Genomic DNA, 144,179 nt, shown 5'->3' on the forward strand with positions numbered 1-144,179 from the left:
CCTCGGAAGAAAAGCTATGCAAACCTCAATGGCATATTAAAAAGCAGAGACATCACTTTGCTGACAAAGGTCCATCCAGTCAAAGCTATGGTTTTTCCAGTAGTCATGTACAGATATGAGAGTTGGATCATAAAGATGGCTGAGAGCTGAAAAATTGATGCTTTTGAACTGTGGTGTTGGAGAAGACTCTTGAGAGTTCCTTGGACAGCAAGGAGATCAAACCAGTCAATCTTAAAGGCAATCAACCCTGAATATTCATTGGACGTACTGATGCTGAAGCTGAAGCTCCAAAATTTTGGCCACTTGGATGCAAACAGCTGACTCATTGGAAAAGACCAAGATGCTAGCAAAGATGAGGGTTAGAGGAGAAGGAGGAGACAGAGCATGAGATGGTTGGATGGCATCACTGACTCAATGGATATGAGTTTGAGACCCCTGGGAGATATGAAGGACAGGGAAGCCTGACATGCTGCAGTTTATGGGGGTCACAAGCAGCTGGACATGATTTAGCAACTGAATAACAACAAAGGACAAATAGATACTTATAGATACTGAACCTCCACCAGGTGAAAGAAGTGATGATGACCAGAATACATCCATGACATAAACTGTCACAGTTCCAATAACTGGCTTCAAGAAATGAAACCAAACCAATGCTGCAACTGAAGATTAACTGTACCTGAAACATTCAAGAAGACACTGGCCAGACCACCAGTTAAAAAGGTATATAGTGCACAACTGTTTAGTGCACTGAAACAGATAAATAGTATGGACTAAAGGAATATAGTCCATACTATTTGTTAGGTAGTCTTTTCAATATTCTAGAGGACAGCTAATGGGGGCTTCAACTAGTGGAGTTGCACTATATTTTAGAATCTGTTTTAAGCATAACAGTTTTAACTTTGAAAATAATAAAAACATTTGAATCTAACCCTTCATTTATCAGCCTTTTTTTTTTTTTAGCATTTACAAAGTACAACACAATATACAAGTTGGTTTTTGGTGTTGTTTTTGTGTTTTTTTTAATTGAGTTGGAACCAGAAAATAGGTATTTCAAAAGTTAGCATTTATCTATGCCCTCCAGTCAAAGACTAGTAGGAACAAACTTGTAATTAAACAACTTGGGTTTATTACTTGTCGCAATGAGAATGAGCACCATGGGGAAATGTGGGATGTCTCAGTAGTCCTGTAACAGAACTTGGCTTTTGGTTGAGTGATTTTGGAGACAGTTTAAGGAAGTGTGGCTTTACTCTGGTTTGGATAAGATGTCAGGAAGTAGGGGTAATTCAATGAGTGGTTAACTGAATAGATTTTGTCTATAAAAGATCAGAAAACTAAATCTGAAAAATGTGACTTGGTAAAAATCTTAATTGCTTTTAATTTACTTGCATCAAAATCTATATTTAAGAAGAGGACAACAATGGATGGGTTTTCATGTAGGTGAATCATACCTCAGCATAGCAGTAAAAAATGAAGTACTTGCATTTATCTTAAAGCAAAATGTCTCATTAGCAATGATAACACAAGAGGTTACGTACAAATCTGACACATAACTATGTAACAAACAACTCATTTTAAATAATGTAACAACAACAACAAAAAAAACAAACCAGAATTATAGTACTCAAATGTTTTCCTACTTCCTAAAACTTGACTTGACAAGTCTTTCAGGTTTTAGGCACTGTTTCTAATGCATTATCACAAAAGAAAACCTTTCTGTTGGTAGAAGATATCCTAGGTTTATTCTGAGTGCATGACATTTGATAAAAACAACATATACTTAACACGATATTATATGGCATATCATTTGCTGTGCTTTAGGACAGTAAATTTTACCATTTTTCTTTTGTATGTTGCTTTTCTTAGCTATTTTCATTCTTCTTCTCAGTGTCCTTATTATACTTTTGGTAATATCAATTCTCATTATTTATTCTTCATTTCTGAGGTGATTTTCTTCCTTTCTTTCCCCCTTATGTCTCCCTTTCTTGCCCTCTCTCTTGTTGCTTCCTACCATCCTTCCTCGCTCTCTCTTTCTTTCTCTTTTCATATAGGTCTTATTTCATGTTTCCTTACATTCATTTCTATTGCGAGATTTTCAAATTTTGACTCAAGATATTCTTTCTTATTCTCAAGTGTTTGCTTAATTATACTTAATTCACACTAAGATACTAGGCTGCATGTTTGCCTCTGAGTTTCACTTTCTATTTTCTTCTCATTGTGGTCTGCATAGATACAACCTAGTCATTTTTGAAATGTTTTATCCTTTTCTGACCAGCAATGATGTGTTTCTCTGCAGGAGTGAGTGGGAGAGGACTTAGGTTTTGTTATTTTATATTTCCTTCTGTACTCACTTTTGTTGCCTTGTATAGACATGGCTCTTTCATAGATGGAGTGACAATCTTCTTATTTCATTAGACCCTTAGTGTGAACCTCGTCCTTCCTTCTCTCTCCACACCTGAGAGGTTCCAGGGGATGACTCCTCTATGAGATCACCTCCTTCTCCGCTGGAAGCTCTGTTTACCCATTTTGCCTCTTCTATGCCCACATGCCCTACAGTCCTTCCCCTCAGGTACCCAGGATGCAAGGCTCTAATGCATCAGTCTCCACCCCACCCTCAGGAATGCCTCCTTCAAGATGGGACCCTGCTTATATAACTTATATGCAGAGTACATCATGTGAAATGTAGGGCTGGATGAAGAACAAGCTGGAATCAAGATTGCCAGGAGAAATATCAATAACCTCAGATATGCAGATGACACCACCCTTATGGCAGAAAGTGAAGACTAAAGAGCCTCTTGATGACAGTGAAAGACGAGAGTGAAAGAGTTGGCTTAAAGCTCAACATTCAGAATACTAGGATCATGCCTACTGGTCCATCACTTCATGGGAAATAGATGTGGAAACAATGGAAACAGTGAATGACTTTATTTTGGGGGGCTCCAAAATCACTGCAGATGGTGACTGCAGCCATGAAATTAAAAGACACTTGCTCCTTGGAAGAAAAGCTACGACCAACCTAGACAACCTATTAAAAAGCAGAGATATTACTTTGCTGACAAATGTCTGTCTTGTGAAAGGTATGGTTTTTCCAGTAGTCATGTATGGATGTGAGAATTGGACCATTAAGAAAGTTGAGCATTAAAGAATTGATGCTTTGAACTGTGGTGTTGGAGAAGACTCTTGAGAGTCCCTTGGACTGCAAGGAGATGCAACCAGTCAATCCTAAAGCTAATCAGTCCTGAATATTCATTGGAAGGACTGATGTCGAACTTGAAACTCCAATACTTTGGCCACCTGATGCTAGGAAATGACTGACCGGAAAAGCCCCTGATGCTGAGAAGGATTAAAGGCAGGAGAAAGAGATGACAGAGGATGAGATAGTTGGATGGCATCACTGATTCAATGGACATGAATTTGAGCAAGCTCCAGAAATTAGTGATGGACAGGGAAGACTTGTGTGCTGTAGTCCATGGGGTCACAAAGAGTTGGACATGACTGAGTGACTGAACTGAACTGATGGTGTCTGGGGGTGATTTATTTGTGTTCTCCACCAGTGCTCTTAGTTACTACTAAGTACATTCACCTGTTTTCTGTGCATTTGAGAGCTATTTTCCAGTGTTGGCCCCCAAGCTGGCTCTGTAGTCTTCAAATAATTATTTCCTCACTTACATGTAAGAGGAATTTGAATAGATTCTCTGGACTAGAAATTCTGAACATTTATATTTGAATGGATTTGGTTGCTCTTTTGATAATCTATCTATATAGTGTTTGCAAACACACATGGTGAGATTTGCCTATGCCTCTGTCCTAAAGGACCCATAGTCCTTTTTCTTTATTTCTTTCTTTTCAGTTCTTCCTTCCCTCCCTCTCTCCCACTGTTAGGATCTTTTTTTTTAAATCTCTAGCAGGATGTTTCAAAATGAAATGACCAGGTGGGAGGCTTTTCTAATTCATTTTACTGGAGACATGGTGAGCACTTGCAAGTTATAAAAATTATTTCTGTGTATTTTCTTGCATCATATATCCATTAACATTTATTAGGCACAGTTTTTGAATATATGCAGAATTAAAAAGGGCAACATAATAACCATCTTCATGCCAATAACTCAATTATTGAGTTATCATCCAACTCAATTATCAATGTTTGCTACTCTCCTTTCATCCCTCTCTTCCTCTTTGTGAGAATATTTGAAAACACAATAGATATTGCTTTATTTTGTGTATAAACATTTCAATACTCATAATTAATAGAAAAGATATTTACAAAGAATATCAGTGTTACACTTAATAAAAATTATACAGAAATGTAGACCAATGGAACAAGATAGCCCAGAAATAAACCCATACACCTATGGGTACCTTATTTTTGACAAAGGAGGCAAGAATATACAATGGGACAAAGACAGACTCTTCAATAAATGGTGCTGGGAAAACTGGACAGCTACATGTAAAAGAATGAAATTAGAACACTCCCTAACACCATACACAGAGATAAACTCAATATGGATTAAAGACCTAAATGTAAGACCAGAAACTATAAAACTCTAAGAAGAAAACATAGGCAGAACACTTGAAGACATAAATCAAAGCAAGATACTCTATGACCAAACCTCCCAGAGTAATTGAAATAAAAACAAAAGTAAACAAGTGGGACCTGATTAAACTTAAAAGCTTTTGGACAGTAAAGGAAACTAGAAGTAAAGTGAAAAGACAGCCCTCAAGATGGGAGAAAATAATAGCAAATGAAACAACTGACAAAGGATTAATTTCCAAAATATAAAAGCAGCTTATATAACTCAATACCAGAAAAGCAAACAACCCAATAAAAAGTGGGAAAATGACCTAAACAGACATTTCTCCAAAGAAGACATACAGATGGTTAACAAACACATGAAAAGATGCTCAACATCAGCCATTATTAGAGAAATGCAAATCAAAACTACAATGAGATATCATGTCACACCTGTCAGAATGGCCCTCAACAAAAAGTCTCAGTTCAGTTCAGTCGCTCAGTCGTATTCGACTCTTTGCGACCCCATGAATCACAGCACACCAGGCCTCCCTGTCCATCACCATCTCCCGGAGTTCACTCAGACTTACATACATCGAGTCCGTGATGCCATCCAGCCATCTCATCCTTGGTCGTCCCCTTCTCCTGCCCCCAATCCCTCCCACCATCAGAGTCTTTTCCAATGAGTCAACCCTTTGCATGAGGTGGCCAAAGTACTGGAACTTCAGCTTTAGCATCATTCCTTCCAAAGAAATCCCAGGGTTGATCTCCTTCAGAATGGACTGGTTGGATCTCCTTGCAGTCCAAGGGACTCTCAAGAGTCTTCTCCAACACCACAGTTCAAAAGCATCAATTCTTCGGCACTCAGCCTTCTTCACAGTCCAACTCTCACATCCATACATGACCACTGGAAAAACCATAGCCTTGACTAGACGGACTTTAGTCGGCAAAGTAATGTCTCTGCTTTTGAATATACTATCTAGGTTGGTCATAACTTTTCTTCCAACGAGAAAGAGTCTTTTAATTTCATGGCTGCAGTCACCATCTGCAGTGATTTTGGAGCCCCCCAAAAATAAAGTCTGCCACTGTTTCCACTGTTTCCCCATCTATTTCCCATGAAGTGATGGGACCACATGCCATGATCTTCGTTTTCTGAATGTTGAGTTTTAAGCCAACTTTTTCGCTCTCCTCTTTCACTTTCATCAAGAGGCTTTTTAGTTCCTCTTCACTTTCTGCCTAAAGGGTGGTGTCATCTGCATATCTGACGTTATAGATATTTTTCCCAGCAATCTTTATTCCAGCTTGATCTACAAACAGTAAATGCTGGAGAGAGTGTGGAGAAAAGGGAACACTCTTGCACTATTGGTGGGAATGTAATTTGATATAGCCAGTATTGAAGACAGTATGGAGATTCCTTAAAAAGCTAGGAATAAAACCACCATATGACCCAGCAATTCCACTCCTAGGCATATATCTGGAGGAAACCAAAGTTGAAAGAGACACATATATCCCATTGTTCACTGCAGCACTCTTTACAATAGCTAGAACATGGATGCAACCTAGATGTCCATCAACAGATGAATGGATAAAGAAGTGGTGGTATGTATACACAATGGAATATTACTCAAGCATTAAAAGGAATGAATCTGAGTCAGTTCTAATGAGGTGGATGAACCTAGAACCTATTATATAGGGTGAGGTGAGTCAGAAAGAGAAAGATAAATGCCATATTCTAACACATATATACAAATCTAGAAAAATGGTACCAGGAAGAATTTATTTCCAGCACAACAATGGAGAAACAGACATAGGGAATAAGCTTATGGACATGGGAAGAGGGGAGGAGAGCACGAAATGTATGGAAAGAGTAACATGGAAACTTACATTACCATATGTAAAATAAATAGCCAATGAAAATTTGCTGTATGGCTCAGGAAACTCAAAGAGGGGATCTGTATCAACTTAGAGAGTTGGAATGGGGAGGCAGATGGGAGGGAGTTTCAAAAGGGAGAGGATATATTTATACCTATGGCTGATTCATGTTGAGGTTTGACAGAAAACAGCAAACAGAAAAATTCTGTAAAGCAATTATCCTTCAATAAAAATTAATTAAAAATAATGCTTTACAGTTATTACCACTCCATAATCAGCTTCTTTAATCAACTCAAATATTATTATTGTTGTTTAGTCACTAAGTCTTGTCCAACTCTTTGTGACCCCCAGACTTCAAAATGCCAGGCTTCTCTGTGCACCACTATTTCCCAGAGTTTATTGAAATTCATGTCCATTGAGTTGGTGATGCTATCTAACAATCTCACTTGGAGCTATTAATAACTCTTCTCTGCTCTTCCTCAGTAGCATATTGGACATCTTTAGACCTGGGGGGCTCATCTTTTGGTGTCATATCTTTTTGCCTTTTCATACTGTCCATGGGGCAGGCAAGAATCCTGGAGTGGGTTACCATTTCATCCTACAGAGAATCATGTTTTGTTAGAACTCTTCTCTATGATCCTTCTGTCTTGAGTGGCCCTGCAAGGCATGGTTGATAGCTTCAGTGAGTTATGCAAGCCCCTTCTCCATGACAAGGCTGTTCTATATACAAAAATATACAATATATGTTTGTAATTTTTGTCCTCTTTATTTTATCTGCTACTAATTGTTCCAAGTGAGATGGTTAGATAGCATCACCAACTCAATGGACACGAATTTGGACAAATTATTTCTAATTCTCCTAGATTGATTTTCAACTTCTATTTTCACTTTTTCTATAGTCTTTCTTCCTTTTTTCCTTTTTCTGCAAAATTTTCCTTTCCTGCACTTTCAAACTTTTTACTGAACTTTAAAATCAGAATATATGTATCATATATTTCTAATGTTTAATGTTTTTTCTTTCTTATTTTCCTTACATTAATTCAATGTTTTCTCTCATCTCTAAGCTTTATAGTTTTCTTCTGTTTCAGACATTATTTCTGTTTTCTATTAGTTCTATTTCTTTGCTTATTCTGGATGCTGTATTTCAAGCTAGATATTTTCCTCCATTTGGTGGTGATTCTTATAGTCTGTCTAAGGCATAGTGCATGAAATCTGAGGTTGCATTAGAAAAAAATTCATTGCCAATTATTTTGAAATAAATGTGCAATTCAGTGACTAAACAGAGACATTGCATTGTGTTTATGAACAGAATTTTTCACATCTTGCATTTTTCTGTAAGGTTAATGATAATGATATCAGCCAGGTTTTATTTCTTTAGAGGACACAAAAAGTCACTTATCAGATATTCCTTTTTATCAAAGCATAAAGATTTATTTACGTTTCCACTTCTATTTTTAAGAAGACATCTGTGTAATTGATGCTTGTATTAAAAGTTAAGTCACAAAGAGTTTTGAAAGAGAAAACATGGAAATAGTATCCAAACCCTGGTAATAATTCTTTTACTGGTTATTACTGATGGCCAATTAATTTACATATGTTAATTTTTTGGGCAACACAGGATAAATTCATTTGATCATCCAGTTTATTTCAACTTATTTGAAGAAAAAAGTTTCTAATATGTATTTTCTATGTATTTTCTTCACTTTTCCTAGAGAAATATCAATAACCTCAGATATGCAGATGACACCACCCTAATGGCAGAAAGTGAAGAGAAACTAAAAAGCCTCTTGATGAAAGTGAAAGTGGAGAGTGAAAAAGTTGGCTTAAAGCTCAACATTCAGAAAACAAAAATCATGGCATCCGGCCCCATCACTTCATGGGAAATAGATGGGGAAACAGTGTCAGACTTTATTTTTTTGGGCTCCAAATCACTGCAGATGGTGACTGCAGCCATGAAATTAAAAGACACTTACTCCTTGGAAGAAAAGTTATGACCAACCTAGATAGCATGTTGAAAAGCAGAGACATTACTTTGCCAACAAAGTTCCATCTAGTTAAGGCTATGGTTTTCCCAGTGGTCATGTATGGATGTGAGAGTTGGACTGTGAAGAAAGCTGAGTGACAAAGAATTAATGCTTTTGAACTGTGGTGTTGGAGAAGACTCTTGAGAGTCCCTTGGACTGCAAAGAGATCCAACCAGTCCATTCTGAAGGAGGTCAGTCCTGGGTGTTCTTTGTTTTTTTATTTTATTTTATTTTATTTTATATTTTTAAATCTTTAATTCTTACATGTGTTCCCAAACATGAACCCCCCTCCCACCTCCCTCCCCATAACATCTCTGTGGGTCATCCCCATGCACCAGCCCCAAGCATGCTGTATCCTGCGTCAGACATAGACTGGCGATTCAATTCTTACATGATAGTATACATGTTACAATGCCATTCTCCCAAATCATCCCACCCTCTCCCTCTCCCTCTGAGTCCAAAAGTCCGTTATACACAGCTGGGTGTTCTTTGGAAGGAATGATGCTAAAGCTGAAACTCCAGTACTTTGGCTACCTCATGCGAAGAGTTGACTCATTGGAAAAGACTCTGATGGTGGGAGGGATTGGGGGCAAGAGGAGAACGGGATGACAGAGGATGAGATGGCTGGATGGCATCACTGACTCGATGTATGTGAGTCTGTGTGAACTCCGGGAGTTGGTGATGGACAGGGAGGCCTGGCGTGCTGTGATTCATGGGGTCGCAAAGAGTCAGACATGACTGAGAGACTGAACTGAACTGAACAGAACATAATTTAACCTTTTAATGTCATCATAAAGAATGTAGCAGTGTAATAAGATGGAAACATAGCATCTGGGCCTGCTGAGGTATGTTATGCCATATACCTTTTTCCTGTAAGTACCAACATGGCTAAACCACACTGCCAAGCATTCCTAATGTGTCTAAAATAAAAATAAATAACTTACAGAGGGCTAAGAATCCTCTCCATCAGTAAACTACATGGAGCTTGTAATGTCAGTTTTGGTGCTTGGCATATTTTGCTAATCTTTTAGTTATTTTTAAGAACTTACCAAAATACTGAATTGAGTGTAACTTACATGGCAATTAAGTTTCATAGATCCACATTTCTATATTTCTACAACTCTGTTAAGAATTCAGTCTTTGAAAAAGAAATGGATTTTAATGATTTTATATGTTTAATCCATAAATAATTACATTTGTTTCAGGCAAATGTTAAATATCTTCTTCTTTTTTAATTGTTCTAGATGAGATATGAAAATAAAATTTATAATACTGTATATGTGATTTCAAATGTGTTCTTCAATTTATTTGTTTTAGAACAATGGAGATTAGGGTTGAAACTAAAGATGCATGAATAATTGAGTAAGTTCTGGCTAGCTGGAATTTTAGGAAATGTGTTACTTTAGATCCAAATTTTCTGTAAAGCTGAGAATTCAACCTCTATAGAGCACTCACAATTTTGAGTTGAATTTTGAGTTGATTTGTTAGGAAGTACTTATAAAATGTATCATATGCCTCACAGTCTTCTAAAGTAATATATAAAGCATGTTTTAATGATTTTTATTAAGATTATCATTACTAACAAAAATTATTATTTATTGCAGATTATTTCCCCTATACTAAACAGGTCTATTCTATTCTGCTAATAAATTTTCCAGCAGTAGAATTTATTCACCTTCAAAGTAGCTGCTTTTAATCAGCTTTGGGTTTCAAAACAAGATAACTAAATTGTTGGAATTTTGTATACATTAAACAAAGCAAACTGATTCTGAATGAAGAACCGAATGACTTGATTATAAGTATATGGATGGATTTTGTAACCTCTATTACAGTTGGTCATAGATTCTTTTTAATACATTATCTGCCTGTTTGCTGCCTTCAGAATAAATGAAGGTACTGGATGAGTTCTAAATTTTTTAAAAATTTAATGTACAAAAGTAATCACTCTGCTTCTTCATTTTATTTCTTCCTAGTTAATTCTATATTATAATTCATTTGATCAAGTTAAAATCCAAGCACTTAAGTTTTTTATTTTCTATTTTAATTGAACACTAGATGTTAAGAATTTCTTTGCAGTATTAGAATTTAGCACATATATACATATATATGCTAAGTCACTTCAGTCGTGTCCAACTCTGTGCGACCCCATAGATGGCAGCCCACCAGGCTCCCCCATCCCTGGGATTCTCCAGGCAAGAACACTGGAGTGGGTGGCCATTTCCTTCTCCAATGCATGAAAGTGAAAAGTGAAAGTGAAGTGAGGGACAGTGTCCGACTCTTAGCGACCCCATGGACTGCAGCCTACCAGGCTCCTCTTTCCATGGGATTTTCCAGGCAAGAGTACTGGAGTGGGGTGCCATCGCCTTCTCTAATATACAAAAATATATACATACATATCAGTAGTCTCTGGAAATGGTCTCTAGCATGTATATATATATCAGTGGTCTTTGGAAATGGTCCCATGGGTATGCTGGCATACCTTGTTTTACTGTTCTTCACTTCATTGTACTTTCCAGTTATTGTACATTTTCAAAATTGAAAGCTTATGAAAATCATGTATCCAGGAAGTTATCAGTGTCATTTTCCCAAAGGCATTGCCTACTTCATGTCCATGTCACGTTTTGGTAATATATTTGTCATGCTACTGTGATCAATGATCTTTGATGTTATTACTATGGCTTGCTAAAAGCTCGTATGATTACTAGTAATTTTTAGTAATGAAGTATTTTAAAATTAAGATGTGTATACTTTTTCAGAGAAGGCAATGGCACCCCACTCCAGTACTCTTGCCTGGAAAATCCCATGGACGGAGGAGCCTGGTGGGCTGCAGTCCATGGGGTCGCTAAGAGTCGGACACGACTGAGTGACTTCACTTTCCCTTTTCACTTTCATGTATTGGAGAAGCAAATGGCAACCCACTCCAGTGTTCTTGCCTGGAGAATCCCAGGGACAGGGGAGCCTCGTGGGCTGCCTTCTATGGGGCCTCACAGAGTCAGACACGATTGAAGTGACTTAGCAGCAGCAGTATACTTTTTAAAGATATGATGCTATTATATTTTTGTTAAGCTACAGTATAGTGTAAGCATAACATACATCATGTACTAGGAACCCATGCACTAGGAAACCAAAAAATTTGTATGACTCACACTATTGCAATATTCGCTTCATTGTGATGGTTTGGAATGACATCCACCATATCATTTGCCTGCTGAGCAAATGAAGGAACTCCTACTCAATAAATTTTACCAATGTTTGGCAAGAACAGTGAGAATTTGCAGTTTTTGAGCTGAGACCTATTTCTTCCACTCACGTTTCCAGTTCAGCTAGAAGAAAATCTCAGTCCAGGCTGTTAGAGCTAAAGACAAAGGGCTCCCTGTCCTGTCAATGCCCAGATGGAGAGCTCTCTTAATGGGTTGGGTAGGATGTCAGCATTTCTCATCCTGCCTTCAGGATGTGTTGCTGAGGTTAAGTCTAGGTGAGTGTAGCTGATTACTGTACAATCTCACCTTTCATGCCGCACTCACCTGTGGGACAGAAAGTCTGCCTCAGGCATGGAACTGAGCATCTTTCCTTTAGCAATGCTTCCATGCCAACAGAGGCAAGCACAGAAGATCTAAGACTGTTGTTTTCTGTCCAGTGAACACTTCACTATCAAAGCAGTGATGCCATCCAGTGAGAAGTGCACCACTATACCCAAGTCCAACTGCAGATCCAAGGCTCAGACATTTTTCTTGGAAGCAGAGCAGAATATAAGGTATAAAACAGATTTTTCTCCTTACTCCAACAGACTGCTTTATTGAAAGGGGACACGGCTTCGATCTCTGGTCTGGGAACTAGGATCCCATGTGCCACAACTACTGAGCCCACACTCTATAGCCTGCAAGCCACAACTACTGAAACTCGCCTGCCCTAGAGCCCATGCTCCACAAGAAGAGAAGCCACCACAATGAGAAGTTTGCCTTCAGCAACTAGAGAGCAACCCCCTTGCTTGCTGCTACTAGAGAACCTGTGCATAGCAACAAAGCCTGTGCATCACAGTGAAGACCCAGTGCAGCCAAAACAAAACAAAACAAAGCAAACCAACCAACCAACAAACAAAAAAATCAGTGGAACTTGTAATAAAAGACAAAAAGGAAAAGATTGGTAGAGTCATTTGCATATAAGCAACTATTGGCTGGTTAGTTGCCCTGTGAAAACCTGGGAAAGAGACAGAGAGGAAGAGCCTTATTGGGGTCCAAGCATATCTCAACACTAACCTAAAAAATGATTCTTTTAAAGAAGTCTGTTATTGATGAATATATTGTTTTGAGTTATTTATGCCTCAAGATATTATTCATAACAACAGAGATCAGCAATTAATGGAATTTAAGAGCTAGCTGTGGTTAAGGAAAGAAACGGTCAAAGAGAATCGAGATAAAGCCACTGTCACTCCAGGTAAACATGGGCATAAACAAGGCTGTGGCTCTTCAAGAACATTGGAAAGCAGAATAGATTAAAATTAAATAATCCAGTCTATCACAAAACAAATAAAAGAAATAATAATAAACTACAACAAGTTTCGGGGGTGGAAGGGACAGAATTACTACAACGTATTTTAGCTAAAGCAGTGGCAAATGAAAAACAGTAACAACAAAACCCAGAAAAGAATGGTTGATATACCAGAAAAAAATCAGGCAACAGAAAAATTAGGCACATTATAATGTGGCCTCTATCTGGAAGCTATTGAATAAAAATTATGACATAACACATATGAAAATCACTCATAGTCTTCACAGTTTACGCTGTAGTTTTTACAATGCAAACAAATGATGTATTCCCCAAATGTAAATCACCTCCAGTCTTCTTCCTTTCTTTACCCAGATATAGATTTTCAACTGGTATACATATTTTTTTCTGTCTGGTGGGCTTCTTTTATAAAATTTGAGTCTTCTGGTGATAATTTATTGTCAGATTTGAATGTCTTAATATTTCATTATTTCACTTTCATTTTTAAACATATTTGTTGATTCAGAATCCTAATTGGTCCCTTCATCTGTCAATGGACATTTAGGTTGCCAACAAGGACCTACTGTATAGCATAGGGAACCCTGTTCAATATTCTATAATAATCTAAGTGGGAAAAGAATTTGAAAAAGAATAGATACTTGTATGTATAACTGAATCGACTTGTTGTACCCCTGAAACTCACCATTGTTAATCAGCTATACTCCAATAAAAAAAAGAATCACAATTTGACAGTATTGTTTTTCAATCATTTTAAAGTGCTGCTCCTCTGTCTTCTGTCTTGCATTGTTTTCAATGAAAAGCCTGCTCTCCTTATATTCATTTCACTATATGTAAGGTACTCCTCCATCCCTTAAATGCCTTTACAAATGTTTCTTTTTCTTTAGTTTACTGCAGTTTGAATATATTATTTGGTGTGTCATTGTTGGTATTTATCCCAGTTGGTGTCCATTGAGGTTCCTGGACCTATGATATGGTATCTGTAATTTTAGAGAATTCTCTGTCATTGTGACTTCAGTTATGTTTTCTGTTCTGTTCATTGTTTATTCTACTTTGATATTCCAATTACAAATATATCTTTTAATATTATCCCACAGATCTTCTAGGTACTATTATGCTTTCAGTTTTGTTGTTTTTTGTAATTATTTTTATTTGAATCAAAAGAATATGGTACGGGGAGGGAGGAGGGAGGGAGGTTCAGGATGGGGAACACGTGTATGCCTGTGGCGGATTTATGTTGATGTATGGCAAAACCAATACAATATTGTAAAGTAATTAACCTCCAATTAAAATAAATAAATTTATATTTTTTTTAAAAAAGAATACATTAGAAGAATAAACAAAAAAGAGTATTTATTAGAAATTTTAAAAAAGTAGTGATGGTAACAGAAATGAATAATTTTACTGGCCCTAAAGTGGACTCAACATGGCTAAAGGAAGAATATTGACCTAGGTTCAGGTTCTTTGATTTTTCCTTTAGCCATGTTTTGTCCACATAAGGACCAGTAAAAGTTATTCATTTCTGTTGCTATCTTTATTGTTTTAAAATTTCTAATGAACCCTTTTTTAAAAATTTATTCATTTAACATATTCTTAGAATTGCTGTATCCCCTTACATGATCATTGTGTCCTTGTATGCTGTCTTCCTTTACAACAGATCTATTAACATGTTATTCTTGGTTATTTTAAATTTCCTGGGTGATAATTCCAAAATCTGTGTCATACCTGAGTTTGATTCTGATGTTTGCTTTGTCTCCTCACAATGTGCTTTTTTATTGCCTTTTCTCAAATCTTGCAATTTTGATTCTGAAAGCCAAACATGTAATATCAGATAAAAGAAATCCCAGTAAACAGCATTTCAACTTAAGTATTATGTTAATCGTACTAGAATCTAGCCAACATTAGCTGTGAGTGTCTGAGGCATCAAATTTCTCTTCAGCTTTCATTTTTGTCTCTACTCTGTACTTTATATTGTGGAATTATCTAAGAATTCTTCCTCAAAAACCTACATCTTGCTATTCTTTCGACTGTTGTTGTTGTTCAGTCACTGAGTTGTGTCTGACTCTTTGTGACCCCATGGACTGCAGCACACCAGGCTTCTCTGTCTTTCACCATCTCTGGGAGGTTGCTCAAACTCTTGTCCATTGAGTCAGTGATGCCATCCAACCATCCTGTCTTCTGTCATCCCCTTCTCCTGTCTTCAATCTTTCCCAGCATCAGGGTCTTTTCTAATGAGTTGGTTCTACTCATCAGGTGGCCAAAGTACTGGAGCTTCAGCTTCAGCATCAGTCCTTTCAATGAATATTCAGGACTGGTTTAATCTCCTTACAGTTCAAGGGACTTGCAAGAGTCTTCTCCACCACCACAGCTTTTCAACTGTAATTCATTATTATTATCACAAATCCCAGTTGGTGGGGTAGTTGATTTGGGGAGGAGGAGCATTCTATAATCTTCTAAATAAGTCTAAGCCATTTAGTGGGACCTGTGTCTCTGCACTGTAGACTTCAAAATGATCTTCAATCCCCCACCCAACCCCTGCCTCTTCCATTCAAACAGATTTTACTCCTTGCTGACTTTCCTGGCAACACTCCCAATCAATTCCTACGCCCTGCTGAAATGTGTTTCTTCTTCCCTCCTCAGGTAAAAAGGAAAGCGTAAGGGGCTGGAAAGAAAGTGAAAGTTCCTGAGTCGTGTCAGACTCTTTGTAACCCCATGGACTATACAGTCCATGGAATTCTCCAGGCCAGAACACTGGACTGTGTAGCCTTTTCCTTCCCAGGGGATTTTTCCAACACAGGGATGAAATCCAGGTCTCCTGCATTGCAGGTGAATTCTTTAGCAGCTGAGCCACAAGAGAAACCCCAAGGAGCTCAGTTCAGTTCAGTTGCTCAGTCGTGTCCGACTCTTTGCGACCCCAGGGATCACAGCAGACCAGGCCTCCCTGTCCATCACCAACTCCCAGAGTTCACTCAGACTCACATCCATCGAGTCAGTGATGCCATCCAGCCATCTCATCCTCTGTCGTCCCCTTCTCCTCTTGTCCCCAATCCCTCCCAGCATCAGAGGCTTTTCCAATGAGTCAACTCTTTCCATGAGGTGGCCAAAATACTGGAGTTTAAGCTTTAGCATCATTCCTTCCAAAGAAATCCCAGGGTTGATCTCCTTCAGAATGGACTGGTTGGATCTCCTTGCAGTCCAAGGGACTCTCAAGAGTCTTCTCAAACACCACAGTTCAAAAGCATCAATTCTTCGGCACTCAGCCTTCTTCACAGTCCAACTCCCACATCCATACATGACCACTGGTAAAGCCATAGCCTTACTAGATGGCCTTTGTTGGCAAAGTAATGTCTCTGCTTTTAAATATGCTGTCTAGGTTGGTCATAACTTTCTTTCCAAGGAGTAACTGTCTTTTAACTTCATGGCTGCAGTCACCATCTGCGGTGATTTAGGAGCCCCCCAAAATAAAGTCTGACACTGTTTCCACTGTTTCCCCATCTATTTCCCATGAAGTGATGGGACTGGATGCCATGATCTTCGTTTTCTGAATGTTGAGCTTTAAGCCAACTTTTTCACTCTTTCACTTTCATCAAGAGGTTTTTTAGTTCCTCTTCACTTTCTGCCATAAGGGTAGTGTCATCTGCATATCTGAGGTTATTGATATTTCCTCCAGCAATCTTGATTCCAGCTTGTGTTTCTTCCAGCCCAGTGTTTCTCATGATGTACTCTGAGTATAAGTTAAATAAGCAGGGTGACAATATACAGCCTTGATGTACTCTTTTTCCTATTTGGAACCAGTCTGTTGTTCCATGTCTGGTTCTAATTGTTGTTTCCTGACCTGCATACAGATTTCTCAAGAGGCAGGTCAGGTGGTCTGGTATTCCCATCTCTCTCAGAATTTTCCACAGTTTATTGTGATCCACACAGTCAAAAGCTTTGGCATAGTCAATAAAGCAGAAATAGATGTTTTTCTGGAACTCTCTTGCTTTTTCCATGATCCAGCGGATGTTGACAATTTGATCCCTGGTTCCTCTGCCTTTTCTGAAACCAGCTTGAACATTAAGAAGTTCCAAGTTCATGTATTGCTGAAGCCTGGCTTGGAGAATTTTGAGCATTACTTTACTAGGGTGTGAGATGAGTGCAATTGTGCGGTAGTTTGAGCATTCTTTGGCATTGCCTTTCTTTGGGATTGCAATGAAAACTGACCTTTTCCAGTCCTGTGGCCACTGCTGAGTTTTCCAAATATGCTGACATATTGAGTGCAGCACTTTCACAGCATCATCTTTCAGGATTTGAAATAGCTCAACTGGAATTCCATCACATCCACTAGCTTTGTTCATAGTGATGCTTTCTAAGGCCCACTTGGCTTCACATTCCAGGATATCTGGCTCTAGATGCGTAATCACACCATCGTGATTATCTTGGTCATGAAGATCTTTTTTTGTGCAGTTCTGTGTATTCTTGCCACCTCTTCTTAATATCTTCTGCTTCTGTTAGGTCCATAGCATTCCTGTCCTTTATCGAGCCCATCTTTGAATGTAATGTTCCCTTTGTATCTCTAACTTTCTTGAAGAGATCTCTAGTCTTTCCCATTCTGTTGTTTTCCTCTATATCTTTGCATTGATTGCTGAAGAGGCTTTCTTATCTCTTCTTGCTATTCTTGGGAACTCTGCATTCATATGCTTATATCTTTCCTTTTTCTCCTTTGCTTTTCACCTCTCTTCTTTTCACAGCTATTTGTAAGGACTCCACAGACAGCCATTTTGATTTTTCGCATTTCTTTTCCATGGGGATGGTCTTGATCCCTCTCCTGTACAAGGCCACGAACCTCATTCCATAGTTCATCAGGCACTCTATCTATCAGATCTAGGCCCTTCAATTTATTTCTCACTTCCACTGTATAATCATAAGGGATTTGATTTAGGTCATACCTGCATGGTCTAGTGGTTTTCCCTACTTTCTTCAATTTAAGTCTGAATTTGGCAATAAGGATTTCATGATCTGAGCCACAGTCAGCTCCCGGTCTTGTTTTTGCTGACTGTATAGAGCTTCTCCATCTTTGGCTGCAAAGAATATAATCAATCTGATTTCGGTGTTGACCATCTGGTGATGTCCATGTGTAGTCTTCTCTTGTATTGTTGGAAGAGGGTGTTTGCTATGACCAGTGCATTTTCTTGGCAAAACTCTATTAATCTTTGCCCTGCTTCATTCCCCATTCCAAGGCCAAATTTGCCTGTTACTCCAGGTATTTCTTGACTTCTCTCTTTTTCATTCCAGTCTCCTATAATGAAAAGGACATCTTTTTGGGGTGTTAGTTCTAAAAGGTCTTGTAGGTCTTCATAGAACTGTTCAGTTTCAGCTTCTTCAGCATTACTGGTTGGGGCATAGACTTGGATTACTGTGATATTGAATGGTTTGCCTTGGAAACGAACAGAGATCATTCTATCGTTTTGAGATTGCATCCAAGTGCTGCATTTCAGACTCTTTTGTTGACCATGATGGCTACTCCATTTCTTCTGTGGGATTCCTGCCTGCAGTAGTAGATAGAATGGTCATCTGAATTAAATTCACCCATTCCAGTCCATTTTAGTTCGCTGATTCCTAGAATGTCGACGTTCACTCTTGCCGTCTCTTGTTTGACCACTTCCAATTTGCCTTGATTCATGGACCTGACATTCCAGGTTCCTATGCAATATTGCTCTTTACAGTATCAGACCTTGCTTCTATCACCAGTCACATCCACTGCTGGGTTTTGTTTTTGCTTTGGCTCCATCCCTTCATTTCTTCTGGAGTTGTTTCTCCACTGATCTCCACTGGCATATTGTTCACCTACCGACCTGGGGAGTTCCTCTTTCAGTATCCTATCATTTAGCTTTTTCATACTGTTCATGGGGTTCTCAAGGCAAGAATACTGAAGTGGTTTGCCATTCCCTTCTCCAGTGGACCACATTCTGTCCGACCTCACCACCATGACCCACCCATCTTGGGTTGCCTCATGGGCATGGCTTAGTTTCATTGAGTTAGACAAGGCTATGGTCCTCATGTGATTAGATTGACTAGTTTTATGTGAGTATGATTTCAGTTGTCTGCCTTCTGATGCCCTCTTGCAACACCTACCATCTTACTTGGGTTTCTCTTACCTTGGACGTGGGGTATCTCTTCACGACTGCTCCAGCAAAACACAGTCACTTCTCCTTACTTGGATGAGGGCTATCTCCTCACTGCTGCCCTTCCTGACCTTCAACATAGGATAGCTCCTCTAGGCTGTCCTGTGCCTGTGCAGCCTCTGTTCCTTGGGTGTGGGGTTGCTCCTCCAGGCTGCTGCCCCTGGCCTTGGGCATGGGATGGCTCCTCCCAGCTGTCGCCCCTGGCCTGGAATGGGGGATGGCTCCTCCCAGCAGTCCCTGACCTCGGACTCGGGGTAGCTCTGGGCTCGAGGCTGGTAAAATTTCTTTATCCCAGCTGAGATATGCCTCAGAATTGAGCTGAGGTAAATAGCAAGGAGAGATAAGCAAGCCTTTCTCAGAGATCAATGCAAAGAAATAGAGGAAAACAACAGAATGGGAAAGACTAGAGATCTCTTCAAGAAAATTAGAACTACCAACGGCACATTTCATGTAATGATGGGCTCAATAAAGGACAGAAATGTTATGGACCTAACAGTAGGAGAAGATATTAAAAAGAGGTGGCAAGAATACATAGAAGAACTGTAAAAAAAATATCTTCACGTCCAGATAATCATGATGGTGTGATCACTCACCTAGAGCAGGACATCCTGGAATGTGAAATCAAGTGGGCCTTAGAAAGCATCACTATGAACATGATGGAATTCTAGTTGAGCTATTTCAAGTCCTGAAAGATGATGCTGTGAAAGTGCTGCACTCAATATGACAGCAAATTTGGAAAACTCAGCAGTGGCCACAGGACTGGAAAAGGTCAGTTTTCATTGCAATCCCAAAGAAAGGCAATGCCAAAGAATGCTCAAACTACCACACAACTGCACTCATCTCACATGCTAGTACAGTAATTCTCATAATTTTCTAAGCCAATCTTCAGCAATATGTGAACCATGAACTTCCAGATGTTCAAGCTGGTTTCAGAAAAGGCAGAGGAACCAGGGATCAAATTGCCAACATCTGCTGGATCATGGAAAAAGCAAGAGAGTTCCAGAAAAACATCTATTTCTGCGTTATTGACTATGCCAAAGCCTTTGACTGTGTGGATCACAATAAACTGTGGAAAATTCTGAAAGAGATGGGAATACTAGACCACTTGATCTGCCTGTTGAGAAACATATATACAGGTCAGGAAGCAACAGTTAGAAGTGGACATGGAAAAACAGACTGGTGGCAAATAGGAAAAGGAATACATCAAGGTTGTATATTGTCACCCTGCTTATTTAACTTATATGTAGAGTACATCTGGAGAAGGCAATGGCAACCCACTCCAGTTCTCTTGCCTGGAAAATCCCATGGACGAAGGAGCCTGGTAGCCTGCAGTCCATGGGGTCACTAAGAGTTGGGCACGACTGAGTGACTTTACTTTCACTTTTCACTTTCGTGCATTGGAGAAGGAAATGGCAACCCACTCCAGTGTTCTTGCCTGGAAAATCCCAGGGACGGGGGAGACTGGTGGGCTGCCATCTATGGGGTCTCACAGAGTCGGACACGACTGAAGTGACTTATCAGCAGCAGCAGCAGAGTACATTATGAGAAACGCTGGACTGGAAGAAGCACAAGCTGGAATTAAGATTGCCGGGAGAAATATCAGTCGCCTCAGATATGCAGATGACACCACCCTTATGGCAGAAAGTGAAGAGGAACTAAAATGACTCTTGATGGAAGTGAAAGAGGAGAGTGAAAAACTTTGGCTTAAAGCTCAACATTCAGAAAACGAAGATCATGGCTTCCAGTCCCATCACTTCATGGGAAATAGATGGGGAAACAGTGGAAATAGTGTCAGACTTTATTTTTTGGGGCTCCAAAATCACTGCAGATGGTGACTGCAGCCATGAAGTTAAAAGACAGTTACTCCTTGGAAAGAAAGTTATGACCAACCTAGACAGCATATTTAAAAGCAGAGACATTACTTTGCCAACAAAGGCCATCTAGTAAGGCTATGGCTTTACCAGTGGTCATGTATGGATGTGAGAGTTGGACTTTGAAGAAAGCTGAGGTCCGAAGAATTGATGCTTTTGAACTGTGGTGTTTGAGAAGACTCTTGAGAGTCCCTTGGACTGCAAGGAGATCAAGCCAGTCCATTCTAAAGGAGATTAGTCCTGGGTGTTCTTTGGAAGGACTGATGCTAAAGCTGAAACTCCAATACTTTGGCCACCTCATGCGAAGTCGACTCATTGGAAAAGACTCTGTTGCTGGGAGGGATTGGGGGCAGGAGGAGACAGGCATGACAGAGGATGAGATGGGTGGCTGGCATCACCGACTCAATCGACATGAGTTTGGGTGAATTCCGGGAGTTGGTGACGGACAGGGAGGCCTGGCGTACTGCAATTCATGGGATCGCAAAGAGTCGGACATGACTGAGAGACTGAATTGAACTGAACTGAAAGTGTTTTCATTCCTTCCTCTACCACAGGCCATACTCTTGAGAGTTGGGTAGAAAATGTCCTGGAATTCTGCCACATTATGTGACATGTCTCCTCCTTCCTCTGTCAGGGCTACAAGGGAAAGTTCTCAGATCTTCAAAGTGAAAACTATGAGGGCTCCACTAAGAACCCAAGGAGATTTTGTTACCCAAGTCCAGACTGAGTCTCCACAATTAAACAAAATTACCATTTATTTTTGCTTCTCTGCATGCTCAGTCACTTCAGTTGTGTCAGACTCTTTGCAACCTCATGTACTGTAGCCCACCAGCCTCCTTTGTCCATGGGATTCTCCTGGCTAGAATCCTGGAGTGGGTTGCCATTTCCTACTCCATTATTTGCTTGTACTAGGTTATAACTTGAAAGGATTCTTGCTCCAGGTAGCGAGACCTGGGTTTCTTTATGTAGATGTATCTGGGGTGTCAGTCTGCCCTGTGACTTCAGTCATCTGGTAAATAGAAAGCTGTCAATATTCATTTTGTTCAACTTTCTTGATGTAATGATAAAAATAGCAATTTGTTAGTTCTTTACATATTGGGGGTAAAACGAGATTAAAAACCTTAAAACTTTTACCTTAAAATTTTCATCCAACTGGAATTTATTTTGATGTAAAAAATTAGATAGAAAATTATTTTATTAACCTTGGCTACTGAGTCTTTCTAATATTGTTGATTATAAATTATCTATTTTTATGATCAGCTTTTAATTTTTCACATTTATTATTCTCAGAATTCCTATTTGGATTGACTCAAATATTTTTAATAATAGGTTCATGAACTCTACCAATTTTTTTTTTTTTTTTGCTACAATACCTGATTTTGAAAAGAGAATAGTAATAGAATCATGATCAGGGAAAATAATATATCTAGTGACATAATCCAATGCCATCAGTGAAAATTATTTCATAAGATAGTGGTTACTAAATGATTATAAAATGGTAAGTACTTAGTAATTAATGGAAGGCAATGATTTAATCTAACACATATAATATTGAACTTTGAGAAATTCTGCAATTAAAGATCACAGTGATAAAATAGACCCCATGATTAACTTGAGACAAGTTTTAATTTAACATTTGCAATTATTGACATGAACAATCTTGGCATACACTTCATCCAAAAGGCTGAGGATGTTTTCAAACTGTAATTGGATTTTGGTTCACCCATTTGTTAAGTCAGCAGTGTAAAAAGTTCTAGTCGCTTAGAGGCTAGTCCAGCAGGTTATTCTTTTTCAACACCCAAATCCAGAGTTTATATTTAAGCTATACTGTGGTTGTTAACCCATCTAATATGACACTATTATAGGCCAGATGAAGTTTCTTTCCCTAAAGATAGTTTATGCTTGATTTTATTTAATATTCTTACATATCCTGGGTGAAAGCAGAGAAAATAATCAAGCATTGTGTTATGAGCCATTAAAGTCAGTTTGAATAATGGAGTTAGCTTTGAAGATTTAAGTGCTATTGAAAATATTCTCGAGTTTATGTGACATTAAACATTGAGATGTAATCACACTCATCTCATGATCCTGCATGTTTCATACTGTCAGTATTTTTGTATATAATTAAAACATTAATTAAAAAGACTTCATTTAAACACATTTTCACTTTTAGAAACATGTTCAGACTATTTTCTTCATTGCAGCTCCCATTGTGTTATAGGCCAGGATCACAATGACACTGCATTCTCAGACAATACAAAGTGAAACAAGACAAAACCTCCAATTACTTTTATTTTCTTTCAATTTCTGACTTTTCAATCTTCTCTTAGCTAAACTTTTTAAGAGTGGTATATTTTTGTCTTTATTCCTTTATTTTTGCCTTACCCTTCACTCACTGGTAAGAAAATGTTACTAAGTTTTCAAATGATGTCCAGGATTCTAATGGAGTGGTCTCCTATCAGTATTCATCTTAGTTTTTCTTTCTCTCTACAAGTCAGCAGTTGTAACCAAGCCCTCTTTCATCTTGCTCTCTTATCTATGGACTTTCTTATCACTTGCAATTGCAGTCTTATAAAAATCCAGAATCTATTAGGATTCTTAATTTAATATTTTTGCCCAATATGTTGGCTTTTTCCACTGTAGAGTCACAAAGACATATAAATGCACATTCCATTCTCTTGACAAATATTATTATTAGGCTTTCAAATATTAAAAATATCAAAATACTAGTTGACACAGCTGCAGTACTGCCTGGCCCCAGCCTGGACTCCTTCTATCCTCCTCTGCCCCTCTCTATATCAGAGGCTGGGGCCCTGGGTTGGACTTCTGGCAGTGGGCCTGAGTGTCAGGGCAAGAGGGTATGAACCCAAACAGCACTCAGCTGGCATGCCTGGCTGGGTGCTACAGCTTCTGCTGCCACTATTCAAGGCCCTCAGAACTTCCCAGAGAGAGACCAGAGTGGTTCCAAGCCACCCCAGCATTCACTTAGGTTTATTAAGATGAAACACTTCAGACAGGCCTTCTCAAAATCAAGAAAAAGAAAAACAGAATATTACAAACTCTGGGGAAAAACAAACAAACAAACAAAAAAACATGCCTCCAGAACAGAAACCACAATCACAGAAAGCTAATAAAAACAAAAAGGTATAGGATTATGTTCCACATGAAGGAGCAAGATAAATCCCCAGGTGAACAACTAAATGAGTGGCAATAGGCAAACTTCCAGAAAAAGAATTAAAAATAATGATAGTGAAGATGATCCAAAATTTCAGAAAAAGAATGGAGAAGATGCAAGAAATGTTTACCAAAGACCTAAAAGAACTAAAGAATGATCAAACAGAGATAAACAATACACTAGAATAAATCAATAGCAGAATAACTGAGGCAGAAGAACAGATAAGTCACCTGGAAGACAGAAAGGTAGAAATCACTGCTGCAAAACAAAATATAAGAAAAAATGAAAAGAAATGAAGACAGTCTAAGAGACTTCTGGGACAACATTAAATGCACCAACATTCACATTATTATAGGGGTCCCAGAAGGAGAAGAGAGAGAAAGAACCCAAGAAAATATTTGAAGAGATAATAGGTGAGAAGTTCCCTCATGGGAAAGGAAATAGTCAACCAGTTAGGAAGCACAGAGAGTCTCAGGCAGAATAAAACCAAAAAAGAATACACCAAGACACATAGTAATCAAACCAACAAAAATTAAAGATGAAGATAAAATACTAAAAACAATAAGGAAAATGACAACATACAAGGGAGCTCTCATCAGGCTATCAGCTGATTTCTCAACAGAAACTCTCTATAGGCCAGAAGGAATGGCACAGTATATTCAAAGTCATGAAAGAGAAGAACTTACAACCAAAAACAATCTACCCAGCAGGACTATCATCAAGATTTGATGGAGAAATCAAAATTTTTACAGGCAAACAAAAGTTAAGAGAATGCAGCACCATTAAACAGGCTTTATAACAAATGCTAGAGGAACTTCTCTAGGCAGGAGAAACAAGAGAAGGAAAAAACCTACAAAAAATAAACCCCAAACAATTAAGATAATACTAATAGGATCATACATATTGATAATTACCTTAAATGTAAATAGATTAAATGTACCAACCAAAAGACATAGACTGAATGGATACAAAAATGAGACCCATATATATATATATATACTCTCTAGAAGAGACCCACCTCAGACCTAGGGACACTTACAGACTGAAAGTAAGGAGATAGGAAAAGATATTCCACCCAAATAGAAATAAAAAGAAAGCTGGAATAACAATACTCATATCAGACAAAATAAACTTTAACATAAAGACCGCTATAAGAGACAAAGAAGAACACTACATAATAATCAAATGTTCAATATAAGAGGAAGATATAACAATTATAAATATACATGGACCCAATACAGGAGCACCTCAACATGTAAGGCAAACACTAACAACCACAGAGAGAGAAATTGACAGCAGCACAATAATAATGGGAGACTTTAATGCCCACTTTTATCAATTGACAGATCATCTGTACAGAAAATTAATAAGGCAACACAGGCCTTAAATGTCACTTCAGACAAGTTGGACTTAATTTATATTTATAGAGCATTCCATCAAAAAAGAGCAGACTATACATTCTTCTCAAGTGTACATGGAATATTCTCCAGGATTGACCACATGCTGGGCCACAAGGTGAGCCTTGGTAAACTTAAGAGAATTTAAAGAAAAGATGTTTGAAATTATATCAAGCACCTTTTATGACTTCATAGCTATGAGATTAAAGATAAACTACAAAAAAAGACCCTAAAAAGCCCAAACACATGGCAGGAAATAATATGCTACTAAACAATTAATGGATCACAGAAGAAATCAAAGAGAAAATAAAAAAGAATACTTAGAGACATATGAAAATGAAAACACAATGGTCCAAACCTATCAGATACAGCAAAAACAGTATTAAGAAGAAAGGTTATAGCAATACAAGCTGACCTGAAGAAACAAGAAAAATCTCAAATAAACAACCTATCCTTACACCTAAAACAACTAGAGAAAGAACACACAAAATCTAAAATTAGTAGAAGGAAATAAATCATTAAGATTGGAGCAGAAATAAATGGGAGACAATGAAAACAATAACAAAGATTAATGAACCGAAAAGCTGGCTCTTTGGAAAGATAAACAAAATTGATAAACATTTAGCCAGACTCATCAAGATAAAAAGGGAAAAGACTCAGATCAATACAATGAGAATGGAAAAAGGATACACTACTACTGACTCCACAGACATACCAAGGATCATAAGACACTACTATGAGCAATTGTATGCCAATAAATTGGAAAGCCTAGAAGAAATGGACAAACTCTTTGAAAGGCACAGTCTCCCAAGACTGAATCAGGAATAAATAGAAAATATGAATAGACCAATGAGAAGCACTGAAGTGGAAAATGTGATTTAAAACCTCCCAACAAAATTCCAGGACCTGATGGCTTCACAGGCCAGTTCTATCAAACATTCAGAGAAGAGTTAACACCTATCTTTCTGAAACTGTTCCAAAAATTTTTAGAGGAAGGAAAACTTCCAAACTCATTTAATGAGGCCACCATCACTCTGATACCAAACCCAGACAGATATATCACAAAAAAGAGAAAACTACAGGGCAATATCACTGATGAACATAGATGCAAAAATTCTCAACAAAATACTAGCAATCCATATCCAGAAATACATTAGAAGATAATACATCATGGTCAAGTGGGATTCAGCCCAGGAATGCAAGGATTCTTCAACATCAACAAATCAATCAATGTGATAAATCACATCAACAAATTGAAGAATAAGAACTGTATAATCATCTTGATATATGCAGAAGAATAGTTTGACAAAATTCAGCAAATATTTTTCTTAAAAATTTTGTAGAAAAGGAGCATAGAGGGAACATACCTCAACATAATAAAGGTCATGTATGAAAAAACTACAGCTAGCATCATTCTCAGTGGTGAAAACCTGAAAGCATTTCCTCTTACCTCAAGAACAAGACACCACCATTTTTATTTAACATAGTTTTTGAAGTCCTACCTACAGCAATGAGAGAAGAGAAAGAAATAAAGGGAATCCAAATTGGAAAAGAGGAAGTTAAACTGTCATTGCTTGCAGATGACATGACACAATAGATAGAATATCCTAAAGATGCTACCAGAAAATTACTAAAACAAATCAATGAATTTGGCAAATTTGCAGTTTACAAATTAATACACAGAAACCTATTGCATTTCTATACACTAACTATAAAAGATCAGAAAGAAAAATTCAAGAAACAATTCCATTTACCATTGCATCAAAATATAAAATAAAAACATAAGAATAAGCCTATCTAAGGAGACAAAAGACCTATATATTCTGAAAACTATAAGATGCTGATGAAAGATATCAAAGAAGACACAACAGATAGAAAGATACACTATGTTCATGGATTAGAGGAATCAAATTATTGTCAAATGTCTATACTACCCAAGGTAATCTACAGATTCAAGGCAACTCCTATAAAATTATCAATGGCATTTTCCACAGAACTAAAACAAACAAACAAACAAACAAAATCTCAAAATTTGTATGGAGACAGTAAAGACCCTGAATAGCTAAAGCATCTTGAGAAAGAAAAATGGAACTAGAGGAATTAGTCTCCCTGACTTCAAACTATACCTTAGAGGTATAGTCATCAAAACAGTATTGTAGTGGTACAAAAGTAGAAATATAGGTCAATGGAACAGGAAAGAAAGCTCAAAAATAAGCCCATGTACCTACGGTCAATTAAGCTATGACAAAAGAGGCAAGACTCCACAATGCTGGAAAGATAGTCTCTTCAACAAATGGTACTGGGAAAAATGGACAGCTACATGTAGAACAATGAAATTAGATAATTCTCTAACTTGATATACAAAAATAAGCTCAAAATGGATTCAAGACTTAAATGTGAGACTGAATACTATAAAACTTCTAGAGGAAAACATAGGCAGAATACTCTTACATAAGTCACAGCAATATCTTTTTCAATCCATCTGCCAGAATGATGGAAATAAAAACAAAAATAAACAAATGGAATCTATTTAAACTCAAAAGCTTTTTTTAAAGCAAAGAAAAAAATTAGCAAAAACAACCCATAGATTGGGAGAAAATGTTTGCAAATGATGTGACTGATAAGGGTTTAGTCTCAAAAATTTACAAACAGCTCATGACAGCATCAAATTCTACAAGCACTCAAAAAATAGGCAGAAGACTAAATAAACATTTCTCTCCATCTAGTCAAGGTTATGGTTTTTGCAGTGGTCATGTATGGATGTGAGAGTTGGACTATAAAGAAAGCTGAGTGCTGAAGGATTGATGCTTTTGAACTGTGGTGTTGGAGAAGACTCTTGAGAGTCCCTTGGACTGCAAGGAGATCCAACCAGTTCATCCTAAAGGAGATTAGTCCTGGGTGTTCGTTGGAAGGACTGATGTTGAAGCTGAAACTCCAATACTTTGGCCACCTGATGAGAAAAGGGTCATTGGAAAAGACCCTGATGCTGGGAAAGATTGAGGGCAGGAGGAAAAAGGGACAACAGAAGATGAGATGGTTGGATGGCATCACCGACTCTATAGACATGGGTTTGGGTAGACTCTGGGAGTTGGTGATGGATAGGGAGGCCTGGCGTGCTGCAGTTCATGGGGTTGCAAAGAGTCAGCCATGACTGAGTGACTGAACTGAACTGAACTGAAAGAAGACGTACAGAGGGCCAAAAGGCACATGAAAAGATGATCAGCATCACTAATTATTATATAAATGCAAGTCAAGACTATAGTGAGGTATCACCTCACACCAGCCAGAATGGCTACCATCAAAAAATGCACAAATGATAAACGCTGAAGAGGGTGTGGAGGGAAGGGAACCCTCCTAAACTGTTGGTGGGAATGTAAATTGGTACAGTCAATATGTCAGTTCCTAAAATAGTAAAAATAAAGCTACTGTGTGTATGTGTGTGTGTTAGTCACCCAGTCACATTTGACTCTTTGCAATCCCATGAACTGTAGCTTGGTAGGCTCTTCTGTCTATGGAATTCTTCAGGCAAGAATACTGGTGTAGGTAGCCTTCTCCTCCAGGAGCTCTTCCCCACCCAGAAATCAAACCCAGGGCTCCTGCATTGAAGATGGATTCCTTACCATCTCAGCACCAGAGAAGCCCAGAGCTACCATGTGACCATGCAATCTCATTCCTGAGTGTATATCTGAAGAAAAGCATAAACCAAAAGGATATATGCACCCTAATATTCATTTCAGTGGTGTTTACAATAGTCAAGACATGGAAGCAACCTAAATGCCCATCAATAGAGGAATGGATAAAGAAAACATGGTACATATATGAAATGGAATATTACTCAGTCATTAAAAAGAAAGAAATAATGCCATTTGCATCAATATGGATGGATCTAGAGAGTATCATACTAGTGAAGTAAGACATAGAAGGAGAAATCTCATATGACATATGTGGAATCTAAAAAGAAATGGTACAAATGAACTTATGTGCAAAACAGAAACAGACCCACAGACTCCAAGAATTAACTTATGGTTGCTGGGGGAAAGGATGGAAGGAGGGACAGTTAGGGAGTTTGGGATAGACATGTACTCACTGCTATATTTAAAATGGATAACCTATAAGGACATACTGTATAACACATGCAACTCTTCTCTATGTTATATAGCAGCCTGGATGGGAATGGATGCAAGTATATGTATGGTTGAATTCCTTTACTGTGGTTGAATCCCTTTACTATGGTTGAACCCTTCACCAGAATCTATTACAACACTGTTTATTCATCAGGTATACCTCAATACAAAGTAAAAAGTCTAAATATTAAAAAAAATCAAAATAAATTTAGGCCATACCATGCTGTTTGTTAAATGCAAAAGTGAGTAGAGTATGTTGTAGAGTTAACCTCAAATATCTGAACTCTGAACAAGGCCTCCTATGCTTCTTACATGAGAAATTCTATAGAAAGTGAAGGTTTTGTTCTGCTTAAACCTTTATCATACATATTTAGTTGTTCTTATGTACAACTCACTACTTAGGATATTTAAGTTAAAGTAAGTTAGAAGCTATTGAAATTCCACTTGATCCCTACTACAATTGAGAAAAAATAGTAACAACAAAAACAAATTTGTATGCTGTATTTTGTTATCTGATTTTTAAAAAGGGAATTTAATCTCAGAGGCATTTTCTCCTGAAAGTAAGAATTCACAAATTTCTCAAAAAGATGTTTAAAAAAATAATTCAAGGACCAAAATGATTATTAGCTCTGAAACACAGCAAAGTATATTCATATGAATGGTTTTAATATTAATTTTGTACAAAGCAAAGGGAATAATATTATGTATTAATGTAAATAATGTCATTGTGAAAAGGAAGGTGATAGTTGATGTATGGGTGAGTCTCCTATCAGTTCAGTTCAGTTCAGTCACTTGGTAGTGTCCAGTTGTTTGCGATCCCATGGACTGCAGCATGCCAGGCCTCCCTGACCATCATCAACTCCCAGAGCTTGCTCAAACTCATGTCCATAGAGTCAGTGATGCCATCCAACCATCTCATCCTCTGCTGTCCTCTTCTCCTCCTCCCTTCAATCTTTCCCAGCATCAGGATCTTTTCCAATGAGTCACTTCTTTGCATCAGGTGGTGAAATTATTGGAGCTTCAGCTTCATAAGGACTGAATATTCATCAGTCCTTCCAATGAATATTCAGGACTGATTTCCTTTAGGATTGACTGGGTGGCTCTCCTTACAGCCCAAGGAACTCTCAAGAGTCTTCAACACCACAGTTCAAAAGCATCAGTTCATTGGTGCTTAGCTTTCTTTAGGGTCCAACTCTCACTTTCATGCATGACTACTGGAAAAGCCATAACTTTGACTAGACAGAATGCTGGAAAAATAATGCCTCTGCTTTTTAATATACTGTCTAGTTTGGTCATAGCCTTTCTTCCAAGGAGCAAGTGTCTTTTAATTTCGTGGCTGCTGTCAACATCTCAGTTATTTTGTAGCAATAATTTTGCAGCCCAGAGAAATAAATTCTGTCACTGTTTTCATTGTTTTCCCATCACTTTGCCATTAAATGATGGGACTGGATGCCATGATCTTAGTTTTTTGAATGTTGAATGTTAAGCCAGCTTTTTCACTCTCCTCTTTCACTTTCATCAAGAGACTCTTCAGTTCCTCTTCACTTTCTGCCATAAGTGTAGTGTCATCTGCATGTCTGAGGTTATTGATATTTCCCCTGGCAGTCTTGATCCAGTTTGTGTTTTATCCAGCCTGGCATTTCTCATGTTGTACTCTGCATGTAAATTCATAAGCAGGTTGACAATATACAGCCTTGACATACTCCTTTCCCAATTTTGAACCAGTCAATTGTTCCATGTCTAGTTCTAACTGTTGCTTCTTGATCTGCATACAGATTTCTCAGGAGGCAGGTAAGGTGGTCTGGGATTCCCATCTCTTGAAGAATTTTCCACAGTTTGTTGTGATACACAGTCAAAGGATTTAGCATAGTCAATGAAGCAGAAGCAGATGTTTTTCTGGAACTGTCTTGCTTTTACAATGATCCAACATATGTTGACAATTTGATTTCTGATTCCTCTGCCTTTTCTAAATCTAGCGTGAACATCAGCAAGTTCATGATTCATATACTGTTGAAGCCTGTCTTGGAGAATTTTGAGCATTACTTTACTAGTGTGTGAGATGAGTGCAATTGTGGGGAAGTTTGAACATTCCTTGGCACTGTCTATCTTTGGGATTGGAATGAAAGCTGACTTTTTCTAGTCCTATGGCCACTGCTAAGTTTGCAAATTTGCTGGCATATTGGGTGAAGTACCTTAATAGCATGACCTTTTAGGACTTGAAATAGCTCAGCTGAAATTCCATCACCTCCACTAGCTTTGTTCACAATGACGCTTCTTGAGGCGTACTTGACTTCACTCCAGGATGGCTGGCTCTAGGTGAGTGATCACACCATCGTGGTTATCTGGTCATGATGATCTTTTTTGTATACTACTTCTGTGTATTTTTGCCACCTCTTCTTAATATCTTCTGATTTAGTTAGGCCCATACAATTTCTATCTTCTATTGTGCCCATCTTTGCATGAAATGTCCATTTAGTATTTCTCATTTTTTTTTTTGAAGAGATCTCCAGTCATTTCCATTCTATTGTTTTCCTCTATTTCTTTGCATTGATCACGGAGGAAGGCTTTCTTATCTCTCTTTGCAGCTTGTTGGAACTATGCATTCAAATAGGCATCTTTCTTTTTCTCCTTTGGCTTTTGCTTTTCTTCTTTCCTCAGCTATTTTTAAGGCCTCCTCAGACAACCCTTTTGCCTTTTTACATTTCTTTTTCTTGGGGATAGTCTTGATCACTGCTTCCTGTACAATGTCATGAACCTCTGTCTGTTGTTCTTCAGGCATTCTATCAAATCTAATCCCTTGACTCTCTTTGTCACTTCCATTGTATACTTGTAAGGGGTTTGATTTAGATCATACACGAATGGTCTATTAGTTTTCCCTACTTTCTTCAATTAAGTCTGAATTTGGCAATAAGGAGTTCATGATTTGAGGCACAGTCAGCTCCCAGTCTTGTTTTTGCTGACTGTATAGAGCTTCTCCATCTTCAGCTATGAAGAATATAATCAATCTGATTTCGGTCTTGATTTCCATCTGTAGAGTATTTTCTTGTGTTGTTGGAAGAGGATGTTTGCTATGACCAGTGCACTCACTTGATAAAACTCTTAGCTTTTGCCCTGCTTCATTTTGTAGTCCAAGGCCAAACATGCCTGTTACTCCAGATATCTCTTAACTTCCTGCTTTTTCATTCCAGTCCCCTATGATGGAAAGGACAACATATGTGTGTGTGTGTGTGTGTGTGTGTGTGTGTGTGTGTGTGTGTTAGTTCTAGAAGATCTCATAAGTCTTCACAGAACTGTTCAACTTCAGCTAGACTTAGGGCTAGACTTGGATTACTTCAGTTTGGTTGGGGCTAGACTTGGATTACTGTGATACTGAATGGTTTGCCTTGGAAACAAACAGAGATCATTCTGTCATTTTTGAGACTGCACTCAAGAACTGCATTTTGGACTCTTTTGCTGACTACGAGGGCTACTCCATTTCTTATAAGGGATTCTTTCCCACAGTATTAGATGTAATGGCCATCTAAATTCAATTCACCCGTTCTGGTCCATTTTAGTTCATTGATTCCTAAAATGTTGATGTTCACTCTTGCCATTTCCTGCTTGACCACTTCCAATTTACCTTGATTCATGGACCTAACATTCCAGGTTCCTATGCAATATTGTTCTTTACAGCATCAGACTTTAACCAGTCACATTCACAACCAGGTGTTGTTTTTGCATTGTCTCAGCCTCTTTGTTTTTTCCTGAGCTATTTCTCCATTCATCTCCAGTAGCATATTCAGCACCTAAAAGTGGGGGAGTTCATCTTTCAGTGTCATAACATTTTGTCTTTTCATACTGTTCATGGGGTTCTCAAGGCAAGAATACTGAAGTGTTGTTTGCCATTTCCATCATCAGTGGACCACGTTTTATCAGAACTCTCCTCAATGACCCGTCCATCTTGGGTGGCCCCACACAGCAAGGCTCATAGTTTCATCTTGTTAGACAAGTCTATTGTCCATGTAACCTTTCTGTGATTGTGACTTTCATTCTGCTTGCCCTCTGATGAATTAGGATAAGAGGATTATGGAAGCTTCCTGAATCTCCCATACTTATCCAAATAAATTTAATAAATGTATAACTTATCCATATGAACCCTATATCAATCTCTATTCAGCTTTTATTTCCAGCATCTTATATCTTGCACCTAACCCTGATCATAAACACTTCAGTACCAACATACACATCTGTGATCATGTCTTTCTTCATGCCTCTGCTTCCAACTTTTTAATTCCTAGATGGATTACTATGAGATGTCATAACTACCCAGAGTAATCTATAGTTTTAATGTGATTCCTCTCAAATTACTCATGATACTTTTTGAAGAGCTAGAACAAATAATCCCCAAATTTACATAGAACCACAAAAGACCCAGAAGTGCCAAAGCAATCCTGATGACAAAGAACAAAGCTGGAGATATAACCTTCCCAGACTCAGACAATGCTATGAAGCTACATGAATCAAATTAGTGTTGTGTTGGCACAAAAGGGCTTCCCTGGTGGCTCAGTGGCAAAGAATTTGCCTACAATGCAAGAAATCCAGAAGATGGATGTTCAATCCCTAGGCTGGGAAGATCCCATGCAGGAGGGTATGGCACTCTTCTCCATTAGTCTTGCCTGGAGAATCCCATGAACAGAGGAGCCTGGCAGGCTACAGTCCATGGGATTGCAAAGAGTCAGACACAACTGAAGTGACTGAGCATGCACAGATGCATTGGCACAAAAACATATCTATCAGTCAATGGAAGAAGAAAGATAACCTAGAAATAAACTCACATGCCTATAGTCAATTAATCTCAGACAAAGGAGGCAAGAATATATAATGGAGAAAAGATAGTCTGTTCAATAACTGGTGCTGGGAAAACTGGACAGTTACATATAAAATAATAACATAAGGATATTCTCTAACACCATATACAAAAACAAACTCAAAATGAATTAAAGACCTAAATGTAAAGCTAAATACTACAAAACTCTTATAGAAAAGTGTAGGCAGAGCACTCTTTGACATAAACTACAACAATATTTTTTTGATCTATCTCCTAGAAAATTGAAAATAAAAGCAAAAATAAACAAACTGAACTTAATTAAACTTACAAGTTTTTGAACAGAAAAGAAAACCATGAATAAAATGAAAAGACAACCTATGAAATAGAAGAAAATATTTGCAAATGATGCAACCAAGAAGAGCTTAATTTCCAAACTACGCAAACAGTTTCTATGTGTCAATGTCAAAAAGAATAAATAGATATACAATCCAATCAAACAATGGGCAGAGGTCCTAAATAAACGATTCCCCAAAGATATACAGATGGCCAAGAGGCAATAAATAGATGTTCAACATCATTAATTATTAGAGAGATGCAAATCAAAACTACAATGAGATATCATCTCATACTGATGAGAATGGGCACCATTAAACAGTCGACAAATAAACAACGCTGGAGAGGATGCACAGAAAAAGGAACCTTGCTACACCATTTGTCGGGAATGTAAATTGTTATGGACATTATGAAGAATACTATTGAGCTTTCTTCAGAAACTAAAAATGGAGTTACCATATGATCCAGCAATTCCACTCTTAGGCATATATCCAGAGAAAACTCTAATTCAAAAAGATACCTGCAGCCCAATGTTCATAGCAGTGCTATTTGCTGCGACGGACCACACAGAAGTGCAGCTGAGAGGAACTACCCCATGCCCAAGGTCAGAGGCGGCCGTCGAGAGGAGCAACTCCATGTCTAAGGAGCAGCGGCTGCGAGGGCATAACAGGGTGGAGAAGAGCTACTCCACGTTCAAGGTCAGAAGGGTCGACCTTGTCCACGGTAAGGAGCAGTTACTTACTTTGCTGGAGCAGCTGTGAAGAAATACCCCACTTCCCAGATAAGAGAAACCCAAGGAAGATGGTAGGTGTTGCAAGACGGCATCAGAAGGCAGACACACTGAAACCATACTCACAGAAAACTAGCCAATCTGATCACAGGGACCACAGCCTTATCTAACTCAATGAAACTAAGCAATTACCTGTGGGACAACCCAAAACGTACAGGTCATGGTGGAGATGTCTGAAAGAATATGGTCCACTGGAGAAGGGAATGGCAAACCACTTCAGTATTCTTGCCTTGTGAACCCCATAAAGAGTATGAAAAGGCAAAATGATAGGATACTGAGAGAGGAATTCCCCAGGTCAGTAGATGCCCAATATGCTACTGGAGATAGTGGAAAATAATTCTAGAAAGAATGAAGGGATGGAGCCAAAGCAAAACAATACCCAGTTGTGGATGTGACTGGTGATAGAAGCAATATCCAATGCTGTAAAGAGCAATATTGCATCAGTTCAGTTCATTTCAGTCACTCAGTCGTGTCTGACTCCTTGAGACCCCATGAATGGCAGCATGCCAGGCATCCCTGTCCATCACCATCTCCCGGAGTTCACTCAGACAGACGTCCATTGAGTCAGTGATGCCATGCAGCCATCTCATCCTCTGTCATCCCCTTCTCCTCTCCCCAATCCCTCCCAGCATCAGAGTCTTTTCCAATGAGTCAACTCTTTGAATGAGGTGGCCAAAGTACTGGAGTTTCAGCTTTAGCATCATTCCTTCCAAATTAATCCCAGGGCTGATCTCCTTCAGAATGGACTGGTTGCATCTCCTTGCAGTCCAAGGGACTCTCAAGAGTCTTCTCCAACACCACAGTTTAAAAGCATCAGTTCTTCAGTGCTCAGCTTTCTTCACAGTCCAACTCTCACACCCATACATGACCACAGGAAAAACCATAGCCTTGACTAGATGGAACGTTGTTGGCAAAGTAATTTCTCTGCTTTTGAATATGGTATCTAAGTTGGTCATAACTTTTCTTCCAAGAAGTAAGCGTCCTTTAATTTCATGGCTGCAATCAGCATCTGCAGTGATTTTGGAGCCCAAAAAATAAAGTGTGACACTGTCTCCACTGTTCCCCCATCTATTTCCCATGAAGTGATGGGACCAGATGCCATGATCTTTGTTTTCTGAATGTTGAGCTTTAAGCCAAATTTTTCACTCTCCACTTTCACTTTCATCAAGAGGCTTTTTAGTTCCTCTTCACTTTCTGCCATAAGGGTGGTGTCATCTGCATATCTGAGGTTATTGATATTTCCCCTGGAAAACTTGATTCCAGCTTGTAGTTCTTCCAGCCCAGCGTTACTCATGATGTAATCTGCATCTAATTTAAATAAGCAGGGTGACAATATACAGCCTTAATGTATTCCTTTTCTATTTGGAACCAGTCTGTTGTTCCATGTCCAGTTCTAACTGTTGCTTCCTCACCTGCATACAGATTTCTGAAGAGGCAGGTCAGGTGGTCTGGTATTCCCATCTCTTTCAGAATTTTTCACAGTTTCTTGTGTTCAACACAGTCAAAGGCTTTGGCATAGTCAATAAAGCAGAAATAGATGTTTTTCTGGAACTCTCATGCTTTTTCCATGTCCAGCAGATGTTGGCAATTTGATTCCTGGTTCCTCTGCCTTTTCTAAAACCAACTTGAACATCTGGAATTTCATGGTCCATGTACTGCTGAAGCCTGGCTTGGAGAATTTTGAGCATTACTTTACTAGGGTGTGAGATAAGTGCAATTGTATGGTAGTTTGAGCTTTCCTTGGCATTGCCTTTCTTTGGGATTGGTATGAAAACTGATCTTTTCCAGTCCTGTGGCCACTGCTGAGTTTTCCAAATTTGCTGACATATTGAGTGCAGCACTTTCACAGCATCATCTTTCAGGATTTGAAATAGCTCAACTGGAATTCCATCACTTCCACTAGCTTTGTTCATAGTGATGCTTTCTAAGGCCCACTTGACTTCACATTTCAGGATGTCTGGCTCTAGATGAGTGATCACACCATCGTGATTATCTGAGTCATGAAGATCTTTTGTGTACAGTTCTTCTATGTATTCTTGCCACCTCTTCTTAATATCTTCTGCTTCTGTTAGGTCCATGCCATTTCTGTCCTTTATCGAGCCCATCTTTGCATGAAATGTTCCCTTGGTGTATCTAATTTTCTAGAAGGGATCTCTAGTCTTTCCCATTCTATTGTTTTCCTCTATTTCTTTGCATGGATCGCTGAAGAAGGCTTTCTTATCTCTTCTTGCTATTCTTTGGAACACTGTATTCAGATGCTTATATCTTTCCTTTTCTCCTTTGCTTTTCACTTCTCTTTTTCACAGCTATTTGTAAGGCCTCCTCAGACAGCCATTTTGCTTTTCTGCATTTCTTTCCATGGGGATGGTCTTGATCCCTGTCTCCGGTACAATGCCATGAACCTCATTCCATAGTTCATCAGGCACTCTATCTATCAGATCCAATCCCTTAAATCTGTTTCTCACTTCCACTGTATAATCATAAGGGATTTGATTTAGATCATGCTTGAATGGTCTAGTCGTTTCCCCTACTTTCTTCAATTTAAGTCTGAATTTGCCAATAAGGAGTTCATGATCTGAGCCACAGTCAGCTCCTGGTCTTGTTTTTGTTGACTGTATAGAGCATCTCCATCTTTGGCTGCAAAGAATGTAATCAATCTGATTTCTGTGCTGACCATCTGGTGATGTCCATGTGCAGAGTCTTCCCTTGCATTGTTGGAATAGGGTGTTTGCTATGACCAGTGCATTTTCTTGGCAAAACTCTATTAGTCTTTGCCCTGCTTCAGGTGTTTCTTGACTTCCTACTTTTGCATTCCCATCCCCTATAATGAAAAGGACATCATTTTTGGGAGTGGTGTTAGTTCTGAAACGTCTTGTAGGTCTTCATAGAACCATCCAACGTCAGCTTCTTCAGCATTACTGGTTGGGGCATAGACTTGGATTATGGTGATATTGAATGGTTTGCCTCGGCAACAGAGATTATTCTGTCATTTTTGAGATTGCATCCAAGTACTGCATTTTGGACTCTTATGTTGACCATGATGGCTACTCCATTTCTTCTGAGGGATTCCTTCCTGCAGTAGTAGATAGAATGGTCATCTGAGTTAAATTCACCCATTCCAGTCCATTTTAGTTCGCTGATTCCTAGAATGTTAACATTCACTCTTGCCATCTCCTGTTTGACCACTTCCAATTTGCTTCGATTCATGGATCTGACATTCCATGTTCCTATGCAATATTGCTCTTTACAGCATTGGACCTTGCTTCTTATCACCAGTCACATCCACAACTGGGTATTGTTTTGCTTTGGCTCCATCCCTTCATTCTTTCTGGAGTTATTTCTCCACTGATCTCCAGTAGCATATTGGGCACCTACTGACCTGGGGAGTTTCTCTTTCAGTATCCTATCATTTTGCCTTTTCATACTGTTCATGGGGTTATCAAGGCAAGAATACTGAAGTGTTTTGCCATTCCCTTCTCCAGCGGACCACATTATGTCAAACCTCTCCACCATGCCCTCCCATTTTGGGTGGCCCTACAGGGCATGGGTTAGTTTCATTGAGTTAGACAAGGCTGTGGTCCTAGTGTGATTAGATTGGCTAGTTTTCTGTGATTATGGTTTCAGTGTGTCTGCCCTCTTGCAACACCTACCATCTTACTTGGGTTTCTTTTACCTTGGACGTGGGGTATCTTTTCACAGCTGCTCCAGCAAAGCGCACCCCTGCTCCTTACCTTGGGTGAGAGGAATCTCCTCACCACTACCCCTCCTGATCTTGAACGTGGAATAGCTCCTCTAGGCCCTCCTGCGCCTGTGCAGCCACCACTCCTTGGACGTGGGGTTGCTCCTCCCGGCTGCTGCCTCTGGCCTCAGGTGGGGGTAGCTCCTCTCGGCTGTGCTTTGCGTGCCCTCACAGCTGCCCGTGCTCTGCGTGGCTGGAATGTTAGGTCCATCAATCAAGGCAAATTGGAAGTGGTCAAACAGGAGATGGCAAGAGTGAATGTCAACATTCTAGGAATCAGCAAACTAAAATGGACTGGAGTAGGTGAATTTGACTCAGATGACCATTATATCTACTGCTGTGGGAAGGAATCCCTTAGAAGAAATGGAGTAGCCATCATGGTCTACAAAAGAGTGCAAAATACAGTACTTGGATGAAATCTCAAAAATGACAGAATGATCTCTGTTCATTTCCAAGGCAATCCATTCAATATCAGGGTGATCCAAGCCTATGCCCCAACCAGTAACACTGAAGAAGCTGAAGTTGAACAGTTCTATGAAGACCTACAAGACCTCTTAAAACTAACACCCCAAAAAGATATCTTTTCACAATAGGGGACTGGAATGCAAAAGTAGGAAGTCAAGAAACACCTGGAGTAACAGGCAAATTTGTCCTTGGAGTACAGAATGAAGCAGGGCAAAGACTAATAGAGTTTTGCCAAGAAAATGCACTGGTCATAGAAAACACCCTCTTCCAACAACACAAGAGAAGACTCTACACATGGACATCACCAGATGGTCAGCACCAAAATCAGATTGATTATATTTTGCAGCGAAATATAGAGAAGCTCTATAGAGTCAGCAAAGACAAGACTGGGAGCTGACTGTGGCTCAGATCATGAACTCCTTTTTGGCAAATTCAGCCTTAAATTGAAGAAAGTGGGGAAAACCACTAGACCATTCAAGTATGTCCTAAATTAAATCCCTTGTGATTATACAGTGGAAGTGAGATATAGATTTAAGTGACTAGATCAGATAGACAGAGTACCTGATTAACTATGGATGGTGATTCGTGACATTGTACAGGAGACAGGCATCAAGACGAGCCCCATGGAAAAGAAATGCAAAAAAGTGAAATGGCTATCTGAGGAGGCCTTACAAATAGCTGTGAAAAGAAGAGAAGTGAAAAGCAAAGGAGAAAAGGAAAGATATTCCCATTTGAATGCAGAGTTCCAAAAAAATAGCAAGGGGAGATAAGAAAGACTTTCTCAGAGATCAATGCAAAGAAATAGAGGAAAACAACTGAATGGGAAAGACTAGAGATCTCTTCAAGAAAATGAGAGATACCAAGGGAACATATCATGCAAAGATGGGCTCGATAAAGCACAGAAATGGTATGGACCTAACAGAGACAGAAGATATTAAGAAGAGGTGGCAAGAATACACAGAAGAACTGTACAAAAATGATCTTCATGACCCAGATAATCACAATGGTGTGATCACTCACCTAGAGCCAGACATCCTGGAATGAGAAGTCAAGTGGGCCTTAGAAAGCATCACTGTGAACAAAGCTAGTGGAAGTGATGGAATTCCAGTTGAGCTATTTCAAATCCTGAAAGATGATGCTGTGAAAGTGCTGCACTCAATATGTCACCAAATTTGGACAACTCAGCAGTAGCCACAGGACTGATAAAGGTCATTTTTCATTCTAATCCCAAAGAAAGGCAATGCCAAAGAATGCTCAATCTACCGTACAATTGCACTTATCTCACACCCTAGTAAAGTAATGCTCAAAATTCTCCAAGCCAGGCTTTAGCAGTTCATGGACCATGAACTTCCGATGTTCAAGTTGGTTTTAGAAAAGGCAGAGGAACCAGGAATCAAATTGCCAACATCTGCTGGATCATGGAAAAAGCATGAGAGTTCCAGAAAAACATCTATTTCTGCTTTATTGATTTATGCCAAAATCATTGACTATGTGGATCACAAGAAACTGTGAAAAATTCTGAGAGAGATGGGAAAACCAGACCACCTGACCTGCCTCTTGAGAAACCTATATGCTGGTCGGGAATGAACATTTAGAACTGGACATGGAACAACAGACTGGTTCTAAATAGGAAAAGGAGTACATCAAGGTTGTATATTTTCACCCTGCTTATTTAACTTATATGGAGAGTTCATTATGAGAAACGCTGGGCTGGAAGAAGCAGAAGCTGGAGTCAAGATTGTCAGGAGAAATATCAATAACCTCAGGTATGCAGATGACACCACGCTTATGGCAGAAAGTGAAGAGGAACTAATCAGCCTCTTGATGAAAGTGAAAGAGGAGAGTGAAAATGTTGGTGTAAAGCTCAAGATTCAGAAAATGAAGATCATGGCTTCCAGTCCCATCACTTCATGGGATATAGATGGAGAAACAGTGGAAACAGTGTCAGATTTTATTTTGGGGGGCTCCAAAATCACTGCAGATGGTGACTGCAGCCATGAATTTAAAAGATGCTTACTTCTTGGAAGGAAAGTTAATACCAACCTAGATAGCATATTAAAAAGGAGAGACATTACTTTGCAACAAAGGTCCGTCTAGTCAAGGCCATGTTTTTTCCTGTGGTCATGTATGGATGTGAGATTTGGACTGTGAAGAAAGCTGAGTGCCGGAGAATTGATGCTTTTGAACTGTGGTGTTAGAGAAGACTCTTGAGAATCGCTTGGACTGCAAGGAGATCCAACCAGTCCATCCTAAAAGAGACCAGTCCTAGTTGTTTATTGGAAGAAGTTATGCTTAAGCTGAAACTCCAGTACTCTGGCCACCTGATGCAAAGTGTTGACTCATTGGAAAAGACTCTGATGCTGGGAGGGATTGGGGGCAGGAGAAGGGGACGCCAGAGGCAGAGATGGCTGGATGGCATCACCGACTTGATGCACATGAGTTTGGGTGAATTTTGGAGTTGGTGATGGACAGGGAGGCCTGGTGTGCTGCAGTTCATGGGGTCACAAAGAGTCAAACATGACTGAGCACCTGAAATAAACTGAAATGAAGACATAGAAGCAACCTAAGCATCTGTTGAAAGATTACTAAATAAAGAAGATGTTGTACCTACCACAAGGTAATATAACTAAGACATAAAAAATGAAATAATGTCATTTGTAGCAACATGGGTGGAGCTAGAGATTATCATATTAAGTGAAGTAGTCAGAATGAGAAGGACAAATACCATATAATATCACGTATCTGTGGACTGTAAAAAATGGTACAAATATACAAAACAGAAATAGACCCAAAGAAAGAGAAAACAAACTTATGGTTATCAAAAGGGGAAGGGGGAAGGTGCTTGGGATTAACAGATACACACTGCTGTGCTGTGTTTAGTCACTCAGTTGTTTCCAATTCTTTGTGATCTCATGGACCACAGCTAGCCAGGGTCCCCTGTTCATGGGGATTCTTCAGGCAAGAAGAGTGGAGTTGGTTGCCATGCGCTCCTCCAGTGATCTTCCCAATCCAAGGATTGAACCCAGGTTTCCCGCATTGCAGGCAGATTCCTTACCATCTAAGCCACCAGGGAAGCCCAAGAATATTGGAGTCAGCAGCCTATCCCTTCTCCAGGGGAACTTCCCCACCCAGGAACTGATCTGAGGTCTCCTACATTGCAGGCGGATTCTTAACCAGCTGAGCTACCAGGGAAACCCCCAGAAACACACTATATAAAATAGATAAAAGCAAGATCCTACTATATAGTACAAGGACCTGTATTCAATATGTCCTCCATTGTCTCCTGGAATTTGCTCAAATTCATATCCATTGAGTCAGGGGTATATCTAACAATTGCATTCTCTGCCAGCCCCTTCTTCTTTTGCCTTGAATCTTCCCCAGAATCAGAGTCTTTTCCAATGGCTCTTCGCATAAGGTGGCTAAAGTATTGGAGCTTCAGCTTCAGCATCAATTCTTCCAATGAATAACCAAGGTTTATTTCCTCTAGAATTGACTGGTTTGATCTCCTAGCAGACCAAAAGACTCTCAAGCGTCTTCAGCACTACAGTTTGAAAGCACCAGTTCTCCAATGCGCAGACTTCTTTATAGTTCAACTCTCATATCCATATATGACAGGTGGAAAAACCACAGCTTTGACTTTTTCAGCTAAGTGATGTCTTTGTAAGCTGATTGATGTCTCTGGTTTATAAAATGCTGTCTATGTTTTTCATAGCTTTCCTTCTAAGAAGCAGGCGTTTTTGCATTTCCTGGCTGCAGTCACCATCCGCAGTGATTTTGGAGCCCCCCAAAATAAAATGTGTTGTTGCTTCTACTTTTTTCCCTTCTATTAATATTTGTATGAAGTGATAGGAACAGTTGCCACAATCTTAGTTTTCTGATTGTTGAGTTTCAAACCATCTTTTTCACTCTCCTCTCTCTCCCTCATCAAGAGGCTCTTTAGTTCCTCTTCAATTTCTGCCACAGTGTGGTATCATCTGCATATCTGAGGCTATTCATGTTCCTCCCAGTAATCTGATTCCAGCTTGTGATGCAGCCAGCCCAGCATTTCACATGATTTATTCTGCATGTAAGTTAAATAAGCAGAGTAACAATATATAGCCTTGTCATACTCTGCTCCCAGTTTTGTTCCATGTCCAGATCTGACTGTTGCTTCTTGACCTGCATACAGGTTTCTCAGGAGAAAGGTAAAATGGTCTGGTACTCCCATCTCTTTAAGAATTTTTCAGTTTGTTGTGATCCACACAATCAAAGGCTTTAGCACAGTTAATGAAGCAGAAGTAGATGTATTTCTGGAACTCCCTTGCTTTCTCCATTGAATGCTGGCATTTGATCTCTGGTTCCTTTGCCTCCTTAAAAGCCCAGGTTATATATCTGCAAGTTCTTGGTTCACTTACTGCTAAAGCCTAGCTTGAAGGAATGTGAAATGAGTGCAACTGTACTGTAGTTTGAACATTCTTTGACATTGCCCTTCTTTGAGATTGGAATGAAAACTGACCTTTCCTAGTCCTGTGGCTACTGCTGAGTTTTTTAATTTGCTGAACACATTGAGTGCAGCACTTTAACAGCATCATCTTTTAGAATTTTAAATAGCTCAGCTGGAATTCCATCACTCCCAATAGCTCTGTTCATAGTAATGGTTCCAAAGGCCCACTTGACTTCACATTCCAGGGTATCCTGCTCTAGGTGTGTGGCCATACCATCTTGGTTATTCAGATCATTAAGACTTTTCTTGTATAGTTCTGTGTATTCTTGCTGCTGCTTCTTAATCTCCTCTACTTCTGTTAGGTCTTTACCATTTCTGTCCTTTATCATATCCATCCTTGCATGAAATGTTCCCTTGATATCTCCAATTTTTTTGAAGAGATCTCTAGTCTTTCCCATTTTATTGTTTTCCTTTATTCCTTTTTTATTTTATTGTTTTTATTGAAGGATAATTGCTTTACAGATTTTTTTTTGTTTTCTGTTTCCTCTATCTCTTTGCACTGTTCATTTAAGAATAGCCTCCTTGCTATTCTCTGGAACTCTGTATTCATTTGAGTATTATCTTTCCCTTTCTCCTTTGCCTTTCATTTTTCTTTTTCCCTCAGCTATTTGTAAAGCCTCCTCACACAACCACTTTGCCTTCTTGAATTGGTTTTGGTCACTGCCTCTTGTACAGTGTTACAAGCCTCAGTCCATAGTGCTTCAGGCATCCTGTCTACCAGGTGTAAGCCCTTGAATCTATTTGTCACCTGCACTGTATAATCATAAGGAATTTGATTTAGGTCATATCTGAATTACCTAGTGGTTTCCCCCACTTTCTTCAATTTAAGCCTGAATATTTCAATAAGGAACTCATGATCTGAGCCACAGTCAGCTCCAATGCTTATTTTTATTGATAATATAGAGCTTCATCTTTGTCTGCAAAGAACTGAGTTCAGTATTGAGTTCAAAGAATCTGAGTTCAGTATTGACCATCTGATGATGTCCATCTGGAGAGTTATCCCTTGGGTTGTTGGAAAGGGTGTTTGCTATGACCAGAGTGTTCTTTTGACAAAACTCTTTTAGCCTTTGCCCTGATTCATTTGTACTGAAGGCTAAACTTGCCTGTTACATCAGGTATCTAGTTCCTACTTCTTACTTTAGCATTTCAATCCCCTGTGATGAAAAGGGCTTTTTTTTTTTTTTTTTTCCTGGTGTTAGTTCTACAAGTTTTGTAGGTTTTCATAGAACTAGTCAACTTCAGCTTCTTCAGCATCAGTGATTGGGGCATAGACTTGGATAAACTAGAAGCTATAAGCCTTCTTGACATATACTTGAAGCTATGAGCCATGCCGTGCAGGGCCATCCGAGATGGATGGGTCATAGTGAAGAGTTCTGATGACATGTGGTCCACAGGAGAAAGAAATGGCAACCCACTCCAGTATTCTTGCCTGAAGAACCCCATGGACAGTTTGAAAAGGTAAAAAGGTATGATGCTGGAAGATGAGGCGCACCGCCCCCCCCAGGTTGGAAGGTGTCCAATGTGCTACTGGGGAAGAGCAGAGGGCAATTACTAATAGCTCCAGAAATAATGAAGTGGCTGGGCCAAAGCAGAAATGACTGTCAGTTGTGGATGTGTCTGGTACTGAAAAGTCAAATTCTATATGGTATAGAACAATACTGTTAGGTCTATGAATCAAGGTAAATTGGATGTGGTCAAGCAGGAGATGGAAAGATGGAACATTAACATCTGAGGAATCAATGGATGAGAATGGGCAAATTCAATTCAATCAGTATATCTACTACTGTGGGCAAGAATCCCTTAGAAGAAATGGAGCAGCCCTGAAGTCAATGAAACAATCCGGAATGCAGTACTTGGGTGCAGTCTCAAAAACAACAGAATGATCTTGCTTCATTTCCAAGGAAAACTATTCAGCATCACAGTGATTCAATTCCATGCCCCAATCAAATCAACTATATGTCAATTAAAAAAAAGATGCCATAACTTTCCACTTCATTAGATATCCTGGACAAACCTACTCTGAAAATAGTGCTGAAGATGCCCTGGACTCTCTACCAGGATTGCCCTCTTCCTATTACCCTGTCAGTACTTTTGCCTCACATCCAGCTTCTTATTCCCTTTGGTTCTTTTTGGGTCAGTGACCACATATCAGACCAAGGACTACTGACATGAAGTAAGAGATAAACAAACCAAAGAGTCATTCTGTCTAAAACCGAGAAGCAACTATCTTTTTAATATTAAAGTACACTGATTTCAAATCTGAACATAATTCAGATTTGTGAATTATGATTGTTATTATAATCATAATTCAAACTGTGATTAAGAAATGCAATCACCATAGGAAAAGTAACATAAATGATTAAGAAATATATTCAAGATAACTGCCGATTAGCAAAACCACATCTATTTGATTTACAGCTAAATGTGGTTAAAAAAAAAAAAAGCAGTGAGTATTACAGGGAATATATCTAGAAATAACTAAATATAAAAAGGGGCTTTTAGTTTTACTTCAGGAGAGTTGAATCTATTCAGCAGATTCTTTTTTACCAACTGAATACTCAGATTGTTTTCCAACATTAAGGGAGTTAGATGAGGGAAGCAGCGCTAATTATCTTCCCTTACCTTTATTGACAAGTCCTCAGGAAGACTTTGAACAATTAAATCCTATGAAATATATTTAACATTTCCCTAACAACCGAAGAACAAAAAGTATTGGTTGAGAGATGAGTGCCCAGTTGAGACCTGATAATTCGGACCAAGAGAAATGAATTCAGTACCTGAGTCAGGCTTCATGGTTTCTTTCTTTTTGATGAGATTAGCATTTCATTCTGGTTACCACCGCTACCACAGAAATATTGGGCCTCAAAACTCCTAAATATACATTTATTCAAAAAAGGCATAAATGTATTTCTTTTATGAGAGATATATTACATTTAGTGGGAAGAGTATGGAAGAGATATATTGCCTGTGAGGTGTATATTAGAAAGAAAAATGACAGCAGCTTATTTGAATAAATCAGTAAAAAGAATGATAGAGTACAATTACTAGGAGGATGGATGAATTATTATAGTCTCTGTTTTCTTTTTCAGTATAAAGTTTGAGGCAGAAATAAACTCCAATGTCAGTTTATAATTTTAATCTGGAACAATTGAGATGTTTTAGAACATTTCTTTAGGACAATTTAATTGAGATTCTTACCTTTGAATGCTGTGCATCTTAATCATCATTTACAAAAAGATGTTAAAAACAGATTTAGGGTTTCCCTGATAGCTTACTCCTTGGAAGGAAAGTTGTGACCAACCTAGAAAGCATATTAAAAAGCAGAGACATTGCTTTGCCAACAAAGTTCCGTCTAGTCAAGGCTATGGTTTTTCCAGTGGTCATGTATGGATGTGAGAGTTGGACGATAAAGAAAGCTGAGCATTGAAGAATTGATGCTTTTGAACTGTGGTGTTGGAAAAGACTCTTGCGAGTCCCTTGGACTGCAAGGAGATCCAACCAGTCCATCCTAAAGGAGATCAGTCCTGGGTGTTCATTGGAAGGACTGATGTTGAAGCTGAAACTCCAGTCCTTCGGCCACCTCATGTGAAGTGCTGACTCATTTGAAAAGACCCTAATGATGGGAAAGATTGAGGACAGGAAGAGAAGGGGATGACAGAGGATGGGATGGTTGGATGGCATCACTGACTCGATGGACATGGGTTTGGGTGGACTCTGGGAGTTGGTGATGGACAGGAAGGCTTGGTGTGCTGCGGTTCATGGGGTCGCAAAGAGTCGCACACATGAGCGACTGAACTGAACTGAACTGATAGCTCCGTTGGTAAAGAATCCACCTGCAATGCAGGAAACACCAGTTAGATTCCTGGGTTGGGAAGATCCCCTGGAGAAAGGATAGGCTACCCATTCCAGTATTATAGAGCTTCCTTTGTTGCTCAGGTGGTAAAGAATCTGCCTGCAATGCAGGAGATCTGGGTTTGATCCCTGGATTGGGAAGATCCCCTGGAGAAGGGAAAAGCTACTCACTCCAGTATTTTGGCCTGGAGAATTCCATGGACTATGTAGTCCATGGGTCACAAAGAGTTGGACATGACTCAGTGCCTTTCACTTAATTATAGCAGGTCAAAAACTAGCAATAGGAATCACTTGGTTTTCAGATAAATTGTATGCATATATTCATGGTTCATGCTTTTTTAATTTTGAGGACATCTTATTAAATTAAATTATGTTAAGCTTGGATTGTTGAATTAAGATACATCTTAATTTAACATCATTTAGATTAAACATTCATGGTATTTTAAAATCAAAAACTGTAAAACTATTTTTGTGTTTTTCCACAATTCTGCACTAATAAGACTTGTTATGTTGACTCTTGGCATTGTTAAAAATAAAAAAAAAAATGATCAGGAGCAAGATATATTTAAATATGCCTGTTGTAGAGTGTTCTCATGGTTATAGCCTCATATGAAGTAGTTAGACTGTGTCAGAATTCTTTTCTTATTTTAAATATATTTTCTAACTATAATGTGATGGAATAAAAGAAAAAAATTTAAAAGTTATAGTAATTTCTTTAGTAAATATATTAGTTAGCTTTTAGTGAATATCAAATTGCCCCCTAACCTAACAGTCTAAGACAATAAATAAATCTGTGAATAGGATTACAGGAGAAGGCAATGGCAACCCACTCCAGTACGCTTGCCTGGAAAATCCCACGGACGGAGGAGCCTGGTAGGCTGCAGTCCATGGGGTCGCACAGAGTTGGACACGACTGAAGTGACTTAGCAGCAGCAGCAGTGAATAGGATTGGGCAGTGGCTTATCTAGAAGGTTCTAGCTCAGGACCTCTCATAAGGCTGTGGTCAAGTTGATGGTCAGAGCTGCTGACATCTGCAGATTTTATGGTGGCTGGAGGATCATTTCTAAGTGGACTTGCTCAGATGCCTGACTAGTTGGTGCTGGCTGCTGGCAGAAGGAATCTATTCCTTGCCACAGAGAACTCTCCAAAAGACTGCTTGAGAACTCTCAGGATATGGCGGCTGGTTTCATGCAGAGAAAATGATCGAAGATGGAAAGGTAGAAACTCCAATAATTTCTCCAATCTTCTGCTTGCTTCACAGGTCATCTCCATTCAATACAGGACGGTGAGACAAGAGGCACGAACACGAAGAGGTGAGCATCACTGGGACCATCCTTAAAGCTGGTTACTATAACTTTTGTCTTTGCTTTGTAACCACCAAAACACTTTTTGAATACCCCCAAATAAACAGAGTAATACATATAAAAGCACTGGAAACATGCTGTCAGATCTTGTTCAGCCCTATTATAGCACTCTATGTCCTAGATTAACATTTCTTAAATGGCATCTTGTTTTATTTATTTATTTATTTCTGACAGCCCCTTGCCTAAATTTCCATGTTAAAGATGCATTAAATTAATACTATTTTTAACAAATTAATTTATCCTCTATCAGGTGGCACTCCTCTAGGAAAGGAGTTACAAAAATATTCTCAAAGATCTCATTACAGGTGTTATAGAGCTACTTGGAAAAAACAAAGATGTACTTCAATGGGAGAAAAATATAAAACAAAATATGCAAGCATTTCTGGAGGGTTCAGTGAGTATAATGAAGTGAAAAGCATAGTCAAAGTAGTAGTCCTATAGATGGTTAATTTCATCCATGGTTTTCATCTTATCTCCACTCTTATTCTTTGAACTGGGAATCTTGATGTGGTAAGGTTGAGAAATGTCTCAAAAATAGGGTAATGACACAGATAAGAATTAGAATAGAAATATAAAGTCAGGAGTCATGTTTTGGTCCTATTTGTCTATCTGATTTAGGGCCTTTTGAAATTACAGTCAGATTGTAAATTCTATTCCCTACAGTTTAAATGGTATCCTCCAAAAATTTTCATTTTATACTTGAAGTGTTTGATTGCTGTAATTTATTTGGACTAACATTTTCATGCTGAAGGATGAGAATACTCCATTTATTCTAGAGGATGAACACTTCTATCTTTCATGATATTCCTAATTATATAGGCGATGTGGTTGGGAAAATGTTTTTCTTATCGTCTCTATTCTTCATAAGAAAAACTTAATTAAATTTCTTACAGTTCTGTCACTAACTCATATAAATTAAATTTAATATTTGGAAATCCCTTTTGAGGATATATTTGCTTGACATATCCCCTTAGAAGCTTACTCAAAATTTTAATATCTTTATTGTTTTCCCTGAATAGAAAAAGGAATACAAGCTTGTGAAACTTCAAACAGTAGAGAGATGTATAAAATAGAAAGCAAAAGTGCTCTGTAATTGAAGTGGGAGTCAGGGTCAAGGAGAATTATGCTGAGCATAATCTCTGGTAATACTTTTTAAAGAAACTCATTTGTATATATTTTTTAAAAAGCTGCTTTAAAATAGAAAAAATATTAAGCTCTTTAAACATGTGCTTTGACAACAGCAAGAGAAGACACATGAAGAGATGACAAACTAATAAAACCAGATTGTTAACCAAAGTTAGGCAAGAATTAGTGGTGACTTTGAGGATCCACGCATATTCAGAATCCCTGGGAATATACAAAAATGACTATAGTTTCAGGAAAGTGACCATTATGGACAAGTTACACAGGTGCATAAATATATAGAACAGACATTAAATGTTTGTATAAATGGTACAGAAAGAGAGGGATGACTCTGGGTGAATTAAAATAGAAATTACTTGAAAACAAGATTTTTATCTCTCTTATTCATCATTAAATGACCACGGTCCAGAATAGTTCCTGGGCTCTGGGATCCATTTAATAAATTTCAGGGAAGTAAAACCATGAAATAATGAATGAATTTGAACTTATAAGTATATTCATGATTACTATTTGATGCTCATTACCAGAATTAAAAGAAAGTTTGTCATTTAGGCAGAAGTTGTACAAAAGATCATAGCATAACAACATGAGGGTTCATATTAATAAATAAACCTAATTCTACTGCTTTGGTTTAAAATATTTTTAGAGTGGTGGAATCCTATATATCATGCTGTAGCCTCAAACCAGCCTTGTGGTGGGTCTTTGGCAATAATGTAAAACAAAAATGAAAGTTCACAAAATGTCTTTGGATATGTACTTTTACATTAACTTTATCTTTGAAAAGAAGACTTCACTTTCCATGCATAAATAGTAAAGTAATGTTAAATAATTATTAGATATGAAGTTCCAAGAAGGATAAATTTAGTATACTCATAAATTGGCTCAAGTGGCTTTTAAATTTCTTGAAAGCAGTTACTCTGTCTTATTTACCTTTATAACAACAAGGTCTAATCCTTCATTAATTGAAACAATGCATATAGTTGTCTGGGAACATTTTGATATTTTGCAAAAAAAAAAAAAAATTCTTTAAACACCCACTATATCCAATTCTGAATGACATCTTTTCCAGTAAAACTTTTATATTTTATTTACTGGGAAATAATCATTATTTTATTTTCATCAAATACTTATTATTTTGGTTGATATAAATACAAAAAATGACAGTTTTTACCTTCAATGAGCTTATAATTCTTGAAGAAATAATGAAGTTGTCACGAGTGTAATTTCAGACCTAGATGGCTCTACTTTGGGGAGCTGGCCTATGATTGCCAATCACTCAATTGTCTCTGTCCTGTCTTGGAAACTGAGCACCCCCTTCACCTCCTATCTCTCTTGTCCTCCCCCTACACCAACAGTGATTCAGGGAAGCAACTCAATTTGCAAGTACTAAAAATGCATTTTGTTCAAGCAAATTCAGCTTAAATGACTGCATTTTAACGTAAAATAGCAATGCATGTTTATTGCCTGGCCTCCTCTAGTATATCAGCTTCCAGATGTCTTTTCAACAATCGGCTTAATGAAGTTTAGAGCAACCATCTTCTCTCCACACACAGAACTATTTTTAAGACATGTTAATGTGTTGTTCTGCTCACTTTTACTGAATTTACTCCTCTTTAACATTCATTTTGGCAGTGATATCTTTAAGCAACAACAATAACAAAAAAAGTGTGATTTTCAGGATGGTACCTTTTTCAGCACTAATTAAATAATTCTGTATATATTAGCTAAGATAAGGAATAATATTCACATTTCTCTTCATTGCATTCAAATGTCTCACTCCAAAAAATTCTAATCTGAAGTAAATTTTATATGAGTACATATATCACTACTGATAGTTATTTTCTATTTATGGAAAGAATTATTACTATCTTCATTTTCCAAGACTTCTTCCTCCTAAGCCTTCTATTCCTGGAATTTTTTTCTTATTTCCAATGTGCCCTTGGATCATTCTAAGGTATTTTCATATTGGATCTCTTCCGATTTAATGAGTAATCTCAACTATGAAGAATATATCCAAAGGACAACAAAAAAGAAAAAAGCAGCCACCTGAGCAATCAAAATATAGACCATGGGCTGAAAATTATGCAATTTGCTTACAAAATCACACACAGTTCCAGACATATGTCACAAACTAATTACTCATGTTTGATATTAATTTTTAAATAGCTTTTACTACCTATGTTTTCAACTCACACAGGCAATTTTATTTCACTGAAGAAAATTGGACACAGCCAATAGACATAGTGCCTGGAGCTGTAAGTAAAACTGACAACCAACAGAAAGACCAAAAACTGCCAAAGGCAAACCCAAGCACTCACAGAGCCTAACAGCCATGGGCCACTTAATGGAGTTGTGAATTGGCCTAGGTATCTCTAGGGCTTCTCTGGCCTTTCAATATTTGAACACAACTTGTATAATTATGAACATCTTCCTAGAGAATGCAAACAAGTATAGCCATCAATTCATTCACCCTCTTGTTCATTTACTCACCAAGTGAAATACATGGAACTAATTTGTCTTGATACACCCTAAAAGGCAAGCCTGCAAGGCAATTGGGAATACTAGTGTTTTTGTGCAGAAATGTTTACCAGGTGGGAGAAATATCTCATGAGGCTATACAGTGGATAATTTTAAAATGTAGAATACTCCACTCTTCAATCATTTAACTAATCAGACCCCAGACTCTCCGTAATCTAGGTCCCCTCAGTGGTCCCCAAGTCCCCAAGTTTGTTTTCTTCTTTTGCAGAGAATTTGAACATTTCTTCCTAGTCTCCTTCCATCTCATGCCATCGGACCTCACCATGGACCTTCAAGAGATTCATTAAGAGATTTTACTCAATAAAGACTATTCTTCCCATAAGAAGAATTTCTGCTTCAGCTAGCAAAAATGGTAATTTTCACCATGCCTTACAAGAATAGTATATTTAAATAGTTTATATTTATATATAGTTTAGATATATTTTTAAATGCTTAAAGTTGCAGGTCTCTATTTTCTGAAATTATCCACCAGGTATAGACAGATAAAGAGAATATATTAGCAGTATGCTACTACACTGACTGGAAAAAAGAAAAAAAAACCACTTCATTTGTTCAGGTGTGCTGAGTGTGTGTGTATTTGTGCACGCTCAGTCGCTTAGTTGTGTCCAACTCTTCATAACCCCATGGACTATAGCCCTTCAAGCCCCTCTGTCATTGGAATTTTACAGGTAAAAACACTGAAGTAGGTTTCCATTTCCTTCTCCAGCGTATCTTCCTGACCCAGGGATTGAACCTGTCTCTTGCATCTTCTGCATTGGCAGGTGGATTCTTGATCACTTAGTACCACCTGGGAAGCCCTGCTGAGTAAGTAGTCTTTTATAACTTTTTTAAAAATTTCAGAATCATTAAAGTCTCCAAAATTTTACCCTTAGAGTTTTCTTCCTTTGTTAAGCATCATCCTCTTCAGGAAAAATTGCCTGAAGTATCAAAACTTATTAGACAAATATACTTGGGTCCATTAACTTCAGCATAAACTTAATTTTTAAGATCACAAATTCCAGGTCAAGCATACACAGACAAAACTCTAGGAAATAAAACAAGTTTTGCCTATATCTGAGTAACTTCTAGATAAATTACTAAGGTTTGGGGCTTGTTTAAAAGGCTGTTTATGTATGCTTTTTTGAACTCTCTGAAACTTCATGAATTATAAAACCAACAAGAAAGAAAATAGTACAAGATAAAAAGACTACCTTCAGAATGGGGGAATAATTGCAAATGAAGCAATGGACAAGAATTAATCTTCAAAATATATAGGCAACTTAATAATAGGAAATCAAGCAAGCCAATCAAAAAATGGTCAGAAGTCCTAAATAAACATTTTTCCAAAGAAGACCTACAGATGTCCAATAAACACATGAAAAGATGCTCAACATGGCTCATTGTTAGAGAAATGTAAATCAAAACTACAGTGAGTTATCACCTCCTACCAGTCAGAATGGCCATCACCAAAAAATCTACAAACAATAAATCCTGGAGAGGATGTAGAGAAAAGGGAGCCCTCTTGCACTATTGATGGGAATGCAAATTGACACCGCCACTATGGAGATTCCTTAACTAACTAGAAATGAAACTACTGTATGACCCAGCAATCCCACAACTGGGCACATATCCTGCTGCTGATACTGCTAAGTCATTTCAGTCATGTCCGACTCTGTGCGACCCCATAGATGGCAGCCCACCAGACTCCCCTGACCCTGGGATTCTCCAGGCAAGAACACTGGAGTGGGTTGTCATTTCCTTCTCCAATGCATGAAAGTGAAAAGTGAAAGTGATGTCCCTCAGTCGTGTTCGACCCTCAGCAACCCCATGGACTGCAGCCTTCCAGGCTCCTCTGTCAATGGGATTTTCCAGGCAAGAATACTGGAGTGGGGTGCCATTGCCTTCAACTATAATTCAAAAAGACATATGTACTCCAATGTTCACTGCAGCACTATTTACAATAGCCAGGACATGGAAGCAACCTAGATGTCCATCAAAAGATGAATAAATAAAGAATTTGTGGTACATATATACAATGAAATATTACTCAGCCATAAAATGAACAAAGTGGATGAACCTAGAGCCTGTTATACAGAGCACAGTGAGTCAGAAAGAGAAAAACAAATGTTGTATATTAACCTATATATATGGAATCTAGATAAATGGTACTGGTGAGCCTATTTGCAGGGAAGGAAAGGAAATGCATATGTAGAGAATGGACTTGTGAACACACCTGGGGGACAGAGAGGGTGGCACAACATGGAAAAGTAGCATTGACCTGTACACACTATCATCTGTAAAATATATAGATAGTGGGAAGCTGCTATATAACACAGAGAGCCCAGTCTGGCACTCTCCAATGACCTAGAGGGGTGGGATGGTGGGGGAGGTTGGAGGGAGGCTCAAGATGGAGGGATATATATATATATATATATATATATATATATACATACACACACACACATACATACCTGTATATAAATATATATAGTTATGACTGATTCATGTTGTTTTGTTGTTTTATGGCAGAAAACAATAAATATTGTAAAGCAATTAACCTCCAATTAAAAGAAAAATCCAGTTAAAAAAAACGTACACAATTCATCAACTCATTAGAAATTATTTCAGAAGTATTAGGTCTAATGTCCCAAACTGTTTTCTGCTTAGTTATAGACAGCAAGGTGCTGTCAGCTGTTATTGAAATGACAGTCAATCAAATCTTCAGTTCAGTTCAGTTTAGTCATTCAGTCAGGTCTGACTCCTTGAAATCCCATGGACTGCAGCACACCAGGCCTCCCTGTCCATCACCGACTCCCGGAGTTTACCCAAACTCATGTCCATTGAGTTGGAGACGCCATCCAACCATCTTATCCTCTGTCATCCCCTTCTCCTCCTGCCCTCAATCTTTCCCAGCATCAGGGTGTTTTCCAATGAGTCAGCTCTTCACATCAGGTGGCCAAAGTATTGGAGTTTCAGACTCAGCATCAGTCCTTTCAATGAACATTCCTGACTGATCTCCTTTAGGATGGACTGGTTGGATCTCCTTGCAGTCCAAAGGACTCTCAAGAGTCTTCTCCAACACCACAGTTCAAAAGCATCATTCTTTGGTGCTCAGCTTTCTTTATAGTCCAACTCTCACATCCATACATGACTACTGCAAAAACCATAATGTTGACTAGGTGGACCTTTGTTGGCAAAGTAATGTCTCTGCTTTTTAATATGCTGTTTAGGTTGGTCATAACTTTCCTTCCAAGGAGTAAGCGTCTTTTAATTTCTTGGCTGCAATCACCATCTGCAGTGATTTGGAGCCCCAAAAAATAGAGTCAGCCACTGTTTGCATTGTTTTCCCATCTATTTGCCATGAAGTGATGGGGCCGGACTTAGTTTTCTGAATGTTAAGCTTTAAACCAACTTTTTCACTCTCCTCTTTCACTTTTATCAAGAGGCTCTTTTCTTCTTCTTCACTTTCTACCAAAAGGGTGGTGTCATCTGCATATCTGAGGTTATTTATATTTCTCCTGGAAATCTTGATTCCAGCTTGTGCTTCATCCAGCCCGGAGTTTCTCATGATGTACTCTGCATATAAGTTAAATATGCAGGGTGACAATATACAGCCTTGACACACTCCTTTTCCTATTAGGAACAAGTCTGTTGTTCCATGTCCCATTCTAACTGTTGCTTCCTGACCTGCATACAGATTTCTCAAGAGGCAGGTCAGGCAGTCTGGTATTCCCGTCTCTTTCAGAATTTTCCACAGTTTATTGTTATCCACACATTCAAAGGCTTTGTCATAGTCAATAAAGAATAAGTAGATGTTTTTCTGAAACTCTCTTACTTTTTCGATGATCCAGCAAATGGAGGCAATTTGCTCTCTGGTTTGTCTGCCTTTTCTAAATCCAGCTTGAACATCAGGAAGTTTATGGGTCATGTACTGTTGAAGCCTGGCTTGGAGAATTTTTATCGTTGCTTTGCTAGCGTGTGAGATGACTGCAAGTGTTCGGTAGTTTGAGCATTCTTTGGCATTGTCTTTCTTTGTGATTGGAATGAAAACTGACCTTTCCAGTCCTGTGGCTACAGCTGAGTTTTCCAAATGTGCTGGCATATTGAGTGCAGCACTTTCATAGCATCATCCTTTATCCTCTTAGATAATATAATATATTCCTAAACTAAAATGTTACATTACTTAATTAGCCTAGAGAACTGTTTTATAAACTGAGAGAATTTCAAGCCTGGTGAAAGATTCAGTGTTTTCAACACTATTTAGGAGAAATGCTTTAGTGGTTGAAGTCCCACTCTACTGCTTTATTCTTAAAAAGAGGCTATAAGTTTCCAGGCACATTGCAATCTTCTTCCCTACCTTTCATTTACATCCGTGATTCTTTTCTTTATAGGCAGCATTGTAAGAACAAAATGACCCTGCTGACTGCCTGTTGATTCCCACAAAAATTTGTTAGTATATCTGTAATTTCATAAAACTACTTTGTACTATCTTGCTATAAACTTATATATTGTATTCATTCTGAGCATATAACTTTTTACATCCAGTTATATCCCATGTTATCTTTGTACTATAAATTTGCACTCATGATTCACAGCAAAGGATTTCAAGCTATGGACTCTGGGAGGAAAACTGGAATGCTTCTCAAAGTGAAAAAAGTCAGTGATGATATCTGGACAGCGAAGATACTATGTGCCAATAATTAAGATAGACATGCCCCCAAATATAAAATTAGAGTCACTTGTCAAAAGTCAAATAAAAGCACAAGATAACTGGGTCAGAAAATGTTTCTGCAAATGCAGTCTACAAAAACCTGCAAATTATAGGAAAAAAGCAGGGGTTGAAATGAACATGTTTTAAATGACCATTATTGCAGTTTAGTTTGAATCATTTTCCTAATTAATCATATATTTATTTGAATACTTTCATTTACATAAAATGGGTAAAACTTTTATGGATATACTTGAGAATTAACTAAAACTTGTTACACTATAAAACTAATTTTAGATGAGTAGTAGATGGGGGAGTATATACTTTGACCAGTAGATGCACACTGAAGAAAACTACATTTGGATTAGAAGGTGCTTGATTCAATTTATGTTTTCTTTACAATTGCACATAAGGCAGTTTTGATTAGTGAAGCAGACAGATATTTGAAGTCAGACATTTGGATTAAAATATTGTTTCTGTCCTTCACTATTTTTTTTTTTAAACTAACCTGGACATTTACTTCTGTGTCTCAGTTTCTTCATCTATTAACAGTGATATGCTTTTTTTCTCTGAAGAGTGTTGTATAGATTAGTTGGACAGTACACAAGGGTTAGGTTCTACATTATAATGCTGACACATAATAAATGTTCAATAAATGTCAGTTCTATTTGTGTCTTCTTCCTCTTCACTTTTGGACTCATAGCTTCTTTATCTCTACAATAGAAGCTATAAAAACTAATAAAAATCAAGCTAGTATACTATTCACTTCTAATGTTATAGTAACTACATTATTTGTTTAATAAAAAATTTTAGTAAGATTGGGGTAAATCAACCACATTCACAAACACAATTGTTATCACATTTTGGATTCTCTAAGAAGCAGACTCCAAGACAAAATTTAAAGTTTATTAAGGACTGCCTTTGGGATTAACACTTGCAATGGGGGAAGAAACAGAAATGGACAGAGAAAGAAATAAAAAATGTTGTAGACTTGATAACTTGAACTGACTTCACAGAGAGCACTGGAGTAGAAATAGACCAACAGAAGTGTCTTCTTACTAATAATAATTGACCTGTCTTGGGCCTTCACTGATTGATATTTAAATATTGTCTAAAGTGGTCTCCACTGGCTGGAATTCAAAAATTTCCCAGTCCTCTTGAAAACCAGGACTTGTGAACTTGAAAGATTCCTGGACTCCCATCTCCTTCATGAGTTTTCACTCTGTGCAAGTGTTGATAGGTTTTCAGCAAAAGGGTCAATGAGACCCCATTCTTATTTCTGGGGTTCTCTCTTCATGATGCCCTTCTTTTCAGCATTCTTCCTTCCAAATCTGCCTGCAGCAGTTTTCCTGAACTCTGATCTCTGTCTCGTCAACTAAGGAATACTATTGGCTCTGTTTTGGTTCCTCCTTACTGCGCCAAGATTCAGAAATTGTTTCTGGATAGAAATCTGGTACAGTCCTGGGGTTTACCATGTTTGTTTCCCTTTGTTTAAGAATTAGTCCTGCACTATTTCTCATCCCATATTTCAAAACAATGTTATGTTTTGTCATGTTTTATTGTTTAAAGTAGGAAAATAAGTCTGTTCTTTGAATTTCAGCATGTAGAGAAGTAGAGGTTGTTACTCATTCCTCTTTTTTTTTTTTTTTTCATCCTTCCACCTTCTGAAAGAGTCAGGCAGTGTGTCCCTCAGAGCATCACGGAAGGTCATGTGCTTTCCTATTATTCCACACATTTACAAATCTTCTCCCCAGTCACTTGAATCTTCCTAACTTCAATGATAACCTATCTTACCTTTTGCCTAGGCTCTTGTTCAGCAGAGTTCAGTCACTCAGTTTTGTCCAATCATTGTGACCCCAGGGACTACAGCATGCCAGGCCTCCCTGTCCATTGTCAACTCCCGGATTTTGCTCAAACTCATGTCTATCGAGTTGGTGATGCCATCCAGCCATCTCATCCTCTGTCATCCCCTTATCATCCCACCTTCAATCTTTCTCAGCATCAGGGTCTTCTCCAATGAGTCAGTTCTTTGCATCAGGTGGCCAAAGTATTGAAACTTCAGCTTCAGCATCAGTCCTTCCAATGAATATTGAGGACTGATTTCCTTTAGGATGGACTGGTTGGATCTCCTTGCAATCCAAGGGACTCTCAAGAGTCTTCTCCAACATCACAGTTCAAAAGCATCAATTCTTTGACACTCAGCTTTATTTATAGTCCAACTCTCACATCCATACCTGACTACTGGAAAAACCATAGTTTTGGCTAGATGGACCTTTGTTGCCAAAGTAATATCTCTGCTTTGTAATATGCTGTCAAGGTTGGTCAGACAGATGGTAAAGTGTCAGCCTGCAATGTGGGTGATGTGGGTTCGATCCCTGGGTTGGGAATATTCCCTGGAGAAGGAAATGGCAACTCATTCCCATACTCTTCCCTGGAAATCCCATGGATGGAGGAACCTAGTAAGCTACAGTCCATCGGATTGCAAAGAGTCAGACAACTGAGTGACTGCAGTTTCTGTTTCCTAGGTAAGTCAAAGTTTTTCTTCCAAGAAGCAAGCAACTTTTAATTTCATGGCAGCAATCACCATCTGCAGTGATTTTGGAGCCCAAGAAAGCAAAGTGTCTGTTTCCATTGTTTCTCCATCTATTTGCCTGGAACTGATGGGATACAGTGGAAGTGAGAAGTAGATTTAGGGGCCTAGATAGAGTGCCTGATGAACTATGGAATGAGGTTCGTGACATTGTACAGGATACAGGGATCAAGACCATCCCCATGGAAAAGAAATGCAAAAAAGCAAAATGGCTGTCTGGGGAGGCCTTACAAATAGCTGTGAAAAGAAGAGAAGTGAAAAGCAAAGGAGAAAAGGAAAGATATAAGCATCTGAATGCAGAGTTCCAAAGAATGCTCAAACTACCACACAATTGCACTCATCTCACATGCTAGTAAAGTAATGCTCAAAATTCTCCAAGCCAGGCTTCAGCAATACGTGAACCGTGAACTTCCTGATGTTCAAGCTGGTTTTAGAAAAGGCAGAGGACCCAGAGATCAAATAGCCAACATCTGCTGGATCATGGAAAAAGCAAGAGATTTCCAGAAAAACATCTATTTCTGCTTTATTGACTATGCCAAAGCCTTTGACTGTGTTGAACACAATAAACTGTGGAAAATTCTGAAAGAGATGGGAATACCAGACCACCTGACCTGCTCTTGAGAAATCTGTATGCAGGTCAGGAAGCAATAGTTAGAACTGGACGTGGAACAACAGACTGGTTCCAAATAGGAAAAGGAGTATGTCAAGGCTGTATATTGTCACCCTGCTTATTTAATTTCTATGCAGAGTACATCATGAGAAACGCTGGACTGGAAGAAACACAAGCTGGAATCAAGATTCCCAGGAGAAATCTCAATAACCTCAGATATGCAGATGACACCACCCTTATGGCAGAAAATGAAGAGGAACTAAAAAACTTCTTGATGAATGTGAAACTGGAGAGTGAAAAAGTTGCCTTAAAACTCACTTTCAGAAAATGAAGATCATGGCATCCGGTCCCATCACTTCATGGGAAATAGATGGGGAAACAGTGGAAACTGTGTCAGACTTTATTTTCTTTTGGCTCCAAAATCACTGCAGGTGGTGATTGCAGCCATGAAATTAAAAGACGCTTACTCCTTGGAAGAAAAGTTATGACCAACCTAGATAGCATGTTCAAAAGCAGAGATATTACTTTGCCAGCTAAGGTCCGTCTAGTCAAGGCTATGGTTTTTCCAGTAGTCATGTATGGATGTGAGAGTTGGACTGTGAAGAAGGCTGAACGCCAAAGAATTGATGGTTTTGAACTGTGATGTTGGAGAAGACTCTTGAGAGTCCCTTGGACTGCAAGGAGATCCAACCAGCCCTGGGATTTCTTTGGAAGGAATGATGCTAAAGCTGAAACTCCAATACTTTGGCCACCTTATGCGAAGAGTTGACTCATTGGAAAAGACTCTGATGCTGGGAGGGATTGGGGGCAGGAGAAGAAGGGGAGGACAGAGGATGAGATGGCTGGATGGCATCACTGACTCGATGGATGTGAGTCTGACTGAACTCTGGGAGTTGGTGATGGACAGGGAGGCCTGGCGTGCTGCGATTCATGGGGTCACAAAGAGTCAGACACTACTGAGCAACTGAATTGAACTGAACTGAACTGAACTGAACTGAACTGAACTGAACTGATGGGACCAGATACCATGATCTTACTTTTCTGAATGCTGAGTTTTAAACCAACTTTTTCACTCTCCTCTTTCACTTTCATCAAGAGGCTCTTTTGTTCTTCTTCATTTTGTGCCATAATTATGGTGTTATCTGCATATCTGAGGTTATTGACATTTCTCCCAGCAAATCTGATTGCAGTTTGTGCTTCATCCATCCCAGCATTTCTCATGATGTGCACTGTATATAAGTTAAATAAGGAGGGTGACAATATACAGCCTTGATGTACTCCTTTCCTGGTTTGGAACCAGTCTATCTTCCCATGTCCAGTTCTAACTGTTGCTTCTTGACCTGCATACAGATTTCTCAGAAGGCAGGTCAGGTGGTCTGTTATTCTCATCGCTTGAAGAATTTTCGTTTGTTGTGATCCACACAGTCAAAGGCGCTGGCACAATCAATAAAGCAGAAGTAGATGTTTTTCTGAAACTCTTAATTTTTGTTGATCCTACAGATGTTGACAATTTGATCTGTCATTCCTCTGCTTTTTAAAAATTCAATTTGTACTTTTGGAAGTTCACATTTCGTGTACTGTTGAAGCCTGGCTTGGAGAATTTTGAGCATTACTTTGCTAGCATGTGAGATGAGTGCAATTGTACGGTAGTTTAAGCATTCTTTGGCATGGACCTCTTTGGGATTGAAATGAAAACTGACCTTTTCGAGTCCTGTGGCCACTGCTGAATTTTCCAAATTTTCTGGCATATTGAGTACAGCACTTTCATAGCATCATCCTTTAGGATTTTAAATAGCTCAACTGGAATTCCATAACCTCCACTAGCTTTGTTCATAGTGATGCTTTCTAAGGCCCACTTGACTTCACATTCCAAGATGTCTGGCTCTAGGTGAGTGATCACACCCTCATGGTTATCTGAGTTGCGAAGATCTTTTTTGCACAGTTCTGTGTCTTCTTGCCACCTCTTCTTAATATCTTCTGCTTCTTTTCGGTCCATACCATTTCTGTCCTTTATTGTGCCCATCTTTGCATGAAATGTTCCCTTGGTATCTCTCATTTTCTTGAAGAGATCTGTAGTCTTACTCATTCTATTGTTTTCCTCTATTTCTTTGCATTGATCACTGAGAAAGGCTTTCTTATCTCTCCTTGCTATTCTTTGGAACTCTGCATACAAATGGATATATGTTTCCTTTCCTCCTTTCCCTTTTATGTCTCTTCTCAGCTATTTTTAAGGCCCCCTCAGACTACCATTTTGCCTTTTTGCATTTCTTTTTCTTCGTGATGGTCTTGATCACTGCATCCTGTACAATGTCATGAACCTCTGTCCATAGTTCTTCAGGCACTCTGTCTGTCAGATAGAATCCCTTGAATCTATTTGTCACTTCCACTGTATAATCATAAGGGATTTGATTTAGGTCATTCCTGTATGGTCTAGTGGTTTTCCCTACTTTCTTGAATTTAAGTCTGAATTCTGCAATAGGGATGCTAAATAAAGTTACTAAAACCTTTAGATATGTTAAGAAAAACAGAGATAATTCAAATTAATAAAATTGTAGGAAAGAGGAGCATCAAAACTGATACCACAGAAATAAAAATATTAGAAACTACTATGAACATTTACGTGCCAACAAGCTAGATAACTTAGAAAAAATAGATAACATTCCTAAAAACATGCAGCTTATCCAAACTGAATCATGAAATAATAGAAAATTTGAACAGATCAATACTAAAAAAGAGATTGAATCAGAAATCTCCCAATAAACAAAACTAAGCGCTGGGTGGCTTCACTAATGATTTCTATGAAATATTTAAGGAAAAAGTAATGTCCTTTTTCTCAAGTTAAAAAAAAAAATTGAACAGGAATGAACTCTTCCAAACTCATTTTATTATTCTCTGAAACCAAAACCAGACAACAACAGTACAAGAAGAGAAAACTAAAGGCCAGTATACCTTATGAATATGGATGTAAAAATCTTTAACAAAATGTTAGCAAACAACATTCTGTATCAAATTAAAAGGATCATGCACCATGATCATGCGGCACTTACCCTTGGAATGTGAAGATATTTCAAATTAATAAATGTGATATACAATTTTAATACAGTTTTAAAATATTATGATGCTTTCAATAGATGCAGAAATAGCAGTTTAAAAAATCCAACATCTTTTCGTGATGAAAAACTCTCAAAAGAGTGGGAAAGTATTTGAACAAAGTAAAGATCATATGTGATAAGCCCACAGCAAACATCACACTCAACAATGACAAGATGTAAAAATTTCCTCTCAGATTAGAAACAAGACAAGAATGCCCAGTCCATCACTGTTATTCTACATGGTACTGAAAGACCTAGCCACAGAGTTAGGAAAGAAACATAAATAAAAGTCATCCAAATAGGAAAAGTAAAAGTAAAGTAATCTATGCAGATAACATGATCTTATAAGAAAACTCTAAAAACTTTATCCCAAACTGTTAGAACAAATAAATGAATTTAATGAAGTTGTAGGATAAAAACCATACATTTCTGTACACTAACAATGAACTATGTAAAAGAGAAATTAAGATAATTGTGGCACACATGATGAAGCATCTGTCTACAGTGCGGGAGACCTGGGTTCGATCTGAGCGGATTGATGGAGAAGGAAGTGGCAATCCACTCCAATATTCTTGCCTGGAACATCCCATGGATGGAGGAGCCTGGTAGGCTACAGTCCATGGGGTCGCAAAGAGTTGGACACGACTGAACGACTTCACTTCCACTTCTTTCATTAAAAATAGCATCAAAAATAAACAATACTAGGAATAAATTTAACCAAGGAATTGAAAAACTTGTACATTTAAAATTATAAGACACTGATGAAAAAATGAAGACCAAGTAAATGGAGAGATATTCTGTATTCTTATATAGGGATAAATAATATTATTAAAATGTCCATACTACCCAAAGAGATCTCTATATTCAATGCGACCCCTATCTTATCTGTAACAACAAAGCAAAACATGGAGACAAGAAAACCCAAGCTTATTTATTGTGCAAGGGTATTATATAAGCATGTGGATACCAGGAGGCAGGAGTCCTTAGCATCAATCCTGAGAATGATATAGCAGGAGTACTGACTGGGAAAGTGCATGAGGAAATTTTCCGGGAGTTTGAAATATTCTTTATGTAGATCTGGGTGGTGGGTCCATGAATGTATTGATTTGAGAAAATTCATGAAGGTGTACATTTAGGATCTGTGCATTTTATTCTATGTATGCTGCTGCTGCTGCTGCTAAGTCACTTCAGCTGTGTCCAACTCTGTGTGACCTCATAGATGGCAGCCCACCAGGCTCCCCCATCCCTGGGATTCTTCAGGCAAGAACACTGGAGTGGATTGCCATTTCCTTCTCCAATGCATGAAAGTGAAAAGTGAAAGGGAAGTCACTCAGTCATGTCCTACTCTTCACGACCCCATGGACTGCAGCCCACCAAGCTCCTCCGTCCATGGGATTTTCCAGGAAAGAGTACTGGAGTGGGGTGCCATTGGGTATGACCAGCCTCAATTTAAAAAACAGAGACAGAGTAAGAAAAAAAGTAGAACTAGGTAAAAATATGCATATCTGCACATTTGGCTCTGTTGCTTAAAATCTTTAAGTGATTTTGTAACTACATAGATATGAAGACAAAATCCTTACCTTCAGCTATAAGGCCACAATTAGGACCTCATTTGTCCTAGTATTATTTTGCTTTCCCCAACCAATCCTCATACATTCTTTTGTTTCCTTTGATGAAATATATCTTTTTTTTTTTTTTTTTTAAGTCTACACTCTGAAATGTTGTTCCTATTGTCTAAACAGGGCTTTCAGGGGGCTTAATGGGGAAAGAATTCACCTGCAATGTAGGAAACACAAGAAATGTGGATTTAATCCCTGAGTCAGGAAAATTTCCTGAAGAAGGGCATGACAACCACTGCAATATTCTTGCCTGGAGAATCCCATGGACAGAAGAGCCTGGCAGACTGCAGTATTGTCTGAAAAACTTCTTTTCCACCTATAGCTCTTCCCTTTATTCCTAACTTAAAATTGTTTCATCAAATTAACTAGTAAACTACTCATTTGAATCATTGGTACTTATAAGGGAAAAAATAGTCTTTGTGATACCTTTTCAGTAAAAGTTGTGTTTCAAGGTTACCAAATATCCTCAAATACTGATATTACAAAGAACTTCTTTAAAAATTATAAGCTAATGTAAATGTTGAGTGATAGAAAACCACAATTTTGCAACTGTAGTAGTAGAACTGGCTATTGTTTACCTGCTAAAGCTTCATGTAAGGAGAAAAATCAACTGGTTCTCATATGATGAATAAGATTACTCTGGAATGTACTATACTATTGGAGCCCAATAGTATAGAAACAAATAAATAAATAGAGGCCACTCATATAATGAAAGATACATAAATAAAAAAGTGGTGATGGTGGTGGTTTAGTCACTAAGGTCTACTATTCTTTTGCAACACAATGGACCTAGCCTGCCAGTCTCCTCTGTCCATGGGATTTCCCAGGGAAGAATACTATAGTGGGTTGCCATTTCCTTCTCCAGGGTATCTTCCTGACCCAGGAATCAAATTTGAGTCTCTTGCATTTGCAAGTGGATTCTTTTCCCCTGAGCCACCAGGGAAGCACTTGTAGAAGTGATAACCAAGTATAATTATTAGACACTAAAAATATTAGGTCAAAGGTCAGCTGATAACTGGACTTCACATGGAGCTGAGATATTGTCTCAGCCTAATTGCTGGTTTGGGGAGTAAAATATAACCTCACATTGAAGAGATCTTGCTAGTTCTATATTAACCCAGTGGCTCTCCTGGTGGCTCAGACAATAAAGAATCTGCCTACAATGCAGGAGACTTGGGTTCCATCCCCGGGTTGGGAAGATTCCCTGGAGAAGGAAATGGTAACCCACTCCAGTATTCTTGCCTGGAGAATTCCATGGACAGAGGAGGCTGGGGGCTAAATCCATAGTGTCACAAAGAGTTGGACACAACTGAGCGATTAACATTTTAATTCTTACTGCAGTAACCCAGAGATCAAGTTTAAAATAACTGATAATTAGAAAACCTACACTAGGGCTTTCCTGGTAGCTCAGATGGTAAAGAATCTGCCCTCCGTGTGGGAGACCCAGGTGAAATGCCAGTGTCTATAGGTTACTTTTAAAATTTAGCAAAATGGATAAAATAAATATGGCAAAATATAAACAGCATTTCTAACTTAATAATAAATCTCTTTATCAGATGGATTTCTCTGCTCCTCCACCCTGAGTTGACCAAGTACGGGCCTATGAAAACACAGTGGCACATGCTTTACATAGCACTTATTACAATCATAATTACTCATTTCTTTAAAGTTTATATTCTACACTGGGCAATAAGGCTCATCCTATTTTACAAAATACTGTTTGCAAGTGTTCAATAACTATTTCTTAATGAAAAAAATGAAGCACATGGATAATTTCCAATTCTCTAATCATTTAGTTTCTTATTTTTTCCATATTTTTTCTTTCATGTTGGATAAACTACCCTATTAATCTCAACTTTATATGCTACAACTTTGTAAATCTCTACTCAAATGTTACCTCTCTGGAAAGTTTTCTCTTATCTTACCAAGTAAAAATAATTTTTATCTTCTGTATGATTATTACTGTATCATTAGCAAACCAAGATGGTCAGCCTCTGTAACTAGATGTTTACTTGTGTCTGTAATTACACTCTGTATCCATAAAAACAGGGGCTGTGACTTTCATTCTGCTTCTTTCTCCTAAACACTCTATTAATTTGTATACCATATAATAAATAATCTTTGATTTGGGTTCATATCAGTATGTGCACAACAACACACCTTTATTATAGTACTTCTTAAGGTTCTAGTATTCTTTCATGACAAAATATTGAGGGATGTTTCCAATTGCTTTGCAGTATTTTTTCGTAACTATTTCATAATATTAAGTAATACAATAGGATTAACCACTTCCTTAGACAAATCCAATCTTTTATCACTAATGTGCAGTCCCAGACTGATCTGTGCCAGAGCAAAAGTCCACAGAATGCAGAAGAAGGGAGCCAAGAAAAAATAACAAGAAATTGAAGCAGATTTTTAAAGCACTGAGATGTTGCCTATCACATTGGCTGTCATATCCCAGAGACAGTAGAAAAGCTTTCAGAGAAGGGATTCAAAAGCACAGGAGATGAAAGGAAAGCCTGTAGACATGGAAGGACAATCACAGACCAATACCCAAAATGAACAGTCATTGTTGTGTTTTTGTTGGGTTAACACCTAAGGGAAGGCTCTTCCTGTTAACATCTGTCTGTCAGTTTCTGGAAATCTGTATTATATTGATTATATGTGTATGCACATAGCATTAACTTATATTCTACAGCTTTCTCCTGCTTGCTTTTGGTTATTCCCACCACCCACTCACCACTAGAACCAAACGAAAAGAGAACAAAGGAAAAGAGGACAAAATTCCCTCAGTTGGATTTTCACAAAATAAGTAGTTAAGGAAGGAAAAGCACACCTCCCCAGTCTCTGCCTGCCTGGGTACGTGGTCCTCCTTTACACAATGCTTTATGAGGCCATGGGAGTGGGATTCATATCTCAATGACCACCTCAGGCAAGGTAAGCTTGACTTAGTTTTTTAGGGAAGTAAATAAACTGTTCTCAATTTGGTGCCTTATTAACAGGAGAAGGTCAACTTCTTCATTCTTTGTTCCTAAGAATGAAGGAAGATCCTACAGGTAGGAAGCATCACATAACAGAACTTTGTGTTTTCTGCTAGCTATTGCTATTTTATTCTTTGTTTTCCCCAGAAGCTTTGCATACATGAGTACTAAGCCAGTTCATTTGCGTCCAACTCTGTGTGACTCCATGGACTGTAGCCCACTAGACGCCTCTGTCCATTGCATTCTGCAGGCAATAAAACTGGGGTAGGTTGTCTGCCTCCCTCCAGGGGATTTTCCTGAACCAGGGATAGAATGAACATTTATGTCTCCTGCACTGACAGGCAGATTCTTTACCACTAATGCCATTCAGGAAACCCCCTCAGAAGCATATGATTTCTCAATCTAGCTTTGTTTTCATTGTCTTTCATATACCTGAGAACCAGTGATCAAATTGCCAACAACCACTGGATCATAGAGAAAGCAAGAGAGTTCCAGGAAAATATCTACTTCTGCTTAATTGACTATGCCAAAGCCTTTGACTGTGTGGATCACAATAAACTGTGAAAAATTCATAAAGAAATGGTGATACCATACCCCCTTATCTGCCTCCTGAGAAATCTGTATACAGGTCAAGAAGCAACAGTTAGAACCGGACATGAAACAACAGATTGCTTCCGAATCAGGAAAGGAGTATGTCAAGGCTGTATATTGTCACCCTGCTTATTTAACTTATATGCAGAGTACATCATGCATGATGCCGATCTGGATGAAGCACAAGCTGGGATCAAGACTGCCAGGAGAAATATCAATAACCTCAGATATGCAGATGACACCACCCTTATGGCAGAAAGTAAAAAGAAACTAAAGAGCCTCTTGATGAAAGTGAAAGAGGAGAGTGAAAAAATTGTCTTAAAACTCAGCATTCAAAAAACTAAGATCATGGCATCTGGTCCCATTACTTCATGGCAAATAGATGGGGAAACATTGGGAGAAGTGAGAGACTTTATTTTACTGGGCTCCAAAATCACTGCAGATGGTGACTGCAGCCATGAAATTAAAAGATGCTTGATCCTTGGAAGAAAATCTATGACCAACCTAGCTAGCATGTTAAAAATCAGAGATATTACTTTGCTGACAAAGGTCCTTCTAGTCAAAGCTATGGTTTTTCCAGTAGTGTATGGATGTGAGAGTTGGACCATAAAGAAAGCCGAGTGCCAAAGAATTGATACTTTTGAACTGTGGTGTTGGAGAAGACTCTTGAGAGTCCCTTGGACTGCAAGGAGATCAAACCAGTCCATCCTAAAGGAAACTGGTCCTGAATATTCATTGGAAAGACTAATGCTGAAGCTGAAACTCCAATATTTTGGCCACCTGATGTAAAGAGCTGACTCATTGGAGAAGACTCTGGTGCTAGGAAAGATTGAAGGCAGGAGGAGAAGGGGTGACAGAGGATGAGATCACTGACTCCTCACTGATAGACAGCATCACTGAACTCGATGGACTTGAGTTTGAGCAAGCTCCAGGAGTTGGTGATGGACAAGGAAGCCTGGCGTGCTGCAGTCCATGAAAACACAAAGAGTCAGACACGACTGAATGACTGAACTGAACTGATACACCCTGAAAATCCTACTTTCATCAAGTAGAAATGGGGTTTTAGAATCATTTAAACCATAATTTTCTTACACTATATTTTATACAATATTCTAATAGCTGTATTTTGGAAGAAAACGTGATGGCTCACATATATATTAAATAGTTTATAATTTGATTGTTTAGGAAACAAAGACCAAAGAAGAACAAATTATGAACCAAGTCTAGGTGTGTTCTTTACCACTGTGCCACCTGGGAAGCTCTAGTCATTATAGCAGTAGAGAACAAGAAGGTACAAGCCAACTTACCCAAATTTTGTGAGCAATATAATCAACCTGACTTGCTAAGGAAAGATCTGTTTAGATTATTTAGCAAATAAAAAAATGATCTGTCTGCAGTCCTAAAAATAAGTTTCAAGGATATTTTAGTTATCTCTCAATGTCAAGGTAATTTTATTCTTGATTTCTTGTGGAAACTTGAAATCTAAATATAGGATTTTAGAAGACAAGGTCCTGAATCAATATATAGTTCACAACCACAGTGCAACAGTGTGGGACTGTGTCCAATCACTAATAAAACAAAGCAAAGGAAAATTGAAGCAGGAGAATATAATAGGGCTATAATTTGACAACATATCATTTATAGAATTCTCTTTCACAAGTTCAGTTCAGTTCAGTTCGGTTGCTCGGTCATGTCCAGCACTTTGTGACCCCATGGATTGTAGCATGCCAGGCTTCCCCGTCTGTCACCAACTCCCGGAGCTTGCTCAAACGTATTCCATCGAGTCAGTGATGCCATCCAAACATCTCATGCTCTGTCATCCCCTTCTCCTCCTGCCTTCAAACTTTCCCAGCATCAGGGTCTTTTCCAATGAGTCAGTTCTTCACATCAGGTGGCTAAAGTATTGGAGCTTCAGTTTCAGCATCAATCTTTCCAATGAAAGGAAGGACTCTCATCAAGTGAATTATAATTTCAATTCAGCTTTATACATGGGAATTGATGCTGTTTAACTGTCTCCTATTAGAGAAAAATTAAATTGAAGCATATGAAAAATCTATTTCTTTACATGTCTATAAATTTTGCAAAATAAAATATTTCCTGTTAATAAATATTAAGGAGTGCTGTATTAGCTTTCAAGGTTTCAGCATTTCTTTTTTTCCAAAATCATCAGAATAAGAAAACATGCCTTTCCTCTTCTGAGGACATTCTGAAATGCGTGGCCTGAGAATTGTGACTTGAACCCAAACTGTTGGTCTTTATTTATCAGTTTTTTTGAAGATTATGCACTGTCTCTAAGGGGAAGAATTTTGCTTTCACACCGGGTACTGAATGTTAACAGCATACCATTTTAAACGTTTCCATGCAAAATCAGAACTCTGAGTGAATTGCCACTATAATAATTTAACTGCATAAGATAAGAGAACATCTTGAGCATAACTTTTGAGATTTTTAATAAATCAGTCTTGATATTTGGAGTTAGTTGAAGCACAGTGCTGCCAGTCTGCAATATGATGAAGTAGCTTGCAGCAAAGCCATGCTCCTGCTGGGAACCACCAGAAGAGTCAGATAAAATATAAAATCATTTGGAATCCATTGCAGAGTTGCTGAAGAAACTGGCTCTTGAGAGGCCAAAATCTTAGAGAAAGGGAATCCCAGGAGTTACTTTTCTACTCAGGATATTTGCTAATATAGAACTGAAGGCTGCTGAAAAGGGAATACAACAAAGAATCAGCAGAACAAGGCAAACTGTTTTCAACCTCAGAAGGGCAAGTGAGATAAACTTTACTGCTGACCCCTGATTCAATAAGCCAAAATCTTGAGAAAGGAGATATAGGAAAGTATTGTCAAACTCAAGGGGTTCCTTCCTTGATGCATTTGCTGAAATTTTGACCAAGAAAGAGCAAGATGCTAAGAACTAAGCATAAGCCACCAAAAAAGCAGAGTGGAGTTATCAGTAGCCTTAAGCTGATTAAGAGATGAAAATCAGAGTATACTAAATATATAAAATAAAAGAAATCCTATAAAATAGTTGATATCGATGGAAATTTACACCCTACAGTATGGGGCAAAGCAGAGGTAGAAGTCATACCGAAAGTTTTGAGCTAAAAGTCTGATTGAATTAAGGTGATCCCAATGGCTCCTACTATTCTGTGAGTGTGCACTAAATTGCTTCGGTTGTGTTTGACTCTTTGTGACTCTAGGGATGGTAGCCCATCAGGTTCCTCTGTCCAGAGATTCTTTAGGCAAGAATACCGGAGTGGGTTTCCACATCTTCCTGCAGGAGTTTTTCCGGACTCAGGGATAGAACAGTGTCTCTTTTGTCTCCTGCATTGGCAGGTGGGTTCTTAACCACAAGCACCACCTGGGAAGTCCTACTATTATTTCATAGTCAACATTTTCTGTATTATTCTATTTCCTATGTTAAATATTTCCTTCTCAACTGTCTCCTTCTCCATCAGCTTTCCAACATAATCAATTATATCCCATCCTCATGAGGTTACACAGAGGCAGGGGAGCTTTTTCTTATCTTCCCACTCCAACAGTACCTTCACTCCCTTTTTCCCTTTCCTCAGATTCCACTTACTTCTGAACCCAAGGCAATCCTATTTCCATTCCTACTATGCAGTCAACCACTAAAATTGCTCTTGTCAAAGACTCCAATAATGTCTATGACCCTCCATGTTCCTGGTGATGCACATTATTAGTCCAGTGGCTTTTTATATCATTTCAATTTAAAAAATGTACTACTCTTTTCTGCCTAACTTTCCCCCTAACTTTCTGCTTCTTCCTTCTGGTCACTTTGAACCATTCTTCTTCTTATTCTTCCTCTTATTTCTTATTCCAATCCAAAATTGATAAAGTAACTTTCTTTTCCTTCAAATTTCTACATGATTCTGACTAACTGTTCCACTTAGTTTCAGATATCACATATCTGATGCTAACTCCTAAATCTAAGACTCTTGCTTGAGACATATGTTACACTTCTAGTTACACACACCTAAATATTTGGAAAATTAAATGTTCTTCAAATTTACTATACCCAAAACAAATAAACTGTGGCAATAAACTGATGGTCCTTCAAATTTTACTACTACATTCTGGAACCTAATATCTGCCCCCCCCCCCCCCCCCCACCCAATATCTCACCAGTCTGTCCTCTTTTCACCATCTGTAGGCCCATCACTATCAAATTTTTCTTGACTGTGGTTGTGGTCTGATAATAGTCTCTGCACATCTACTCTTGAAAACCTCTAGACAATTTTTCCAGACAAGTCATAGGAGTCTTTTACATACTACAGACCCTATCATGTAGTCCTCTATTTAAATACTTCAGTCAATAACTTTAGCTTTAAGGACAAAATCTGGTCACTGTCAACGCTTCTGGAATCAGGATATGCAATTCTTCCTTCTCTTTATTCCAGTCAAATTGTCCAACTTTCATTTCTTTAAATGAACCATACTCCCTTCTCTCTCTCTCTTCTTAAAATTCCTATTTTTTTAATTTTTTTTAAAATTTTTTATTTTTACTTTATTTTACTTTACAATACTGTATTGGTTTTGCCATACATTGACATGAATCCACCACGGGTGTACATGCGATCCCAAACATGAACCCCCCCTCTCACCTCCCTCCCCACAACATCCCTCTGGGTCATCCCCATGCACCAGCCCCAAGCATGCTGTATCCTGCATCGGACATAGACTGGCGATTCGATTCTTACATGATAGTGTACATGTTTCAATGCCATTCTCCCAAATCATCCCACCCTCTCCCTCTCCCTCTGAGTCCAAAAGTCCGCTATACACATCTGTGTCTTTTTTGCTGTCTTGCATACAGGGTCATCATTGCCATCTTTCTAAATTCCATATATATGTGTTAGTATATTGTATTGGTGTTTTTCTTTCTGGCTTACTTCACTCTGTATAATCGGCTCCAGTTTCATCCATCTCATCAGAACTGATTCAAATGTATTCTTTTTAATGTCTGAGTAATACTCCATTGTGTATATGTACCACAGCTTTCTTATCCTTTTTTAAAAAAAATATTTATTTATTTGGCTGAAACTGATCTTTAATTGTGGCACGTGGGATCCAGTTTCCAAACCAGGGATTGAACCCAGGTCTCTCCACTGGGAGTGCAGATCACCACTGAAGTCACTGAACCGTGCTCCCGTTGGCCTGAAAGAGTTTTGCCCTTTCCAAATCTTTTGTCTACTGAGCTAATTAACTCCTAACCATCTTTCCAGTCACAGTACAACTGCCACTGCCTTTGGAAAGTTTTCCTTGATGTCCTCTGGCATGATTATGTTTTTTATGGTTTTCAATTTATGTTTTTCTGGAAAGGAATATTATTTTTTTTATTTGATTAATTCCCACCCATCACATGTCCACCACCCCAACCCCAAACAGACTGGTAATTTCATAAGGATAAAGGATCAAGTTTATTTTGTTTCCATTGCATCCCCAGTATCAAGTTAGTTCCAGTAAGTAGTAGACACTCAATACATGTAAAATAAGTGAGTGCAAATGAAACAGATGGCTGAGAAGGTAATAACCATATTCAGGTACTTATCTGCTCTCAGCTTTCTTGGATAGTCAACTTTCCTTTCCAAATACGAGGTCTTCTCCTTCTTTTAACCACATCTACCCAGACTATCATGGAACACTGGAAAGAGATTAGGGTGCCATAATATTTTTTAGGATTAACCTTCTCCCTCTCTTACCCACAATACTCATACATGTGCACACAGGCTCACACACATTCAGATAAGGACACATACATGCAAAGTCAATTTTGGGGAAAAAGAAAAGGCATTATTGTATTTAGGATGTAATTTTCCCAGAATCCTCCAATTTCCTAATATTATTTTTTTCTAATTAGTGTACAACCAATATATGAGTTAAAATACAGACTCTTTTTAGAATATTCTATTGACTCATAACTGAACTGAGTCATTAGTTTTCTAGAAAGAATCAATTCAAGATATTGGGCCTTTATTTCCTGTTAGATTTTTTTCCTTGCAATTTTTCCTCTTTCCCCTTTAAAAAATAAAATAAATTTAAAAATTAAGATATGTTAGAAAATGATATATTTGAAATATTGCTCTTTTAAAATCTTCAGTTTTCCAAGTACTTCTGTCCTTAAAATGTTTCCTAAGAAAATGCCTGGCTGTCATTCAATCTTCAAGTGAGATTAATATTCTAGAGTAATTTATTTAATATTCTTAGTTTCATAAATGGAAGAATAAGGAAGGGAACCTGAAAAAACACCGGGAAATATTATTTTATTATTTGTCATTGTAACCAATGCATATACACTACTACTATTTAGGGCAGAATGTTGAACACATAAGTATTCTTATATATCTGACCTGATAAAGTTAATAATCTCTTACAGATGACTGACAACCAATGAGCTTCTTTATATAGTTTATCAATTTATATTATTGAAAGAAATATTCAGAAAGTATATAGTAGTCATCTCGTATCCACAGTTTTGGTTTCTAAGGTTTCAGTTATCCATAGTCAACCATGGCCAGAAAATATTAAATGAAAAAAATCCAGAAATAAATAATTCATTATATTTAAATTCCATGCTATTCTGAGGAGTGAGATGAAATCTTATGCCATTCTGCTCCACCCCACTTGAAACATGAATCATTCCTTTTTCTAGCACATCCCATCCATTAGTCACTTAGTATCAGCTGGGTTACCAGATCTTCTGTCTAGGTATCACAGTGCTTGTGTTCAAATAATCCTTATTTCATTAAATGGTCCCAAAGCACAAGAGCAGTAATGCTAGTAATTCAGATATGCCAGAAAGAAGCTGCAAAGTGAAAATTTTAAAGTTCTACATTTAATAAGGAAAGAAAAAAATATTATATTGATATCGCTAAAATGTTATGGTAATGAATTTATATCTTTGAAATTGAAGAATGAAAAGAAATTCATGCTAGTTTTGCTGTCACACCTCAGACTGCAGAAGTTATGGCTACAGTGCCTGAGAAGTGCTTGGTTAAGATGAAACAGCATTATATTTGTACAAAATATTCTGAGAAAGAGATAGACTACATTAAACTTTTATTTTAGTATACTGTTAAAACTGTTTTACTTTATTATTAGTTATTGTTAATCTCTTACTGTGCCTAATTTATAAATTAAACTTTATCATAGGTATGTTTTTGTAGGAAGAAACATAGTATAGATATGATTTGGTGCTCTCTAAGTATCCACTCAGAGAAGGTGATGGCACCCCACTCCAGTACTCTTGCCTGGAAAATCCCATGGACAGAGGAGCCTGGTAGGCTGCAGTCCATGGGGTCGCGAAGAGTCGGACACGACTGAGCGACTTCCCTTTCACTTTTCACTTTCATGCGTTGGAGGAGGAAATGGCAATCCACTCCAGTGTTCTTGCCTGGAGAATCCCAGGGATGGGGGAGCCTGGTGGGCTGCCGTCTATGGGGTCACACAGAGTCGGACACGACTGAAGTGATTTAGCAGCAGCAGCAGCAAGTATCCACTGGGGATCTTGGAACATATCCTCTGTTAATAAAGGTATGATAGCTCTTTGGAAAGTTCAGAAAACATGTATATTGCTTTCTTTGGAAGACGTTGCTGTCTTTTGCAATCTTTGATACTCTAATATGTGTTGGTAGCAGAAGAAGCAACACCTACTTGACTTTTTCTGTTCTAAAAATCTCTTTTTTCCTATAAAATTAATTGGACATTTTCCCTTTTATCTTGAAGATCATAAAGTCCAATATCTATCAGAATCTTTACTCACAGTAGATAGAGAATTGATTCCATTTGAATGGATGTTGAGTTCTTTATAAATTATAACGTTTGTTTTCTCATTAACCATACAATTTATTGTAGTCATTGCTTATAATTAACAGCTAACATTCCCAGAAACATTTATGCCTTTTATATTTGAATCCTCCTGGTTATTCTATTTACAGCATAATTTTTAGACTAATGGATGTGAAGTACATAAAATAGCATTTATATGAATGATTACTATTATTTCCAATGTGAGGGCTCATTGTTTTAACACTTGTTTATCAATATGGAATTTGTTATAACATTTTTACTTAATTATGCTTCCTTTTTTCCAAGATTATCCCTAAGCAAATACAAAATCAGTGAAGCATATTTTCAGTACTCCCAGAAACTAGTTTTATTCCTTTTATCCTACTTCCAGGAGCCCAGTGCCTCTCTGTTATATGTTACAAAAACAATCTCCAAACTGTACTAAAAATTGTATTTTCCCACCAGATAACTGACTGATAGTGTAAAAGGTGTAACTTCTTAAGTTTAATTACACTTAATTAGTATTAGCAATGATAATACCTGATTTTTATTCATTGCTTCCTACAGGCAATCTAAGTACTTTTCAAGTAATAGAAAGGTGAGTGCCTTCTCTTCTTTTTTTTGCTGTTTCTCCAGATTAAATTTCATGAATTGCACATTAGTAAAATATTTTCAATGATTTAATGATGTGCAACATAATATCACTTCTGAACCACTGGGTTAGAGAGTTGGTTGAAAGTATATTACATTCTCCAAAAAAAAAAAAACAAAAAACAAAAAACTACTATGGTTGTGGGCTGATGCAGTTTCAGAAAGCTCCAGTGCTATTCCAAAGGCATGGGTTTTATTTTTCCTAATGAAAATGATGAAGAGAAAAAAAATAATCAAAGATTTTATGTTGACATACATAAAAAGAAAAGAGACAAGAAAATAAAGCAGAAGTGAGGCAAACAAAAGATTAAAAAATAGACTAATAGGCAGCCAAATTTATCTTGGAAAATTAACATGGATATACCTTCCTTTCCACCTACTCTTGTCAAGTCTACAAAAATATGAATGGTAATAGGAAAAGAAATCAAAGACGTGACAAAATCTTAGAGCTAGAAATGTGCTTAAGATATAACCTTATCCAACTCAGGTCACTTTCCGGGTCACTTACACAGAAATTAAGTGGCCACAGCCACAGGCTAATTGGCAGCAGAATGGAGACAGAACTCAGGTCTTCTGAATTTCACATTGTATTTTGGTGGTGGCATACTGCCTGAATTCTTTTCAGGCATTTTATAATAAATGGATTATTATTTAGAGTATGTTGGGTGCTTCTAATTTGCCTGGACACTGCCCTGACTGGGAGTGACTGGGAGTGACTGCCTGCTGTGACTGTAAGACTTGCAGCACAGCTCAGGTCAGTTCAGTCATGTCCAACTCTTTGCGACCCCATGAATCGCAGTACACCAGGCCTCCCTGTCCATCACCAGCTCCTGGAATCTACCCAAACCCGTGTCTATTGAGTCGGTGATGCCATCCAGCCATCTCATCCTCTGTCGTCCCCTTCTTCTGCTGCCCCCAATCCTTCCCAGCATTAGGGTCTTTTCCAAGGAGTCAACTCTTTACATGAGATGGCCAAAATATTGGAGTTTCAGCTTCAACATCAGTCCTTCCAATGAACACCAAGAACTGATCTCCTTTAGGGTGGACTGGTTGGATCTCCTGGCAGTCCAAGGGAATCTCAAGAGTCTTCTCCAACACCACAGTTCAAAAGCATCAGTTCTTTGGCACTCAGCTTTCTTCACAGTCCAACGCTTGCATCCATACATGACCAATGGAAAAACCATAGCCTTGACTAGATGGACCTTTGTTGGCAAGGTAATGTCTCTGCTTTTCAATATGCTATGTTGGTCATAACTTTCCTTCCAAGGAGTAAGAAAGGAAAGTTAATTTAATTTCATGGCTTCAATCACCATCTGCAATGATTTTGGAGCCTCCAAAATAAAGTCTGACACTGTTTCCACTGTTTCCCCATCTATTTCCCATGAAGTGATGGGACCAGATGCCATGATCTTCATTTTATGAATGTTGAGCTTTAAGCCAACTTTTTCACTCTTCTCCTTCACTTTCATCAAGGGGCTCCTTAGTTCCTCTTCACTTTCTGCCATAAGGGTAGTGTCATCTGCATATCTGAGGTTATTGATATTTCTTCTGGCAATCTTGATTCCAGCTTGTGCTTCTTCCAGCCCAGCGTTTCTTATGATGTACTCTGCATATAAGTTAAATAAGCAGGGTGACAATATACAGCCTTGACATACTCCTTTTCCTATTTGGAACCAGTCTATTTTTATATGTCTAGTTCTAACTGTTGCTTCCTGACCTGCATACAGGTTTCTTGAGAGACAGGTTAGATGGTCTGGTATTCCCATCTCTTTCAGAATTTTTCAGTTTATTGTGATCCACACAGTCAAAGGCTTTGGCACTTGCAGCACAGATAGATAAGATGGAGGAGGAATCTTGAGATTATTGAAACCCTGGAGAGGGCCTGTCTAACCAAGCCACAGGTGTAACTACATTCCAAGTTTTACACAACAAAACAAACAGCATTAACATGAAACCAGAGCTGCAATTTGGTCACAGGTTGATGATCATATCAGTTTGTTACCATCCTGGGATTACAACCAGGAGGCCTGAACTGCAATCTTTGAAGTCTCATCCACGGAGCAGATGCATCATTGCTTGGGAACTTTTCCCAACTGGGACTCCAAAGATGCTGTGATATAGGACTTCCCAGCACTGATTAAGTCCGGATATTGGTCAAAACCCAATTTGGTGATGTATCCTCTACTCTTTCTAATTCTCTTTTCTTTTAATGTTAGTGTATTGAAAGTAAGTTAGATAATTCTAATAAATATTTGTATTACTTATTTGTATATAATGAATGGCTTATTTTGTTACCAAATCCTTTTGTTGGGGGAGTGTGTAATTTCCTCAGTTCTGTCTCACTGCAGCAAAAGTTTAAAGTGGTGGACCTGTGTTATGGCTCAGTTACAACTCAGTTTAAATGGCGGACCAGTGTTACAGCTCGGTTACAGCTCAGTTTTATTTGGCATGCAAAGAAAAATACACTCTCAAAGCGTGGGGGTTGGCTGACTCAAAAGAAGCATGGGGCTCAATTTTGGCACCTGTTTTTATATATATTTTTTCTCCTCTTCCTGAGCCTGTGCTATGTAAACTGGGCTAGCCAAGAGGACTGTTTGCTTCACCTGAGGTTCTCACTCTGGTCCTTGGACCTTCCTTTGTTCTATTTTCATGGGCTTTTTCCTTTCTTTGTCTTTTAGCCACCTCTATTTTGGACTCCTATTCTAACTACTTAACATTTCTCAAGAGATGAGAAGCCCAGTTGTTTGGAAATAGGGGCATTGAGGTCTCTCTGGCTAGTTCTGCTGAGCTGGGATGGCAAGGGGCATCGGGCATCCCATTCTTGCTAATCTCAAGCCTCAGAATCCTTATGGTGGTGTCCATTTAAGGGTGAGTGACATTTTCCGTGGTCAGGTATAGTTGTATAAATACTTTTTTGAACTGGCACTGCATGTTGTAGCTTGTTGACCTGGATAGAGAAAAAATGGGTTCGACAATTAATAATACATGGAGCAAACATAAGCAACATCAATATGGTGATGCTGCTAAGTTGCTTCAGTCTTGTCCAACTTTGTGCGACCCCATAGATGGCAGCCCACCAGGCTCCCCCAATCCCTGGGATTCTCCAGGCAAAAACACTGGAGTGGGTTGCCGTTTCCTTCTCCAATGCATGAAAGTGAAAAGTGAAAGTGAAGTCGCTTAGTTGTGTCTGATTCCTAGCAACCCCATGGACTGCAGCCCACCAGGCTTCTCCATCCATGGGATTTTCCAGGCAAGAGTACTGGAAAGGGTTGCCATTTCCTTCTCTGCAATATGGTGATAGCCAACTCCAGATCTCCTTTTTCCAGGGAAGAATCCCCCAAAGAGACACATGTAGCCACCCCAAGGATTCTCTGGCTCATTATTTGAGATATCATATGATCTGAATGTTTTTATTGAGGACAGTGAAACTTTTTTTTTTAACTTGACTAGAGGTATTTACTTAGAAACAACACATCGCATTTAAGATGGCTTAAGTTCCTCCTTGTTAAGGGATCAGGAGACCTAGCTCCTGTCTATTTTGGAGTACAATCACTGACAAGCTGTGTTGGCTCTTTAAAGCTATCCTGAGAAATCTCCAGAAAGAATGAAGAGACGGAGCCAAAGCTAAAACAAAAACCCAGTTGTGGATGTGAATGGTAATGGAAGTAAACTCTGATGCTGTAAAGAATAGTATTGCATATGAACCTGGAACCATGAATTAAGGCAAATTGGAAGTAGTCAAACAGAAGATGGCAAGAGTGAACATCAACATTTTAGGAATCAGCAAAGTAAAAATGAACTGGAATGGGTACATTTAACTCAGATGACCATTATATCTACTACTGTGGGCAAGAGTTCCTTAGAAGAAATGGAGTAGCCATCATAGCCAACAAAAGATTCTGAAAGGCAGTACTTTGATGCAATCTCAAAAGTTACAGAATGATCTCTGTTTGTTTCCAAGGCAAACTATTCAATATCACAATAATCCAAGTCTATGCCCAACAAGTAATGCTAAAAACGCTGAAGCTGAATGGTTCTATGGAGACCTACAAGACCTTCTAAAACTAACACCCCAAAAGATGTCCTTTTCATTATAGGCGATTGGAATACAAAAGTCAGAATTCAAGAGATACCCGGAGTAACAGGCAAGTTTGGCCTTGGAGTACAAAACAAAGCAGGTCAAAGGCTAACAGAGTTTTGACAAGAGAGTGTACTGGTCATAGCAAACACCCTCTTCCAACAACACAAGGGAAGACTCTACACATGGATATCACCAGATGGTCAACTCCAAAATCAGATTGATTGTATTCTTTGCAGCCAAAGATGGAGAAGCTCTATACAGTGGGCAAAAAAAAAAAAAAAAAAAAAAAAAGACCTGGACCTGATCTTCAACTCCTTATTGCCAAATTCAGAAGAAAATTCAAAAAGTAGGGAAAACCACTAGACCATACAAGTGTGACCTATATCAAATCCCTTACGATTATACAGTAGAAGTGACAAATAGATTCAAGGGATTGAATCTGATAGACAGAGTGCCTGAAGAACTATGGAGAGAGGTTCATGACATTGTATAGGATGTGGTGATCAAACCATCCCCAAGAAAACGAAATGCAAAAAGGCAAAATGGTTGTCTGAGGAGGCCTTACAAATAGCTGAGGAAAGAAGAGAAGCAAAAGCCAAAGGAGAAAAAGGAAAATACCCATTTGAATGCACAGTCCCAAGAATAGCAAAGAGATAAGAAAGCCTTCCTCAGTGATTAATGCAAAAAAATAGAGGAAAACAACAGAATGGGAAAGATTAGAGATCTCTTCAAGAAAATTACAGATACTAAGGGAACATTTCATGCAAAGATGGGCTCAATAAAGGACAGGAATGGTAGGGACCTAACAGAAGCAGAAGATATTAAGAAGAGGTGGCAAGAATACACAGAACTACACAAAAAAAGATCTTCATGACCCAGATAATCACGATGGTGTTATCACTCACCTAGAGCCAGACACTTTGGAATGTGAAGTCAAGCAGGCCTTCAGTTCAGTTCAGGTCAGTCGCTCAGTCATGTCCAACTCTTTGCAACCTGCACGCCAGGCCTCCCTGTCCATCACCAACTCCCAGAGTTCACTCAGACTCACGTCCATCAAGTCAGTGATGCCATCCAACTATCTCATCCTCTATCATCCCCTTCTCCTCCTGTCCCCAATCCCTCCCAGCATCAGAGTCTTTTCCAATGAGTCAAGTCTTCTCATGAGGTGGCCAAAGTACTGGAGTTTCAGCTTCAGCATTATTCCCTCCAAAGAAATCCCAGGGCTGATCTCCTTTAGAATGAACTGGTTGGATCTCCTTGCAGTCCAAGGGACTCTCAAGAGTCTTCTCCAACACCACAGTTCAAAAGCATCAATTCAGAAGCATCATAACGAACAAAGTTAGTGGAGGTAATGGAATTCCAGTTGAGCTGTTTCAAATCCTAAAAGATGATGTTGTGAAAGTGCTGCACTCAATATGCCAGCAAATTTGGAAAATTCAGCAGTTGCCACAGGACTGGAAAAAGTCAGTTTTCATTCCAATCCCAAAGAGGTCCGTGACAAAGAATGCTTAAACTACCTCACAATTGCACTCATCTCACATGCTAGCAAGGTAATGCTCAAAATTCTCCAAGCCAGGCTTCAACAGTAAGTGAACCATGGACTTCCAGATGTTCAAACTGGATTTGGGAAAGACAGAAGAGCCAGAGATCCAATTGCCAACATCCGCTGGATCATCAGAAAGGCAAGAGATTTCCAGAAAAACATCTACTTCTGCTTTATTGACTATGCCAAAGCTTTTACTCCGAGGATCACAAAAAACTGAAAAATTCTGAAAGAAATGGAAATACCAGACCACTTGACCTGCCTCCTGAGAAATTGGTATGCATGTCAGGAAGCAACAGTTTGGACTAGACATGGAACAACAGACTGGTCCAAATCGAGAAAAGAGTACATCAAGGCTGCATATTGTCACCCTGTTTATTTAACTTATATGCAGAGTACATTATGAGAAATGCTGGATTAGATGAAGCACAAACTGGAATCAAGTTTGCCAAAAGAAATATCAATAACCTCAGATACAAAGATTTCACCACCCTTATGGCAGAGTAGGAAGAACTAAAGAGCATCTTGATGAAAGTGAAAGAGGAGATTGAAAAAGTTGGTTTAAAACTGAACTTTCAGAAAAGTAACATCATGGCATCCAACCCATCATTACATGGCAAATAGATGGGTAAACAAAGGTAATAGTGACAGACTTTGTTTTATTGGGCTCCAAAATCACTGCATATGGTGACTGAAGCCATGAAATTAAAAGACACTTGCTCCTTGGAAGAAAAGCTATGGCCAACCTACACAGCATATTAAAAAGCAGAGATATTACTTTGGCAACAAAGGCCCATCTAGTCAAAGCTATGGTTTTTTTCAATAGTCATGTATTGATGTGAGAGTTGGACTATAAAGAAAGCTGAGCGCCGAAGAATTGATGCTTTTGAACTGTGATCTTGCCTGTGGATTCATGTTGATCTATGGCAAAACCAATACAATACTGTAAAGCAATTAACCTCCAATTAAAATAAATAAATTTATATTTAAAAAAAAGACTCTTGAGAGTCGCTTGGACTGCAGCAAGATCCAACTAGTCCATTCTAAAGAAATCAGTCCTGAATATACATTAGAAGTACTGATGCTGAACTTGAAACTCCAACACTTTGGCCATCTGATGAGAGGAATTGACTCATTGGAAAAGACCCTGATGCTGGGAAAGATTGACGGCATGAGGAGAAGGGAAAGACAGAGGATGTGATGGTTGGATGGCATCACCAACTCGACGGACATGAGTTTGAGCAAGCTCCAGGTGCTGGTGATGGACAGGGAGCTTGGTGTGCCTCAGTTCATGGGGTCGCAAAGAGTCTGACATGACTGAGTGACCTAACTGATTGACTGACTGAGAAATCTTATCCCCAGAAACTTAATTTTAGGAGTGTTCATTAGAATGGCACTCATTTGTAATCTTGAATAGGTATCTGAGATCTCCAAGGGACTCACAGGTATATGGAATGTCCTCTTCTTTTCTCTTCCACGGCTTGACTCGTGAGTAGTGACTCCAGTAGTCGTGTCCTGTAACCTTGACTGTTTTGTAGTAGAAAGTATCACAGAGTAGGGGCTCTTCCATGTGGGTTGGAATTGAGTCTTTGGGGATCCATCTTTCCAGACTTTAGTTAGGACTTGTGTCTCTGGAAATATAGTGGTGCCTCTTTAGAATTGTCTGGGTCCTAGTTGACACTCCACAAGCGTATATCCTGTTGGAATTGCCCAATGGCCATGGTGTAAGACCAGAGGGTCTCCCATATACCATCTCATAAGGACTAAGATAAACCTGTTCCTTAGTGGCAACACAGGTATGGAGGAGTGCTATTGGTAAAGCCTTCTTCCATCCCAGGGAGGTCTCCTGGGTTTTCTTTTTTAATACAGATTTTTAGAATTGGTTGGCTCTTTATACTTTTCCTGAAGGCTGAGGGCTCCAGGTACAATGGAAATAATAAGCAAAGCCCAATGCTTTAGAGACCCCTTGGGTAACCTTAGAAGTAAATGATGTCCCATTATAATTTTGCAATGACCTGGGCAGACTAAATCTCAGAATGATTTCATGGAGCAGTTTTTTAGCACCTCCTCAGACTTCTCAGTCTGGGTGGGGAAGCCATCAATCCATCCTGTGAATGTGTCAATCATGATTAATAGGCATTTATACCCTTGAGAAACTGGCATCTGGATGAAGTCCTTTTCTGAGTAGGTCCCATGCTTTTGGACAGGCTGGACCAGCTGGGGTCTTCAAGCCCCTTGAGTGTTGTTTAATTGGCAAATGGGACAAGAGGACACCATTTGCCTTGTAGTCGTTTGGAGGCTTATTCCTCTGAAGGACCTTTCTAGTAATATTAAAGTGCCTTTTCCCCTAAATGAGTGGTGGCATGTAAGGAGCTAACCAACTTCCATTGGAGGCTCCCAAGCAGAGAAAGGAGCCCCTCCTTTTGGACCCACCACATATGATCTTCTTGAAAGACCTCACTCTCAGCTTTAAGAGTCTTGCCTTTCATATATGAAGGAGTTCCTGGCAAATTAGCCTGTGGAACTAAGGTGGCAACCTCTATTAGGTCATTGTTCTGTAATGCTGCTCTCTTAGCAGCCTGATTGGCTGCTTGGTTCCCTTGTTAGTGCTCCATTTTTGGTGTCCTTTACAATCGGTGACTGAAAGCTCAGTGGGCAGATAGACTGCCTCTAAATGCCTAAGGATTTGATCACCATAATTGGCTGGGGACCCTTGGGTGGTCAGGTGGCCTCTTCCTTTCCAAATAGCAGCATGTGCATGCAGCACCAGAAAGGCATACTTGGAATCAGTGTAAATGGCTCTCTCTTTCCTTTTCCCAGCTCTTAAGCTTGAGTCAGGGCTATGAGCTCAGCTAATTGGGCTGAAGTACCTGGTGGCAAAGGTTTAGCCTCTATGGTCTCAAAATTGGAGACTACTGCAAATCTGGCTCTTTTTCCATCCAAGAGAAAGCTTCTTTCATCAGTGTATCATATTTCCTCAGGATTAGTCAGAGGATCTTCTGACAATCCCTCCTGGGTTTTTGTCCACTGGTCCAAGGTTTCTAGGTAATCATAAAGGGAGAGAGCCCTTTGGGGTAGGCAGGAGGGCAGCTGGGTTAAGAACCTCACACGGGGATATAGTCAGGCCTGGATTTTCCATCAGCATTACTTGATATCTGAGGATCCTTTGATCAGACGTCCATAAGTGGCCTCTCCCATTCAGGAGTTGTTTCACTTGGTGGCTGATAAAAATAGTTAGTTTGCCCCAAAGAGAGAGTTTTAAAGCATCTTCAGTCAGGACTGCAATAGTTGCAAGATTTCGAAGGCAGGGAAAAAATCTCTTCCAGATAAGGCAGTAGGAAACTAAGGGACCACCAGAAACTGGTGGAAAAATATTTGTCTTTCCCAGCAACAACGTGCTCAAGTGAATCTTTCTGTAACTGTTTTTCTGTAGCACCCAAAATGGTACAGGTTTGGGAGGAGAAAGCTCCAGAGTAGGAGGTCACCACAGAATAGATAGCCCCTGTGTCAACCAAGAAATTCTTCTACCTACCTGCCACATCTTGCTGCACCTTTGGCTCCAGCCCCATGATGGTTATCTGTGACAGGTGGGCTGGCTGGAGTAGGCTCCTTCAGTCCATTAAACCATCGTGAGGGAAGGCTTGGTACTTGATCTTGAGGCTCTTGGGTTCTGAGGGCAGAGTGCCATCCAATGTCCCAGTTGATGGCATTTGGATGCTGAAGCTGAAACTCCAATACTTTGGCCACTTCATGCAAAGAGTTGACTCACTGGAAAATACTCTGATGTTGGGAGGAATTGGAGGCAGGAAGAGAACGGGATGACAGAGGATGAGATAGCTGGATGGCATCACCGACTTGATGGACGTGAGTTTGAGTGAACTCCAGGAGTTGGTGTTGGACATGGAGGCCTGGCGTGCTGCAATTCATGGGGTCACAAAGAGTCAGAAACGACTGAGTGACTGAACTGAACTGTAGCTAGTCATTTTAGGAGACATGTCACGGGTTGGGCACTCTTTGGCCCAATGTCCCACCTGTCTACAGATTAGGCATTTGCCTCCTCCCTTGTCCTTCAAGGACTTAGGGTTTGCCATTGGGCTTCCCTGGATGGTAGCCAGCATTTGGGCATGTCTTGCCTCTTTCCTTTTCTCCCTTTCCTGGGCCTTGGCTTCCCTCTCCTATCCTCTGCTATAAAAGGTACTGGTGGCTGTCTGGACCATTTCATCTAAAGAGGCAGCAGGGTCCTGCTGCTGTAGCTGTTGTAGCTTTTTCCTTATATCTGATGCACAATGGGACAGGAATTTGTCCTTTAAAATCACCTGTCCCTGGTAAGAGTCTAAGTCCAGATTGGTAAACTTTTGGAGGGCCTCTTTAGCCTGTCCAGAAAGGCAATGGGATTCTCATAGAGCTCCTGAGTTATTGCTGAGACTGGGCACAGTTCCACAACTAACAGGCTTCCTTCTATTTTTACGGGTGGACTTCCTTAGGGGTGAGTCTTTCTGAAGCTTATCCTACCCAGTACTGTTGCAACCTGAGAGCTGGCCGTCCCCAGGTCAGGGAGCAGATCCCCAGGCAGGTTAAGGCATGACAGCCTCCTGGAGATTGAATCCCTGGGCAGGCTGAGGCAGCTCAGACACGTGAGAATTGGATCCCTGGGTATCTCAAGGTATATCAGCCTCCTGGGACCCCTGGACTTGCGGATCCCTGAGTAGGTTGAGGCGTGACAACCTCCCAGGGACTAGGTCCCTAGGCAGATCGAGGCACGTCGACCTCCTGGGACCCCTAGGCTGGAGTTGGGTGTCCCCAAGGTCTCCAGTGTGACTAGTGCTGGGTAGGATTAAGGAATTGTAATTTTAACTCATTGCCAGTTTGTCCACCATGGAAAAGAATAGATACCATGATGTAAAGCAATCCAAGCCTGTGCCATGAGACTGGGAACCTGGTGAAACAGCCATAAGCCTTATCTTTTTAATGCTTTGAGGGAATGTAAGTCACTGATTTCTTCCTCCAGTCCTTAATAGGAGCAGTTTAGGGTGTTTCCAATGGTAAATATTTCATTGTCATAGATCCACTTTAGGTAATAACAGAAGTAATGACAAAGGTGTGGGTTATCTGATCCTGTTAGGAGCAGTAAGAATATTTTAATAATAGGTGGGGTGGAGTGATGTTGCTTACAAAGGGGCAGGGTCCTGGTTGTAGGAGTTAGTAAGGGGCTTAAGAACAGATTGATAATAAGCAACAGACCTTATGTTCCATAAAAGTGGAGTGGAGATTTGATCTGGGGGTATGTTTGTAACTTTAGGAGAAGGTTGGTAAGGGTTTGGGCCCAAAAAGCCTTCAGGGCTAACTCCCAAGGTGGCAAACATTATTGCTGGAAGCCCAATTACCCTTGAAGGGGTGCCACCAACAGATCAACTTCTAGCAGGCATTGTGTACCTGTCACCCACCCTAGCAGCTTCACTGAGAGATGCTGTTGTTGCACATGTTGTAGGAAACATGGAAGATGAAGGCATGAATAGCTACAGGGATTAGATATTATGCAGTATTTCCCTTCCAGGGGCCAACCATTTTCTGGTTGTCCCTCCAGAAGACTGTAAAGGCAACACTGTGGGCCTGGACAGGGCTTAGGAAAAGTGCATAAGACAGGAGGGAAGAGGGCAGGGCATAACTTTTGAAAGAATGACATAGCCCAAGGGCATAACATAAACCAGTTAAAATCAGATGGATCCAAGAAGACAGACAAGTCAAATTTAACTAAACCTTGATTCTCAATCTGCAAGCTAAGTTGCACACCCAGAAGCTCCAGGACAGTTCCAAGACACTCAAAAGACCAAGGAATGGGTGATTCCCCAATTGTTGGAATGATCCTCCCACTCATTAGAATATGAAGTCACCCACCCATAAAAAATTAACCACACCACATTTCTTGGCTGCAGCACTCATACTTACCCTCTGTAGTGGCCCACACCCTGTGGAATGTGCTTCTCTCTGAATCTGAACAAATCTACCTCTTACCTATCGTTGTGTCTCTCACTGAATTTTTTACAATGAGATATCAAGAACCTGGGCTTCATTAGGTCTTGAAACCAGGCCCTGTGGTTTTTGGCCTGGCTCAAGTCCCGGTTGGACATGACTGAGTGACTAAGCATAGCACATGCCCCGTGGGTTTGAGTCTCAATCTTAGGTAAACAGTTTGAAACACAACTTTTCTCCTTCAGGAAAGATGATGACCTGCCCAAAACTTTGTAAGCAATGGCATAGATGAAGAGAGAAACTGAAGAATGGGAGGACAAAGCAGTGGGAAAAATGCGGGATCCCCTTCATAACCTGCCAGCAAATTTGCTAAATATTTGACCTATGCTCACAGTTTTCATTGGCCTGATCCTTGGCACAAAGAAGATTAAGGACAGAAGAACCCTCACCAGTTTGTCAATAGATACTAAGTCACAGCAGATAGTAGAGCCTTCAGGACACACTGGGGAGTAGCCTCTGCCAGAGTCTTTCAGTTGCACCCACTGCCACTCACCTGTTCACAAGGGGTTTGAGGAAATAACAAATGAGAGATTGTAAAGGAGTTAAGATTTTGTTAGCCATGTGTCCTTCTAGCCATAGGAGTGAGGACCACCTACCTTAACAGAGGTCTTCTGGAATCTGAGACAGCCACATGAGCTGCTGAGTTTGTTTTTGCTGTCCCAGTTTCTAGCACGGTGCGCTTCTTATCACTTCCACTGCATTGGGTTTTCTTTGCATTCAGCTTCTGCCACAGGAGCTTTCACTGAATTGGGCATCTGCCGTGCTTGGTCTCTGCCTCGTGGGGGCTGAACTGAGGTTTCAGCCAGGTTAAATTCAAGAAGCAGCACCAGAGATGTTGGGGGAATGCGTAATTTCCTCAATTCTGTCTCGCTGCAGCAAAAATTTGAAGCAGCAGAACTGTGTTACAGCTCAGTGTAAAAGCTGGACCGGTGTTACAGATTGGTTGAAGCTCAGTTTTATTTAGCAAGCAAAGGAAAATACATTCTTGAGGCATGGGGGTGGGCCGACCCAAAAGGATTGCAAGCTCAATTTTGGCTCCTCTCTTTATATTTTTTTCTCCTCCCCCTAAGCCTGCCCTATGTAAACTGGGCTAGCCAGGAGGGCTGAGGTTCTCACTCTGGTCCTTGGAAGTTCCTTTGTTCTATTTTCACAGGCTCTTTCCTTTCTTTTGACTTGTAGCCACCGCTATTTTTGACTCCTTTCTCCTATTCTAACTACCTAACACTTTGAACCTGACGCAAAAGTGAAAACCGTTGGTGAAAGAGAGTCTGATAATTTGACTTTTGACTCTATTTCACCTTCAAACTATGACCAAGACAAAGGCATTTCACTGGGAAATGTCAAAGCCTTTATCTGTAAAATGTTATTAAAGATACTGATTCCAGAAGACTGTTAAGCTGCCAAAATGAGATAGGTCTACAAATGACTTTTATGGGGCTTTTAAATAACTGACACTTATTGAGGATTTACTGTGTACTAGACGCTGTTCTGATTTATCTATATGCAAATAAAATTTTAATTTTAACATCAGTTTGAAGCACATACCTTATTCAACTAGAAAGTATTTTAGTGGAAATTGATAAGGCCAGATAGGATATGTAATAACACAATACACATGCAAAATGTTGCATGTAACAATGATGTAATAATTCATGGTAGCCATATAACCACCTCTGAACTTAATACACACAATATTACTAGTAGTTCCCAGTGTGTTTTTCCTCATTCCAGCCTTCTCCCCTGCATCCAGAGTTAACTAATAACTTGGATTGGGGTGGTCATTCTTTTGCTTTTAATTTTATGGTTTCTCACATTCAGTGGGCTGCCATCTATGGGGTTGCACAGAGTCAGACACGATTGAAGCGACTTAGCAGCAACAGCAGCACATGTATGGGAAAGGAGAACTGGGGACATGCATATTGTTTTTGTTTGTAACTGATCTTTTTTACCTTTTTTAAAGGAGACCTTAGGTAAACAAAATATGTTAATTTTATGGTCAATGCCACTCTGGAAACCCATAAGTATAGACAAATATTTAGCATTCTTACCATGACACACTCATCACCACTCTAGTTTCTTACCTAATTTCTCATTTATAATATACTTATTATATAATATTATAAATCATATTTTTCTGTGTGCAATCATCACCCATAACAAAAGCTAGAACTTCAACAATAGCCTTTAACTACCCTATCTACTCACTCTATCTCCCCCACATTTGAGCTAAGTTAGTCTTGAATTCTGTATTCATTTTTTCCTTACTTTCAACTTAATTTGTTTTTTACTTCTATGGTTATTGCTAAAAAGCATCTGTATATGCTTACATACACATACTCACACAAATTTTAGTTTTCCATTGAGCTTTCAAATATAGGAACAAAGTATTTATTGTATATGGGCTTCCCAAGTGGCACTAGTGGTAAAGAACCTGGCTGCCAATGCAGGAGATGCAAGAATCACAGGTTTGATCCCTTGTTAGGGAAAATCTCCTGGGGTAGGAAATGGCAGTCCACTCCAGTAATCTTGCCTGGAAAATCTCATGGACAGAGGACTCTGGGGGCCTGCAGTCCAAGGTGTCTCAAAGAGTTGGACATGACTGAGCACACACAAATATTTATTGTATATAATGTTGTGGAACTTGTTTTGCAGATTCACTCATAATGTTACATGCTACTTTCAGGGATTTTTAATGGCTACATAGTATTTATTGTGTGAATACAACAGTTTTTTCATCCATTATCTCATTAATGGACAATTTTATCATTCTCAGGTATTAGCAACTGCCAAAATTGCTATTGTTAACTTTCTTTTGTCATAGGTAACCCAGAGAGTAAAGAACTGGATAATAAGGTAAACAAGAATTCAGTCTTACAAAATAATGTGACATGTCATCTGTAAAATAATAGTACTAGCTCACTATCATGGAGAAGGCAATGGCACCCCACTCCAGTACTCTTGCCTGGAAAATCCCATGGATGGAGGAGCCTGGTAGGCTGCAGTCCATGGGGTCGCTAAGAGTCGGACACGACTGAACGACTTCACTTTCACTTTTCACTTTCATGCACTGGAGAAGGAAATGGCAACCCACTCCAGTATTCTTGCCTGGAGAATCCCAGGGACGGGGGAGCCTGGTGGGCTGCCGTCTATGGGGTCGCACAGAGTCGGACATGACTGAAGTGACTTAGCAGCAGCAGCAGTAGCAGCAGCAGCAGTAGCAGCAGCTCACTAGCATAGTAAATATAGCATCAGTTTTATGGATTATTATATTATTATTCTCCACAATTCTTGGTACCATTACACTCTTCAAATTTATTAATTTGCTATTTAGGTTTAAATTATCACTCTGCAAGGGTCATGTTTTGTATTCCAAATTGATAATGACATGAATAAATCTCCCTGGATTTTTAGCAACAAGGAGTATAACAGACTGAAAAATTCTTAAAGAAGTGGGAATACCAGACCACCTTACCCATCTCCTGAAGAACCTGTATGAAGGTCAAGAAGAAAAAGTTAGAATGATGCATGGAACAACAGACTGATTCAAAATTGGGAAAGGAGTACAAGGCTGTGTATTATTACCCTGCTTATTTGACTTATATGCAGAGTATGTCATGCAAAATGCTGGGCTGGATAAGTCACAAGCTGGAATCAACATTGCCAGGAGAGAAATATCAACAACCTCAGATATACAGATGATACCACTCTAATGGCAGAAAGTAAAGAGGAGCTAAAAAGCCTCTTGATGAGAGTGAAAGAAGAGAGTCAAAAAGTTGGCTTAAAACTCAACATTCTAAGATCATGGATAGATCATGGATAAACTAAAATCACGGCCAATAGAAGGGAAAAAAGTGGAAGCAGTGACAGATTTTCTTTCCTTGGGCTAAAAGATTACTGTTGGTAGTGACTGCAGCCACTAAATTAAAAGATACTTGCTCCTTGGAATGAAAACTATGACAAACCTAAGCAACCTAATTAAAAAGCAGAGACATCACTTTGTCAGCAAAGGTCCATATAGTCAGAGACATGGTTTTTTCCAGTAGCCATTTACAGATGTGAGAGTTGGACCATGAAGAGGGCTGAGCACCAAAGAATTGATGTTTTTTAACTGTGGTGATAGAGGACTCTTCAGAGTCCCTTGACAGCAAGGAGCTCAAACCAGTCAGTCCTAAAGGAAATCAACCCTGAAATTCATTGGAAGGACTGATGCTGAAGTTGAAGCTCCAATACTCTGGCCACCAGATATGAAGACTCAACTCATTGGAAAAGAGGCTGATGCTGGGAAAGATTGAAGGCAAAAGGAGAAGGGGAAACAGGATGAAGTGATTGGGTAACATCACCGACTCAGTGGAAATGAGTTTGAGCAAACTCCAGCAGTTAGTGGAGGGCAGTGGAGCCTTGTGTGCCACAGTGTAAGGGGTTGCAAAGTGTCAGACAAGACTTATCAACTGAACAACAACAAAATGATCATGTTTTGCTTTTCCAAATTCATGATGATGTCAATAACTCTCCCTAGGTTTATTAGTAATATATGATTCCATTCCACTGACAGGTATTAAACCATTTTTCTATTGAAATGTCTGTGTTCTAATGATTGATTTATAGGTTTTAAAAACACATTTCTGATACCAGTCATTTACCAATTTCTGTACTGAGAATTTCTTCTCTTTGTCTGTATCATGTTTTCTCATTATTGTCTTTTGAAGCAAAACATATTTTAATAAATTACATGGACTTTTTTTCCTGAGCAATGTTCTTTGTGTCTTATTTTTTAGATTTTATTTTATATTTATTTATTTTTTATCACACATCATGGCATGTAGGATCTAGTGCCCTGACCAGAAATGAAACAGTGGAAGTTCAGAGTCCTAACCAATGGACAATGAGGGAAGTCCCTTCTTTGCATCTTAGATTTATCTTTAACTCGTTTTAATAAGATTCTCACATTTTATTTTCTCCCTTTGAACAATTAAGTCTTTGCTATATTTATTATTATTATTGCTATATATATTATTATTCATACTCTTCATGGGGTTCTCAAGGCAAGAATACTGGAATGATTTGCCATTCCCTCCTCCAGTGGACCATGTTTTGTCAGAACTCTCCACTGTGCCCCTTCTGTCTTGGATGGACCTGCATGGCATGACTCATAGCTTCACTGTGTTACGGTTGTGAGAGTTGGACCATAAAGAAGGCTGAGCGCAAAAGAACTGATACCTTCAAGCTCTGGTGCTGGAGAAGACTCTTGAGAGTCCCTTGGACAGCAAGATTAAACCAGTCAATCCTAAAAGAAATCCTGAATATTCATTGGAAGGACTGATGCTGAAGCTGAAGCTCCTGTATTTTGGCTACCTGATGCTGGAAATGATTGAGGGTAGGAGAAGAGAGTGACAGAGGATGAGATGGTTGAATGACATCACCAGCTCAGTGGACATGAGTTTGATCAAGCTCTGGGAGATGGTGCAGGACAGAGAAGTCTAGTGTCAATGTGGTTGCAAAGAGTTGAACATGACTGACTGACCAATATATTTGGTTATTGCATAATATGTTGAGTAATATGCCCCCAGTTGAACGTTCCCATATTGACAATAATTTTTTTCCAGTTCATTGTTGAATAGTCACTTATTTTCTTGCTAATTTAGTATGGTATCTCTAACATTTGCTACAGTTTTCAGTGCAGTTCAGTTCAGTCGCTCAGTTGTGTCCGACTCTTTGCGACCCCTCTGAATCACAGCACGCCAGGCCTCCCTGTTAATCACCAAATCCCGGAGTTCACTCAGATTCATGTCCATCGAGTCAGTGATGCCATCCAGCCATCTCATCCTCTGTTGTCCCCTTCTCCTCCTGCCCCCATTCCCTCCCAGCATCAGAGTCTTTTCCAATGAGTCAACTCTTCACATGAGGTGGCCAAAGTACTGGAGTTTCAGCTTCAGCGTCACTCCTTCCAAAGAAATCCCAGGGTTGATCTCCTTCAGAATGGACTGGTTGGATCTCCTTGTAGTCCAAGGGACTCTCAAGAGTCTTCTCCAACACCACAGTTCAAAAGCATCAATTCTTCGGCCCTCAGCCTTCTTCACAGTCCAACTCTCACATCCATACATGACCACGGGAAAAACTATAGCCTTGACTAGACGGACCTTAGTTGGCAAAGTAATGTCTCTGCTTTTGAATATGCTGCCTAGATTGGTCATAACTTTTCTTCCAAAGAGGAAGTGTCTTTTAATTTCATGGCTGCAGTCACCATCTGCAGTGATTTTGGAGCCCCCAAAAATAAAGTCTGACACTGTTTCCATTCTTTCCGCATTTATTTCCCATGAAGTGATGGGACCGGATGCCATGATCTTTATTTTCTAAATGTTGAGCTTTAAGCCAACTTTTTCACTCTCCTCTTTCACTTTCATCAAGAGGCTTTTTAGTTCCTCTTCACTTTCTACCATAAGGGTGGTGTCATCTGTATATCTGAGTTTATTGATATTTCTCCCAGCAATCTTGATTCCAGGTTTTGCTTCTTCCAGTCCAGCATTTCTCATGGTGTACTCTGCATAGAAGTTAAATAAGCAGGGTGACAATATACAGACTTGACGTACTCCTTTTCCTACTTGGAATCAGTCTGTTGTTCCATGTCCAGTTCTAACTGTTGCTTCTTGACCTGCATACAGATTTCTCAAGAGGCAAGTCAGGTGGTCTGTTATTCCCATCTCTTTCAGAATTTTCCAGTTTCTTGTGATTCACACAGTCAAAGGCTCTGGCATAAGTCAATAAAGCAGAAATAGATGTTTTTCTGGAACTCTCTTGCTTTTTCCGTGATCCAGTTTTATACACGTGCAAATCTGTTTCTCTGTTCTGTACTCCACTTGTCAATTGTATGTCTCTGTGACAGTACCACATTCTTCATGATGACAGTTTCAGAATAAGTCTGGACATCTGGTAGGGCAAGTCTTTGATTTTCATTTACTTTCTTCTTCTTCTTTTTAAAAATAACCTCATTATTTTGTAAGTTTTTTTTTTCTTGTGGACTATTTTTAAAATCTTAATTGATTTTGTTAGAATGTTTCTTCTATTTTATGCTTTGGGTTTTTGACCGTGAGGTGTATGGGATTTCAGTTCTCTAACCAGAGATTAAACCTGAGCCCATGGATTGGAAAAAGTCTTAATCACTGACTGCCAGTGAAGTCCCTGATTTTAATTCTCAAAAGTGTCCTAGCTATCCTTCCTTAACTTGACCAATTAATTTTTTAAGAATCATATCACATCTTACAAAAATATGTGTTGGAATTTTTAATGTAATTGTACTAAGTCTATAGATTAACCTGGAAGAATTAAAATCTACAAAAATCCATTGTTTCTATTCATACACATTGCAAATCTCTTTATCTCTTTTCACAAATGTGTGAGGGTTTCCTGTAGAAGCCTTGCACCTCTTTGCTAAGTTCATTCCTAGATATTTAACATTTGTCTATACAGTCATAAGTTGCTTCCTTTTATATTTGAGTTATTTGCTAGTGGTGTATAACAAGACTTATGACTACTGGTCTTTTATCCAACCATGATTATATTTTTTTTATTTTAGCAAAATGGAGACAAAATTACCATTTTAACTATTTTAAAGTGTATAGCTCAATAGCATTAAGTGCATTCTCATTGTGTACAGCCATCACCACCAGACATCTCCAGAATATTTTCATCTTCCCACACTGAATCTCCACATCAATTAAACACCAATTTCCCACTCTCCTTCCTTCCAACTTCTGGCAACCATTATTCACTTTCTGTCTCTATGAATTTGACTATTCTACATATTTCATATAAGTGGAATATTACAACATTTGACCTTTTGTCACTGATTCATTTCACTTAGTAGAACATTTTCAGGGTTTTTCTATGATGAAGCTTGTGTCTTAATGCTTTGCCTTTTTTGCTGTTGTTCAGTTACTCAGTCGTGTCTGACTCTTGGCAACCCCGTGGATTGCAGCACACCAGGCTTTTCTGTCTTTCACGATTTCCCAATTTTGCTCAGACTCATACCCATTGAGTTGGTCGTGTCATCTAACCATCTAATTCTCTGTTGTCCCCTTCTCCTGCCTTCAATCTTTCCCAGCATCAGGGTCTTTCCCAATGAGATGACTCTTCACATCAGGTGGCCAAAGTATTGGAACTTCAGCTTCAGTATCAGTCCTTCCAACGAATATTCAGGGTTGATTTCCTTTATGATTGACTGGTTTGATCTCCTTGCTATCCAAGGGGATCTTAAGAGTCTTCTTCAGCACCAGAGTTTGAAAACATCAGTTCTTCAGTGCTCAGTCTTTTTTATGGTCCAGCTCTCACATCCGTACATGACTACCAGAAAAACCATAGCTTTGACTATAGGGACCTTTGTAGGCAAAGTAATGTCTCTGCTTTTTAGCACATTTCCCTTTTTAAGGCTAAATAATATCCCATTGTGTGTGTGTGTGCGTGTTCCTTATTATGTTTATTTATTCATCCATAAATGGACTTTTGAGTTGTTTCCATCATCTGGCTATTGAGAATAAAACTACAGTGAACACAGATGTACAAATCTCTGTTTTAGTCACTGTTTTCAACTGTGTTGAGTATATACCCAGAAGTGGAATTCCTGTATCATATGGTAATCCTATGTTTAATTTTGTTGAAGAAATGTCATACTGTTTCCCATACTGGCTTCATCAATTTCATTTATCATTTTGTATTTACATGAATGATTCATTAGTATTAAGAACATTTTCTTTCTTATAATGCCTCTATTTTGTTTTAGTAAGAGAGCAATGCTGGTTTCATAAAATGAATTAATATTTCCTCTATTTTAATTTTCTGGAAGAGTTTGTATACAAATGTGCATTCTATATTTAATCAATGAAACATTGTACATGTTTATTAAATGTTTGTTATACATGTTAAACAAATCACTTGGATGCATACTGAATTTCTCTCTTTTATTCAATAGTAATTGAGATTGCTAACCTAAAATATTCTATTATGGCTGTGAAGTTTTCTATTATCATTCTTACTCTGTCAGTATTTGCTTCTTGAGCTTGTAGGTCATATTATTGACTGTACTGGTGAGGTACTGATAGAGACTCGAGGAACCAAGCCTTCTATTAGCATATGGTTTTGTTGATCTCTAACAATGGTTTGCTTTACATCTATTTCAATTGATACTAATCAGGATCCATATGAAATAAAAGTTGCTAATATTTTACTTTTAAACTTAAATGTCCTTATGCTTTAAGAATGCCTCCTGTAAATAACATATAACTGAGTTCTTTGAAAAGTCATTATGATAGTGTGATATTTATTGGAGATTATTGGTTTTAACTATTGCTAAGCTTGGATTTATTTCTACCATCAAAATTGTGTACTCAATCATTACACTTTTCCTGTATTTCTTTTTCCTCTATACCCATTCTTTTCCTTATTTATCTCTTTTCTTTTCTTTTAGTTTTGCCTGTACTGTTTTGTAATTGTACACTCTATGTCTAATCTTTCAAGGAGCACTTTAGACAGCTCAAGAAAACAAGGAGAGGAGAACTTTTAAAGCATTATCACCCTCTGTGTGAGATATGTGCCATTTTCTATCTTGATTTTTTTCAACCCCACAATGTTCAGAGTGATTGTTTTTATTTTTTTATTCAGAATATTTGAGTAGATTTACAGAAAAATATAATTTTATAATTCTTTTTCATCTGATGCTTTCTTTTTGGAAACTTTTTCTTCTTTCTAAAGTTCATCCTTTAAAAACTGTTATTTTGAGGGTGTATAGCTAATAATATCCTTGAGTTTTATTTGTATAGTATTGCCATCACCTTATCCTCCTTTTAGAAAGATAATTTCTCTGGATATGTAATTATATCTAGGTGAATTGCTTTTTTTTTTCCTCTAAATGTTGAAGAACTTATTTTAATGTCTCTGCATCTATTATTTCCATCAGTCAAGTAATCATTCATTTACTGAAAATCTGCCCTTTATCTTTGATCTTAAAGTCTTCTACTTGTTGTCAATGTGTTTCAGTTTTACTTCTTCAAATTCAACATTTTTTTATTCATCAGTCTTCCTCCAATCAGTTGGAGGATTGATGTTTTTCATCAGTTCTAATATTTCTTTTTAGTTATTACTTCTTTATCCCCAGATCTAATTATAAATCTTTGTTTAGATGAATTTTTATTATTATTACTTTATTCTATAAATCTATAAGCCTCAATTTTGTATTTTTTTATCTCTGTGTACTGAATTCAGAGTTATTTCTTAAGGTATATTTTCCAATATATTTTATTATTGTCTTCTTGAACTATATCTAGTGTTTAATACATTTACAGTATTTTTAACTTCATTTATGTATTTTTAAATTTTTAACAGTTCATATAGAAGGCAATGGCACCCCACTCCAGTACTCTTGCCTGGAGAATCCCATGGACAGAGGAGCCTGGTAGGCTGTAGTCCATCGGGTTGCTAAGAGTCGGACACGACTGAGTGACTTCACTTTGACTTTACACTTTCATGCATTGGAGAAGGAAATGGCAACCCACCCCAGTATTCTTGCCTAGAAAATCCCAGGGACGGGGGAGCCCAGTGGGCTGCCGTCTATGGGGTCGCACAGAGTTGGACATGACTGAAGCGACTTAGCAGCAGCAGCATTAGTACTTTTACAAATCAACCTGGTCAGTTTTTATATTATTATTTTCATGTTTTTAATTCTTTATGTATTTCAAAATAATAATTGTAATTTATTTTATATTCTCTCTAAAAATACTACTATAGGCATACTTTGTAGACATTGAGGATTCAGTTCCAAATCACTAAAATGAAGTGGATATCACAATAAAGTGAGTCACACAGATTTTCTGATTTCCCAGGACATATGAAAGCTACTTATGTTACAGTGTAGTGTGCTAAGTGTACAATAGCTTTATGCCTATAAAAGCAATGTATATACTTTAATTAAAACATAATACCATTGGAAAAATAGCACCAATAGGCTTGCCCATGAAAGGTCGCCAAAAAACTTCAATTGCATAAAAAATGTAATACCCATGAAGTGCAACAAAGTGAAGTGCAATAAAATGAGGAATGCCTGGTTTTACAAGGTTTTTGGAAGTGATTCTGCTGATTTATTTTCTGTTGACTCATTTGCACTGTCTTTTGTTTTCTAACGTTTTCAGTGATTTTTGAGTCTGAGCTTATTTTTTCTTTGACTTCAACTTTGGGAAATCTTTGAGATCTGTACTTCAATTGAATTCCTCCACAGAGAATTTTTGCTGGTTTCTGCCAGATGCCTAGTAGCATATTTAATGCAAATTGTGCATTTAGAGTCTCAATAAATAGTATGAATATGGCCTCAATCCCATGATTTATTAAGGCTTCTTAAGTGAGAATTTTCTTTGCTTAGAAATAAGGTTCGGAAAGATAGGTCATTATCCACATCATACATTCCTTGTTTTGTACAAATGGAAATAAGAGGAAGATATTATCCTTTGCTGTCTCAGTCTTACTCAGTGGACATCTAAGTTTCCACTTTGCTCAGCCCAGGCTTTGTCTCCTCTATCACAGGTATGTAAACCTTAATACTCAAACATCAAAATGCTTTGGTTTGCCACAAGCACTTAGGACAAACATTTGCCATAGATCTCCTAACCTCTGTGGTATTGCCCTTTATAGTATTTCTTTTGACTGACTTATATCTACTTTAAATTCACTCACTTATGCATTGCAAAACATAAAAAAAAATATCTAACATTCTTAGGAGATGTTTCTTTAAATGTCTCCAATATTCTCAGAAACTAAACTCCAAACCAACATTGGCCCAGTCTATCTCCAGAACAGAGAAAATAAATATTTGTGATTCAATACATTATCAATTATAAATTGTGGACATTTCAGAAAGCATCAAAACAAATCTAAATTAAGAAACCATGTTAAAAGTATCAACAGTCAAGGAGAATACAGAAAAGCATTCCAAGTGTGAATTCTGTAAATTTTCAGGCGATATATACCAACTACACTGAGACTTTTCCTTCATGTTTTAGTCACATTAAATCTCTCAATAATGCTTGTTCAGCTTTGTCAGAGTCTTCTTATGAATCTCAACCAATTCAGTGAGTCCTTTTTTTTCTAGAATTTTTCTTCCATTCTTTCATCTGTAGCATTTTTACTTACCCACAAAAAATCTGCTGTTGAATCACTTTTTCTCTCAAGTTTTATATATACTAATGAAATAATTATTCTGGGCTTCAGTATGATCATGTTTACATATTAATGAAAATGTTCATCTTGCTCTAGATCATGAGCAATTTTTTAAGCTGGAAAATATTTTTATTGAAATTGACTGAAGACAGTTTTCAATGGCTTCCTTAAAGATACTAAATAATTGTTCCTTTATTTTGTGTCCTGGAACTTTTTATATTGTGTTATCTGTTTTAAAAAAATAATTTCTATGCAGCTGAATTAAGTAAATTAACTAATTAAGTGATTCCATCAATCATTTTTGGGGTCAAGAATAAAACTTGATTCAGGACTTTCCTGGTGGTCCAGTGGTAAAGAATATGCCCACCAAGGCAGGGGTCTTGGGTTCAGTGCCTGGACTGGGAAAATTCCACACGCCATGGGGCTGCTAAGCCCTTGCACTGTAGCTACTGAGCTCTAAAGTCTGTGCTCTGCAACAAGAGAAGCCACTGCAATGAGAAGTTTATGCATCACAACTAGAGAGTATTCCCTACTTGCCACAACTAGAGAAGGCCCACATGCAGCAACGGAGACCCACTGTAGCCACGAACAAATGAATGAAAATTAAAGAAAAAAAAAGAATTAAATATACCCTAGAGACAGCTCTTGAGCCTTCTGCATTAGGGCCTGCTCTTACCTCTGAAATGTAGCCAGTATTTTGGGATTTTATCAGCACTGATTCTCAAAGTATATATTCTAGAGCTCATTCAGTGTGTACATTTCTGGCTGCTTTTGTTTAATGTCATGATTATGAGATTTATTCACATTGATTCACTTGTAAATATATCATCTATTCTTGTTAAAATTTACTATTTCTTCCTTTTTAGGAATATACTGCACATTATCTATTATGAGTTGATGGATATTCAGGTCATTTTTTATTTGTGGACTGTTGTGGATTGAGTTATGTCCTTTCAAAACTCATATTTTGGAATCTTAATCTCCAGGACTTTAGAATGTGATCTTATTTGAATATAAAATATTTATAAAGGTAAACAAGTTAAACTGAGATCATTAGTGTGCATCCTCATTCAATATGACTGGTTATATATTATATAAAAAGGGAAATTTTCTCATTCAGTTTTTTTCATCATTAAAATAATAAGCTTTCTAGACTTTTAGCAGTGATACTAGATGCTGGAATAAATGGAACTATATCAAAGTTTTGAGTGAATATAAATTAGAAATTTGACATCTATTCATACTTCACTTCCCTGATGGTTCAGTAGTAAAGAATCTGCTTGCCAATTCAGGAGATGCAGGTTCAATACCTGGGTCAGGACGACCTCTTGAAGAAGGGAATGGCAACCCCCTCTAGTATTCTTGCCTAGAGAATCCCATGGACAGAGAAGCCTGGGCAGGCTACAATGCACACAGTTGCAAAGAGGTAGACACAACTTAGCAACTAAACCACCACCACTTTCATACTTAGTCAAGCAAGTGAAGCCAAAATGTCACAATTTTTTTTTTAGCTAAACAGAAATTCATGTTTTCATATATATATATATATATATATATATATATATATACATAATAGATATTTTGAGAGTTTGATATTGAAATTCAGTTCTGTCCAGTTGTTCAGTCGTGTCTGACTCTTTGCTACCCCATGGACTGCAGCATGCCAGGCTTCCCTGTCCATCACCAACTACAAGAGATTGCTGAAAATCATGTCAATCGAGTTGGTAATGCCATCTAACCATCTCATCCTCTGTTGTCCCCTTATCCTCTTGCTTTCAATCTTTCCTAGCATCAGGCTCTTTTCCAATGAGTCAGTTCTTTGCATCAGGTGGCAAAAATACTGGAGCTTCAGCTTTGACATCAGTCCTTCCAATGAATATTCAGGACTGATTTCCTTTAGGATTGACTGGTTTCATCTCCTTGCAGTCCAGGCGACTCTCAAGGGTCTTCTCCAACACCATAGTTCAAAAGCATCAATTCTTTTGCATTCAGCTTTCTTTATGGTCCAACTCTTACATCCATACATGACTATTGGAAAAAACATATGAAAGCTATGGGTTTCCCTCATAGCTCAGTTGGTAAAGAATCTGCTACAATGCAGGAGACCCCCATTTAGATTTTCGGGTTGGGAAGATCCACTGGAGAAGGGGTAGGCTGCCCACTCCATTATTCTTGGGCTTCCCTTGTGTCTCAGCTGGTAAAGAATCCAACTGCAATGTGAGAGACCTGAGTGTGATCCCTGGGTTGGGAAGATCCCCTGGGTTGGGAAGATCCCCTGGAGAAGGGAAATTGTACCCACTCCAGTATTCTGGCCTGGAGAATCCCATGAATTGTATAGTCCATGGGGTCACAAAGAGTCGTGACTGAGCGACTCTCACTTTACATCCATACATAACTATTGGAAAAACCATGGCTTTGATATTGAAATTCCAAGTAAAAATCTTAATTTATCAACTTAAATATAATTGTAATATATAGTGGAACTATATGTAAGTTTGTTCTTTGTTTTTCAAGTCTCCTATAAATGTCTTATAACACTTTCATAATTTAAAAAAAATTAACAAAGGGAAACTGTTACTACAAATATTCATATAAGGCAGCAATACCCAAACTTTTTGGACCAGGAACAGGTTTCATAGAAGACAATTTTTCTATGGATAGGTTGTGGGGAGGTGGAGAATGGTTTCAAGATGATTTATGAGCAGTACACTTATTGTGTACTTTATTTCTATGATTATTACATTGTGATATATAATGATAATCTGTATTTGCAGCCATGCCCCAGGGCTAACATTACCACTTCAGCTCCATCTCAGTTTGTCAAGTATTAGATTCTCATAAGAAGCATGCTACCTAGATCCCTTGCATGTACACAGTAGGGTTCATGCTTCTGTGAGAATCTGATGCTGGTGTGATTTGACAGTAGGTGGAACTTAGGTAGTAAAGCAAGTGATGTGGAGTAGCTGTAGGCACAGATGAAGTTTTGTTCATTCATTCACCCAGCACTCATCTTCTGCTGTACCTGGTTCCTAATAGGTTTGGGGCCCCTAATATATGGATCCAACCAGTCCATTCTGAAGGAGATCAGTCCTGGCTGTTCTTTGGAAGGAATGATGCTAAAGCTGAAACTCCAGTACTTTGGCCACCTCATGCGAAGAGTTGACTCATTGGAGAAGACTCTGATGCTGGGAGGGATTGGGGGCAGGAGGAGAAGGGGACGACAGAGGGTGAGATGGCTGGATGGCATCACTGACTCGATGGATGTGAGTCTGAGTGAACTCTGGGATTTGGTGATTAACAGGGAGGCCTGGCCTGCTGCAATTCTTGGGGTCGCAAAGAGTCGGACACGACTGAGTGACTGAACTGAACTGAACTGAACTGAACTGAATATATGGAGAACATCATGTGAAAATGAGGCAAACCACCAGAAACTGTGGGAGAGAGGTCAGGAAGAGATTCTCCCTCACCATATATAGAAGGAACAACCTTGCCAACCTACACTTTCATATTGAACTTTCAGCCTCTAAAACTGAGACATTTCTATTGTTTAAGTCATCTGTTGCATGGACTTGTTATGGCAGCCTAGAAAACTAACACTAGGACTATTGAAATATAGCTACAGCTGCAACAAATATTTTTACTCATATTTCTAATTGAACATATATTTATGCATTTCTATTGTATATATGTCTAGGAATGGAAATTTGGGTCATTTGCTATAAGTCCATTTAGCTTGTTCTGATGTTTCCAAATAGTTTCCATGGCGTTTATACCAATTTATATTCAGAAAAAGTTCAGAGAATTGAACACAAAAGAGATGGAAGTTTCTACAGTTTATAGGGCAAAACAGAACCATGAAGCTAGCAAAGGTTATTCATGCTACTTATAAAAAAAAGCTCACACTGGGGGAGTTTTGTTTGACTATTATGTATATAGATTGTTGAATTCACAGATCAATCACTTCAGTTTACACACTGATAGCATAAAGTGTTATGCGTCTGGAGAGGAGATTTCATAAGTTTCCACACGTCCTAAAAAAATATGTTTTCAAAGAGATCTTCAATTGCTGAACTAATCTTCAATTGTTGAGTCTGATAGGGTGCCCTCCTTCCTACATTCAGAGATATATTGGATGCAATGCCATAAAATAAGATTTCTACTGTAGCATCCTACATCTTTATGGTTTTTCCAGTACTCATGTGCAGATGTGAGTTGGACCATAAAAAATGCTGATTGCCAAAGAATTGATGCTTTTGAACTGTGGTATTGGAGGAGACTCTTGAGAGTCCCTTGGACAGTAAGAAGATCAAACTAGTCAATCCTGAACAATTGAACAACAGCTACTGTGTTCTTGAAAGAGTACATTAAATGATTAATTTTAATAGTTATCTCTGTGCCAAGAAATGCTGTTGGGTGTTATGATAGACCAAAAAAATGTCCACCAAGAAGGAATTTAAGATTGAATGAATGGCATGCTTTTGGAAACAGGACTTAATACTCAATTAATTTCTCTTTTTTATGCCCCCCCCCCCAAGTACATACCTTCTTTTTTAAAAATTATCATTTATAACTATTTTCCAGTCCCTCTTCTTTCAGTTCAGTTCAGTTCAGTCGTTCAGTTGTGTCCGACTCTTTGCGACCCCATGAATCGCAGCACGCCAGGCCTCCCTGTCCATCACCAAATCCCGGAGTTCACTCAAACTCACGTCCATCGAGTCAGTGATGCCATCCAGCCATCTTATCCTCTGTCGTCCCCTTCTCCTCCTGCCCCCAATCTCTCCCAGCATCAGAGTCTTTTCCAATGAGTCAACTCTTCACATGAGGTGGCCAAAGCATTGGAGTTTCAGCTTTAGAACCGTTCCTTCCAAAGAACACCCAACTGATCTCCTTTAGAATGGACTGGTTGCATCTCCTTGCAGTCCAAGGGACTCTCAAGAGTCTTCTCCAACACCACAGTTCAAAAACATCAATTCTTTGGCCCTCAGCTTTCTTCACAGTCCAACTCTCACATCCATACATGACCACAGGAAAAACTATAGCCTTGACTAGATGGACCTTAGTCGGCAAAGTAATGTCTCTGCTTTTGAATATGCTATCTAGATTGGTCATAACTTTCCTTCCAAGGAGTAAGTGTCTTTTAATTTCATGGCTGCAATCACCATATGCAGTGATTTTGGAGCCACCCCAAATAAAGTCTGACTCTGTTTCCCCATCTATTTCTCATGAAGTGATGGGACCGGATGCCATGATCTTCATTTTCTAAATGTTGAGCTTTAAACCAACTTTTTCACTCTCCTCTTTCACTTCTATCAAGAGGCTTTTTAGTTCCTCTTCACTTTCTGCCATAAGGGTGGTGTCATCTGCATATCTGTTGTTACTGGTATTTCTCCCAGCAATCTTGATTCCAGTCGGTGCTTCCTCCAGCCCAGCATTTCTCATGATGTACTGTGCATAGAAGTTAAATAAGCAGGGTGACAATATACAGCCTTGACATACTCCTTTTCCTATTTGGAACCAGTCTATTGTTCCATGTCCAGTTCTAACTGTTGCTTCCTGACCTGCATATAGGTTTCTCAAGAGGCAGGTCAGGTGGTCTGTTATTCCCATCTCTCTAAGAAATCCACAGTTTATTGTGATCCACACAGTCAAAGGCTTTGGCATAGTCAATAAAGCAGAAATAGATGTTTTTCTGGAACTCTCTTACTTTTTCCATGATCCAGCAGATGTTGGCAATTTGATCTCTGGTTCCTCTGCCTTTTCTAAAACCAGCTTGAACATCACGAAGTTCATGGTTCACGTATTGCTGAAGCCTGACTTGGAGAATTTTGAGCTGTCCATGCCATCTGAAAAACCTAATGAAGTTGAATTTTAAAATGCTATGTCCCTTAACAGAGAGACATCAGATATAAGCCATGGATACCGTTAAGAAAAGGGCAATATTCTGCCATCACTAAATCATCAACTTTAAATTTAGTAACATTAAAAAAGCAATAATATGTATTCTACCACATGTAGGCAAATGTCAGTGTTAAACTGCAAAATCCCAAAGACCTAATTAAATTAGCTTATTCCATTCACTTGTGTAGCATCTGAGTGACAGTTTAATGAGGACTGTTTTTGTAGTCCTATAAGTCAGAGCTAAACTCCATCCTAACAAGATACAAATAGCACTTCAAAGAAATTTGTTTTCAGAAAACTTTCTCCTTAAATGATTTCATCATTTGATTTCCTCCTTATATAAGGAAACACATTTTACATACAACTCTCTGCTCTTGGTGTTAAAAAGTGACACTTTCAAAAATGTTTCTTTTCATTTTATTTATGAGAATGATGTTGCCATGAAAAATATGACATTTAAAGAATCATTGGAAAAGAATAATGCACTTAACCAAAAAATTTAAGTCAAAGACTTTAAATGACTTCAACAACCTGATCATTAATGCATAATGTTCCCATCATATCACATCCTAGGTGCTTTGTTTTCTGTCCTTCTAACTCACCACCCCCATTATTGTGAGTCTTCAGATCAGCTCAGTTCAGTTGCTCAGTCATGTTCGACTCTTTGCGACCCCATGAACTGCAGCATGCCAGGCCTCCCTATCTATCACCAACTGCCAGAGTCTAACCAAACTCATGTCCATTGAGTCGGTGTTGCCGTCCAATCATCTCATCCTCTGTCGTACCCTTCTGCTGCCCTCAATCTTTCCCAACATCAGGGTCTTTTCAAATGAGTCACCTCTTTGCATCAGGTGGCCAAAGTATTGGAGTTTCAGCTTCAACATCAGTCCTTCCAACGAATATCCAGGGATTTTTTTGCCTTATTATAAAACTCTTAGCTTCTGGAACAAAGATTTGGAAAGAATAGGAACCAAAATAAATCATTCAATAGTACTCCAGTCAGAAGTATTAAAATTTATGATTATTGGAATCATTTTTTCTTTTTATTTTCTCATTTAGGATGAATAGTTTACATAGTTACCTAAGGCAAACTGATGTTTGAGAGGTGTTTAGGCTTAACTGTAAATTATTTTATTTTGTTTTGAAGATGGTATTACCATAGGTGAGAACAAAGAAAAAGAAAAATTTCCAGTGTTTCAGTGAACTAACAGAAGTTCATCTGTCTAATGTTTAAAAGATCTATTATACATATCAAACTATATAATGGACATTTGTATGTCATTCACTTCTGATACATTTTATTTAGAACTCAGTCATCAATATTCATGGATAAAACTATGCCATATGAGTGAAATTAAATTATTTAAAAAAATTTGCTAACTACCTACTACACTCAGGAGACTGTACTAGTCACTATAGTTCAAACTTGATTACTTCAAGAAATCTTAAATTCTAAGAATAAAAAGCTACATATAGCGCTCTTTGATGTCAACTAAAAGTTTACAGTAGCATAAGTTGATTAATGTAACATCATATTGAGATAGAGAAAAGCAGCCTTTGACTGTCTAGAGGCTGACCCAGAACACACAGGGAGGTGTTAGTGGCCTACACTTGAACATAAATACTTTCATGGATCATCAGCATCAAACAAAGCCACTCCATGACCAGGATGAATTGAGGCCAAAATAAAAAGTGTGTTAGAAAAGTACATTTACTTTCTGGATTTAATTATGTAGTTACCACAAATTTAAATTTAAACATTGAGGAAAATCTTTTATTTTTAAGGCAAAGCATTACCTTACAAAGATTCCTGAAATGTTCTCTGAAGAAAATTAAACTAGGCAGCATATGAAGTAGCAGCTCAAGTAAATTTTTTCACTGTAAGCATAAGTGAATACACAATGGATTTAAAAATGTTCTGAAAAAGAAATTGGTAAATTATGGCCCATGGACAAAATCTGGCCCACTTTCTCTTTTTATAAATAAAGAGGTATTGAAACATAGTCATGTCACTTATTTACATATTTTCAATGACAAAATTCATTAGTTGTAATAAAAATAGCATGGTCAGGTTAAGTTTAAAATATTTATTATCTGACTCTTTAGAGAAAAATTTTGCTGACCACCCATCTTGGAGAAAAGCAGAGTGAAATTTAATCCTAAAAATAGGATTGAACAAATTCCAGCTTCATAACACTCATAAAATTTATTACCATTTTTATGTAAAATGTAATTATAACATAGTAAGCAAAATACTGTGATTCAGTCTCCTCTGGAGAAGGAAATGGCAATCCACTCCAGCACTATTGCCTGGAAAATCCCATGGACAGAGGAGCATGGTAGGCTACAGTCTATGGGGTTGCAAAGAGTTGGACACGACTGAGTGACTTCACTTTTCAGCCTTCTCACCTATATAATCAAGGTTATAATTACAGCACTTACAGGGCTTCTTTGGTGATCCAGTGGTTAAGAATCCACCTGCCAGTGCAGGGGACATGATTGATCCCTGGTCTGGGAAGATCTCACAGGCCACAGAGTGACTCAGTCTGTGTGCCACAACTACTGAAGCATGCTCTATAGACCATGCTTCACAACAAGAGAAGCCCCTTCAATGATAAGCCCATGCACTGCAACTAGAGAGTCACTCCCATTTGCCGCAACTACAGGAAGCCTGTGTGCAGCAATGAAGGCTAAGTATAGCCACAAGTAAAATAAATAATTAAAACATTATAGTACCTACATATTCATAGAGTTATTGTGAAGATAAAGTGCAGTAATATATCTAACCGGCTTAGAATATTACATAGCATCTAAGAACCGCTAATATAAGGATTTCCTATTTTCTGCTTGCTCATAATCACTAAAAAAGCCAGTAGCACCTCCAGACATCTAAATATTACAGCTCATTTCTGGAAAAAATTACAGTGAGCACAAAAATAGCCAAGTAATGGCAAAGTTGATTTGTATTCTATTACTGGCCCAAAATGGCCCAAAACACAAAAAGCAAAAAGAGAGTGAGAGATAAAAAACAAAAAAAGGGATTGCATAAAAAGTAATGGCAATTATTCTATTGAAAAATAGGAAACAATTAATAAAACTGATTAGAAGCAACAATATACATGATAGCTTTTTTGGAGTGTTCCACTATTGGATTTTGAGCAGATGTGAATACAATAGAGCTCTGAGACACCCACACACTGATTAAATAGGAGAAACCTAAATACCCAGCTTCACACCCAACTTCTGCAGAAATATCAGTGTGATAATTAGTCTGTCCTCAGACTGGAATTTAATTTCTGGGCCTTCCATTCTTATTTCATGGTGTTTCTTGAAGGAAAAAACCCACAAGGGGAGGTAAGCCAACAGGGCAGGTGAAATATATATATATATATAATTAAGAAGGCTGCAGGCTAATGTCCTATGAAATTTTATTAAGTTTACATAATCAAACTCTCCTTAAAACAATTTTTATAAATACTTTAAATGTCACTTATTGAGATTATATCCAACATCAATTTAATGTAATATAACATTTAATTTATTGTGGCAAAGAACCCGCCTGCCAAAGTAGGAGATAAAAGAGACACGGATTTGATCCCTGAGTCGGGAAGATTCCCTTGAGGAGGAAATGGCAACTCACTCCAGTATTCTGTCCTGGGGAATCCCATGGACAGAGGAGCTTGGTGGGCTACAGTCCATAGGGTTGCAAAGAGTTGGACATGACTGAAGTGACTTAGCATACACACACAAAACAAATGTATTCTGAAAAAATTTTATGTTGAAGTCCTAACCCCTAGTACCTTAGAATATGATCATATTTGGATATAGCTCATCATATAAGTTGTTATTTAAGTTAGTATTAGTCGGGTCAGCCTCTAATCTGATACAACTTGTATCCTTGTAAAAAAGGGAAATTTGGATTCAAGAAAGACATACACAGAAGGGGAAAGCTAAGGATGCAGTAATGCACCCACAAGCCAAAGACTAACAGAAGTGGGGAGAGAAGCCTGGAACAGATAGTTTCCTAGAGACTTCAGAGGGAGGATGGTCCTGCCAAAACCTCGATTTCAGATCTCTGGTCCCAAAATCCTGAGACAATAAATTCCTACTGTTCTAAGGCACAGAGTTTGGTAACATTTTGTTACAACAGTCCTAGGAAATTCATACTCTATCCAATTGCATACTAGATTCTTGAGTTAATACAATTAATTAGAAACAACCCCTGGGACAAAAGTCCAGCATGCATCACAGCTAACAACACTGATCTCCATTGCTATGCAATTTGCACTTTTAGAAATTTTATCTTTCTTCAGTAGGTACTTCACAACCCCTTGACATTAAATTAAACATTACAGAGAGACTAAAGAGAGAGTTAGTTGATCCATATATATTTGATATTTTTATTAATGCTAATACAGGTACCTAACATATAGTACCAGAAATTATATTCTTGGGTATTTTCATTCATTTAAAAGTCATATCTACCCTATACACATAAACTGAGGATCACAGAAAGTAAGAGCTTTGTGAAAGCAATGACTTGAAAAGAATTCTGAAACAGGAATACATAAGCTCTATTACTACAAAATAAAATTTTCTAGGTAGGTAAATTTCTTGAAACTGTGACCACAGTGAAGTTAAAACTAATCTCTAGATGGAATTTTCAAGGGTTCCTTTTGAAATCCAATGGGTGAGAATTTCAAAATTTGTATCTCTGTACAAAATTACGCTTTTTGAAGAGAATTATCACAGAATTTTCTTCACAACAGTAAAACTTATTGCAAGAAATGATAATTACAAAGTTTAAAAAGTTACACGCCAATACAAGCTTTGTGTTTCATGGATTTAAAGAAGTAGCAATATTAACATTTAAACAGGAAAACGGTATATGAGAATAAATTTTTTTTAAATAAAAATAAATTGCATAAAAAGGAAAAAGAAGATATGGACTTCAGTTTGCCCTCAATATATGACATGTTGTTATTGTTTAGTCACTCAGTCACGTCCAACTCTTTTGTCATCCCATGGACTATAGCCCGCCAGGCTCTTCTGTCCATGGGATTTCCCAGGCAAGAATACTGGAGTAGGTTGTCATTTCCTTCTCCAGGGATTCTTCCCAACCCAAGGATGGAACCCATGTCTCCTGCATTGGCAGGCTGATTCTTTACTAATGAGTCACTTCAGAAGCCCCTGAATATATGACATATCTAAAGATAATTTATTAAGTAGATATCTTATTGTAAACAGTGCTGCAGTGAACATTGGGGTACACTTGTCTCTTTCAATTTTGGTTTCCTCAGTGTGTATGCCTAGCAGTGGGATTTCTGGATCGTATGGCAGTTTTATTTCCAGTTTTTTAAGAAATCTCCACACTATTCTCTATAGTGGCTATACTAGTTTGCATTACCACCAACAGTGTAAGAGGGTTCCTTTTTCTCCACACCCTCTCCAGCATTTATTGTTTATAGACTTTTTGATAGCAGCCATTCTGACCAGCGTGAGATGGTACCTCATTGTGGTTTTGATTTGTGTTTCTCTGATAATAAGTGATGTTGAGCATCTTTTCATGTGTTTGTTAGCCATTTGTATGTCTTCTTTGGAGAAATGTCTGTTCAGTTCTTTGGCCCATTTTTTGATTGGGTCACTTATTTTTCTGGAATTGAGCTGTAAGTGTTGCTTGTATAGAGATTAATTCTTTGTCAGTTGCTTCATTTGCTATTATTTTCTCCCATTCTGAAGGCTGTCTTTTCACCTTCCTTCATTGTGCAAAATCTTTTAAGTTTAATTAGGTCCCATTTGTTTATTTTTGCTTTTATTTCCATTACTCTGGGAGGTGGGTCATAGAGAATCTTGCTATGATTTATGTCAGAGAGAATTTTGCAATGTTTTCCTCTAAGAGTTTTACAGTTTCTGGTCTTACATTTAGATCTTCAATCCATTTTGGGTTTATTTTTGTGTATGGTATTAGAAAGCGTTCTAGTTTCATTCTTTTACAAGTCGTTGACCAGTTTTCCCAGCACCACTTGTTAAAAACATTGCCTTTTCTCCCCTGTCAAAGATAAGGTGTCCATAGGTGTGTGGATTTATCTCTGGGCTTTCTATTTTGTTCCATTGATCTATATTTTTGTCTTTGTGCCAGTACCATACTGTCTTGATGACTGTTTGTAGTAGAGCCTGAAGTCAGGCAGGTCAATTCCTCCAATTCCATTCTTCTTTCTCAAGATTGTTTGGCTATTCAAGGTTTTTTGTAATTCCATACGAATTGTGAAATTATTTGTTCTAAATCTCTGAAAAATACCGTTGGTAGCTTGATAGGGATTGCATTGAATCTATAGATTACTTTGGGTAGTATAATCATTTTTGCTATACTGATTCTTCTGATCCATAAACATGGTATATTTCTCCATCTATTTGTGTCATCTTTGATTTCTTTCATCATTGTTTTATAGTTTTCTATATATAGGGACATGGAAGCAACCTAGATGTCCACTGGCAGACGAATGGATAAGAAAATTATGGTACATATACACAATGGAATATTACTCAGCTATTAAAAAGCATGCATTTGAATCAGTTCTAATGAGATGGATGAAACTGGAGCCTATTATAAGGAGCGAAGTAAGTCAGAAATGAAAACACCAATACAGTATTTTAATGCATATATATAGATTTTAGAAAGATGGTAACAATGACCTTATATGTGAGACAGCAAAAGAGACACAGATGTAAAGAACAGACTGTTGGACTCCTCGCTCTACAGTCTCTGGGTCAGGATTTGGCCTCCCCCCTCAGACAGGGCTCTGGGGCAGAGCTGCGCCTCACCCCTCAGACAGGCTCTGGGGCAGGGCTGTGCCTCACCCCTCAGACAGGCTCTGGTGCAGGGCTGTGCCTCCCCCCAGGACAGGGCTCTGGGGCAGGACTCAGCCTCCTCCCTCGGATAGGGCTCTGGGGCAAGACTGCACCTCCCCCCTCAGATGGGGAACACATGTACACTCATTGCTGTTTCATGTGAATGTATGGCAAAACCCACCACAATATTGTAAAGTAACTAGCCTCCAATTAAAAATTTTTAAAAAAGTAGATATCTTATTACTATCATGAAGAAAATGCTATAAATTTTAACATTAAAAGTTTTAATAGTTTGGATTAGCTTTAGAATTTAAAAAAAAAAATGTACTTTTACTCCAAGATTTAATCTAACAAGCCATGATTTTGTTATAAAATCCTTTTATAAGTTTTCATCACTTTATGGATCAATCATGTTTGTGTGTTAAATGAATAAAAACTCTTTTCTATTGATAAATCTTCAAATGTATTTTTGTTATCTAATATAGTATGTTCACCTTTAACAAGAAGACTGGCAGTTGTTTCTCCAGCCCAAATGGCTTTATTCCAGATGAATAAAGAATTGCAGTTTGGGGTCTGCAATACTAGAGAGCTTTGCGCAAGTCTGCTGCAAAAATGAACAGGAAAACATTATTATAGTGGGGAAAAGGAAGTTGGGAGGACCATGGATTTTCATTGGCTCAGTTTGACAGTCTCTCATTGCTGAGTCCTTGCCAGGAAAGAAGAGGAGTTTTTCTTCTTCCTGTTGGGTTCTACTATTATCATAGGGTATGAGAGCTCCCTCCACTGGTATTCTGACTATTTCATTGAGATTTCTATTTATTCAGTTTTACATAAGTAACAAAATAATCTCCTACTAACAGACAAGTTTTGTTAGAAATTCACAGGAGTGCTAAACGTTCCTGCTATAATCATGAAAGTTTTTTAAAAGGTGACATTTTTATACATTAGAGATTTGCTTCAACATTTCAAGAGTTATTTGCATGGCACTGTTGTTATTGTTGTTTAGTTGCTTAGTCACGTTTAACTCTTTTGTGACCCCATGGACTGTAGCCCACAAGGCTCCTCTGTCCATGGGCTTTCCCAGGAAAGAATACTGGAGTGGGTTGCCATTTCCTTTTCCAGGGAATCTTCCCAATCCAAGGATCAAACTTGCATCTCCTGCATCAGCAGGCAAATTCTTTACCACTGAACCACCAGAGAATATTTTTTTTCCATTATTGGAGAGAAGCATTTGTATTGGGAATATGGTGAATTTCATATTTCTCAACTCAGGCATAGTTTTTCTGGATTCTCAAAACAAATCTTTAAATAAGCTATTTTACATGTCATCTTTCTCTACTTTGTTTAACAGAAATGTGTGTGAAACATATGGCAATACAAAGGTTTGTTACCTAAAAATCAGAGGAGGAAAAAAATACAATTTTACTTACTCAAGCTGCAGTAAGAATGCCAAAACAGCTTTTAAGTGCAGGGCATCGACAATGTATTCAAACCACAATACTTCCTTTATCTCCTTGTCATAGCTTCGAAAGATTTGACTCATATATTTGACTCTGAAAATTTCTACATGTTTTCTTTGTTACTAAGAGATATGATGAAGGTTTTTGTAAGTGGTATATTAAGATGAAAATACTGCCAAATTTTAATTCTCTCCACTGTGTTGAGTCAAATTTTGGCTGAAAAGATATAATGAATGACAAATAAAAAAAGCCTTGTCACTTTTATGTTTATATGCATTTTGGTATGGAGAAGACAATTAAGAATTTCTTAAAAGCAGTTCTATGGAGTAGGATAAATTCAGTACAATTTATTCACTTACATATTAGAGACTTAAGAAAGATTAATTTTTCCTTTCACATGGGATTTTTCTTTATAAAATGGCATTGATCAAGGACATAATACACAGAAAGAGTTTTTATAAATAAAAATATTAAGAAGCCACCTTAAGAAAGTTATATATCTATATACTCTAATATGGTATGATTGTTAAACAATCATAGGGAAGAAAATGGTTGGGAGAATTTGTAGTGGACAGACTCTAAGATGGGCCTGAGTGTTCCTTGCCTCCCAGTGTTCACATCTTTATGTAACTCCCACACCTTGAATGAAGACCAGACCTGTAACTTGTTTCTAACAAACAGAATATGACCAAGGTAACAAGATGTTACTGAAGTATAGGTCACCTAAGATCACTGCTTCTATCTTACTAGCAAATTCTGTTTCTTTTGGGCTTGCATGCTTTGACATAGGAAGCAGCCATGTTGTAGACGTCCCTGAGCCTATGTCAACTAGGACCTGAAGCCCTTAGTCTAGCTGCCCACGAAGAGAGCATTTGGATAAGTGGATTCTTCCACAGCCTAATATTCAGAAGAGACCCCAGGCCAGTGCGGCACCTTAATTGAAATTTTATGGAAGATGTAGAAGCAGAAGACCCAACTAAGTCATATCTGAATACCTGAGTAAGAGAAACTTTAAGATAGTAAGTATGTATGCACTGTTTTAAGCTGCTTATTATATGACAATTTACCATGCAACAGTAGATAACTAATACACAGTTTGGTATCTGAATTTGGATACTTCTATAACCTCGAAGTGCGGGAGTGCCTTTGGAACACGGCAATAGTTAAACACTGGAAGGATTTGCAGGAGAATAACAAAGAAATCATAAATTACTTGGACTATTCTGTTAGTAGAAATTTGGACATTGAGAACACAACCAGCAAGGGCTCAAAAGAAGTGAGGGAGCATGCTTTCAGAAGTTGAAGGGAGAGGGATCTTTATTGTATAGTGGCAGAAAGCTTAGCAAAATTTTCATCTCAGTTGTGTGGGAAACAGAACATTTACAAGATAAACTTGGTTACTTAGCTAGAAATTTCCAAGCAAAGTGTTGAAAATGCCACCTGGTTTCTTCTTGCTACTTACAGCAAAGTGCAAGAGAAGACAAAGTAGGGAGGGGTGAGCTACAGTGTCAAAAAAAAAGGAGCCAGGACCTGATGATTTACAAAGTTCTCACTTTCTTTAGGAGGGTTTCCCAGGTGGCACTAGTGGTAAAGAACATGCCTATCAATGCAGGAGACCCAATAGACTCGGGTTTGACCCCTGGGTTGGGAAGATCCCCTGGAGGAGGAATGGCAACCCAGCCCAGTATTCTTGCCTGGAGAATCTGGCAGGACTCAGTCCATCGGGTCACAAAGAGTTGGACACGACTGCAGTGAGTACAGCTTCTTCAGATGACAAAAGACCCTAAAATTAAGAAATGTCTTCCAAGCACTCAGAGAAATGTATTCTTGTGATGAGGCCTCATCTGGAGATCAATTTGAGTGTGTCGTTGGACAAACCTTTTGTTAAAACTTTAGAAAGATAAGGTATCAGAGTATTCCATCGCAAAATGTCATTTAAAGAGACTAATGAACACTTAAATTATTGAGGGGATTATTGAACCCTTCAATCAAGCCATAGGGCATCTTGGAAGCTTTAGGGCATTATCCTCAGCCAACTCTGCAAATAGCCAAAAGCAGGAAAGTGTTTATGGGAGAGACATTTCCAGCTGTGGCTTTTGACTAATGGAATAAATCCTAATGAAATTCATAGAAAGCCCACAAATTTTTGAGGAAATCGTGTCATGAAAACCAATGAAAGTTTGCAGTAAAAGGAACAAGAGAATAGAAAATGAAAAAACACTGTCTCTTCTAAATATCTCCTGACAATGAGCATACTGAGAAAACTACTCAGGAGCAATCAGGGAGACACAAAAGATGAAACCAAGAGTACAGAAAGGCAGAGCCAGGAGCTCTGAAAACTATGACACTAACAAGGAAACAAACCAAGAGAAAATGTGCTTTCTGCCCCTTGGTCCCATCTACCAGTCCTTGTAAAGGGCAATATTTTAACACTGTTTCCCAGGTATATACTCAGTTGGGCCAGGATGGATACATATCAATAAAAGGTGTATAGAGGAAGGTTTTTCCCCTCACTGCCACAGACAGATGATTATAAAGGTAGAAATAAAGTCTCTCACTAATTTTATATATACAGTTATATATAAGACTGGTGTGTATATCATAACTGGTCTTGACGTTTTGGGATTCATCCTAAGAGGTGGCAAGTTGAACAGCAGAAAGCCAATGACTTGGAGTTAATTTTCTTTTATAATTTGTTGTTGTTGTTGTTGTTGTTGATATGGACCATTTTTAAAGTCTTATTGCATTTGTTACAACATTGCTTCTGTTTTATGTTCTTGGAGTCCTAGCTCCCCAATCAGGGATTGAATCTGCACTTCTTTCCTTGGAAGGCAAAGTCTCAGCCGGACCACCAGGGAAGTCCCTAGGGGTTAATTTTTTATTTCTTTAAAATTTTCTAGCTAAAGCCATAGACATTTTGAAAGGTAGTAAATGTATCAGATCAGTTAACACCTTTCATAGACTCCTGGAAAAATGGAATCCAAACTAGATGCATAAATCTATACCAAACCAAAACCAAAAACCAAAGTTATAGAGAGTAACTCCCAGGCCTTGATATTTAATCAAGGACCTTCCAATATTTGCCTAGCAGGATTTCAGAATTATTATGGACTACTTTTTATCTTCCATTTTCTCTCATTTTGAATAGGAATGTCTGCAGCTATTATCCTATGTCTCATCCACCACTATATGTTGGGTAGATGTACAGGGTAGATGTACAGGTAGATAAACTCATCTATTTAATTTCACCAAATCTGTAGATGAAGAGAAACTATTTCAGGAGTTCTGCTTCACAAATCACACTCATTCTCACCTAAACTTGATCCTAAATATGAGATTTTAGACTTGGAGCAAATTGAGTAAAAAGTTGGTACTCTAAAGAATTTTGAGATGGGAGTTTAAGGTGTTTGGCAGTGAAAGAAATGTGTTTTAGCATCAGAGAGCAGACTCTATCAGGCAGTTACTCTGATGATTGCCAACAAGCCCTGACTTCTGGTGACTGTGAATTGCCCAAACCACTGTTCTTAAGTAATGTGCTTCTAACTAATAGAATACCTCAGTGTTGAGGGGATATAACTTCTATGATTAGAATTACATATGACTTTAACTTCTGTCTTACTCTCAGACTTTCCCTATTGACTTCTCAAAGAGGTCTGTGAAGGTCTTGGTCCCGTAACCCCCAGGAGACTATATGCTGCCAACAAATATGTGAAGCTGGAAATGGATCCTTCACCAGTCAGACTGTCACATGAGATCCATAACATTGACAGTAGCCTTGTAAGAAACCGTGCAGCTGTGGGTACAACTGAGTGACCTCCAGCTTTCTGACTCATCAATTCAGTTCAGTTCAGTCGCTTAGTCCTGTCCGTCTCTTTGTGACCCCATGAATCGCATTACGCCAGGCCTCCCTGTCCATCACCATCTCCCAGAGTTCACTCAGACTCACGTCCATCAAGTCAGTGATGCCATCCAGCCATCTCATCCTCTGTCGGCCCCTTCTCTTCCTGCCCCCAATCCCTCCCAGTATCAGAGTCTTTTCCAATGAGTCAACTCTTCGCATGAGGTGGCCAAAGTACTGGAGTTTCAGCTTTAGCATCAATCCCTCCAAATAAATCCCAGGGCTGATCTCCTTCAGAATGGACTGGTTGGATCTCCTTGCAGTCCAAGGGACTCTCAAGAGTCTTCTCCAACACCACAGTTCAAAAGCATCAATTCTTCGGTGCTCAGCTTTCTTCACAGTCCAACTCTCACATCCATACATGACCACTAGAAAAACCACAGCCTTGACTAGACAGACCTAGAAAGTGTAAATAATAAATGTGGAACTAAATGTCCATCAACATATGAATGGATGAGGAAAGTGTGGTACCTATATATTGTACAATGGAATACAACTCAGCCATAAAAACAAATGAAATAATGCTCTTTATAGCAACATGGATGGACCTAGAAATTATCATACTAAGAAAAGTAAGTCAGACAGAGAGACAAATATCACATGATATCATTCATATGTAGAATCTAATTTAAAAAATGATACAAATGAACTTATTTACAGAATTGTAACAGATTCACAGATTTCACAAATAAACTCATAGTTACCAAATGGGAAAGGTTGGGAGGAAGAATAAATTAGGAACTTGAGATTAATACACACACACTACTATATATAATATAGACAACCAACAAGGACCTTCTGTACAAACAGGGAATTCTACTCAGTAGTCTGTAATGATTTATATGGGAAGAGAGTCCAAAAAAAGAATAGCTGTATGTATAACTGAATCATTTGGCTATACACCTAATCTAACCAACACTGTAAATTAACTATACTACAGTATATCATTGTAGCACTATTTACAATAGCCAGGAGATGGAAGCAACATAGATGCCCATTGACATTTGAATGGATAAGGAAGTTTTGGAACATATATACAATGGAAATTACTCAGCCATTAAAAGGAACAAAATTGAGTCAGATGTAGATGAACCTAGTGTCTTTCATACAGAGTGAACTAAGTCAGAAAGAGGAAAACAAATATAGTATGTTAACACATATATGGAATTTAAAAAAAATTATACTAATGAATCTATTTGCAGGGCAGGAATAGAAAGGTAAATATAAAGAACAGATGTGTGGACACTGTGGGGGGAGAAGAATGTGGGATGAACTGAGAGAGTAGCATTGACATATATTGCATTGTGTAAAACAGATAGCTAGTGGGAACCTTCTTTACAACACAGGGAGCTCAAGTTGGTGCTCTGTGATGACCTAGAGGGCTGGGATGGGGGAGGTGGAAGGGAGACTCAAGAGGGAGGAGATATATATATATATATATATATATATATATATATATATATATATACATACACCTTCATGGTAGGACAGCAGAAACTAAAACTACATTGTAAAGAAATCATATTCCAATTAAAAAAATAAAATAATAAGAACTGTGGGTTATTTGAAGCAGCCAATATTATGGTAATTTGTTATATCACAATGGATAACAAAGATAGTATTGGTGTAAATGCATGTTTTAAGATGTATAGAACATTTCAGAAATAAATACAATAAATGAAAGGGTAGGTACCTCTGAAGAGAGAATACAGCCCTTCTGGGATGAGAAGTTATACTTTCCTGTATGCATGCACTTTTTTAACTTTCCCCAAAATTATGTATGTTACTAAAATATTATTTTTAAGAAATATGTAGTTTTATACTTGTCAAAGGACAAAAAGAAAGATATAAGCATCTGAATGCAGAGTTCCAAAGAATAGCAAGGAAAGATAAGAAAGTCTTCCTCAGCGATCAATGCAAAGGAATAGAGGAAAACAACAGAATGAGAAAGACTAGGGATCTCTTCAAGAAAATTAGAGATACCAAGGGAACATTTCATGCAAAGATGGACTCGATAAAGGGGAGAAATGGTATGGACCTAAGAGAAGCAGCAGATATTAAGAAGAGGTGACAAGAATACACAGAACTGTATGAAAAAGAGCTTCAAGACCCAGATAATCACGATAGTGTGATCACTCACCTAGAGCCAGACATCCTGGAAAGAGAAGTCAAGTGGGTCTTAGAAAGTATCACTATGAACAAAGCTAGTGGAAGTGATGGAATTCCAGTTGAGCTATTTCAAATCCTGAAAGATGATGCTGTGAAAGTGCTGCATGCAGTATGTCACCAAATTTGGAAAACTCAGCAGTGGCCACAGGACTGGAAAAAGTCAGTTTTCTTTCAGATCCCTAAGAAAGGCAATGCTAAAGAATGCTCAAACTACCACACAATTGCACTCGTCTCACATGCTAGTAAAGAAATCCTCAAAATTCTCCAAGCCAGACTTCAGCAGTATGTGAACCATGAACTTCCAGTGTTCAAGTTGGTTTTAGAAGAGGCAGAGGAACCAGAGATCAAATTGCCAACATCTGCTGGATCATGGAAAAAGCAAGAGAGTTCCAGAAAAACATCTATTTCTTCTTTATTGACTATGCCAAACCTTTTGACTGTGTGGATCACAATAAACTGTGGAAAATTCTGAAAGAGATGGGAATACCAGACAACCTGACTTGCTTCCTGAGAAACCTACATGCAGGTCACAAAGCAATAGTTAGAACTGGACATGGAACAACAGACTGGTTCCAAATAGGCAAAGGAGTACGTCAAGGCTGTATATTGTCACCCTCCTTATTTAACTTATATGCAGAGTACATCATGAGAAATGCTGGGCTGGATGAAGCATAAGCTGAAATCAAGATTGCTGGGAGAAATGTCAATAATCTCAGATATGCAGATGACACCACCCTTATGGCAGAAAGTGAAGAGGAACTAAAAAGCCTCTTGATGAAAGAGAAAGAGGAGAGTGAAAAAGTCGGCTTAAAGCTCACCTTTCAGAAAACAAATATCGTGGAATCTGGTCCCATCACTTCATAGGAAATAGATGGGAAACAGTAGAAACAATGTCAGACTTTTTTTTTTTGGGGGGGGGGGGCTCCAAAGTCACTGCAGATGATGATTGCAGCCATGAAATTAAAAGACACTTACTCCTTGGAAGGAAAGTTATGACCAACCTAGATAGCATATTCAAAAGCAGAGACATTACTTTGCCAACAAATGTCCGTCTAGTCAAGGCTATGGTTTTTACAGTGGTCATGTATAGATGTGAAGTTGGACTGTGATGAAAGCTGAGTGCTGAAGAATTGATGTTTTTGAACTGTGGTGTTGGAGAAGACTCTTGAGAGTCCCTTGGACTGTAAGGATATCAAACCAGTCCATTCTAAGGGAAATCACTCCTGGGTGTTCATTGGAAGGATTGATGCTAAAGCTAAAACTCCAATACTTTGGCCACCTCATATGAAGAGTTGACTCACTGGAAAATACCCTGATGTTGGGAGGGGTTGCGGGCAGGAGGAGAAGGGGATGACAGAGGATGAGATAGCCGCAAGGCATCACCGACTCAATGGACATGAGTTTGAGCAAACTCCGGGAGTTGGGGATGGACAGGGAAGCCTGGCATGCTGCAATTCATGGGGTCTCAAAGAGCGGGATGTGGCTGAGTGACTGAACTGAACTGAACTAATTCTTGTCATTTAAAATTACCTAAGTGTCCCACAGGTTTTGGGTTGTAGTGTTTTCATTTTCATTCATTTCTATGCATATTTTGATTTCTTTTTTGATTTCTTCTGTGATTTGTTGGTTATTCAGAAGCGTGTTGTTCAGCCTCCATATGTTGGAATTTTTAATAGTTTTTCTCCTGTAATTGAGATATAATCTTAATGCATTATGGTCAGAAAGGATGCTTGGAATGATTTCAATTGTTTTGAATATATCAAGGTTAGATTTATGGCCCAGGATGTGATCTATCCTGGAGAAGGTTCCGTGAGCACTTGAGAAAAAGGTGAAATTCATTTTTTTGGAGTGAAATGTCCTATAGATATCAAGGAGGTCTAAATGGTCTATTGTATCATTTAAAGTTTGCATTTCTTTGTTAATTTTCTGTTTAGTTGATTTGTCCATAGATGTGAGTGGGGTATTAAAGTCTCCTACTATTATTGTGTTATTGTTAATTTCCCCTTTCATACTTCTTAGCATTTGTCTTAAATATTGTGGTGCTCCTATATTGGGTGCATATATATTTATAATGGTCATATCTTCTTCTTGGATTGATCCTTTAATCATTATGTAGTGGCCTTCTTTGTCTCTTTTCACAGCCTTTGTTTTAAAGTCTATTTTATCTGATATGAGTATTGCTACTCCTGCTTTCATTTGATCCCTATTTACATGGAATATCTGTTTCCAGCCCTTCACTTTCAGTCTGTATGTGTCCCTTGTTCAAATTCTTAGAAAAGTACAACTTTCCAAAACTGAACCAGGAAGAAATAGAAAATCTTAACATACCCATCACAAGCACAGTAGGGGAAACTGTAATCAGAAATCTTCCAGCAAACAAAAGCCCAGGTCCAGACGGCTTCACAGCTGAATTCTACTGAAAATTTAGAGAAAAGCTAACACATATCCTACTCAAACTCTTCCAGAAAATTGCAGAGGAAGGTAAATTTCCAAACTCATTCTATGAAGCTGCCATCACCCTAATACCAAACCTGACAAAGATGCCACAAAAAAAGAAAATTACATGCCAATATCACTGATGAACATAGATGCAAAAATCCCTAACAAAATTCTAGCAATCAGAATCCAACAACACATTAAAAAGATCATACACCATGACCAAGTGGGCTTTATCCCAGGGATGCAGGATTCTTCAATATCTGCAAATCAATCAATGCAATTCACCACATTAACAAATTGAAAAACAAAGCCATATGATTATCTCAATAGATGCAGACAAAGCCTTTGACAAAATTCAACATTCATTTATGATAAAACCTCCAGAAAGCAGGAATAGAAGGAACATACCTCAACATAATAAAAGCTATATATGAAAAACCCACAGCAAACATTATCCTTAATGGTGAAAAATTGAAAGCATTTCCCCTAAAGTCAGGAACAAGACAAGGGTGCCCCTTTCACCGCTACTATTCAACATAGTTCTGGAAGTTTTGGCCACAGCAATCAGAGCAGAAAAAGAAATAAAAGGAATCCAAATTGGAAAAGAAGAAGTAAAACTCTCACTGTTTGCAGATGACATGATCCTCTACATAGAAAACCCTAAAGACTCCACCAGAAAATTACTAGAGCTAATCAATGAATATAGTAAAGTTGCAGGATATATAATCAACACACAGAAATCCCTTGCATTCCTATACACTAATAATGAGAAAGTAGAAAAAGAAATTAAGGAAACAATCCTATTCACCTTTGCAATGAAAAGAATAAAATACTTAGGAATATACCTACCTAAAGAAACTAAAGACCTATATATAGAAAACTATAAAACACTGGTGAAGGAAATCAAAGAGGACACTAATAGATGGAGAAATATACCATGTTCATGGATCACAAAAATCAATATAGTGAAAATGAGTATACTACCCAAAGCAATCTACAGATTCAATGCAATCCCTATCAAGCTACCAGTGGTATTTTTCACAGAGCTAGAACAAATAATTTCACAATTTGTATGGAAATACAAAAACCTCGAATAGCCAAAGCAATCTTGAGAAAGAAGAATGGAACTGGAGGAATCAACTTGCCTGACTTCAGGCTCTACTACAATGCCACAGTCATCAAGACAGTATGGTACTGGCACAAAGACAGAAATATACATCAATGGAACAAAATAGAAAGCCCAGAGATAAATCCACACACATATGGACACCTTATCTCTGACAAAGGAGGCAAGAATATACAATGGATTAAAGACAATCTCTTTAACAAGTGGTGCTGGGAAAACTGGTCAACCACTTGTAAAAGAATGAAACTAGAACACTTTCTAACCATACACAAAAATAAACTCAAAATGGATTAAAGATCTAAGTGTAAGACCAGAAACTATAAAACTCCTAGAGGAGAACATAGGCAAAACACTCTCAGACATAAGTCACAGCAGGATCCTCTATGATCCACCTCCCAGAATTCTGGAAATAAAAGCAAAAATAAACAAATGGGATCTAATTAAAATTAAAAGCTTCTGCACAACAAAGGAAACTATAAGCAAAGTGAAAAGACAGCCTTCAGAATGGGAGAAAATAATAGCAAATGAAGCAACCGACAAACAACTAATCTCAAAAATATACAAGCAACTTATGCAGCTCAATTCCAGAAAAATAAACGACCCAATCAAAAAAATGGGCCAAAGAACTAAATAGACATTTCTCCAAAGAAGACATACAGATGGCTAACAAACACATGAAAAGATGCTCAACATCACTCATTATCAGAGAAATGCAAATCAAAACCACAATGAGGTACCATTTCACACCAGTCCAAAAGTCTACAAGCAATAAATGCTGGAGAGGGTGTGGAGAAAAGGGAACCCTCTTACACTGTTGGTGGGAATGCAAACTAGTACAGCCACTATGGAGAACAGTGTGGAGATTCCTTAAAAAATTGCAAATAGAACTGCCTTATGACCCAGCAATCCCACTGCTGGGCATACACACCGAGGAAACCAGAATTGAAAGAGACACGTGTACACCAATGTTCATCGCAGCACTGTTTATAATAGCCAGGACATGGAAACAACCTAGATGTCCATCAGCAGATGAATGGATAAGAAAGCTGTGGTACATATACACAATGGAGTATTACTCAGCCATTAAGAAGAATACGTTTGAATCAGTTCTAATGAGGTGGATGAAACTGGAGCCGATTATACAGAGTGAAGTAAGCCAGAAAGAAAAACACCAATACAGTATACTAACACAAATATATGGAATTTAGAAAGATGGTAATGATAACCCTCTATGCGAGATAGCAAAAGAGACAGAGATGTATAGAACGGACTTTTAGACTCTGTGGGAGAGGGAGAGGGTGGGATGATTTGGGAGAATGGCATTGAAACATGTATACTATCATGTAAGAAACGAATTGCCAGTCTATGTTCGATACAAGATACAGGATGCTTGGGGCTGGTGCACGGGGATGATCCAGAGAGATGATATGGGGTGGGAAGTGGGAGGGGGAATCAACATTGGGAACTCATGTACACCCATGGCAGACTCACGTCAATGTATGGCAAAACCAATACAGTATTGTAAAGCAAAATAAAGTAAAAATAAAAAGTAAAAAAATAAAATAAAATTAAGGATTCATTTTATGTAAAATACATTAGTTCTATTTGAGCAAAATGAAACTACTTTAAATGTAAGATGGTGAATTTTTATTTTAAGAAATTTTCAAATCAGAGAGCAATCAAGGCCAGGACAAACCTGAGTTTAGTCACTTGACAGTAAGAGTCTTAGAGCTGAGAAGTCAAATCCATGATTATTTCTATGCAACCATGTTGTATCAAGAAAAAATTCCTGAATATATTAGGTTCTCAGTTAGGATATAAGGGAAAGGTTGTAGAGATTCTGTGTTCTTGTTACAGCTTAGTACATATAATGAGGAACAATTCTTATTTACTTTTTCATCCGATAAATTTTTTAACAACATAGTTATATCAGTAATGAAATTCTTAAATATTAGATAGCCTCCTTAATTTATTTCATTATAAAAACATATACTAAATACATATCGTGTGCCAATCACTAATGATGAACAAGAGGATTTTTATTCACAAGAAACTTTCATTCTAATAAAAGAGAGAGGTAAGATTCTGTCAGTGTGGTAAATGTTAAAGTAGGTATGTGGACAGGGAATCTAGTGGGAATAAAAACAAAAAACACTTATCTGAGTTTATGAAGGTGAATACCTAGGAAGCTTTCCAGAAAAGAAAGTACACAAGCTAAGATTTTCTATCTCTTTCACGACAAATAAAATAAAGAATTTTACTTTCATGTTTGGAATTTTATTCTTAACTCAGTTAATGTTTTTTATTTTTCCTCAGTAATCTTATTTTCAATGTACAAGCTTGTTAGCATAGTTGAATGGCAAATTCTGAGAAAACTGCACATCTCTGCAATGTTTGGAATGTGGGCTGGGGATGCTAAACCATTAAATAGGAGAGAAGGAGCATTAGAAAATAAAAAGAAGTTATCCCAAAGGATCTGAAAGAATGTCAGCAAGTTGGCATGGGAGGACTTGCATGAGAGGCACAGCAGGAAATGCTCTCACTGGACTAGAGCAGATGGTGTAAAGAAAAAAACTTATGTATACACACACACACACACACACACACATATATACACACACACACACATATATATTTAAAAGCTATAGAGAACAGCCTGGGAAGATTGAGTAGGCTGACAATTACCATACCATATTATCTATTATTTTTAGTTTGCAGATTCCTATTTATTTCACTCAGCAAGGGCTCCTAAGTATACCACATATTTTGAACTGAAGGATTCAGGGAAGAGTGGGTGAGTTTAGGAGAGATCAGAGTGACTCAGTGGAAAATGAGCACAGATGCTATGGCAGACTGCCATCGCATCTTCCTGGGAGTGCACATAGACTGCTTAATGAAATTTTCTTGGAAGCTTGTGGTTGCCCCAAAAGCCAGCCCCATGGAGTCTATATCAAGACACATTAACTGCTTCACACTTCTTCATCTTTGTGCTCAAGAGCAATCACTGCTGAAGTCATGACATCTACGGACACCTTCACTGGATTCTGTGAGCTTTAGCATAAAATTATTTCATGATTCTTATTTTCTAAATGAAAGCAAAAACTTAATTTTAAAAACTAAATTGTATCCTGTAAATATGGGAACATTGGCTCCCAGATGGGAGAAAAAAAATTCACAAATCGTAAGTCCAACAACATTCCTTTATGTGTCCAATATCTTATGCAATGGGATGTATTGAATAGTGTGTGAAAATGAGGCAACACACAGGACTTTTTTTGATAAGACATATATATCACTAGCTCATAAAGCTGTCTAGTAGGAGCTGAATTGGTGAGTCAGTGAACCTAATAAATGAATTAGGGTTTGGAGGACTATCTTTGAATTTCAGTCTTATCCTCAAAATATGTTATCTATGGTCATTCCTCTGATTCAACTAACCTTACCTGAACAACGCTACTTCCCCAAGATATTTAAATTAGACTAACAGTATTAAAAGCTCTTATGGAAACAATAAGTGATTTGAAGTGATAAAAATATAAAAAAAATTAAAGACCTTGTCACTAGTGCAAAGTCAGGCTTCAGTATAAGGGATAGGAAGGGAAAGCCATGCAAAACAGATCGTTTAATTTTCTTTTTTTTTTCTGTTGGTCTAAACTTCCTCATTTTTCTTTGCTAGGAAGTGAGTTATGTTTCTCAAAATTCCAAACAAGCCAGAATGAGGGTAGAGTGGTACGAATTAATTAAGCCATTCTGGCTAGACTTTTTTTTTTCTGTGAACCCAACATAACTATAAATCCAAACTAACCACTATAGGAGTTATCTGGATAAGATACACATATGATCAGAGAAATCATTGAGCTTGTCATTAGAAAGTCAAAACGGGGCTGAAGTAAGTTCGAGAAGTAAAGGTGGGGTATGAATATAGTTATGGGTTCAAAATACACGTGAAGTTTATTTAAATTGATCATTCATTTCTCAGTTGTGAAAATCATGCATTTTCTTCCACAACAGCTACTAATGATGATAATGATCACAGCTTAACATTTACAGTTAAGTTACCTTAACGTATCTCACAAGTGTGGGCCCTTATAAACTCTGCATTCATTATCTCATTTAAACCTTTGAAAAACTCTTTGAAGCATATATGCTCAACATCCTCATATTACAGATAAGGAGAAAGAAACACGAGGAGATGAATAACTTCACTGCAAACACATATCTAAGATTGACATGTATACACTACCATGTGTAAAGTAAATAGCTAGTGGGAAGCTGCTATATAGCACAGGTTGCTCAGCTCTGTGCTCAGTGATGACCTAGAGGTCTGGGATAGGGGCTAGGGGGACGTCCAAGAGGAAGGAGGTATATGTATACATATAGCTGATTCACTTCATTGTACAGCAGAAACTAACATAACATTGTAAAGCAATTATATTCTGATTTAAAAAGCTGAGATACTTAAAATCTGATTCTTATACCTCTCTGTACTTTATTTATTTCTTTTTTTTAGTTTTTTATTTTTTTAATTTTAAAATCTTTAATTCTTACATGCATTCCCAAACAGGAACCCCCCTCCCACCTCCCTCCCCATAACATCTCTGTGGGTCATCCCCATGCACCAGCCCCAAGCATGCTGTATCCTGCGTCAGACATAGACTGGCGATTCAATTCTTACATGATAGTATACATGTTAGAATGCCATTCTCCCAAATCATCCCACCCTCTCCCTCTCCCTCTGAGTCCAAAAGTCCGCTATACACATCTGTGTCTTTTTTCCTGTCTTGCATACAGGGTCGTCATTGCCATCTTTCTAAATTCCATATATATGTGCTGGTATACTGTATTGGTGTTTTTCTTTCTGGCTTACTTCACTCTGTATAATCGGCTCCAGTTGCATCCATCTCATCAGAACTGATTCAAATGAATTCTTTTTAACGGCTGAGTAATACTCCATTGTGTATATGTGCCACAGCTTTCTTATCCATTCATCTGCTGACGGACATCTAGGTTGTTTCCATGTCCTGGCTGTTATAAACAGTGCTGCGATGAACATTGGGGTACATGTGTCTCTTTCAATTCTGGTTTCCTCGGTGTGTATGCCCAGCAGAGGGATTGCTGGGTCATAAGGCAGTTCTATTTGCAATTTTGTAAGGAATCTCCACACTGTTCTCCAAAGTGGCTGTACTAGTTTGCATTCCCACCAACAGTGTAGGAGGGTTCCCTTTTCTCCACACCCTCTCCAGCATTTATCACTTGCAGATTTTTGGATCGCAGCCATTCTGACTGGTGTGAAGTGGTACCTCATTGTGGTTTTGATTTGCATTTCTCTAATAATGAGTGATGTTGAGCATCTTTTCATGTGTTTGTTAGCCATCCGTATGTCTTCTTTGGAGAAATGTCTATTTAGTTCTTTGGCCCATTTTTTGATTGGGTCGTTTATTTTTCTGGAATTGAGCTGCAAGTGTTGCTTGTATATTTTTGAGATTAGTTGTTTGTCAGTTGCTTCATTTGCTATTATTTTCTCCCATTCAGAAGGCTGTCGTATCACCTTGCTGATATTTTCCTTTGTTGTGCAGAAGCTTTTAATTTTAATTAGATCCCATTTGTTTATTTTTGCTTTTATTTCCAGAATTCTGGGAGGTGGATCATAGAGGATCCTGCTGTGATTTATGTCTGAGAGTGTTTTGCCTATGTTCTCCTCTAGGAATTTTATAGTTTCTGGTCTTACATTTAGATCTTTAATCCATTTTGAGTTTATTTTTGTGTGTGGTGTTAGAAAGTGATCTAGTTTCATTCTTTTACAAGTGGTTGACCAGTTTTCCCAGCACCACTTGTTAAAGAGATTGTCTTTACTCCATTGTATATTCTTGCCTCCTTTGTCAAAGATAAGGTGTCTAATATACACTAATGTTCCACAAATTTTAATCAATATTTCAATGCCTGATAAATATATAGAGTTTCTTTTCACAATTTGGGATTAAATATTTTACATATACCTATACATATGTTGTATATATCTATAAGACAAATATATGATGAAACATCATCTTATTTACTTAGTGAAAATTCTTTGTTTTCCCATATGTTCCAATTTTGAGATTTTTCAGTAAAAGAGTTTGATAGATGCATTGTTTTTTTACTTTTCTTGTCATAACTGTACTTGAATAAAACACATTTGGCTGGTAGGTCACTATTGTTATACCTGGGTAGGGTGAAGTCCAGGTATGTTTAGAACCCTAGCATGAATCAGAGATCCTGTATATACAACTGCCACCTCTGCAAGGGGAGCATGGTTTTGACATCAAGTCTATGGGTTTCCCTGGTGGCTCAGATGGTAAAGAGTCTGCCTGCAATGCGGGAGACCAGGGTTCAATCCCTGGCTCAGGAAGATCCCCTGGAGAAGAGAATGGCAAGCCACTGGAGTATTTTTGCTTGGAAAATTCCGCAGACAGAAGAGCCTGGCAGGCTGCAGCCTATCGGGTCGCAAAGAGTTGGACACAACTGAGCAACTTCACTTTCTTTTTCACTGTTAATACAACCAATAACTGAGGCTGAAAAGTAAAAGCAATAAAATGTCAGACTAAAATCTTCAATATTCCTTCACTGAGTAATAATACTCATTTAACTAAGTACCAGTAGAACAAAGTTCTGTTTCAGGAGTTTGTGAAACAAAATTTATTATTAAGGAAAATGAAACTCCAGAAGCAAAACTAGTACTGCTAGTCTGTTATTACTAGAACCAAATGTCAAAACTACACTTTAAATTCTTTAGACCTGAAAGAGTTCATCAACAATATTGGTGTGTGAGGGAATTATAATAGTTACAATTCAATAGATTCTAATATAATTGATTTGTAATCAGTGAGTTGTTCTCAGATGAAAAAAGTCCCCAATCAATATATTGTCTAAGATGTATCAGTAAATGGTAGATTTTATTTTCACAATAAAAATAAGTACTGTTGCCTATTTCCCAATTTATTCCTCCATCTTTTCTTTCTGATAAGGAAAGAAAAACCCTTCACTGTTTTATATATCTCTGATTTTGGTACGAATAATGTCCATGATGACTCAGATGTGATGGACAGAATCTGGATGGATGTAGGATGGGATGAAAATGAAAGAGAAGGCATTGTTGAATCAAACGTAAGTGACATGCAGGTTTATAGAGCATGTGTGCATGTTAATCACTTTATTTGTGTCCAACTCTTTGTGACCCTATGTTCTGTAGCCCACCCAGCTCCTCTGTCTATAGGATTCTCCAGGCAAGAATATTGGAGTGGGTTGCCATGCCCTCCTCCAGGGGATCTTCAAGATCCAGGGGTCAAACCCTCTTCTCTTACATTTCCTAGAAACGTAGGCAGGTTCTTTACTACTAGCATCATCTGGAAATAAAGACTTATTGACAAGACAATTTTAAAAGCAATCTGATATTTCAAGTTTAAGAAATTGAGTATTTGTACAGACAGACTGAGAAACTGTTGCTCAGTCAAGGCATTAATTGTGAATATGCAGTATCTCAGTGCAGATGAGGAAGGGAAAGAACACCTATGAAAATCAGCAGGATTTAATGATGAGAAAAAAATCTGACACAAAAAGGAAAATTGAGATACATAAGAACTGGGGTGGTTTTCATAAGTCATACCTCCTAAGGACTTTCTAATTCATTTTGAGCAATATATGTAAGTGAATAAAAAGAAACATATACTACATATGATAAAATACATACCATATTATTCAAATAATCATGTTATATTATGGTAATTCAATAAAAATCAAACATCAACTGACGTTCTTACAGTTATAATTTACAGAGAAGAAATTTCAGTGAATGTAAGTTTATTGAAATTAGAAAAGATTCAATTGTTACTTATTTTATGCAAGTACAGAAAGACACATGCTAATAAAATAATTATGAAAAAAATATTTCCTAAGAATAGAAATTTTATTCATAGGGTCTATTTGCTTAAGTAATTATGTATTAAAAAGTTACTTTTTAATATAAAAACCAAGATTATTATTACTGAATAATCAGAAATAATTGTTAGGATGTTCTATCTTTTAATGATGCGCTCCATTCAGTCAGCACAAATATAAATCTGTTCAATTAAAGAAACGATATACCTGAGATTTGACCTAGAAACCAACATTCTGCAAAGGTCTTTGATCAGATCCAGACAGTATTTCAGAAATATAGGAAGTTTATTTTAGTTCATATTTCACTGTATTGTTTTATATTATAGCAAACAAGATAAAGCACCAAGTTCTAGCCCTTGATTAAAAATCTAGAAGTGAACTTATTTAGATTTATGAGTAACCATGTTCTCAAAATATTTTTGAGGCATATTCAAGGTTTCGTTTTTCACATACTTCCTCAAACAATACCCAAATGTTCATTCTTTTTGAAACACTGTTAGAATATCAGAATATTTGTTTTCTCTACTATAACCTTTATTACAAACTTTCACTAGAATTATAATGGCTTTCTAAAGTATACCCTGATCCTTCAACAGTCTTATAAATCAAGAGGCCAGGGGTGTGTGTGTGTGTGTGTGTGTGTTTTATGTCTTTTTCAGGAAGGTAACTTGTCAGAACTCTATTAATAAATTAGCTCATATTTGACAGAAACTCAGTTCCTTTTATTTATATGAAGTTATACATTCTTCAAGATTCATCTTCCTGAAGTATTTCTCATTAAAAAGGAAGAAACATGTTTGCCTGTAAAGAACAGCAAAGCCAGAGAGAGGATAATTATTTGCATGTGAATTTTTTCATATTAATTTTTGGATTTTGGCTGATATGCCAGTATTTATCAAATGGGAGGTGTAAAATATAATTCCACTTTAACAATTGTTTAATATAAACAGGAAGACACCAAAATTATTGAAACTTCTTTCATTATTAGATTGGTCTATGGAATTTAATCTATCTCTGCTAATAATTAATATTCTTCTGTTGAAAAGTCCATAGAACATATTTTAACATAGAGATATTAAGGGATATTTCAAAGTAATATTTTATATATATGATACAATGTTGTGATGTTATTGTATTCATTGATTTTGTTTCTGATAAGTCTAAGACTGCTGGCATAAGCATGGTAGTACTTTCTCTTGTCCTTCAGCATCAGAAGTACTTGTTAAAAATATTTATTTTCTACCTCTGCTTACTATGAGGGACTAGAAATAATAGCACTCCAGTAGCAATTAACACACTAGGCACACAGATATTAATTTTTACATACCATTCACTTAAAGTAAAAGTAAGCTTGGCTTCTCAGAAAGGCAATTTCAATTCTGGAGCAGGAAACTACACAATGAACTTGGAACAGCTTTTTGTGCCAGAAAATGAAGAGGTACTCAAAGAATGACATAAATCAGTACACAGAAGTCAGCCTGAAGAAGCTCCTGGCTACCAAGTCTGGAATAATTTCAGTGAAAAATAAGTAATTATATTAAAGGATTATAACACATTGATTGGAATTCATTGAATAAAATAAGAATTTATGAGTATGTGTTAATATAAATAAATGAATATAAAGAAAGACATATTCTTCTTTGTAGTAGAATACCAACTGATAAGTACAGTAATAACAATGCAGTTAGAAAATCACTATTTGACACATATCTAGTATAACTGATGATGAATCAGATGATTCTGATATATTTAGAAACAGATATATTCTCAAAAGTTCTCCTGCAATATTAATTACAAAGGGAAAAAATAATAAATTTACAGTGGAGAAAACTCTAAGACAGGATCTTAGTTAAATGAATGACCAAAGTTAATGTCATTAGAAATGGAACAAGCCAACCACATGCGATTCTTGATATGATGCACTAAGGACAAAATTACTTTTGGTATATTTCTGCCAAAAATGTGAAAACTCAATCAAATTATGAGAAAACATCAGCAAACCAAAAAGTAAGAACACTTTAAAAATTACCTAACCAGTAGTCTTCTCAAATCTCAAAAAAAAAAACCACACACAAAAAAACTCAAGGTCATGCAACAGAAAGTAAGATTCAAAAACTTCCAAATTGAGCTAAAAAGATGTGACCACTTAATGCAACACATGATTTGAGATTTTCTGTTTTTATAATGGAAATTTTAAGGACAATTTGTGAAATCTGAATAAAAGCCATAGATTATATTATAGTATGAATTATTTAATTTCTTGATTTGAATTTGAAGTTAAATAAAAGAACGTAATTATTCCAAAGAAACATACATTCACATATAAAGGGGAGCATTATATCCTCAGGTTTCAACTTATTCTCAAATGGTGTTTATATATATATATATATATATATATATATATATATACATACTATATTAATGTATGTATATGTGTCTGTATATGTAAAGAAAACACTGTAAAACAAATACAAGTAAATATTGAAAATATGGGAATCTTGGAAAAGAGTAATTATTTTCAATGTTTTTGCAAATTTCCTGAAGTCTGAAAACATTTCAAAAATGTAAACTTACAAAATATTTTCTTTCCTATTTTGTTTTGAGGATTCTGGAGTTGTAGCAATTTAATTAATTACCATTTACTCTAGAATAGACTTCATAAAGAGGCAGTCAACAGGGCTTTTAGCTTGCAGAAATGCTTTTTGGTTAGTCTAGTGTAGTTTACTTTTGCTTCTGGTGTATATAGAATAAAATAATATAAAATTCACTTCAGTCATTTACAATTATAAAAGTTCATATGTAAAAACAGTTTCAAGGTCTTCTTGAATACTGGAAAGTTGGAAACGCTAAGTTCACAATCCACAAGAGAAAAACCAGTAGTTGAAAAACAATTTCCCCTTTGGTTACACATGTGCTTTCCAGTTAATCAATTTTCCACCACCTTACTTCATTCATTCACTTCTTATATCTAATTTTGATAAGCATTTGTAATTTGGAGCCAAGTCCCAGAACATAAGAGGCAATGTGGAACCTTCTCTGTGCTCTTTTACTAAGGGAAATGACAAAATAAGATAGAATTGAAAGACCTGAATGTAAGTTTTAAATGTTTGGTATTTCAGGCTAGAAAAGTTATGGCCAACGTAGATAGAACATTCAAAAGCAGAGACATTACTTTGCCAAATAAGGCCTGTCTAGTCAAGGCTATGGTTTTTCCTGTGGTCATGTATGGATGTGAGAATTGGACTGTGAAGAAGGCTGTGCACTAAACAATTGATGCTTTTGAACTGTGGTGTTGGAGAAGACTCTTGAGAGTCCCTTGGACTGCAAGGAGATCCAACCAGTCCATTCTGAAGGATATCAGCCCTGGGATTTCTTTGGAAGGAATGATGCTGAAGCTGAAACTCCAGTACTTTGGCCACCTGATGAGAAGAGTCAACTCACTGGAAAAGACTCGGATGCTAGGAGGGATTGGGGGCCGGAGGAGAAGGGGCCGACAAAGGATGAGATGGCTGGATGGCATCACTGACGCGATGGACATGAGTCTGAGTGAACTCCGGGTGACGGTGATGGACAGGGAGGACTGGTGTGCTGAGATTCATGGCGTCGCAAAGAGTCGGACACGACTGAGCGACTGAACTCATGGAGTAACAACTCTACAACTATGAATTATTGTAAGGATCAAATGAGATACTGTGGTATAAAATTCCAAACCATAAATCACTACATAAATCTTGACTGCATTGATAGCAATAAATTCATAAAGATTTCTGACCAATCTAATAAAATATGCATATTTGAAATTTTGAACTCTATATACAGTGTTTCTAATTTAACAAGTATACTCATCATGAAGGTTTACTAATCTCAGTAGCCACATGGGTTGCTCGCAAACTAAATACACAGCTTCAGTTCAGTTCAGTTGCAGTCGTGTCCAACGCTTTGCGACCCCATTAACTGCAGCAACCCAGGCTTCCCTGTCCATCACCAATTCCTGGAGCTCACTCAAACTCATGTCCATTGAGTCAGTGATGCTATCCAGCCATCTCATCCTCTGTCGTCCCCTTCTCCTCCTGTCTCCAATCCCTCCCAGCATCAGAGTCTTCCCCAATGAGTCAACTCTTCACATGAGGTGGCCAAAGTACTGGAGTTTCAGCTTTAGCATCATTCCTTCCAAAGAAATCCCAGGGCTGATCTCCTTCAGAATGGACTGATTGGATCTCCTTGCAGTCCTAGGGACTCTAAAGAGTCTTCTCCAACACCACAGTTCAAAAGCATCAATTCTTCGGTGCTCAGCTTTCTTCACAGTCCAACTCTCACATCCATACATGATCACTGGAAAAACCATAGCCTTGACTAGACAGAACTTTGGCTTAGTTGTCTTTAAATCTTGAATTAATAACCAGAATATTACACTAAGAAGAAACTTTCTATTAACATCAGCAATCATGATCCAAAAAGGAAAAAAAAAAGTGTGAAAATCAGTTTAAATAAATACCATAAGAGTTATGAGACAGGTTGAATTTTAACCAAAGTGTTAATTAAAACACAAACCTATTTTGTGCTTTCACATCAATTTCCTCCTCAAGATGCTTATTTTTTTTAGTCCTAAAATATTAATCTCTCTTTCACTTTTAAAGACTTGGAGACTTTTCTTTTAAGAGCATCACTAATGTGATGAAGACATTATGATACTGATGAGGTTGTTAATGACCACCTTAAAGATAAGTTTTAATCTATTTGATAATGGAATAAATTATTTTTTATTGGATAGTTTCCTAATGAGTACTGAGGAAGTCAAAATGATTCTTCCTGCCTTGCTTGTCATTACATCTGTCTTGACCCAAACCTCAAAACTTATCTCTGTAGCAGAAAAATAGTTGCCCTACTATTTTCTTATTTGTTAGTTGAAAACAGTCAAATTAAAAAAATTAATTATCATTAATTTATTTTCTAATGAAGTTACAATTTTTATCCACTTATCAAACAGGCCATGCCCTTCGTTTTCTAATAAAGCATTTTACTCTTTTATTTGATTTTCATTTATTTCTCTTTTCATTGTACATAAATTATTGAATAGAATTTTTAAAAACTGCAAACTATAAAAGTAAAGTAATCTAAACACTATTGACTTTTAAAATACATGTTTCTAGATGTTTTGGTATATGTATATATGCATATAACAACAACTTTTACAGAGGAGACAAAGGTATAAATAAGCCGCTGATGACACTTAAGAGATATGATGTGAAAGTGTTATCAGAGGGAAAGTAGGTAAATGACTTCAGGAAGAAGCCCTGGTTCTCCAAGGCCTTGCATGGGGTGCAGAGTACCTAAAGTTGTAGAGGACCCAACAGGGTGACACTGAAGAAGTATATTAAGTGGCAGCACATCTGAAAACTTGTAGAGGGCAAGTGTGTTGGATCAGGGGCTTAATTTCATTTACAGTATTAGAACCAGTATAACTAAACCAGGTAGCCAAAGAGATTACTCCTCCTTGTTCAGAAGGTCAAGGGATAGATCAGCCTAGCTCCATAGCAGTCCCAGGAATATCTAGTGAACTTTACAGTGATTTTAGGATTTTTTTTTCCCAGCTGCCATGAGATCATATAAGCTAGATCCTTCTCTATTATATGCAGACACTCTGTAAGGTAAGAAGAGAAGGGGAAAGAAGAGGTCTGAAAAACTGTCCGTCTAACATAGCAGAACAGAGAGTAAGTCTGTTTAAGAGACTCTTCAAGATACCTAGAAAGTCTCTTAAAAAGTCAAACTACAGTGACAAAAGTAGACTAAATTATTTTTGTAAGGCTTTATCTCCCAACACCGTTGGTGGTACTGATCATATCATTTTGAACTGATATAATTTTGTAGTGGATAAGTATATGAGTTATCCATGCTACTTTCTTTATTATTATTTTTTTAATTTAAATTTATTTATTTTAATTGGAGGCTAATTACTTTACAATATTGTATTGGTTTTGCCATACATCAACATGAATCCACCACAGGTGTACATGTGTTCTCTATCCTGAACCCCCCTCCCACCTCCCTCCCTGTACCATCCCTCTGGGTCATCCTAGTGCACCAGCCCCAAGCATCCTGTATCCTGCATCAAACCTAGACTGGCGATTCATTTCTTATATGATATTATACATGATTCAATTCCATTCTCCCAAATCATCCCACCCTCGCCCTCTCCCACAGAGTCCAAAAGACTATTCTATATATCTGTGTCTCTTTTGCTATCTCGCATTCAGGGTTATCGTTACCATCTTTCTAAATTCCATATATATGTGCTAGTATACTGTATTGGTGTTTTTCTTTCTGGCTTACTTCACTCTGTATAATAAGCTCCAGTTTCATCCACCTCATTAAAACTGAATTAAATGTATTCTTTTTAATGTCTGAGTAAGGTCCGTCTAGTCAAGGCTATGGTTTTTTTCCAGTGGTCATATATGGATGTGAGAGTTGGACTGTGAAGAAAGCTGAGCACTGAAGAATTGATGCATTTGAACTGTGGTGTTGGAGAAGACTCTTGAGAGTCCCTTGGACTGCAAGGGGATCCAACCAGTCCATTCTGAAGGAGATCAGCCCTGGGATTTCTTTGGAAGGAATGATGCTAAAGCTGAAACTCCAATATTTTGGCCACCTCATGTGAAGAGTTGACTCATTGGAAGACTTTGATGCTGGGATAGATTGGGGGCAGAAGGAGAAGGGGACGACAGAGGATGAGATGGCTGGATGGCATCACTGACTCGATGGACGTGAGTCTGAGTTAACTCCAGGAGTTGGTGATGGACAGGGAGGCCTGGCGTGCTGAGATTCATGGGGTCGCAAAGAGTTGGACATGATTGAGCGACTGAACTGAACTGAACTGAATTCTCCATTGTGTATATGTACCACAGCTTTCTTATTCATTCATCTGATGATGGACATCTAGGTTGCTTCCATGTCCTGGCTATTATAAACAGTGCTGTGATGAACATTGGGATACATGTGTCTCTTTCTCTTCTGGTTTCCTCGGTGTGTTTGCCCAGCACTGGGATTGCTGGGTCATAAGGCAGTTTTATTTCCAGTTTTTTAGTGGCTGTACTAGTTTGGATTCCCACCAACATTGTAAGAGTGTACCTCATTGTGGTTTTGATTTGCATTTCTCTGATAATGAGTGATGTTGAGCATCTTTTCCTGTGTTTGTTAGCCATCTGTATGTCTTCTTTGAAGAAATGTCTATTTAGTTCTTTGGCTCTTTTTTTGATTGGGTCGTTTATCTTTCTGGAATTGAGCTGCAGGAGTTGCTTGTATATTTTTGAGATTAGTTGTGTGTCAGTTGCTTCAATTGCTATTATTTTCTCCCATTCTGAAGGTCGTCTTTTCACATTTCTTATAGTTTCCTTTGTTGTGCAGAAGCTTTTAAGTTTAATTAGGTCCCATTTTTAAATTTTTGCCTTTATATCCAATATTCTGGGAGGATCCTGCTGTGATGTATGTGGGAGAGTGTTTTGCCTATTTTCTCCTCTAGGAGTTTTATAGTTTCTGGTCTTACATTTAGATCTTTAATCCTTTTTGAGTTTTTTTTTTTTTTGTGTGTGTGTATGGTGTTAGAAAGTGTTCTAGTTTCATTCTTTTACAAGTGGTTGACCAGTTTTCCCAGCACCACTTGTTAAAGGCACTGTCTTTTCTCCATTGTATATTCTTGCCTCCTTTATCAAAGATAAGGTGTCCATAGGTGTGTGGATTTATCTCTGGACTTTCTGTTTTGTTCCATTGATCTATATTTCTGTCTTTGTGCCAGTACCATACTGTCTTGATGACTGTGGCATTGTAGTAGAGCCTGAAGTCAGGCAGGTTGATTCCTCCAGTTCCATTCTTCTTTCTCAAGATTGCTTTGGCTATTCGAGGTTTTTGTATTTCCATACAAATTGTGAAATTATTTGTACTAGCTCTGTGGAAAAATACCGTTGGTAGCTTGATAGGGATTGCATTGAATCTATAGATTGCTTTGGGTAGTATATTCATTTTCAATATATTGATTCTTCTGATCCATGAACATGGTATATTTCTCCATCTATTAGTGTCCTCTTTGATTTCTTTCACCAGTGTTTTATAGTTTTCTATATATAGGTCTTTAGTTTCTTTAGGTAGATATATTCCTAAGTATTTTATACTTCTCATTGCAATGGTGAATGGAATTGTTTCCTTAATTCCTTTTTCTACTTTCTCATTATTTGTATAAGAATGCAAGGGATTTCTGTGTGTTGATTTTATATCCTGCAAATTTACTGTATTCATTGATTAGCTCTAGTAATTTTCTGGTGGAGTCTTTAGGGTTTTCTATGTAGAGGATCATGTCATCTGCAAACAGTGAGAGTTTTACTTCTTCTTTTCCAATCTGGATTCCTTTTATTTCTTTTTCTGCTCTGATTGCTGTGGCCAAAACTTCCAGAACTATGTTGAATAGTAGTGGTGAAAGTGGGCACCCTTGTCTTGTTCCTGACTTTAGGGGAAATGCTTTCAATTTTTCACCATTAAGGATAATGTTTGCTGTGGGTTTGTCATATACAGCTTTTATGATGTTGATGTATGTTCCTTCTATTCCTGCTTTCTGGAGGTTTTATCATAAATGGATGTTGAATTTTGTCAAAGGCTTTCTCTGCATCTATTGAGATAAATATGGCTTTTATTTTTCAATTTGTTAATGTGGTGAATTATATTGATTGATTTGCGGATATTGAAAAATTCTGCATCCCTGGGATAAAGCCCACTTGGTCATGGTGTATGATCTTTTTAATGTGTTGTTGAATTCTGATTGCTAGAATTTTATTAAGGATTTTTGCATTTATGTTCATCAGTGATATTGGCATGTAATTTTCTTTTTTTTTTTGTGGCATCTTTGTCAGGTTTTGGTATTAGGGTGATGGTGGCTTCATAAAATGAGTTTGGAAGTTTACCTTCCTCTGCAATTTTCTGGAAGAGTTTGCGTAGAATATGTGTTAGCTCTTCTCTAAATTTTTGGTAGAATTCAGCTGTGAAGCCGTCTGGACCTGGGCTTTTGTTTGCTGGAAGATTTCTGATTACAGTTTCAATTTCCATGCTTGTGATGGGTCTGTTAAGAGTTTCTATTTCTTCCTGGTTCAGTTTGGGAAAGTTGTACTTTTCTAAGAATTTGCACATTTCTTCCACATTGTCCATTTTATTGGCATATAATTGCTGGTAGTAGTCTCTTATGATCCTTTGTATTTCTGTGTTGTTTGTTGTGATCTCTCCTTTTTCATTTCAAATTTTTTTTGATTTGATTTTTCTCCCTTTGTTTCTTGATGAGTCTGGCTAATGGTTTGCCAATTTTATTTATCCTTTCAAGGAACCAGCTTTTTGCTTTGTTGATTTTTGGTATGGACTCTTTTGTTTCTTTTGCATTTATTTCTGCCCTAATTTATATGATTTCTTTCCTTCTACTAATCCTGGGGTTCTTCATTTCTTCCTTTTCTAGTTGCTTTAGGAGTAGAGTTAGGTTATTTATTTGACTTTTTTCTTGTTTCTTGAGGTATGCCTGTATTGCTATGAACTTTCCCCTTAGCAGTGCTTTTACAGTGTCCCATAGGTTTTGGGTTGTTGTGTTATCATTTTCATTCGTTTCTATGCATATTTTGATTTCTTTTTTAATTTCTTCTGATTTGTTCATTATTCAGCAGCGTGTTGTTCAGCCTCCATATGTTGGGATTTTTAATAGTTTTTCTCCTGTAACTGAGATCTAATCTTACTGCATTGTGGTCAGAAAAGATGCTTGGAATGATTTCAGTTTTTTTTGAACTTACCAAGGCTAGATTTATGGCCCAGGATGTGATCTATCTTGAGAAAAAGGTGAAATTCATTTTTTTGGGGGTGAGATGTCCTATAGATATACCAGGTCTAACTGGTCTATTGCATCATTTAAAGTTCGTGTTTCCTTGTTAATTTTCTGTTTAGTTGATCTATCCATACGTGTGTGTGGGGTATTAAAGTCTCCCACTATTATTGTGTTATTGCTAATTTCCCCTTTCATACTTGTTAGCATTTGTCTAATTGTGGTGCTCCTCCTTGGGTGCATATATATTTATAATTGTTATAACTTCTTCTTTGATTGATCCTTCAATCATTATGTAGTGTCCTTCTTTGTCTCTTTTCACAGCCTTTGTTTTAAAGTCTATTTTATCTGATATGAGTATTGCTACTCCTGCTCTCTTTTGGTCTCTATTTGCATGGAATATCTTTTTCCAGCCCTTCACTTTCAGTCTCTATGTGTCCGCTGTTTTGAGGTAGGTCTCTTGTAGACGACATATATAGGGGTCTTGTTTTTGTATCCATTCAGCCAGTCTTTGTCTTTTGGTTGGGGCATTCAACCCAATTACATTTAAGGTAATTTTTGATAAGTATGATCCCTGTGCCATTTACTTTATTGTTTTGGGTTTGAGTTATACACCCCTTTTGTGTTTCCTGTCTAGAGAAGATCCTTTAGGATTTGTTGGAGAGCTGGTTTGGTGGTGCTGAATTCTTTCAGCTTTTGCTTGTCTGTAAAGCTTTTGATTTCTCCTTCATATTTGAATGAGATCCTTGCTGGGTACAGTAATCTGGGCTATAGATTATTTTCTTTCATCACTTTAAGTATGTCTTGCCATTCCCTCCTGGCCTGAAGAGTTTCTATTGAAAGATCAGCTGTTATCCTTATGGAAATCTCCTTGTGTGTTATTTGTTATTTTTCCCTTGCTGCTTTCAATATTTGTTCTTTGTGTTGGATCTTTGTTAATTTGATTAATATGTGT

The sequence above is a fragment of the Budorcas taxicolor genome, chromosome 5, assembly GCF_023091745.1.
Source record: "Budorcas taxicolor isolate Tak-1 chromosome 5, Takin1.1, whole genome shotgun sequence".
NCBI lineage: Eukaryota > Metazoa > Chordata > Mammalia > Artiodactyla > Bovidae > Budorcas > Budorcas taxicolor.